At 49.3% G+C, this 144179-nt stretch overlaps 17 non-coding genes and 1 pseudogene across 17 annotated transcripts; 12 read left to right on the top strand and 6 right to left on the bottom strand.

Annotated features, from left to right (window-relative positions):
• Positions 1-72: 72 nt before the first annotated feature.
• On the top strand, positions 73-145 carry TRNAQ-UUG (transfer RNA glutamine (anticodon UUG)). The gene has a single exon. It is a non-coding gene; the product is annotated as a tRNA-Gln (tRNA).
• Positions 146-720: 575 nt separating this feature from the next.
• TRNAL-CAA (transfer RNA leucine (anticodon CAA)) lies at positions 721-831 on the bottom strand. The gene is made up of 2 exons: positions 794-831; positions 721-766 (listed from the first exon to the last, which is right to left on the bottom strand). It is a non-coding gene; the product is annotated as a tRNA-Leu (tRNA).
• Positions 832-1044: 213 nt separating this feature from the next.
• On the top strand, positions 1045-1117 carry TRNAQ-UUG (transfer RNA glutamine (anticodon UUG)). The gene has a single exon. It is a non-coding gene; the product is annotated as a tRNA-Gln (tRNA).
• Positions 1118-1505: 388 nt separating this feature from the next.
• Positions 1506-1578, top strand: TRNAQ-UUG (transfer RNA glutamine (anticodon UUG)). The gene has a single exon. It is a non-coding gene; the product is annotated as a tRNA-Gln (tRNA).
• A 440-nt stretch (positions 1579-2018) lies between these two features.
• TRNAQ-UUG (transfer RNA glutamine (anticodon UUG)) lies at positions 2019-2091 on the top strand. Its single transcript has one exon. It is a non-coding gene; the product is annotated as a tRNA-Gln (tRNA).
• Positions 2092-2479: 388 nt separating this feature from the next.
• On the top strand, positions 2480-2552 carry TRNAR-UCG (transfer RNA arginine (anticodon UCG)). Its single transcript has one exon. It is a non-coding gene; the product is annotated as a tRNA-Arg (tRNA).
• A 114-nt stretch (positions 2553-2666) lies between these two features.
• On the bottom strand, positions 2667-2777 carry TRNAL-CAA (transfer RNA leucine (anticodon CAA)). The gene is made up of 2 exons: positions 2740-2777; positions 2667-2712 (listed from the first exon to the last, which is right to left on the bottom strand). It is a non-coding gene; the product is annotated as a tRNA-Leu (tRNA).
• A 219-nt stretch (positions 2778-2996) lies between these two features.
• Positions 2997-3069, top strand: TRNAQ-UUG (transfer RNA glutamine (anticodon UUG)). The gene has a single exon. It is a non-coding gene; the product is annotated as a tRNA-Gln (tRNA).
• A 388-nt stretch (positions 3070-3457) lies between these two features.
• Positions 3458-3530, top strand: TRNAR-UCG (transfer RNA arginine (anticodon UCG)). Its single transcript has one exon. It is a non-coding gene; the product is annotated as a tRNA-Arg (tRNA).
• A 114-nt stretch (positions 3531-3644) lies between these two features.
• TRNAL-CAA (transfer RNA leucine (anticodon CAA)) lies at positions 3645-3755 on the bottom strand. Its single transcript has 2 exons — positions 3718-3755; positions 3645-3690 (listed from the first exon to the last, which is right to left on the bottom strand). It is a non-coding gene; the product is annotated as a tRNA-Leu (tRNA).
• A 219-nt stretch (positions 3756-3974) lies between these two features.
• Positions 3975-4047, top strand: TRNAQ-UUG (transfer RNA glutamine (anticodon UUG)). The gene has a single exon. It is a non-coding gene; the product is annotated as a tRNA-Gln (tRNA).
• Positions 4048-4435: 388 nt separating this feature from the next.
• On the top strand, positions 4436-4508 carry TRNAR-UCG (transfer RNA arginine (anticodon UCG)). The gene has a single exon. It is a non-coding gene; the product is annotated as a tRNA-Arg (tRNA).
• A 114-nt stretch (positions 4509-4622) lies between these two features.
• Positions 4623-4733, bottom strand: TRNAL-CAA (transfer RNA leucine (anticodon CAA)). The gene is made up of 2 exons: positions 4696-4733; positions 4623-4668 (listed from the first exon to the last, which is right to left on the bottom strand). It is a non-coding gene; the product is annotated as a tRNA-Leu (tRNA).
• A 682-nt stretch (positions 4734-5415) lies between these two features.
• Positions 5416-5488, top strand: TRNAR-UCG (transfer RNA arginine (anticodon UCG)). Its single transcript has one exon. It is a non-coding gene; the product is annotated as a tRNA-Arg (tRNA).
• Positions 5489-11416: 5928 nt separating this feature from the next.
• On the bottom strand, positions 11417-11527 carry TRNAL-CAA (transfer RNA leucine (anticodon CAA)). The gene is made up of 2 exons: positions 11490-11527; positions 11417-11462 (listed from the first exon to the last, which is right to left on the bottom strand). It is a non-coding gene; the product is annotated as a tRNA-Leu (tRNA).
• Positions 11528-13372: 1845 nt separating this feature from the next.
• Positions 13373-13483, bottom strand: TRNAL-CAA (transfer RNA leucine (anticodon CAA)). Its single transcript has 2 exons — positions 13446-13483; positions 13373-13418 (listed from the first exon to the last, which is right to left on the bottom strand). It is a non-coding gene; the product is annotated as a tRNA-Leu (tRNA).
• A 675-nt stretch (positions 13484-14158) lies between these two features.
• On the top strand, positions 14159-14231 carry TRNAQ-UUG (transfer RNA glutamine (anticodon UUG)). The gene has a single exon. It is a non-coding gene; the product is annotated as a tRNA-Gln (tRNA).
• Positions 14232-50586: 36355 nt separating this feature from the next.
• On the top strand, positions 50587-136788 carry LOC141155522 (vomeronasal type-2 receptor 26-like; annotated as a pseudogene).
• Positions 136789-144179: the final 7391 nt, after the last annotated feature.

The following is a 144179-nucleotide window of genomic DNA, read 5'->3' as shown; positions in this document are numbered from 1 at the left end:
AGTAATATTCTAGAGCGTTAGCATTTTATTTTGCATCACGGAAGCATAAGAACAATCATATTCTAGCATGTCGACTGCGTGGCCTAATGGATAAGGCGTCTGACTTTGGATCAGAAGATTGAGGGTTCGAGTCCCTTTGTCGTCGCTGTAGTCTCTTTCCATGTTCTTTTAAAAAAAATATACACATGCTGAGAGGTTGTTACGATAGTTTAGACTAACAAATCAGTTATAGAGAAGTAAAGCAACCAAAAGCCCTCTAAATAGAGCTGTCAGAAGTATGATTTGAACCCACACCTCCAATTGGAGAACAGAACATCAAACTATGAGGGAAAATTCATACTGGAGGACACGGGCCACCAAAGTATGCCGATCTTGGGGTCGAGTAATACAAAAATAAGACAGGACAATTTCTACATCAAAAAGTAGGATGTGTCAAGAGTGTGATTCTCGACAGACAGAGAAAGATTCGAGAAGGTGAGCATATTATTTTGGACGACAGAAGCACACTACTAAACAACAAGTGCTAATCTGTTGACCGCATGGCCTAATGGATAAGGCGTCTGACTTTGGATCAGAAGATTGAGGGTTTGAGTCCCTTCGTGGTTGTTGCAGTCTCCTTGCATGTATTTTTTGAAAAAATATACACATGCTAAGAGGTTGTTACCATAATTTACACATAGCTAACCTCAGAAGTAGACAAGAAAAGACACAAAAAGCAGCAGTCAGAAGTGGGATTTGATCCCACACCTCCATTTGGAGACCAGAACACCCATCTTTTGGGGAAGAGATGACTTTTGAGTCTGGCGCCTTAGACGACTCGGCCATCCTGACTAACTGCACTACAAAGTCGGTGCCAGAGCTATTCCCACTCGGTCAACAACGAGAAACTTGGTTCGTATTTACCTTGAAGATTTGAGAAAATAGAGAGAGAGAGAGAGAGAGATGCAAGAATGTGAGCCGAGCGCAAGACAAAGTAATATTCTAGAGCGTTAGCGTTTTATTTTGCATCACGGAAGCATAAGAACAATCATATTCTAGCATGTCGACTGCGTGGCCTAATGGATAAGGCGTCTGACTTTGGATCAGAAGATTGAGGGTTCGAGTCCCTTTGTCGTCGCTGTAGTCTCTTTCCATGTTCTTTTAAAAAAAATATACACATGCTGAGAGGTTGTTACGATAGTTTAGACTAACAGATCAGTTATAGAGAAGTAAAGCAACCAAAAGCCCTCTAAATAGAGCTGTCAGAAGTATGATTTGAACCCACACCTCCAATTGGAGAACAAAACATCAAACTATGAGGGAAAATTCATACTGGAGGACACGGGCCACCAAAGTATGCCGATCTTGGGGTCGAGTAATACAAAAATAAGACAGGACAATTTCTACATCAAAAAGTAGGATGTGTCAAGAGTGTGATTCTCGACAGACAGAGAAAGATTCGAGAAGGTGAGCATATTATTTTGGACCACAGAAGCACACTACTAAACAACAAGTGCTAATCTGTTGACCGCATGGCCTAATGGATAAGGCGTCTGACTTTGGATCAGAAGATTGAGGGTTTGAGTCCCTTCGTGGTCGTTGCAATCTCCTTGCATGTATTTTTTGAAAAAATATACACATGCTAAGAGGTTGTTACCATAATTTACACATAGCTAACCTCAGAAGTAGACAAGAAAAGACACAAAAAGCAGCAGTCAGAAGTGGGATTTGAACCCACACCTCCATTTGGAGACCAGAACAACCATCTTTTGGGGAAGAGATGACTTTTGAGTCTGGCGCCTTAGACGACTCGGGCATCCTGACTAACTGCACTACAAAGTCGGTGCCAGAGCTATTCCCACTCGGTCAACAACGAGAAACTTGGTTCGTATTTACCTTGAAGATTTGAGAAAATAGAGAGAGAGAGAGAGAGAGAGATGCAAGAATGTGAGCCGAGCGCAAGACAAAGTAATATTCTAGAGCGTTAGCGTTTTATTTTGCATCACGGAAGCATAAGAACAATCATATTCTAGCATGTCGACTGCGTGGCCTAATGGATAAGGCGTCTGACTTTGGATCAGAAGATTGAGGGTTCGAGTCCCTTTGTCGTCGCTGTAGTCTCTTTCCATGTTCTTTTAAAAAAAATATACACATGCTGAGAGGTTGTTACGATAGTTTAGACTAACAGATCAGTTATAGAGAAGTAAAGCAACCAAAAGCCCTCTAAATAGAGCTGTCAGAAGTATGATTTGAACCCCCACCTCCAATTGGAGAACAGAACATCAAACTATGAGGGAAAATTCATACTGGAGGACACGGGCCACCAAAGTATGCCGATCTTGGGGTCGAGTAATACAAAAATAAGACAGGACAATTTCTACATCAAAAAGTAGGATGTGTCAAGAGTGTGATTCTCGACAGACAGAGAAAGATTCGAGAAGGTGAGCATATTATTTTGGACCACAGAAGCACACTACTAAACAACAAGTGCTAATCTGTTGACCGCGTGGCCTAATGGATAAGGCGTCTGACTTCGGATCAGAAGATTGAGAGTTTGAGTCCCTTCGTGGTCGTTGCAGTCTCTTTGCATGTATTTTTTGAAAAAATATACACATGCTGAGAGGTTGTTACCATAATTTACACATAGCTAACCTCAGAAGTACACAAGAAAAGACACAAAAAGCAGCAGTCAGAAGTGGGATTTGAACCCACGCCTCCATTTGGAGACCAGAACACCCACCTTTTGGGGAAGAGATGACTTTTGAGTCTGGCACCTTAGACGACTCGGCCATCCTGACTAACTGCACTACAAAGTCGGTGCCAGAGCTATTCCCACTCGGTCAACAACGAGCAACTTGGTTCGTATTTACCTTGAAGATTTGAGAAAATAGAGAGAGAGAGAGAGAGAGAGAGAGATACAAGAATGTGAGCCGAGCGTAAGACAAAGTAATATTCTAGAGCGTTAGCGTTTTATTTTGCATCACGGAAGCATAAGAACAATCATATTCTAGCATGTCGACTGCGTGGCCTAATGGATAAGGCGTCTGACTTTGGATCAGAAGATTGAGGGTTCGAGTCCCTTTGTCGTCGCTGTAGTCTCTTTCCATGTTCTTTTAAAAAAAATATACACATGCTGAGAGGTTGTTACGATAGTTTAGACTAACAGATCAGTTATAGAGAAGTAAAGCAACCAAAAGCCCTCTAAATAGAGCTGTCAGAAGTATGATTTGAACCCACACCTCCAATTGGAGAACAGAACATCAAACTATGAGGGAAAATTCATACTGGAGGACACGGGCCACCAAAGTATGCCGATCTTGGGGTCGAGTAATACAAAAATAAGACAGGACAATTTCTACATCAAAAAGTAGGATGTGTCAAGAGTGTGATTCTCGACAGACAGAGAAAGATTCGAGAAGGTGAGCATATTATTTTGGACCACAGAAGCACACTACTAAACAACAAGTGCTAATCTGTTGACCGCGTGGCCTAATGGATAAGGCGTCTGACTTCGGATCAGAAGATTGAGGGTTTGAGTCCCTTCGTGGTCGTTGCAGTCTCTTTGCATGTATTTTTTGAAAAAATATACACATGCTGAGAGGTTGTTACCATAATTTACACATAGCTAACCTCAGAAGTAGACAAGAAAAGACACAAAAAGCAGCAGTCAGAAGTGGGATTTGAACCCACGCCTCCATTTGGAGACCAGAACACCCACCTTTTGGGGAAGAGATGACTTTTGAGTCTGGCGCCTTAGACGACTCGGCCATCCTGACTAACTGCACTACAAAGTCGGTGCCAGAGCTATTCCCACTCGGTCAACAACGAGAAACTTGGTTCGTATTTACCTTGAAGATTTGAGAAAATAGAGAGAGAGAGAGAGAGAGAGAGAGATACAAGAATGTGAGCCGAGCGTAAGACAAAGTAATATTCTAGAGCGTTAGCGTTTTATTTTGCATCACGGAAGCATAAGAACAATCATATTCTAGCATGTCGACTGCGTGGCCTAATGGATAAGGCGTCTGACTTTGGATCAGAAGATTGAGGGTTCGAGTCCCTTTGTCGTCGCTGTAGTCTCTTTCCATGTTCTTTTAAAAAAAATATACACATGCTGAGAGGTTGTTACGATAGTTTAGACTAACAGATCAGTTATAGAGAAGTAAAGCAACCAAAAGCCCTCTAAATAGAGCTGTCAGAAGTATGATTTGAACCCACACCTCCAATTGGAGAACAGAACATCAAACTATGAGGGAAAATTCATACTGGAGGACACGGGCCACCAAAGTATGCCGATATTGGGGTCGAGTAATACAAAAATAAGACAGGACAATTTCTACATCAAAAAGTAGGATGTGTCAAGAGTGTGATTCTCGACAGACAGAGAAAGATTCGAGAAGGTGAGCATATTATTTTGGACCACAGAAGCACACTACTAAACAACAAGTGCTAATCTGTTGACCGCATGGCCTAATGGATAAGGCTTCTGACTTCGGATCAGAAGATTGAGGGTTTGAGTCCCTTCGTGGTCGTTGCAGTCTCTTTGCATGTATTTTTTGAAAAAATATACACATGCTGAGAGGTTGTTACCATAATTTACACATAGCTAACCTCAGAAGTAGACAAGAAAAGACACAAAAAGCAGCAGTCAGAAGTGGGATTTGAACCCACGCCTCCATTTGGAGACCAGAACACCCATCTTTTGGGGAAGAGATGACTTTTGAATCTGGCGCCTTAGACGACTCGGCCATCCTGACTAACTGCACTACAAAGTCGGTGCCAGAGCTATTCCCACTCGGTCAACAACGAGAAACTTGGTTCGTATTTACCTTGAAGATTTGAGAAAATAGAGAGAGAGAGAGAGAGAGAGAGAGAGATGCAAGAATGTGAGCCGAGCGTAAGACAAAGTAATATTCTAGAGCGTTAGCGTTTTATTTTGCATCACGGAAGCATAAGAACAATCATATTCTAGCATGTCGACTGTGTGGCCTAATGGATAAGGCGTCTGACTTTAGATCAGAAGATTGAGGGTTCGAGTCCCTTTGTCGTCGCTGTAGTCTCTTTCCATGTTCTTTTAAAAAATATATACACATGCTGAGAGGTGGTTACGATAGTTTAGACTAACAGATCAGTTATAGAGAAGTAAAGCAACCAAAAGCCCTCTAAATAGAGCTGTCAGAAGTATGATTTGAACCCACACCTCCAATTGGAGAACAGAACATCAAACTATGAGGGAAAATTCATACTGGAGGACACGGGCCACCAAAGTATGCCGATCTTGGGGTCGAGTAATACAAAAATAAGACAGGACAATTTCTACATCAAAAAGTAGGATGTGTCAAGAGTGTGATTCTCGACAGACAGAGAAAGATTCGAGAAGGTGAGCATATTATTTTGGACCACAGAAGCACACTACTAAACAACAAGTGCTAATCTGTTGACCGCGTGGCCTAATGGATAAGGCGTCTGACTTCGGATCAGAAGATTGAGGGTTTGAGTCCCTTCGTGGTCGTTGCAGTCTCTTTACATGTATTTTTTGAAAAAATATACACATGCTGAGAGGTTGTTACCATAATTTACACATAGCTAACCTCAGAAGTAGACAAGAAAAGACACAAAAAGCAGCAGTCAGAAGTGGTATTTGAACCCACGCCTCCATTTGGACACCAGAACACCCACCTTTTGGGGAAGAGATGACTTTTGAGTCTGGCGCCTTAGACGACTCGGCCATCCTGACTAACTGCACTACAAAGTCGGTGCCAGAGCTATTCCCACTCGGTCAACAACGAGAAACTTGGTTCGTATTTACCTTGAAGATTTGAGAAAATAGAGAGAGAGAGAGAGAGAGAGATGCAAGAATGTGAGCCGAGCGTAAGACAAAGTAATATTCTAGAGCGTTAGCGTTTTATTTTGCATCACGGAAGCATATGTAGCACCCTGAGGATTCGGCTGCTACAGGGGTATTGCACCTCAACCCAGAGGTGTGATATTCCACTCCCGGGTAAGGATGGAGTGTGGAACTGAGCTCGGTAGGCTGCATGCACTACACACATCCCATTTCCGGGGAACAGACCAACGGTACTCCCACTTAGAAATGTGCAGGTACGACCGAGTCTGTTCCTGGCTGGAGTGGGAGGGGGGTGGTACATCCCAAGTAGTGTAGGGGCAGATAGGGGGAGCAGCCTGGGTAAAGATAGGAGCTCATTGGGTGCTGGTCACCTGAGCTCACACATAGAGGGAGTATTTAAGGTTTGCACCATCAAAGAGCAGGGTCAGTCAGTCAGTCTGCTGTAGAGGAGGAGTGAGTCAGCCTTTTGCAAAGAGTCTGTTGGAGAGCAGAAGAGCAGAGCAGAGAAGCCTGAGCCAGAGTGAGAGAGAAGAAAGAGAGACCCAGAGGGGGTAAAAAGAAAGGACTCTAAGAACCCAAATTCAATCCCCGGGTGAAGAGTCGGCAGTAGGGTACCGGAGCCCAAACTGGTGGGGGCAAAAACACACCCTAGCCAGAGACCGGAGGCCGTGGGCAGCGTCTGCCACGGCCACCCACCACATCCACCCCGAAGGCAGACCACGTGGAGGGTCAGGGAACCCAAGGCCAAGGGTCTCCCAACAGAAGGCCCGAGGGAGCTGGACCTAGGTGGATCACTAGTGGGGACGGCCAGAGGAAAGGACAGAAGGAGAGCTCAGGGCCACGCTCCGGACTTGTTTGGGGGTTGGCTGGATCCAGGACCTGGTGGACGCAGCACGGCTCGGGTGGTCACTTGAAGCTGGAGTGACCGGAACATCAGCAGTGAGTAAATACCCTAAACTGCACAACCCGACTCTGTCTTCATTACCATCTATGCTGCACCACCACAACCCCCATCCTCTGCACCTGACCCCCTGAGGCTATACCCCACCCGTTGGGGGTTATACCACCAAAAGCTGCACCAACACCATCAGCCTCAGCGGACCCTGCTGCAGCGGCGGCCATAGTGACCGCAATACAACGGGTGGCGTAGTCGACATTAAGAACTTAATAACATCTGTAGGACTGCCACATACAACTGAGTTTGACACCCTGGGCACGGACCGGGTCACAGCCACTCGGAGACTACAACCCCCATCTGATCCGGCTCCGGGTATTCCCCTAAAGAATATGGCCCAGGGGGCGCGTCAACTTTGGCGTAGTCGGCAGGATTACGTGCCCGCAACACCCGGGTACTGCATGCCTGAAGAAAAGAACGAGTTTACCTCAAAAAGAAGTCTCCTGCCGGTTCCGGAGGGTCCCCGCCATCGGACCCCATCACCAGTCGATTCCCGCCGGTTGTCTGCCATTAACAGCTTTTTCCCGCCATCTGCAGAGTTTCCCGCCACTGGGAAGCGGTTCCCGCCATTTCCAAAGGTTTCCCGCCTTGGAAGAGCGGACGCCATTATGGGCGTGCCAGAGGGTGGCAAGAGGCCACCTCCCATCGTGGGCCAGGACCGAAAATGGCGCCAAAAGTGGAAACCGCCCCCACCAACAGAGACTGTGATGCTAGAGGTGTCTGTCAGCGTGAAAGAACTGCCTCTGGAGCTGACAATCACCAAGTGGCCCCGGGACCGCCCTCGGGGGGGGAGGAGACGAAAGGAGAGAGCAAAGATGGGTGTCGTTTGGAGCAGTCTGGAGAGAGCGCACCCGGAGGCAAGAAGCCTGGAGAAGAATATCGGAGGAGCTTACCCGGAGATGGCGAGAAAGCAGAGCAGCACCGGCCCGTTGGCCAGGAGCCTGCTAGAAACAGAGGAGGGAGAGCAGAGCAGCACCGGCCCGCTGGCCAGGAGCCTGCTGGAGACAACGGAAGGAGAGCAGAGCAGCACCGACCCGTTGGTCAGGAGCCTGCTGGAAACAACGACCCCACTAGGCCTAGTGGAGGTCCTAGCACAGCTCCCCCGAGACCGGGAGTGTGCACAGACCGCTCTGGAGGGCCTCGCAAGGAGGATGGCCCGGGTGCAGCGAGAGACGTTGGCGGAGTGGAGCCGTGAGATGGCCCAGCAGACTGAGACCTGTCAGCGGAGCACGCCACCCGAGACGAGGAAACAGACCGCCTCTGAGGATGGCGCGGGAGGATTGAAGGCCGGAGACGGCGCCGAGAAGGGAGCCGAACGAGTGGAGGCAGGTAAAGGGGACGTCTATACCCCAAACCGGGAAACCGCGTACCTGCCCCAGCTCCCCGTCGCAGAGCCCGAAGTCTATCCTGCCGTGCCCGTCGCTGCAACGTCACCGCCGCAGACTAGGCCTCAAACGGGAGCCGCGACCCCTGTGACGTCACACGCCCCGACCCCGAGCGTGACCAAGCAGGAAGTACCACCAGCCTGGTCGCAAGGCCTAGTACCCCCGGGCGCCGCAATACCAACAGCGCCCCCTACCTCCGCGGAGCCCCCGGCCTGGTCGCAGGGCCAAGTAGCCCAGGGCGCCGCCGTCCTTACGGTGCCCTTCACCTTCCAGATACCCCAGGCCTGGCCGCAAGGCCCGGACAACCCGGGCGCTAACACCACCGCGCCCGTAAGACCAAGAGTGCCGCATCTGGGAGAGGACCTGTACGCCCAGCATACGTGCCCGGATGGGCAGCCATTTATATGGCCACCGGAGTTTCACCATCCCCGACTCCGGAGGGAGAGACCCCTGGATGAACCCCTGATCCCGGCTCCAAAGCCCGTCAAGAGGATCTCGCCCCCGCTAGCAGAAGCGCAGTTTGAGTGGGACCCCACCGGAGAAGATCTCATGGGGTTCACTCAAGAGACTCGGGCAGCTGCAGCGGAGCGTGCAGAGTGCTGCCGCCAACAACTCGAGGTCTTCGAGAGGGAGCGGAGAGAGAGGCGGGTCCGGGAACAGCAAGCTCAAATAAGGAGCGCGGAGCAGAAGAGCCGGGCCAGGAGAGACCCCCGTGCAGCGCATAGTCCCCGCACCACCGGGACTGTGATTAAGTTTAACATGCAGCATGGGTGGGGCTTCATCCGAGACCACCGCACCCCAGGCGACGTCTTCGTGACCAGGAGAGACGTTGAGTCCCACCTACCGGAGGGACACCGAGGTCGTGACCTTTACATCGGGGACGAGGTCACCTTCACCCGGCACAAGTGTGCCAAAGGACCTTACGCCCTCCATGTGCATCGCCTGACGGAGGAAGAGCTGCGGTGTGAGGAGGAAGAACAAGAGGACCCGGACGGGTCTGAAACAAGAGTTAGAGGTAACCTTAAAGAAAGAGCAGGAGGACGCCGTCGTTAAGTACAGCGGAGCCGTAGCTGTATATAGTTGCCCGTCGGGGCACAGTGAACTGTTACTGTTGCTAATATAGTCCCCGTTGGGACCAGAGAATTGAACTGTTTACCCGTTTAACCCCTAAATCCCACTGACCGAGGACGGAGAGCGGTCATTCCTCCCTAACGAGAAAGTTTTATATGAAAAGTTATATTGATATATATATATATATAATGTTTTATATGTTTATGCAAAAATTTGTATGTTGTGGTGTTATTTATGTCTTACAGCCCGAGGACGTGCTGTGATTTACCAGGGAGGAATGTAGCACCCTGAGGATTCGGCTGCTACAGGGGTATTGCACCTCAACCCAGAGGTGTGATATTCCACTCCCGGGTAAGGATGGAGTGTGGAACTGAGCTCGGTAGGCTGCATGCACTACACACATCCCATTTCCGGGGAACAGACCAACGGTACTCCCACTTAGAAATGTGCAGGTACGACCGAGTCTGTTCCTGGCTGGAGTGGGAGGGGGGTGGTACATCCCAAGTAGTGTAGGGGCAGATAGGGGGAGCAGCCTGGGTAAAGATAGGAGCTCATTGGGTGCTGGTCACCTGAGCTCACACATAGAGGGAGTATTTAAGGTGGGCACCATCAAAGAGCAGGGTCAGTCAGTCAGTCTGCTGTAGAGGAGGAGTGAGTCAGCCTTTTGCAAAGAGTCTGTTGGAGAGCAGAAGAGCAGAGCAGAGAAGCCTGAGCCAGAGTGAGAGAGAAGAAAGAGAGACCCAGAGGGGGTAAAAAGAAAGGACTCTAAGAACCCAAATTCAATCCCCGGGTGAAGAGTCGGCAGTAGGGTACCGGAGCCCAAACTGGTGGGGGCAAAAACACACCCTAGCCAGAGACCGGAGGCCGTGGGCAGCGTCTGCCACGGCCACCCACCACATCCACCCCGAAGGCAGACCACGTGGAGGGTCAGGGAACCCAAGGCCAAGGGTCTCCCAACAGAAGGCCCGAGGGAGCTGGACCTAGGTGGATCACTAGTGGGGACGGCCAGAGGAAAGGACAGAAGGAGAGCTCAGGGCCACGCTCCGGACTTGTTTGGGGGTTGGCTGGATCCAGGACCTGGTGGACGCAGCACGGCTCGGGTGGTCACTTGAAGCTGGAGTGACCGGAACATCAGCAGTGAGTAAATACCCTAAACTGCACAACCCGACTCTGTCTTCATTACCATCTATGCTGCACCACCACAACCCCCATCCTCTGCACCTGACCCCCTGAGGCTATACCCCACCCGTTGGGGGTTATACCACCAAAAGCTGCACCAACACCATCAGCCTCAGCGGACCCTGCTGCAGCGGCGGCCATAGTGACCGCAATACAACAGGTGGCGTAGTCGACATTAAGAACTTAATAACATCTGTAGGACTGCCACATACAACTGAGTTTGACACCCTGGGCACGGACCGGATCACAGCCACTCGGAGACTACAACCCCCATCTGATCCGGCTCCGGGTATTCCCCTAAAGAATATGGCCCAGGGGGCGCGTCACATAAGAACAATCATATTCTAGCATGTCGACTGCGTGGCCTAATGGATAAGGCGTCTGACTTTAGATCAGAAGATTGAGGGTTCGAGTCCCTTTGTCGTCGCTGTAGTCTCTTTCCATGTTCTTTTAAAAAATATATACACATGCTGAGAGGTGGTTACGATAGTTTAGACTAACAGATCAGTTATAGAGAAGTAAAGCAACCAAAAGCCCTCTAAATAGAGCTGTCAGAAGTATGATTTGAACCCACACCTCCAATTGGAGAACAGAACATCAAACTATGAGGGAAAATTCATACTGGTGGACATGGGCCACCAAAGTATGCCGATCTTGGGGTCGAGTAATACAAAAATAAGACAGGACAATTTCTACATCAAAAAGTAGGATGTGTCAAGAGTGTGATTCTCGACAGACAGAGAAAGATTCGAGAAGGTGAGCATATTATTTTGGACCACAGAAGCACACTACTAAACAACAAGTGCTAATCTGTTTACCGTGTGGCCTAATGGATAAAGCGTCTGACTTCGGATCAGAAGATTAAGGGTTTGAGTCCCTTCGTGGTCGTTGCAGTCTCTTTGCACGTATTTTTTGAAAAAATATACACATGCTGAGAGGTTGTTACCATAATTTACACATAACTAACCTCAGAAGTAGACAAGAAAAGACACAAAAAGCAGCAGTCAGAAGTGGGATTTGAACCCACGCCTCCATTTGGAGACCAGAACACCCACCTTTTGGGGAAGAGATGACTTTTGAGTCTGGCGCCTTAGACGACTCGGCCATCCTGACTAACTGCACTACAAAGTCGGTGCCAGAGCTATTCCCAATCGGTCAACAACGAGAAACTTGGTTCGTATTTACCTTGAAGATTTGAGAAAATAGAGAGAGAGAGAGAGAGAGAGAGAGATGCAAGAATGTGAGCCGAGCGTAAGACAAAGTAATATTCTAGAGCGTTAGCGTTTTATTTTGTATCACGGAAGCATAAGAACAATCATATTCTAACATGTTGACTGCGTGGCCTAATGGATAAGGCGTCTGACTTCAGATCAGAAGATTGAGGGTTCGAGTCCCTTCGTCGTCGCTATAGTCTCTTTCCATGTTCTTTTAAAAAAAATATACACATGCTGAGAGGTTGTTACGATAGTTTAGACTAACAGATCAGTTATAGAGAAGTAAAGCAACCAAAAGCCCTCTAAATAGAGCTGTCAGAAGTATGATTTGAACCCACACCTCCAATTGGAGAACAGAACATCAAACTATGAGGGAAAATTCATACTGGAGGACACGGGCCACCAAAGTATGCCGATCTTGGGGTCGAGTAATACAAAAATAAGACAGGACAATTTCTACATCAAAAAGTAGGATGTGTCAAGAGTGTGATTCTCGACAGACAGAGAAAGATTCGAGAAGGTGAGCATATTATTTTGGACCACAGAAGCACACTACTAAACAACAAGTGCTAATCTGTTGACCGCGTGGCCTAATGGATAAGGCGTCTGATTTCAGATCAGAAGATTGAGATTTCGAGTCCCTTCGTGGTCGTTGCAGTCTCTTTGCACGTATTTTTTGAAAAAATATACACATGCTGAGAGGTTGTTACCATAATTTACACATAACTAACCTCAGAAGTAGACAAGAAAAGACACAAAAAGCAGCAGTCACAAGTGGGATTTGAACCCATGCCTCCATTTGGAGACCAGAACACCCACCTTTTGGGGAAGAGATGACTTTTGAGTCTGGCGCCTTAGACGACTCAGCCATCCTGACTAACTGCGCTACAAAGTCGGTGCCATAGCTATTCCCACTCGGTCAACAACGAGAAACTTGGTTCGTATTTACCTTGAAGATTTGAGAAAAGAGAGAGAGAGAGAGAGAGAGAGAGAGATGCAAGAATGTGAGCCGAGCGTAAGACAAAGTAATATTCTAGAGCGTTAGCGTTTTATTTTGCATCACGGAAGCATAAGAACAATCATATTCTAGCATGTCGACTGCGTGGCCTAATGGATAAGGCGTCTGACTTCGGATCAGAAGATTGAGGGTTCGAGTTCCTTCGTCGTCGCTGTAGTCTCTTTCCATGTTCTTTTAAAAAAAATATACACATGCTGAGAGGTTGTTGCGATAGTTTAGACTAACAGATCAGTTATAGAGAAGTAAAGCAACCAAAAGCCCTCTAAATAGAGCTATCAGAAGTATGATTTGAACCCACACCTCCAATTGGAGAACAGAACATCAAACTATGAGGGAAAATTCATACTGGAGGACACGGGCCACCAAAGTATGCCGATCTTGGGGTCGAGTAATACAAAAATAAGACAGGACAATTTCTACATCAAAAAGTAGGATGTGTCAAGAGTGTGATTCTCGACAGACAGAGAAAGATTCGAGAAGGTGAGCATATTATTTTGGACCACAGAAGCACACTACTAAACAACAAGTGCTAATCTGTTGACCGCGTGGCCTAATGGATAAGGCGTCTGACTTCGGATCAGAAGATTGAGAGTTTGAGTCCCTTTGTGGTCGTTGCAGTCCCTTTGCATGTATTTTTTGAAAAAATATACACATGCTGAGAGGTTGTTACTATAATTTACACATAGCTAACCTCAGAAGTAGACAAGAAAAGACACAAAAAGCAGCAGTCAGAAGTGGGATTTGAACCCACGCCTCCATTTGGAGACCAGAACACCCACCTTTTGGGGAAGAGACGACTTTTGAGTCTGGCGCCTTAGACGACTCGGCCATCCTGACTAACTGCACTACAAAGTCGGTGCCAGAGCTATTCCCACTCGGTCAACAACGAGAAACTTGGTTCGTATTTACCTTGAAGATTTGAGAAAATAGAGAGAGAGAGAGAGAGAGAGATGCAAGAATGTGAGCCGAGCGTAAGACAAAGTAATATTCTAGAGCGTTAGCGTTTTATTTTCCATCACGGAAGCATAAGAACAATCATATTCTAGCTGTCGACTGCGTGGCCTAATGGATAAGGCATCTGACTTTGGATCAGAAGATTGAGGGTTCGAGTCCTTTTGTCGTCGCTGTAGTCTCTTTCCATGTTCTTTTAAAAAAAATATACACATGCTGAGAGGTTGTTACGATAGTTTAGACTAACAGATCAGTTATAGAGAAGTAAAGCAACCAAAAGCCCTCTAAATAGAGCTGTCAGAAGTATGATTTGAACCCACACCTCCAATTGGAGAACAGAACATCAAACTATGAGGGAAAATTCATACTGGAGGACACGGGCCACCAAAGTATGCCGATCTTGGGGTCGAGTAATACAAAAATAAGACAGGACAATTTCTACATCAAAAAGTAGGATGTGTCAAGAGTGTGATTCTCGACAGACAGAGAAAGATTCGAGAAGGTGAGCATATTATTTTGGACCACAGAAGCACACTACTAAACAACAAGTGCTAATCTGTTGACCGCGTGGCCTAATGGATAAGGCGTTTGACTTTGGATTAGAAGATTGAGGGTTTGAGTCCCTTCGTGGTCGTTGCAGTCTCTTTGCATGTATTTTTTGAAAAAATATACACATGCTGAGAGGTTGTTACTAGAGATGAGCGGTGTTCGAGTAGAACTGTTCGCCAATCTCAAATTCGAGCTGTTTTGGGCGGTGTTCGAGTTGTTCGACGAACCCGAACGATTTGCAAAAAATTCGGCTGTTCGAGGTTATGTTCGATAACTGTTCGTGCACCAAAAGCGTGTCCTGCATGTCTGGTGCTATTTAGAGCACCAATCATGCAGGGATTAGAGATGAGCGTTGTTCTACTCGAACTGTTCGCCAATCTCAAATTCGAGCTGTTTTGGGCGGTGTTCGAGCCGTTCGGCGAACACGAACAATTTGAGAAAAATTCGGCTGTTCGAGGTTATGTTCGATAACTGTTCGTGCACCAAAATCATAACTGGATTTTTTCTCAGTAATGATGAAAATTAATGTTAATACGCAGTTTGAGTGTACAGCGGGGTGGGGGGAGGGGCAGGGGATGGATCTCTGCAGGAACAATGAAGATCTCCATTTTTTTTTCTCTTTCCCGCATTTACAGTGGGGAGGTGCAATCTGTCAGCCTATCAGCAGCGCACACACGGAGCGAAGTGCTTTTTTTCACACAAGCAAGGGCATGTGTCATTGGCAGTGTATGTCACATGTCCTTGCCCTATAAGACCAAGCCATTTTCCCCGTCGCCACCATTTTCTCACTGCTGCAGCTGCGTGTTAGACGGCACCGCTGTTGCTGTGTGCGCTATACCTTGTTAATTTCAAGCCAATTTTCGCAAAAAATATACAGATAGCTTGGGAGTAGGGAATAGTTGTGATTGCAGTCCTTTTAAGGACTAGGTTACAGCATTTCCTACGACTTTTATCAGGCAGGTCTGTGCTCTTAAAAAGATAGGTTGTGGGAGTAAAGACTAATTGTAATTGGAGTCCTTTTCAGGACTAGGTTACATCAGTTCCTATCAGTTTTTGCAAGGCAGGTCTGTGCCGGTGCTGTGCAAGTTTTTTTCACAGCATTTGGCTGAATCTAGCAAAGCTAATCCTTTTTGGCCTATTGCAGAGTGTGTTAGTCAGTGGAGTAGCCTATCTGTGTTGCAAGATATACCACCTGTGTATAGAATACCAATTTTTTTACTGCACCTAGTGAAGTAAAATCTTTTGGGCATAGCATCATTCTATTAGTCCATCTATACTGACCTCCATCAGGTTGCAAACTGAATCTAATTTTTTTCTGCATCTAGCTCTGAAAAAATATTTGGCCTTCTAGCAGTGTGTGGGACTTGTTCTATTAGTCCACCTATACTGACCTCCATCAGGTTGCAAACTGAATATATTTTTTTCTGCATCTACCTCTGAAAAAATATTGGGCTTCTAGCTGTGTGTGGGTCTTGTTCTATTAATCCATCTATACAGACCTCCATCAGGTTGCAAACTGAATATAATTTTTTTCTGCATCTAGCTCTGAAAAAATATTTGGCCTTCTAGTAGTGTGTGGGACTTTCTCTGTTAGTCCATCTATACTGACCTCCATCAGGTTGCAAACTGAATATATTTTTTTCTGCATCTACCTCTGAAAAAATATTGGGCTTCTAGCTGTGTGTGGGTCTTGTTCTATTAATCCATCTATACTGACCTCCATCAGGTTGCAAACTGAATATAATTTTTTTCTGCATCTAGCTCTGAAAAAATATTTGGCCTTCTAGTAGTGTGTCGGACTTTCTCTATTAGTCCATCTATACTGACCTCCATCAGGTTGCAAATTAAAAATAATTTTTATCTGCATCTACAGTACCTCTGAAAAAATATTTGGGCTTCTAGCTGTGTGTGGGACTTGTTGTATTAGTCCATCTATACTGACCTCCATCAGGTTGCAAACTGAATATATTTTTTTCTGCATCTACCTCTGAAAAAATATTGGGCTTCTAGCTGTGTGTGGGACTTGTTGTATTAGTCCATCTATACTGACCTCCATCAGGTTGCAAACTGAATATATTTTTTTCTGCATCTACCTCTGAAAAAATATTGGGCTTCTAGCTGTGTGTGGGTCTTGTTCTATTAATCCATCTATACAGACCTCCATCAGGTTGCAAACTGAATATAATTTTTTTCTGCATCTAGCTCTGAAAAAATATTTGGCCTTCTAGTAGTGTGTGGGACTTTCTCTGTTAGTCCATCTATACTGACCTCCATCAGGTTGCAAACTGAATATATTTTTTTCTGCATCTACCTCTGAAAAAATATTGGGCTTCTAGCTGTGTGTGGGTCTTGTTCTATTAATCCATCTATACTGACCTCCATCAGGTTGCAAACTGAATATATTTTTTTTCTGCATCTAGCTCTGAAAAAATATTTGGCCTTCTAGTAGTGTGTCGGAATTTCTCTATTAGTCCATCTATACTGACCTCCATCAGGTTGCAAATTAAAAATAATTTTTATCTGCATCTACAGTACCTCTGAAAAAATATTTGGGCTTCTAGCTGTGTGTGGGACTTGTTGTATTAGTCCATCTATACTGACCTCCATCAGGTTGCAAACTGAATATATTTTTTTCTGCATCTACCTCTGAAAAAATATTGGGCTTCTAGCTGTGTGTGGGACTTGTTGTATTAGTCCATCTATACTGACCTCCATCAGGTTGCAAACTGAATATATTTTTTTCTGCATCTACCTCTGAAAAAATATTGGGCTTCTAGCTGTGTGTGGGTCTTGTTCTATTAATCCATCTATACAGACCTCCATCAGGTTGCAAACTGAATATAATTTTTTTCTGCATCTAGCTCTGAAAAAATATTTGGCCTTCTAGCAGTGTGTGGGACTTGTTCTATTAGTCCACCTATACTGACCTCCATCAGGTTGCAAATTCAAAATAATTTTTTGTATGCATCTAGCTCTGAAAAAATATTTGGCCTTCTAGCAGTGTGTGGGACTTTCTCTGTTAGTCCATCTATACTGACCTCCATCAGGTTGCAAACTGAATCTAATTTTTTTCTGCATCTAGCTCTGAAAAAATATTTGGCCTTCTAGCAGTGTGTCGGACTTTCTCTATTAGTCCATCTATACTGACCTCCATCAGGTTGCAAATTAAAAATAATTTTTATCTGCATCTACAGTACCTCTGAAAAAATATTTGGGCTTCTAGCTGTGTGTGGGACTTGTTGTATTAGTCCATCTATACTGACCTCCATCAGGTTGCAAACTGAATATATTTTTTTCTGCATCTACCTCTGAAAAAATATTGGGCTTCTAGCTGTGTGTGGGTCTTGTTCTATTAATCCATCTATACAGACCTCCATCAGGTTGCAAACTGAATATAATTTTTTTCTGCATCTACCTCTGAAAAAATATTGGGCTTCTAGCTGTGTGTGGGACTTGTTGTATTAGTCCATCTATACTGACCTCCATCAGGTTGCAAACTGAATATATTTTTTTCTGCATCAACCTCTGAAAAAATATTGGGCTTCTAGCTGTGTGTGGGACTTGTTCTATTAATCCATCTATACAGACCTCCATCAGGTTGCAAACTGAATATATTTTTTTCTGCATCTACCTCTGAAAAAATATTGGGCTTCTAGCTGTGTGTGGGACTTGTTGTATTAGTCCATCTATACTGACCTCCATCAGGTTGCAAACTGAATATATTTTTTTCTGCATCTACCTCTGAAAAAATATTGGGCTTCTAGCTGTGTGTGGGACTTGTTGTATTAGTCCATCTATACTGACCTCCATCAGGTTGCAAATTGAATATAATTTTTTTCTGCATCTAACCCAGCCAATAGTTTTGGCCTAATACCACAGTTTGGCCACTCAGCTCTGCTCGGTTACCATCCATTGTTTTTTTGTGCAAACAACTCCAGAGTTGTGAATTAGTTAACCACCAAAATGAGTGGAAAAAGGCCTACTGCTGGTGGAAAGGGGAATAGGCGTGTTGGGAAGGGGAAAAAAGGTTGTGTCTGTGGGGTAGGTGTTAAAGCAACAGTAACATCTGCAGAAGAAAGACCATCTTCCAGCCAAACTAAAATGTCTACTTCTTTTAGCGGACAATGTGATAAGATCCCTTTCTTACGGCCACGCCAATCGCTACAAATTCCAGATGAGGCACAAAAACAGCAGGTGCTTCAACGGATATCAAGTGCTCCTTTAAGTGGGCTCTCCTCCACATCAACTTCAACATCACAAATACTCCAGTCCTCAAAGGTGTCACCCAAATCGCACTTGCTTCCTCACAGCTCCCAAATCTCCAGCTGCCCGTCTGAGTATGAGGTAGAACAGATGGTTGAGTCTGCAGAGCTGTTTACTCATACTATAGCCTGGGAATCAGAGGTCGACTCCAGCGCTTCTGTGAATCCAGACGAGGAAATGATCTGCACTGATGCCCAGAATCTTTATGAGTCGGATCCAGGACCAGACGCAGAAGGTTCTGACCATAATGTAGACCCTCATTCCCAAACTGTAACTCCTGTTGGTGGAGACAATGAGGAAGACGATGATAAGACTCAAATACCTGATTGGAGCGACAACTTTAGTTTTTTGTCAGGGCAGGAACAGGTTGGCTCTGAGGACGACGGGTGTGATAACACACAGGGTGATGATGATGAGGTTGGAGATCCCACTTACTGTCAACCCACAGTCAGCCAAGAGATGAGGTCAGCAGAGGAGGTGGAGGAAGATGCTAGTGACGACGAGGTCAGGTTGCGCCTTCCTGGACAGAGACGTAGTACTGGAAGCACGTCAACAACTGCATCCTCAAACACAACTCTGCCTCTCACCACAAGTCGTGGTGGCTCTTCAGGTCGCATGGGTGCTAAGCCTTGCATAGCCTGGGCATTTATTCAGATCGATAAAGATGACCCAACTCGTGTTATCTGTAACATTTGTCAACAAAAGCTAAGTAGAGGCCAAAAAATACATAGTTTGAGTACTTCATGCATGAACCGGCACATGGACATGAAGCATAAGTTGCAGTGGGAAGCTCAGTGTGCTACAATGCAGCCTAGCCGGCCGGACCAACCACCGTCTGCCATATCTTGTGCATCCGCGGCCTCTTCATCCTCTGTGACTGGGGGGACAGCAGTCACACCTGTTTTGGGGCGCAGACCTGCCACCTCTTTACCCGCAACAGCCAGCGTGATTGGCAGGTCATCATTTTCTTTGGAGGTGGTAACACCAGCTGGTGTTGAGCGCTGTCCGACATCGATAGCACCACCTTTGGATCAAGGCAACCTAACATGTCCGCCTGCATCTTCCTCACAGACCGGCAGTTTGCCGGGGACACCCTTATCAACCCCGTCTAAGCACAATAGCCAGCCCTCGGTCCCTCAGATGTGGACAAGTAAAAGACCATTTCCTCCTAGCCATGAGAAAGCTAAGAGGTTGAATTTCACCATCTGCAAGCTCTTGGCTACAGAAATGCTGCCTTTCCGCCTGGTGGACACAGAGGATTTTCGAGACCTTATGTCCGTCGCAGTGCCCCAGTACCAGATGCCCAGTCGGCACTACTTCTCAAAGAAAGGTGTGCCTGCGCTCCACCAGCATGTCGCACACAACATCACCGCTTCTTTGAGAAACTCTGTGTGTGACAGGGTGCATTTCACCACAGACACTTGGACGAGTAGGCATGGACAGGGGCGTTACATGTCGCTGACTGGGCACTGGGTAACTATGGTGACAGCAGGACAAGGGGCTGCTGTCCAAGTCTTGCCGTCCCCACGAGTTGTGCGTCAATCCTCTTTATGTCAAAGTTCCTCCACTGCTTCTGCCTCCTCAACCTCCTCTCGGTCTTCTACCTGCACCCAAAGCCTGTCTGGTCATGCCACAAGCTTTCTAACTGCGCAGAAGGGATCCTGCACACCTCCTTACTATGCTGGCAGTAGGGCTCAACGTCATCAGGCGGTTTTTACTTTGAAATGTCTGGGAAATGTGAGTCACACAGCTGAGGAGTTGTGGTCAGCTCTGGAGAACCAATTTCATGAATGGCTGTCTCCACTGGACCTGAAACCAGGGAAGGCCGTGTGCGACAATGCTGCAAACCTGGGTGCGGCCCTTCGCCGGGGCAATGTCACACACGTGCCTTGTATGGCTCACGTGTTGAACCTGGTTGTCCAGCAATTTTTAGCCCACTATCCCAGACTAGATGGCCTTCTGCAGAGGGCACGGTCGCTGTGTGCTCACTTCCGCCGTTCGCATCCCGCAGCTCAGCGACTTACATCTCTACAGAAGTCGTTGGGCCTGCCACTTCACCGGCTAAAATGCGATGTGCCTACCCGGTGGAATTCAACTCTGCACATGTTGCAGCGACTGTGGCAGCACCGACAAGCCCTGGTGCAATACGTTCTGACGTATTGCCTGGGCCAACGAGATCCAGAGGTGGGGCAAATCACGCTGGAGGAGTGGTCTCAGATCAGGGACCTATGCACCCTTCTGCACAGTTTTGAAATGGCGACGAAGATGTTTAGTGCTGATGATGCCATTATCAGCATGACTATTCCAGTGATTTACATGCTGGAGCACATGTTAAACAGAATTCGGAGTCAGGTGGTGGCACAAGAGGAGGTGGAGGAAGTAGAGGAGGAGGAGTTGTATGCGGAAGGGCTAACATCTGCAAGGTCCAGACGGTCGGCAGCACCAAGGCGGCAGGCATGTGAGGGTGGGGGAGATGGTTTTACCAGGGCGCATGGTAGCAGCCAAACTAGTGAGGAAGGTGCAGGAGCCCAGGAAGAAGTAGAGGACGAACTGATGGAAGACTCATCAGATGAGGGAGACCTTGATCACATTTCTGTTGTGCGAGGTTGGGGAGAGAGGACAGAGGAAGGAAGCATGATTGTTACCTCACCACCAACACAACAGGGACTTGGTGCTCCTGGATGCGCAACACACATGAGTGCCTTCTTGCTGCACTACCTGCAACATGACCCTCGAATTGTGAGAATTAGAAATAATCCTGACTACTGGGTTGCCACACTGTTAGATCCCCGGTACAAAAGTAAATTTGCCGAAATTATTCCTGCCATAGAAAGGGATGCACGCATGCAGGAGTATCAGCAGAGACTGTTGCAGAATCTTACATGTGTTTTTCCACAAAACACCAGTGGTGCACGTAGTGAATCTCACAGTTCCAACTTGCCAACCGTGGGACCGTCAAGTGTTCAGCACTCAAACTGTAACAGAACCACAGTATCTGCTGGTAACATCAATTTTGCGGAATCATTTCACCACTTTTTTAAGCCCATCCTTTGCAAGGCCACAGGAGACAAGAAGTCTGACACATAGTCAACGCCTAGAGACGATGGTACAGGAGTATCTCCAAGTAAACATTGAAGCCACGACTGTGTCACTGGACCCTTGCTCTTTTTGGGCTTCCAATCTGGATAAATGGCCGGAGCTAGCCACTTACGCCTTGGAGATCTTGTCATGCCCCGCAGCCAGCGTTCTGTCTGAACGTGTGTTCAGCGCTGCTGGTGGTGTGCTGACAGATAAGCGCACGCGGCTCTCCACTGATAATGTAGACAGACTCACGTTCATAAAGATGAACAAATCATGGATCCGAAACGACTTTTCTACCCCTGTGTCATCCTGGGGAGAGTAAAAGCTTGATGATTGGTTAAAATCACCCTACCAACCGTTTTAAGCTTTCAAATTACTAATCATGTTTATCTGTATCTTGACTGGAAAATAATTTGGGCTTTGTAGCAGTGTGCAGCACTGATCCTATTAGGCCATCTATAATAAGCTCCACCAGATTTAAAATTAAAAATAATTTTTAGCTGCATCTAGCCCGGAAAATAATTTTGGGGCTCCGAGATGCGCAAGACACATAAGTGCCTTCTTGCTGCACTACCTGCAGCATGACCCTCATATTGTCAGAATTCGAAGTAATCATGACTACTGTGTTGCCACACTCTTAGATCCCCCAAACTTTTCGATCAACCTTTTCATTTTAATAAAGACCAAAAAAATGGTCATTTTTTAAATTATAAGCATTAGCAGGTTGTTAGAAACTGAAATCAAACAGTTTTCAACTCAAAACTTTATTCTAGGTGATGTTACATTTTCACATAGGACCCCTTGTTCGAAAGGAGCTTCTGAACTCTCTCGTCCATTGAATTTGTCAGGTTTTGGATGGTTTCTGCTTCAATTGTTTTGCATGAGGACAGAATACCCTCCCAGAGCTGTTGCTTAGATGTGAACTGCCTCCCGCCATCATAAACACTCCTTTTAATGATGCTCCAAAGGTTCTGAATGGGGTAGAGGTCAGGGGAGCATGGGGGTCACACCATAAGTTTGTCCCCTTTTATGCCCATATCAGCCAGAGATGCAGATGTTTTATGTGCAGCATGAGATGGTGCATTATCATGCAGAAAAATGATCTTGCTGTGAAATACACGGTTCTTCTTCTTGAACCATGGCAGGAAGTGCTGTTTGAGAAAATCCACATACATTATGGAGTTCATCTTTAGCGCCTTCAGGGATCCTAAAGGGGCCGACAATCTCTCTCCCCATGATTCCAGCCCAAAACATTACTCCACCTCCTCCTTGTTGGCGCTGTAGCCGTGTTTGCGTGGGGTGTCCATCAACCAGCCATCCTCCACTCCATCCATCTGGACCATCGAGCGCTGCACGGCACTCATCCGTGAACAAAACAGTTTTGAAATCAGTCTTCATGTAATGTTTGGCCCACTGGAGCCGTTTCTGCTTGTGTGAAGTGGATAGAGGAGGTCGACAGGATGGCGTATGCACAGCTGCAAACCTCTGAAGGACCCTGCATCTTGTTGTTCGGGGGACGTTGGAGGCACAAGCAGCTTCAAAAACTTGTCTGCTGCTATGACAAGGCTTTTTTGCCGCTGCTCTTTCAACCTGACGTAATTGCCTGTAGGAAAGAGTCCTCAATTTGCCCTTATCAGCACGCACACGTGTGTACTGTGAATCAGCTACATACTTCTTGATTGCCAAGACACTTCATCCTGATCATCGCACAATGTTGATTGTAGTCATGCCTTGACCTAAACACTCCACAATTTGTTGCTTCTCAGCAGCCGACACATCCTTTTTCTTTCCCATTTTGGCAGAAAATGTAGGCTGCTTAATAATGTGAGAGAGCCTTCTTAAGTAGTCTTGCCTTTCATTGGACACACCTGCCAAACTAATTAGCACAGGTGTCTGCAATTGCTTACAGTGATATAAAGAGCCCTGACACACATCACCATCAATGAGTTTAACTGACAAACAAACAAATTCTTCCCTTATCACTCCTAAACACTTTTTGCATAATAATTTGGAACGCAGTGTACATGTGCTTTTCCACAAAACACCAGTGGTTCACGTAGTGAATCTTACAGTTCTAACTTGCCAACCGTGGTCTGTATGGAATTGTTCAATAAAGGGCCCAAAATTAAGATAACATAGATGGGAGAGGTCTCTATGAATAGGAATTCCTAAGTATTTGATACCCTGTGAGGGCCAGGCAAAGGGAAAGTTGGACTGGATGGAATCCTATATGGATTTGGGGAGGGAGACATCGAGGGCCTCAGACTTCGCTGCATTGATTTTAAAATTTTACCATGTAACAAAGTGATCTATTTCAGCCATAACAGCAGGGATGGATATATGTGATTGAGTGATATATACTAGGACATCATCAGCAAATAGAGAGCACTTGTACTCGGTGACTCCCACCTCAATCCACCTAATATTGGGGTTATGGCGAATTGATGAGAGCAGGTGCTCCGTCACTAGGATGTATAAGAGAGGGGACAGAGGACATCCCTGCCTTGTCCCATTGGTGATTGTGAAAGGTGATGAAAATGTTCTGACGCACCCCCTGGGCCTTGGGACACCCGGAGCCGGACCCTTTTTGGTGGATGCTGGTGGTTGTAGTCTTCGTGGCGGCGACCCGGTTCCGTGGCTCAGGGCAGTCAAACCAGTGGCGGAACTATTTATGTGGTTTTGATGTTTAAATGTCCGACTACACCACCCGTGGATTGCGGTCAGAGTGAACCGCCGCTACAGGGCAGACCGCTGAGGCTGGTGTTGTGGGTGCAGCAGAGCGTAGCATAACTCCCCACGGGAGGAGTATAGCCTCAGGGCAGTGTATGCGGAGGATGGGGGTGATGGTGCAGGGCAGCAGCAGTAATGACACGGAGTCAGTGATGCAGTCCAGGGCCTTTACTCACAGTTCTTATTATCCAGACCACGTCTGCAGGTAACGGCTGCCCACGTCGTACTGTGCTCACCAGGTGAGGGGCTCAGACAACTCCCAGATAACTTTGGAGCACTTCACAGGTCCCCCTTTGTGTGTCCTTTGTCTGGCCTTTCTTACCAACACTTCTGTCCGGCTGCCTCGGGCCTCCTCTTGGTAAACTTGGCGCCAGTTTCCCTGACCCTATGTGGTGCCTTCCTAGCGGGTGTAGCGAGGGGCTGTGCCACATAAAATGTCAGAGCCTCCGGTTTCTAGCTGAGGGTCGTTTCCTGCCTCCACTAGTTCGGGGACCGGTCTCCCCCTTTGGCCTGACCCCTCCACGCAGGTGGATTCGGGCGTGCGGTGGCGACTCGCCCGTCCGCACCCCTGGGATCCCTTCATTCCTCTTTCCTGGAGCCTTCTCCGCTCCTCTTCCTTCCTTCTCCCTCTTCCAGGCCTGGGCCTCTGTTACTAGGCCCGCCTCCGGAGCAGAGCTCATGCAGAGCCCCTGCTCCCTGCCACTTCTGCTCAGACTTCTCTGCACTGAACTAAGATGGTGCCCACCTTTTATACTCCCTTCTCAATGCATCCAGGAACTGCTTCCTCCCTGCTCCTGCACTACAGGGTTCCCCTTCCTCAGTGTTCCCTCCCCCCACTCCAGCCAGGGACAGGGACTGTCGTGCCCATCTCAGGGGCATATTGGTCGCCCTGCCCCACGGCAATGTGGTGTAATGCATGCAGGTGTCGGGTCCTGATCCACACTCCATCCTTACCTGAGAGTGAGATATCACACCTCTGGGTGAGGTGCAATACGTCTGTAGCAACCGAGCCCTCAGGGTGCTACAGTTCCATTTATCTTCAGCCTAGGTGACGTACTGCGATACAGGGCCGTGATTTTGGCTATAAAAGGGTCCCCTAGACCCCTACCCCAAGCTTTTAAGAGAATCATATATGGCGTGCCAGGAGACTCTATGGAATGCTTTCTCAGCATCCAAAGAGAGTATCTAATTACAAATTTTTAACTGCATCTAGCCCAGGAAATACTTTGTGCCTAGTAGCAGTGTCTGCTAGTCAGCGGATTATCCCGGCTGTTAAGCAAACTACACCACCTGTAGTTTAGACACTTAATTTTTTCAAAGGAAATGCTTCGGGACCATGGGATACTTAGTGAAGAGCATCAGGAGGCACCCCAAGGCATAGGGGCTGGGACTGGCAGTAGGATGCCTTGCGGTGGACAGCCGAGCTCGATCCTTATAAAAGCTTTTTAACTGCAGCAGCTTTAGTGGACGCTACTGGAGCTGGAATTACCGCGGCTGCTGGCATGAGACTTGCCCTCCAATAGATCCTTGTAAATGGATTTAAAGTGTATTCATTCAAATTAGAGAGACAATTTAAATTAAAAAGCTTAGAGCTGCCTCCACCACAGGGGGGCTCGCTCGACCCACCAGCGGACAGGCACCAGTATTGGGAGAGGGGGGCTGGCCGTCAGGGTTCACCGCGGCTCTGGCACAAACCCGGCGACATGGAGGTGGCACGGGCAGGAGCGGACTGGCCGTGTCGGCTTCTCACTTTTTGGATTTTAGAAGGGCATGACATGCCTATATCTGTGTCTCCCCCTCCTTTTACTCCTCCACCTCTTTTATTTTCGCATGACTATATGTACTTGTCACTTTTCCATTTGTTAGTTATGTCTACTGAGCAGTTTGTCAGCTTTTGGACACCTTTGAAGGTGTTTTCTATGTGTTTCTATGTGTTTTTGTTTGCCTGCCATTGGTTTTAACGGTGTTCGAAGGTGTTCGACGAACAGTTCGACGAACAGTTCGGCGAACACACGGGTGTTCGACGAACCGAACCGAACTCGAACACTACGGGGGTGGCTCAACACTAGCAGGGATTGTCTGCCACTCACTGTAATGCCACAGCCATGGTGGTTGTGGCATTACAGTGATTGCCCAAATCGATGGGAACAGTGCCAACAGTGAAACATGAAAAGCCGGCAATTCAGCAGCGGCATACACCGGTACCCGACAAATTAGAACCGAAAGAATAGAGCTTCACACATAGATTAGATAGATAGAAACATGTCAGCCACATATATACGAAGTACAGTGAAAGTGCTGCTTACTGTACTTGTCATTTAGCGTAAAGGATTTATCAAAAAAAATAATAGTGTTTTCATGCACCGTCTCTTTAAAAAAGCCGGCCGGCAATTCAGCATCTGTACCCAACAATTTAGAATAGAAGGAATAGAGAATCACACATAGATTAGATAGATAGAAACATGTCAGTCACATATATATGAAGTACAGTGACAGTGTTGCTTACTGTACTTGTCATTTAGTGTAAAGGATTTATTAAAAAAAATAATAGTGTTTTCATGCACCGTCTCTTTAAGAAAGCCGGCCGGCAATTCAGCATCTGTACCCGACAATTTATAACAGACAGAATAGAGCTTCACACATAGATTAGATAGATAGAAACATGTCAGTCACATATATATGAAGTACAGTGATAGTGTTGGTTACTGTACTTGTCATTTAGTATTAAAATAAAGGATTTATTATTAAAAAAATTGGCGTGGGGTTCCCCTTAATTTTAGGCTCTAGCGGAGGTTAAGCAGACAGCTGGGGCAGATGTTTGAAGCCTGGGAAGGGGGTAATACCCACGGAGCTTCCCAGGCTACTAATATCAGCCCCCAGCTGAATACATAGCCTTTACTAGCTATTAAAATGGGGGACTCCCCAAAAAAATGACGTGGGGTCCCCCCTAATTTAATAGCTAGCAAAGGCTAGGCAGACAGCTGGGGGCTGATATTAATAGCCCAGGAAGGGTGCCATGAATATTGGCCCCCTCCCAGGCTAGAAACACCAGCCGTCAGCCACCCCAGAAATGGCGCATTCATAGGATGCGCCAATTCTGGCACTTAGCCTCGCTCTTCCACGCTGCCCTGGTGCGGTGGCAGGGGGTAATAGGGCTGGGGTTGATGTCAGCTTATAATGCCAGCTGACATCAAGCCCAGGTTAGTAATGGAGAGGCGTCTATAAGACACCCCCATTACTAACCCCATAGTCAAAGTTAGAAAAAACACAAACACCCAGAATAAAGTCCTTTAATTGAAATAAAGACACAATTCTTTATTGTTCTAAATTAAACCATATTACCGTCACGCCCATTCCAGCTGAAGCCAACGATCTCCTGTAATAAAAATAAAATAATAAAGCAACCTCATCCTTACCTTTCCATGGTTCCCACGACAGCTTCAGCTCTGCTACATCGAGATGACAGGCTGGACCGCAGCAGAACGCTGCCATCCAGCCTGTCATCCCGCAGACACTGAGAAGCGCAGGCATGCTTGTGCTCCACATTGTCTCTCTGTGACGGCATAAAGATGAGCCGAGGTCATGTCCAATGAACTCGGCTCACCTCATGCACGTCACTGACAGCGTGGGAGAATTCTCCTGCACTCAGCACTTCAGCGTGAGAATTTTCCCACGCTGTCAGTGACGTGCATGAGGTGAGCCGAGTTCATTGGACATGACCTCGGCTCATCTGGATGCCGTCACAGCGAGACACTGAGGAGAGCAAGCATGCCTGCGCTTCTCAGTGTCTGCGGGATGACAGGCTGGATGGCGGCGTTCTGCTGCGGTCCAGCCTGTCATCTCGATGTAGCAGAGCTGAAGCTGTCGTGGGAACCATGGAAAGGTAAGGATGAGGTTGGTTTATTATTTTTCTTTTATTGCAGGAGATCGTTGGCTTCAGCTGGAATGAGTGTGATGGTAAGTATGGTTTAATTTAGAACAATAAAGAATTGTGTCTTTATTTCAATTAAAGGACTTTATTCTGGGTGTTGTGTTTTTTTTAAATACTTTACTAGAAATTCATGGCGGTCATGTCTAATACTGGCGTGACCCCATGAATTTTGGGCTTGGGGCCAGCTGATAATACCAAGCTGGCCCTAACCCCTTTATTATCCAGTGAGCCACCGCACCAGGGCCCTGGATGAGTTGGGTACAGCGCCAGAAGATGGCGCTTCTATGAACGCGCCATTTTCCGGGGTGGCTGCGGACTGCAATTTGCAGCGGGGGGGGCCCAGAAAGCTTGGGCCTCCCTGCGCTGCAGATTCCAGCCCCCAGCTGCCTAGTTGTACCTGGCTGGACACAAAAATAGGGCGAAGCCCCACGTATTTTTTTTTTAATTATTTCATGAAATTCATGAAATAATTAAGAAAAAAAGGCCTTCCCTATATTGTTGTGTCCGGCCAGGTACAAATAGTCAGCTGGTGGTTGGGGGCAGCCCGTTCCTGCCTGCTGTACCTGGCTGGACACAAATATAGTGCAAAGCCCCACTTCAATTTTTTTAAATTATTTCAGGAAATTCATGAAATAATTAAAAAAAAATTGACGTGGGGCTTCGCACTATATTTGTGTCCAGTCAGGTGCAGCAGGCAGAAACGGGCTGCCCCCAACCACCAGCTGCCTATTTGTACCTGGCCGGACACAACAATATAGGGAAGGCCTTTTTTTCTTAATTATTTCATGAAATAATTTAAAGAAAATTGACGTGGGGCTTCGCCCTGTTTTTGTGTCCAGCCAGGTACAACTAGGCAGCTGGGGGCTGGAATCCGCAGCGCAGGGAGGCCCAAGCTTTCTGGGCCACCCCCGCTGCAAATTGCAGTCCGCAGCCACCCCGGAAAATGGCGCGTTCATAGAAGCGCCATCTTCTGGCGCTGTACCCAACTCATCCAGGGCCCTGATGCGGTGGCTCACTGGGTAATAAAGGGGTTAGGGCCAGCTTGGCATTATCAGCTGGCCCTAAGCCCAAAATTCATGGGGTCACGCCAATATTAGACATGACCACCATGAAATTCTAGTAAAGTATTTAAAAAAAACACAACACCCAGAAAAAAGTCCTTTAATTGAAATAAACACACAATTCTTTATTGTTCTAAATTAAACCATACTTACCATCACGCCCATTCCAGCTGAAGCCAACGATCTCCTGAAATAAAAGAAAAATAATAAAGCAACATCATCCTTACCTTTCCATGGTTCCCATGACAGCTTCAGCTCTGCTACATCGAGATGACAGGCTGGACCGCAGCAGAACGCTGCCATCCAGCCTGTCATCCCGCAGACACTGAGAAGCGCAGGCTTGCTTGCGCTCCACAGTGTCTCTCTGTGAGGGCATCCAGATGAGCTGAGTTAATGTCCAATGAACTCGGCTCACCTCATGCACGTCACTGACAGCGTGGGAAAATTCTCCTGCACTCAGCGCTTCAGCGTGGGAGAATTCTCACACTGAAGCGCTGAGTGCAGGAGAATTCTCCCACGCTGTCAGTGACGTGCAGGAGGTGAGCTGAGTTCATTGGACATGAGCTCACCTTATGCACGTCACTGACAGCGTGGGAAAATTCTCCTGCACTCAGCGCTTCAGCGTGGGAGAATTCTCACGCTGAAGCGCTGAGTGCAGGAGAATTCTCCCACGCTGTCAGTGACGTGCAGGAGGTGAGCTGAGTTCATTGGACATGAGCTCACCTTATGCACGTCACTGACAGCGTGGGAGAATTCTCCTGCACTCAGCGCTTCAGCGTGAGAATTTTCCCACGCTGTCAGTGACGTGCATGAGGTGCGCCGAGTTCATTGGACATGAACTCGTCTCATCTTTATGCCGTCACAGAGAGACAATGTGGAGCGCAAGCATGCCTGCGCTTCTCAGTGTCTGCGGGATGACAGGCTGGATGGCAGCGTTCTGCTGCGGTCCAGCCTGTCATCTCGCTGTAGCAGAGCTGAAGCTGTCGTGGGAACCATGGAAAGGTAAGGATGATGTTGCTTTATTATTTTTCTTTTATTGCAGGAGATCGTTGGCTTCAGCTGGAATGGGCGTGATGGTAAGTATAGTTTAATTTAGAACAATAAAGAATTGTGTCCTTATTTCAATTAAAGGACTTTATTCTGGGTGTTTGTGTTTTCTTTTAACTTTGACTATGGGGTTAGTAATGGGGGTGTCTTATAGACGCCTCTCCATTACTAACCTGGGCTTGATGTCAGCTGGCATTATAAGCTGACATCAACCCCAGCCCTATTACCCCCTGCCACCGCTACAGGGCAGCATGGAAGAGCGAGGCTAAGTGCCAGAATTGGCGCATCCTATGAATGCGCCATTTCTGGGGCGGCTGACGGCTGGTGTTTCTAGCCTGGGAGGGGGCCAATATTCATGGCTCCCTTCCTGGGCTATTAATATCAGCCCCCAGCTGTCTGCCTAGCCTTTGCTAGCTATTAAATTAGGGGGGACCCCACGTCATTTTTTTGGGGGGGTCCCCCATTTTAATAGCTAGTAAAGGCTATGTATTCAGCTGGGGGCTCATATTAGTAGCCTGGGAAGCTCCGTGGGTATTACCCCCTTCCCAGGCTTCAAACATCTGCCCCAGCTGTCTGCTTAACCTCCGCTAGAGACTAAAATTACGGGGAACCCCACGCCAATTTTTTTTAATAATAAATCCTTTATTTTAATACTAAATGACAAGTACAGTAACCAACACTATCACTGTACTTCTTATATATGTGATTGACATGTTTCTATCTATCTAATCTATGTGTGAAGCTCTATTCTGTCTGTTATAAATTGTCGGGTACAGATGCTGAATTGCCGGCCGGCTTTTTTAAAGAGACAGTGCATGAAAACACTATTATATTTTTTAATAAATCCTTTACACTACATGACAAGTACAGTAAGCAACACTGTCACTGTACTTCATATATATGTGACTGACATGTTTCTATCTATCTAATCTATGTGTGAGGCTCTATTCCTTCTTGTCTAAATTGTCGGGTACCGGTGTATGCCGCTCCTGAATTGCCGGCCGGCTTTTTTAAAGAAAGCGTCTTCTGAGTAGTTTGTCAGCTTTTGGACACCTTTGAAGGTGTTTTCTATGTGTTTCTATGTGTTTTTGTTTGCCTGCCATTGGTTTTAGCGGTGTTCGACGGTGTTCTAAGGTGTTCGACGAACAGTTCGACGAACAGTTCCTCGAACATCCCGGTGTTCGACGAACCGAACCGAACCCGAATACTACGGGGGTGGCTCAACACTAGTGTTGAGCGATACCTTCCGATATCAGGAAATATCGGATCGGATTGGATCGGGCCGATACCCAAAAAGTATCGGATATCGCCGATTCCGATACCGGAAACCAATGCAAATCAATGGGACACAAATATCGGAATGAAAATAAACCCTTTCTTTCCTTGTAGGTTAATTCTACATGAAGGAAAACAACTAATAATAATGTAGAATGTATTGGGGGAGGTGGTTGCCCAAATCGATGGGAACAGTGCTCACAGTGAAACATGAAAAGCCGGCAATTCAGCAGCGGCATACACCGGTACCCGACAATTTATAACAGAAAGAATAGAGCTTCACACATAGATTAGATAGATGGAAACATGTCAGTCACATATATATGAAGTACAGTGACAGTGTTGCTTACTGTACTTGTCATTTAGTGTAAAGGATTTATTAAAAAAAATATTAGTGTTTTCATGCACCGTCTCTTTAAAAAAGCCGGCCGGCAATTCAGCAGTGGTACCCTACAATTTAGAATAGAAAGAATAGAGAATCACACATAGATAAGATGGATAGAAACATGTCAGTCACATATATATGAAGTACAGTGACAGTGTTGCTTACTGTACTTGTCATTTAGTGTAAAGGATTTATTTAAAAAATTATTAGTGTTTTCATGCACCGTCTCTTTAAAAAAGCCGGCCGGCAATTTAGCATCTGTACCCGACAATTTAGAATAGAAAGAATAGAGAATCACACATAGATTAGATAGATAGAAACATGTCAGTCACACATATAAGAAGTACAGTGATAGTGTTGATTACTGTACTTGTCATTTAGTGTTAAAATAAAGGATTTATTAAAAAAAAAATTGGCGTGGGGTTCCCCCTAATTTTAGTCTCTAGCGGAGGTTAAGCAGACGGCTGGGGCAGATGTTTGAAGCCTGGGAAGGGGGTAATACCCACGTAGCTTCCCAGGCTACTAATATCAGCCCCCAGCTGAATACCTAGCCTTTACTAGCCATTAAAATGGGGGACCCCCCAAAAAAAATGACATGGGGTCCCCCCTATTTTAATAGCTAGCAAAGGCTAGGCAGACAGCTGGGGGCTGATATTAATAGCCCAGGAAGGGTGCCATGAATATTGGCCCCCTCCCAGGCTAGAAACACAAGCCGTCAGCCGCCCCAGAAATGGCGCATCCATAGGATCGGGATGGGAGGTGGCGAGGGGAGCGGAGGATCGGGGTGGGAGGCTGCGGGGAAGCAGTATGGGGCTGTGTGATTGTTTAAAAGCCGGCGGCTTTTTACCGCCCGCCGGCTTTTATACAATCAGGAGAATTCTCTCACGCTGGGATGGCATTCTGATGACAGGCTGGATCGCAGCAGAGCGCTGCCATCCAGCTTGTCATCCTTCAGAGACACTGCAGAGCGCAGGCATTATGGGAACTTCCGATTCCGGTATTCGATATTGTAAAAGTATCGGAATTAAGTATCGGAATTCCGATACCGCGGATATAGGCCGATACCCGATATTTCAGTATCGGAATGCTCAACACTACTTTGGAGCGCTTCAAAGGACCCCCTTTGTGTGTCCTTTGTCTGGCCTTTCTTACCAATGCTTCTGTCCGGCTGCCTCGGGCCTCCTCTTGGTAAACTTGGCGCCAGTTTCCCTGACCCTATGTGGTGCCTTCCTAGCGGGTGTAGCGAGGGGCTGCGCCACATAAAATGTCACAGCCTCCGGTTTATAGCTGAGGGTCGTTTCCCGGCTCCACTAGTTTCGGGGACCGGTCTCCCCCTTTGGCCTGACCCCTCCACGCCGGTGGATTCGGGAGAGCGGTGGCGACTTGCCCGTCCGCACCCCTGGGATCCATTCGTTCCTCATTCCTCGAGCCTTCTCCGCTACTCTTCCTTCCTTCTCCCTCTTCCAGGCCTGGGCCTCTGTTACTAGGCCTGCCTCCGGAGCAGAGCTCATGCAGAGCCCCTGCTCCCTGTCACTTCTGCTCAGACTTCTCTGCACTGAACTAAGATGGTGCCCACCTTTTATACTCCCTTCTCAATGCACCCAGGAACTGCTTCCTCCCTACTCCTGCACTACAGGGTTCCCCTTCCTCGGTGTTCCCTCCCCCCACTCCAGCCAGGGACAGGGACTGTCGTGCCCATCTCAGGGGCATATTGGTCGCCCTGCCCCTCAGCAATGTGGTGTAATGCATGCAGGTGTCGGGGTCCTGATCCACACTCCATCCTTACCTGAGAGTGAGATATCACACCTCTGGGTGAGGTGCAATACCTCTGTAGCAACCGAGCCCTCGGGGTGCTACAGTTCCATTTATCTTCAGCCTAGGTGATGTATTTCGATACAGGGCCGTGATTTTGGCTATAAAAGGGTCCCCTAGACCCCTACCCCAAGCTTTTTAAGAGAATAATATATGGCGTGCCCGGAGACTCTATGGAATGCTTTCTTACAAATTTTTAACTGCATCTAGCCCAGGAAATACTTTGTGCCTAGTAGCAGTGTTTGCTAGTCAGCGGATTATCCCAGCTGTTAAGCAAGCTACACCACCTGTAGTTTGGACACTTAATTTTTTCAAAGGAAATGCTTCGGGCCCCCGGGATACTCAGTGAAGAGCATCGGGAGGCACCCCAAGGCATAGGGGCTGGGACTGGCAGTAGGACGCCTTGCGGTGGACCGCCGAGCTCGATCCTTATAAAAGCTTTTTAACTGCAGCAGCTTTTGTGGACGCTACTGGAGCTGGAATTACGCTGCTGCTGGCATGAGACTTGCCCTCCAATAGATCCTTGTAAAAGGATTTAAAGTGTATTCATTCAAATTAGAGAGACAATTTAAATTAAAAAGCTTAGACCTGCCTCCACCACAGGGGGGCTCGCTCGACCCACCAGCGGACAGGCACCAGTATTGGGAGAGGGGGGCTGGCCGTCAGGGTCCACCGCAGCTCTGGCACAAACCCGGCGACACGGAGGTCGCACAGGCAGGAACGGACTGGCCGTATTGGCTTCGCACTTTTTTGGTTTTAGAAGGGCATGACATGCCTATACCTGTGTCTCCCCCTCCTTTTACTCCTCCACCTCTTTTCTTTTCGCATGACTATATGTACTTGTCACTTTTCCATGTGTTAGTTGTGTCTTCTGAGCAGTTTGTCAGCTTTTGGACACCTTTCAAGGTGTTTTCTATGTGTTTCTATGTGTTTTAGTTTGCCTGCCATTGGTTTTAACGGTGTTCGAAGGTGTTCGATGAACAGTTCGACGAACAGTTCGGCGAACATACGCATGTTCGACGAACCGAACTCGAACACTACGGGGGTGGCTCAACACTACCCCCTAGCGAGCTGGACAGCCTGCGCTCTGAAGTGCGCCAGCTAAGTAAAACCCTGGCCACTGTCCTGAGCACCCTGCAGCTACAGGAGGACCCCGAGCCGGAAGGAAGGATCCTACTCGCCGACAGCCCTGAGGATGTCCCCTGGATGAGAAGAAGAAGGAGGACAACGCCACCCCGGAGGAGGACAATGCCACCCCGTGGGAGGACCCACGACCAACATCGCCCTCCAGGAGAGATCATCTGCTATCGCTGCCAGAAGGCAGGCCACACAGCACGGAACTGTCCTTTAAACGAGCAAACCCTGGGGCCGAGGGCCGACACCCAGGAGTAAATCAAGCAGGCCCATCAAACTGGTACCATCGGTTCATGGGAGGAAGACCTTTCCTGTCCATTGTGCTGGATGGCATCGCGACACCTGCCCTGCTGGACACTGGATCTCAGGTAACCATCATGCCTGATGTCCTCTACAAAAGGTTCTGGTCCATAGACGAACTCCAGCCGCCAGCCCCGAACCTCTCCGTGTATGCCTCTAACGGCCTTCCTCTTAACCTAGTATGGGTTAAGAATGTGACAGTGAAGGTGGGGAGAGCAGAACTAAAGGACCAAGGATTAATTGTAGTGGAGTCTATTCCTGGTGATACAGACTTGTATATGATACTTGGTACAAATATTGTCGGTAACTGTTTGGGAGAAGTGTTGTTTTTGCTCCAACAGATTGCTGACACCGCCAAAACAGGGCAGAGGAGGGTGCTCCAGAAAGAGATCCGAGCCCTTAAGTACCAGCAACAGGTAAAACTATCAGGTGGTGAAATTGGTAATGTACGGGTGACAGAACCGATACCCATTGTGATTCCCCCAATGAGTGAAATGCTGATTTGGTGTAGAGCAGCAATAGGTCTTAAAGGACAGAACTATCAGGCGGTAGTAAAGCCCATTAGTTCGGAGCACAGACCTACACTCTTAACTGCCAGAGGGGTGGTTGATGTACGCAATGGGAGGGTACCCGTACGACTCCTAAATTATGGGGAGGATGAAGTTAAATTAACAAGATATGCCACTGTCGCCAGGTTGTATACTGTGGATAACAACGCCATATACACAGTGGAATCCTTGACCCCACCAGATACAGTGGAGGACAATGACTCCGAAGCTCAGTTGGAGGATTGGTGTCAACAGCTCCATGTTGGGACTGACGCCACCCCAGTCCATCAAAAACAAGGAGTATACAGAGTGGTCCAGGAATACGAGCAGGTATTCAGCAAACTGTGGCACCCCAGGGGTCTGGTTTCCACAGTAACAGCAATGTTATGTCTGAGAGCAGGTGGGAGGTCTCTTGGTCAGGGATCCTATGCATGCCACACCTCCTGCCCAGTCCTGGGAGGGGAAGAACTTCCCCTATATAAACCTGGGGCTGAGGCAGGGTTAGGAAGAAGAGTAGAGAGAAGAAGAGAAGCAGTAATAGGAAAGAAAGACCAGGAGCTCTGTGGGAATCGTGCTAAGAAGAGGTCAGGGGCTGGTAGCTGTAGAGCTCGCCCTGATCGAAGCTTTCTCACCGGACCCGGAGTCCGAGGCTGTGGGGACTAACTTTTACCCAGCAGCAGAATCCGTCAGGCAGGGGATTTCCGGTCCTCTGGCCAAGAAACCCGAAGGCACGGTCACACGCATGGGACCAGCACCGCCGTCATGGAGCGGAAGCAAATAGAAGGCCCCGAGTCATCGGCCATACGGGTGAGCACCACACGGTACACTCAGGGACGTGGGCTACTTTTACCCGCCTCTAGCAAGGTAGCCAGAAGAGTACAGTTAGTTGGGAAGGCCTACAGCTCCGCCTGGCCAGGGGAAATCCCATCTGCTCAAGGACTGACCAGGCCCCATTCGCTAGCCAGTACTCCGGGAGGGTCTGTCTTTGTCACCAGTAAAGACCCTGAACTACACCGTACCGTCTCCGAGTGGTTCCTGCTACCCCCATCATCCACATCGGCTGCCCTGAGGCCATACCCCTCCCGTTGGGGGTTATACCATCTCCGCTGCACAACTGTGTCACCGGCCTCAGCGGTCTGCCCTGCAGCGGCGGCTCCATAGCTGCATTCAACGGGTGGCGTAGTCGTCCAATATCTACTGCTACGTACACCGCCACTCAGTCTGACTCCCTGGGCACGGACCGGGTCACCGCCACAAGGACTACCACCCCTAATAGATCCGGCTCCGGGTAACCCCTGCGTGCGCAACGCTACACCAGAAAGCAGGCCCAGGGGCGCGTCAGCTTTTGGCGTAGTCGGCAGGATTTCGTGCCCGCAACCACCGGGTACTGCGTGCCTGAAAAAGAGACTTTTTAACTTACCTGTGGTGAAGATTCCCGCCATCCGGCGCCATCTTCAGCCTTCTTCCCGCTATCGGTGAAGATTCCCACCATCCGGCGCCATCTTCGGCCTTCTTCCCGCCATCCGTGGAGTTTTCCCGCCATTGGACGCCATCTTGAGGACGCCGCGCGGGAAGAAGAGGGGCGTGGACTCCGAAAGCGCGCGAGAACTGAAGCCCCGCCTCACGTCCGGACGCTGCGTAAGGTCCTGGAAGGAGCCCAGCCGACGCCGACGTCACAGGAGCGCGACGGAAGGTCCTCAACCCTGACGATCCACTGCGGAGCCGCGGCCTACGGAAGAGGATCATCGCAAGGTAGGCCACGGTCCACTAGGGGGGAGAAGGATGTCGGATACGGAGGAGAGCTTCACCGCTCCAACCCCCGCCAGCGCCACCGCTGTTGCGGTCATGCCTTTCACCATGCCCTATATCCCGGGGGCAGCCTGGCTACCCCAGTACTCAGGGGAGTCACATACCCTGCATGACTTTAGAGAAAAGCTGGATAGCCTCTTCCAGGTGTACCCCCTCACAGAAGAGCAAAAAGTGAGCATTCTGGTGGCCCAATTAACCGGGGCAGCCCAAAGGGAGGTAAAGTCCTGGCCACCTGGGGGGAGGACTGTCGCAGGGATACTAACCCGGCTGAGGGACACCTTTGATACCCGCACCTCAGCCGAGATCAAGCTTAGATTCTACGGGTGCAAGCAGCGAGCACAAGAGAGCATAAGGGACTATGCCCTGAACCTACAAGAGGCCCTGAGAGCCATTAAGCAGACCGACCCTGACGGCGTGGGAGACGAGGACAGGCTGTTGACTGAACAATTTATAGAGGGTTTATATTGCAATGCCCACCGAACTCAGTTGCGGGCAATGGCCTTACAGGACCCTCATCTGGGATTTGCACAGTTCAAGGACAGAGCCATCCGGGTGCTCCGAGAACCAGCACCAGGTGGCGTTGTGACCCACAGACGCCCCACTACCACTTACCACCAGGAGGCGGCGCCCTTGTCGGCAGGGCCTGTGGGAACTGATGCGCAGGCTTTGAGCAATGACCCGGCTCCAGACCTGCACCATCAGGTCCAAGAGCTAGCTAAAAGCGTTGCTGCGCTAACCCGAACTGTGCAGTCTTTACAGGTTTCCACTTCGGGGAAGATCCAGCTGGCATCTGGACCGGAGGACATCCCGTGGCATCGACCAAGGAGGACCCCACCGGCCAGAGGAAGACCCAGCGACCGATACAACGAGGACGGACAACCCATCTGCCGCCGCTGCAATCAACCCGGACATATGGCAAGGTACTGTCCTTTAAACTGGCCCAACCTAGGGTAGAGGGCCAACCCCTAGGAAAAAGATCATCAGGCCCATCGAACTGGCGTGACAAATACATGGGAGGACGTCCAGTCTTGCCTGTGGTACTGGATGGCATTCCTATGAGTGCCCTACTGGACACCGGGTCACAGGTCACCACCATCCCGTACGTGCTCTTCAAGCAGTACTGGAATGACTCGGATATAACCCGCTACCCTGACGACGACTTGAGTATCATCGCCAGCAATGGTCAGCCCGTGCCACAGATCGGATTTAAAGGGGTGACCATTAAAATCGGTAGAGTCGAACTGGCAGCACAGGGACTGATCATTGTAGACATTGACAAACACGAGAGTCACCCAAAGATAACTGTAGGAACTAATGTGATTGAAAATTGTCTTGCAGAAGTGATTTTCATTTTACAGCAGGTTGCCAAGAACGCCAGCTCCGGCGAGCAGCGAGTGCTCCAGAAAGAGATCCGGGCACTGATGCGACAGCAACAGGTGGAACTCTCCGGTGGTGAGATTGGTAGCGTGAGAATGTGTGACCCTTTCCCTATTGCCATGCCCCCAAAAAGTGAAATGATGATTTGGTGCCGGGCAGCTATTGGTCTGAGAGGTAGAGATTACCAGGCAATGGTAGAACCAGTTTACTCAGACAGTAGGCCCACCATTTTGACAGCACGGGGGGTGGTCAATGTACGCCATGGGAGGGTGCCCGTTCGCGTAGTGAATATCGGGAAGAGGGAAGTGTACCTGCCCAGGTATGCCACACTGGCCAAAATGTATACCATCAATCGAAATTCCATACAGTCCATAGAACCCTTGCCTCCATCTTCTCCGGAGGAAGGTAACGGCTCTGAGAAAACAATGGAGGACTGGTGTCAGCAACTACATTTGGGTACTGACTCCACTCCCTCACACCAGAAACAGGGAGTCTATCGGGTGGTTCAAGAGTATGAGAGAGTGTTTAGTAAACACCCGTTAGACTTCGGGCGAGTCAAGGGGGTAGAACACCACATCCCCACGGGAGATCATCCTCCCATAAAGGAGAGATACCGACCCGTACTCCCTGCACATTACCAACACGCCAAGGGGATGCTCAGAGACATGAAGGAGGCTGGGGTAATCAGGGATAGCTGTAGCCCCTGGGCAGCTCTACTAGTCTTGGTTAAAAAAAAAGACAACACCATGAGAATGTGTGTAGATTACCGGAAAATCAACCATATCACACACAAAGATGCGTACCCTTTACCAAGGATAGAGGAGTCTTTGGCTGCTTTAAGATCTGCTAATTTCTTCTCCACTTTGGATCTTACTAGCGGGTACTGGCAGGTTCCTGTAGCAGAGGCGGACCGGGAGAAGACCGCATTCACCACCCCGATGGGACTTAGCGAGTTTACCTGCATGCCGTTCGGACTCTGCAACGCACCAGGAACCTTCCAACGGTTGATGGAATGCTGTCTGGGACACCGAAACTTCGAGACGGTCCTGCTATACCTGGACGATGTCATCGTCTATTCCAAAACCTACGAGGATCACCTGAAACACCTGGCGGAAGTGTTCGAAGCTCTGGCAAACTACGGCCTAAAGGTGAAACCCTCCAAGTGTCACCTCCTGAAACCAAAGGTGCAGTACCTGGGACACGTGGTGAGCGCTGACGGAGTGGCTCCCGACCCTGATAAGATCACCGCAATTAAGGAATGGCCAAGTCCCTCCAGTGTAAAGGAAGTGCGGCAGTTCCTAGGGTTGGTAGGCTACTACCGAAGATTCATTTCCGGTTTCACCAAAAAGGCAGCTCCTATGCAGGACCTCCTGATAGGCCAGTCCCGGAAGGCCAAGAACCAGAAGCCGCCCTTCAGATGGGAGAAGTTAGAAGAAGAGTCCTTCCGCCAGCTGAAGATGGCCCTCACGGGGGATGAAATCCTGGCATACCCTGATTACAGCCAGCCCTTTATCCTCTACACCGACGCCAGTAACATTGGGCTAGGAGCCGTACTGTCCCAGACCCAGCAGGGGAAAGAACGGGTAATTGCTTACGCCAGCCGAAAACTGAGACCCACCGAAAGAAACCCTGAGAATTACAGCTCATTCAAGCTGGAGTTCCTGGCAATGGTGTGGGCAGTCACCGAACGCTTTAAGCACTACCTCGCCTCTTCCCGGTTCACCGTGTACACGGATAACAACCCGTTGACGCATCTGGACACGGCAAGGCTCGGTGCCCTGGAGCAGAGATGGATGGCCCGCCTGTCCAACTATGAGTTCATAATCAAATACCGGGCAGGACGCTCCAATACCAACGCGGACGCCCTGTCTAGGATGCCAAACCTACCAGACGAGGGTGAGGATTCAGAAGATTTGGAAGAGGTCGAACTCCCTGCGTTCCACCGTCATGGGACTGTCCAGTATTCCCACCGTGTAAGGGGTAAGCAAGCCGCTACGTTCAACCCCTTACCTCACTACAACTGGGCGGAAACGCAAGACAGTGACCCTGCCGTCCGGCTGGTGAAGGAGATGCTGACTCAGCCAGAAGCTCGCCTTGACCCGACGCTCCGGAGGAGACCAAGCAACTGTGGGCTGAGAAGAGTCGACTGTTCCTTTACAAGGGGAAGTTGTGCCGCAGAATGGTTAACTCCCGGACGCATGAACTGGTCTGGCAAGTAGTGGTGCCAAGAAGGGACGCAGCTATGGTGATGGAGGCATACCACGACGGGGCTGGGCACTTCGGATGGAAGAAGCTGGAGTTCCTGCTGCGCGGGCGGTTCCATTGGGTAGGCATGAGAGGAACCATCGAGAGGTGGTGCAGAGACTGTGGCCCATGCAACCTAAGAAGGAAGGACCGTGCCAGCCAGAAGACCCCCCTTCAGTCCATCGTCACCCGGCAGCCGTTGGAACTGGTGGCCTTGGATCATGTAAAACTGACCCCAAGCAGAAGTGGCTACGTCTACGCATTAACCATCGTGGATCACTACTCCCGGTTCTTGGTTGTCGTCCCCGTCAAGGAATTAATGGCTCAAACAGCAGCTAGAGCCTTCCAGCAGCACTTCTGCCGTCCACACGGCTACCCAGAGCAGGTGCTGACGGACCAGGGACCTGCCTTTGAAGCGGAGGTCTTCCAAGAATTCTGTACTCTGTATGGCTGCCGGAAGATCAGGACGACACCCTATCATCCGCAAACTAATGGACTTTGTGAGAAAATGAACCAGGTGGTGATAGATCTTCTAAAAACATTGCCCCTGGAAGAACGCAGTCTGTGGCCTGAGAAGCTGCCCGACCTGGTGGACCTATACAACTACATCCCTGTAGGTTCCACCAACTGTACCCCGGCTTACCTAATGAGGGCAAGGCCTGGTAAGCTACCTGTTGACCTGGAGATGGGAGTCCTGACACCCGAGGACACTTCACCGGAAGCAGACTGGGACACAGAGAGGCAGCAGCAGTACCGGAAAGTACAGGAGAGCGTGGAGCGAAGTCTCTGTATGGCTAGGGAAAGACAAGAGAAAACTTACAACCAGTATGCTCCCGCTGTTCCCCTGGTACCCGGAGAGCAGGTCTTGAAGAGGAAGAGACGGCTCCACAAGTTGGACGACCAGTGGGAGAAGGACCCGTACACCGTACTGCCCTCAAGCCACGACAACCCAAAGGTTTGTACCATCAGTAAAGACGGAGGGGAAACCACAGCCATTGTATCCCGGGATCACCTGAAGAAGTGTCCCGAACAGCTACGGAACCCAGAAGGGGAACAAGAAGACCCTCGACCCGTAGAGGAAAGGGAAGATATGGTTAGTACTGTGCTCGGAGACTTCCCTCGGTCCTGGACTCAAGTCAATGGTGCAGTTGTGGTACCCGTCCTCACGTTCCTCCAACCAGCATCCCAAGTGCCTACGGAGCAACAGGTAGAGCTGGGAGAGCAGCCGGTCCAGGAGGCAAGAGACTCCACACAAGCAGAACAGGAGGATCAACCCTCTGCTTATAGTGAGCCTGCCGTACCCCTAGTGAGCCAAAGAGCCCGTAGACAGCTGCCCAGTTTACCCTTGACAGCTCCTACACCCTGTAGTTCAGGGCCAGACAGTCAGCTCCGTAGGTCCTCTAGGGCCACTAGAGGCCAGTTACCCGCACGTTGGAGGATTTGAAGTGTTTAAATTGTTTTATTTGTGGTCACCTGTCTGTTACTTGTAAATAATTATGTGTTTCTAGTTATTTTTAGGAGTCCTTGGTGGATTTACCGGGAATCCTTGTACAATTGGTTGGAGCGTAACCTAGGAATGGACTAAAGACTGTTAAGGACTCGGGGCAGGACAGACCCCTACCTGGTTACGTCTCCCTGTTTGGTGAAATGGACACCTTGCTTTTCTTCAAAACTGCACCCGGTTGCGGACACGCCGTAACCATCTTTATGTGTTTTTCTTATTGTATTATTATTGTTTATACCTTGTTATGTTTTTCTAAAAATATGTTTAGTCCCGGAGTACTAAATTTCACTAGGGGGGAATGTGGCACCCCAGGGGTCTGGTTTCCACAGTAACAGCAATGTTATGTCTGAGAGCAGGTGGGAGGTCTCTTGGTCAGGGATCCTATGCATGCCACACCTCCTGCCCAGTCCTGGGAGGGGATGAACTTCCCCTATATAAACCTGGGGCTGAGGCAGGGTTAGGAAGAAGAGTAGAGAGAAGAAGAGAAGCAGTAATAGGAAAGAAAGACCAGGAGCTCTGTGGGAATCGTGCTAAGAAGAGGTCAGGGGCTGGTAGCTGTAGAGCTCGCCCTGATCGAAGCTTTCTCACCGGACCCGGAGTCCGAGGCTGTGGGGACTAACTTTTACCCAGCAGCAGAATCCGTCAGGCAGGGGATTTCCGGTCCTCTGGCCAAGAAACCCGAAGGCACGGTCACACGCGTGGGACCAGCACCGCCGTCGTGGAGCGGAAGCAAATAGAAGGCCCCGAGTCATCGGCCATACGGGTGAGCACCACACGGTACACTCAGGGACGTGGGCTACTTTTACCCGCCTCTAGCAAGGTAGCCAGAAGAATACAGTTAGTTGGGAAGGCCTACAGCTCCGCCTGGCCAGGGGAAATCCCATCTGCTCAAGGACTGACCAGGCCCCATTCGCTAGCCAGTACTCCGGGAGGGTCTGTCTTTGTCACCAGTAAAGACCCTGAACTACACCGTACCGTCTCCGAGTGGTTCCTGCTACCCCCATCATCCACGTCGGCTGCCCTGAGGCCATACCCCTCCCGTTGGGGGTTATACCATCTCCGCTGCACAACTGTGTCACCGGCCTCAGCGGTCTGCCCTGCAGCGGCGGCTCCATAGCTGCATTCAACGGGTGGCGTAGTCGTCCAATATCTACTGCTACGTACACCGCCACTCAGTCTGACTCCCTGGGCACGGACCGGGTCACCGCCACAAGGACTACCACCCCTAATAGATCCGGCTCCGGGTAACCCCTGCGTGCGCAACGCTACACCAGAAAGCAGGCCCAGGGGCGCGTCAAAACACCCACTTGATTTCGGGAGGATTAAAGGGGTACAACACTATAAACCCACAGGTGACCATCCACCCATCAAAAAACGTTACAGGCCAATCCCACCAGCACACTACCAGAAAGCGAAGGAAATGTTGCATGACATGAAGAAGGCAGGGGTAATAAGAGATAGCTGTAGCCCCTGGGCAGCTCCCCTGGTCCTGGTCAGTAAAAAGGATGGAAGCATGAGGATGTGTGTAGATTACAGACAGGTAAATCGCATAACACATAAAGATGCATACCCTTTGCCCCGTATAGAGGAATCCCTGGCTGCATTAAAGTCTGCAAATTACTTCTCTACCCTTGACCTCACTAGTGGGTACAGGCAAGTAGCAGTTGCTGAGGAGGACCGGGAGAAGATGTCCTTCACTACCCCGATGGGACTCTGCGAGTTCAACAGTATGCCGTTTGGACTCTGCAACGCCCCTGGAACGTTCCATAGATTGAAGGAGTGCTGTTTGGGACACCGTAACTTCGAGACCATGCTGCTATACCTGGATGACGTGATAGTGTACTCCAAGACGTATGAGGACCATTTGAAACACCTGGCGGAGGTATTTGAATCGTTGTCCCGGTATGGGATTAAGTTGAAGCCTTTCAAGTGCCACCTGCTCAAACGGAAGGTCCAGTACCTGGGGCACATCGTCAATCCAGAAGAAGTAGCACCAGACCCGGAGAAGGTCACTGCCATCCAGAAATGGCCGGAGCCAAAGAATCTTAAGGAGGTACGTCAGTTCCTGGGACTGGTCGGGTATTACCAGAGATTTGTGAAGGACTACACCAAGAAGGCAGCGCCTTTGCAAGATCTCCTGGTAGGACAGTCCCACAGAGGCAAGAACCCCCCCTTCCAGTGGGGTAAAGAGCAGGCTGAGTCCTTTGCAGTGATGAAAGAGATCCTGACCGGCGAAGAAATCCTGGCCTACCCTGACTACAGCCAACCTTTCCTGCTGTACACTGATGCCAGCAACGAGGGACTAGGAGCTGTGTTGAGTCAGAAGCAGTATGGCAAAGAGAAGGTGATCGCCTATGCTAGCAGGAAGCTTCGTCCGACCGAGAGGAACCCAGAAAACTATAGCTCCTTCAAGTTGGAGCTCCTGGCCTTGGTCTGGGCCATCACTGAACGATTCAAGCACTACCTGGCCTCCAGTAAGTTCACGGCTTACACTGACAACAACCCCTTGACACATCTAGAGACAGCCAAGTTGGGAGCCATGGAACAGCGTTGGATGGCCCGGCTGTCAAACTACCAGTTCACCATTAAGTACCAGGCAGGCCACAAGAACGCTAACGCCAATGCCTTATCCAGAATGCCGCACCAGTCGGAAACTGAAGAAGAAGTGGATGACCTGGAGGAGATTGAGCTACCTGCCTTCCACAGAAATGGGATGGTCCACGAGCAGCGCACCTCCAGGAGGTATCGTGGTAAGACACTAAACCCTTTACCTCACCACAGTTGGAAGGAGACCCAGGACAACGACCCGGTTGTCAGCCATATCAAAGAACTGATAACCCAGGAAGGTTCTTCCCTGGAGAAGGATGCTTCTCCACAAGCCAAGCAACTATGGAATGAGAGAAGCCGGCTGTTCATCTATAGAGAGTAGCTGTGCCAAAGGTACGTTAACCCTAGGACCCATGAGATGGTATGGTAGATCGTAGTGCCCAGGACAGACATCCAGATGGTATTGGAGGCCTACCACGATCAAGCAGGGCACTTTGGCTGGAAGAAGCTGGAAACCCTCCTGAAGAATCGGTTTTATTGGGTTGGAATGCGGAGTTCCATAGAGAGGTGGTGCCGCGATTGTGGACCCTGTAGCCTCAGAAGAAAAGACTACAGCAGCCAGAAGGCACCCCTGCAGTCCATCAAGACAACCCAACCCCTGGAGATTGTCGCCCTGGACCACGTCAAACTGTCACCCAGCAGGTCGGGCTACTCGTGTGCCCTGACCATGGTGGATCACTACTCCCGGTTCCTGGTGGTAGCTCCCATCAAGGATCTGATGGCAGAAACTGCAGCAAGGACATTTCAAGCCTACTTCTGCAGGCCCCATGGATACCCGGATAAGGTGCTGACGGATCAGGGCCCTGCCTTTGAAGCCGAGCTGTTCAAAGAGTTTTTCCATCTGTATGGGTGTAAGAAGATCCGGACTACACCGTACCACCCCCAAACTAATGGGTTATGTGAATAGATGAATAACATAGTCATCGATCTGTTGAAGACCTTACCTCTTGAAGAAAGAAACCAGTGGCCAGACAAACTACCTGACCTGGTAGATTTGTACAATTACATACCTGTGAGTTCCCCCAATTGTACTCCAGGGTACCTCATGAGAGCAAGACCTGGAAAGTTGCCCATGGACCTGGAGCTTGGAGTGGTAGAGCCAGAAGCAGATATGTCCACTGAAGACTGGGATGTGACTCGACAGGAACAGTACAGGAGAGTACAGGCCTGTGTCGAAGACAGTCTAAGTAGGGTGAGAGATAAGCAGGAAGCACAGTACAACAAGAGAGCACCAGCCGAACCCTTGACACCTGGAGAAGTTGTGCTGAAATGAAAGAGAAGAAGCCACAAACTTGACGACCAGTGGGAAAGGGAACCTTACACTGTGTTGAGTTCCAGATTCGACAATAGGAAAACCTGTCTAATAAGCAAAGACGGAGGAAGAACAACTGCAACGGTATCAAGAGACCATCTGAAGTTGTGCCCAAGTCCGCTGAAGCCACAGGAGGAAGTGCCTCTCACCTTACCGGAGGAGCCTAAAGAAGAAGTACTCCATACTGACTTAGGAGATTTCCCGGCAGATTGGCCTCAACTAGATGGAGTGGTAATAATACCTGTGCTACACTTCTACCAACAGCCAGAAGACCCTCCACTGCAAGTAAGACCTGTAAGTGCCCCGGAAGAGCCTGCTCAGGAAGAATCCCCTGAAGAAGGATCACCGGTAGAAGCAGAGCCAGTAGGCCCAGTGACCAGTGTACTTGCCAGTCCCGTAGAGGTTAAGGCAGTCTTGCAGTCCACCAACACATAGAGCTGAGAATAGCGCAAGCATCCACACTACACGCATTCCAGTACTACGTAGGTCATGGCGTAGCACAAAAGGCCAGACCCCTGTCAGGTATAAGGACTAAATTAAAAATACCTGCAGTATAAATAGTTACCTAGTAGGGTATTGCATAATGTTTATTGTATAAACTGAAATTAACTATATGTGTTTATTTAATTACCCATCAGGGTATATATAAAGGACTCGGTGGCTGAGGACTGTGAGCAGCCCAAAAACTGTCATGTACATAGTTGCACTCCCTGCAGTGCCCCTTAAGTGGCCACGGAACAAAAACCCGTTTGGCGTGGCCGAAGACGTGGTCTAGCACCTGGATCACCTATGCCCTGTAGCCACGCCCAGGGCCTACGTTGAGGGTTTTCAAGCGGGTCCCTCATGTCCCTTCATCGGTGAAATGGACACCAGGTCACAGGACTTACTGTGACTTAATTAATGTTATTATAATTATTGTATTATGATGTTACCTGTAACGTTCAAGAATAGTGCCTCCCATAAAGGGAAGAAATGTTATTGTTAACCTGTTTTGAGAAAAATGCTTCAGTCCAGGAGTACTGAGTTTTACTAGGAGGGAATGTGGCGCCCTGCTGCGCATTGGTGCCACAGAACCCAGAAGGGTGCATGGATGGACTTCTCCACAAGATGCCCTCACACATTCACACACCTCCACCCTACCACCTCAGACCAGCAGAGGGAGCCCATTAGGGACATATATATAGGGAGGGTGGAGCCAGGCAGCTCAGTTAGTTTGAGTTTCAGTCAGTGTTCAGAGACAGAGAGGAACACAGCTCAGAGTTGAGCAGAGAGCGCGCTGACGCTCAGAGAGCAGCACGCTGGCTGCTGTGCTTAGGCGAGCCAAGGCCTACAGCACGTGTGAAGGCCTAGTGAGGGCCTTGAGTGGGCCGAAGGCGAGAGGAGAAGGAAGAAGTAGCGAGGGGGCAGAGGAGTGTACCAGGCTCACCCCGATATATATACCGGACACCGGGTCCGCGCCTACAGGGACCCTTTACACCCAGTAGGAACCACCGGAACCCCTGGAGGACTACAGGTCCCAGGTTCACCAAATGCTGATTGCAGTACCAGGGCTAGGAGTCACGGAGGCCCCAGCGACCAGGGAGAGTGATCTCCAAAGAGAAGGCCCTATCACCAGGTCAGCAGGTGCAGAGAGAGACAGTAACCAAGCTAGGCCTAGCTCCAGGCAGGTCAGAAGCTTAGAGAATAAAGCAACGGATCAGGAGGTCTTATACCCGCTCACTGGGGAGAGTCCAAAAGTGCGCCCTTCGCCTGGAGTACCCTGGACCGTGCCTGCAACACCACCAGTAAAGGTACTGAAGCTTACCCCCGTGTGAGTGTCCGTCTTTCCTCCGGGACCGTCCTGCCGTCTCTCCCCTGCACCACCATCCATTACACCCCACGCTGCCCTGGAGCTAGCTCTACCTGTGGAGAGCCACACCATCCCTGCTCCCGTAACGCCAGCTCCAGAGGACTGCTCCGCAGCGGCGGCTCCCTCTAGCCGCAATCCACAGGTGGCGTCACAAACTTTCCAAATCCCCTATAAATTCCCCCTTTTTACTGACCGCCCTGGGTCACGGACCGGGCCAGCCACCGTGATATCCCCCAGCAACCAGAGGTCCGGCTGCCGAGTAGTACCCCACGGCCCAGGGGGCGCGTCATATATACACATCATTATTTTATCACTTAGAAGGTTATTAATCTTAAAAGAAATGTAATAATTTTGCTTGTAAACAGATCTGACTGCTGAGATCCATTGACAAGTTAGCCTATCGAGGACTACCAACTGTCCCAAGGTAGCAAATGTTGAGTAAAATGATAATTGTGTGAAGGGTGCAGAGTGGTAGTAATAGCGAGGAGCTGCTGTTGCTGTGTATCCTCACCCTGACTACTCACAAATAAAAAATAATGTCCAGTTTGCCTAGTGGTCTGCATGTAGTGCAAAACACTCACAGTTTTCTGAGAAGTCTCCATCCTCTTCAGGAGTCCAGAAGTTGAAGGCAAACAATCACTTTCACATTCTTCTTTTTTTTTATAAAAAACAACTTTACTTAGCTCCTTCTGTTCTGTTTTGGTCACAGATACAGTCTTTTGAGACATCTCTGTTACAGTTTCAGTCCTCTCTTCTGTCCCTTTTTGTTCTATCCTCTCATCCATCCTCAGAGTTAGTGCCCCCGGTACCGCAACTTCTGTGAACACGGTCCTATTCTCCACAGGTACTGTATATCCCCGTCCGTTCTCCCCTCCTTGTGAGTAGTGAAGGCTGGCTCCATCATCCTTCTGTAGGCCATAGGCCTCGGACGTTTAGGGAAGTTCCCTCAGAGTTGTCCGCTTTCTCATTCTGCATGCTGCTAACTCTCTTTCCTTCCTCCTTCTGTATCTTCTGATCTTCAGCCCCCAGGGCCCTGAACTCTTCCTCAGCCTTCCTCAAACGTTTGTTCAGCACAGTCTTAAACGTTACCATCAACAACTACAGCTCTCTGACAAACCGTTGCTCTTCACTGGCCAAAACTCCTCCCCTTTTTTTAAACTGGACCAATCACCAACCGTCTCCATTGGATGCTGGGCAAACTTCTCCCTTCACCACTTAACTGCAGTCATTACCCGCTAATAAAGTGAACTGAACTTCTTATACCCTAAACTATACCCTGAATCCCATACACTATTAGGCCCAGCACTGCCTATCAGCCCCAATGTTTCTATCAATCTCTAACTAAACACTAAGCAATGTCCTACGCTTTCCCTATATACTATATATGACTAACATTATACATTTCATTACATTAGTGCCTATGAAATCATACAGATTCATATCTTACTATTATATTATTGTCACAAAAATATAAGAAACCCATGCACTTGGTAGAAAAACTGTTGAGAGAGGGAGAGGCATATGAGAGCCCCTGTCACACCCTTACAATTGGACAGGTTGCATTTTAACATGCCTGACCTTTTCAATTGGAAAATGTCTGGTGTCGCTAGTCCTACTTTCTCTAGTGAGGTAGCGTTTAGGGAGTACTATTTATCTTTATGGAGGTTGCCAGCTGAAGTAGGGAGACTTAAGACCCCCATACACATTACTTCATAGAAAAAAAGCAGCCACACTAACCAATATCAGCTGACATTACTAATGAACTGCCAGATGCAGCTGGAGCCTATGGCGAAAGCAGCACAGGTTCCATATACTAATGAACAACAAATAACACACCCATAGGCAGATTTTAAGAACTATGAAGACAATCTAGACTACCGCTCAGGGCTTGAGGCTCTGAGGGGGCCCATAACCAGATAGCCCTATGGCGGCGCACATTTCCAGGCACAGAGCTTTCCTCAAACTCCGCTGCCAGCAAAACAGAATGTCCTATGCATTCGATGGATGTGGATGATGCATCCTACGTCATCTAAATACGCCTCTGAAATCTCACGCCTGCACCGGAGCATCGTCTGCTCGAGCCGTCACACTCTGCTCTGCCCAACAGTGGGCATGAACAATTATGTGTTATGCAGATGCGAGATGTCGTCAGGCTATGTGGATGACGCAGGATGCGTCATCCACATCAGTCAAAGGCAGAGGGCGGCAATTGTCAGCGGAGAGAAGGGACAGACGTCGCAGGAATGACGCTCATTCAAAAGGTATTTTTGATGTTATACAGGGGAGTCAGTAGATAATATACAAGTTTGTGGAATGCAGCACAGGCAATGATGAAAGTGATGTTATTTGTTCATACTCGAAAAAACTGGCAACAGGTTTACTTTAATATTGAGCAGAATCAATTTCAGCCTATTGGTTTGGCCTCCACAACAGTCACGGTCTTCTATGTGGCCCCTCGGGAAAATACATTTCCCACCCCTGCTTTATTTTGTATAGCGTTATGTTAGGTATAGAACTGTACATAAGGGAAAAAAATTGCGTGGCGCGCCGCCATCTCTGCAATTTTGCATCTGCAGATGGCCACCAGAGCACCTGTGTGTTAATCACGTTATCTAGCAAGGGAATCATGTGACATGTCATGTGATACATCGGGTGCTGAAGGGGGGTCACACCTTCTAAACCCGGGGCCCTAGCTACTTTTAATCCACTCTTGAACATACCTATCATCCATGTATCATAAATGTGCACTGGGAAGGATTGTATAGGGTGCCAATCACTCAGATACATGTAGTGTACCATGCCAGCTACCCAGCACTCTATAAGTGCACCCCACAAGGGCAAACATCCCAATTCCCCCACCAACACTGCAGCACCTGGCTGCATCCTACAAAGACAAAAAAATGCATGAGATCTCAGTTGACATTTTGGCCAAAATATTCAAGCTCCAAACTTCTGTCAATAGTCCTCTTTGTCTTCTGTGTCTAATGTGTAAAAGATCCCCCAACAGATGATTTTCATGGGAATTAAAGGTCCGGTGTATCTGATTTTGGACTGACAATCCTTTTGTTCTCAAAAAGATAATCTGTCGCTAGAGATGTCTGGCAGAAGCTCTCTCATAGAGAACACAGGAGCAAGCTCTCCTGTGTTAGGGAAAAGTGGAGCAAGATAGCCATCAACCTCATAATTGGCCAAACCATTGTTCAGCCAACAGCTACCTAACATCTATAGGGGCTTTAGAAGTCAGTCAATCTTCCCTGGAAAGATGTTATGCAAATTAGCTTTGTCCCATAAGGAAAAGAAGTCTCAGTAAGGCTGTGTGCCCACGATGCGTTTTTTAAGCTTTTTTGCAGCGGCAATTCCGCTGCAGAAACGCTTAAAAAACGCTTGGTAGAAGGCCTGCCATGTTCCCCAATGATAATCTGCATGTGCTGTGCACATGCTGCGGAAATTTCCACTGCGGATTATCATTGCGGAAAAAAACGCAGAACTACCAATTATTTTGCGGAAGTGCTGCATTTTTGCCACCATTGACTTGCATTGGAACGCATGGATTCCGCATCACTGCATCTTTACATGCGGATTCCATACGTTTCAATGTGCGGATGGTACCCGGGTCTGGAGGACAGGAGACTCTCCTCCAGACCCGGGTACCATAGTACCTGTAAAAAAAAGAATAAAATAAAAAATAAATACTATACCTACCTTCTGATGGCCCCCGGTGCGCTTGTCTTCGCTTGCCGGCAGCTCGCGGTGGACTGAAGGACCTGCGCTGACGTCATTTAGTCATGTGGCGGCAGGTCCTTCGGTGTACCGTGAGCGGCCGGCAAGCCAGGATGCATCGAATCAAGACTCCGGGGGCCATCTGAAGGTAAGAATAGATTTTTTTTATATTTTAACATTCTACGGTCACACTATATAAATCCATGCCATTTGCATGGATTTATATAATGTGACCAAGTTGACAAGCACTTTCCAAGTGATGCTAAAATCGCTTGGAAAGCGCTTGTCAACCCGCATGTAGAAATGCATGTGAAGAACGCTTCACATCCGCATGTCCCTGGCAGGAAAAACGCATGTACAATCCGCATGTACAATCCGCATGTACAATCCGCATGCATTTTTTTCTGCCAGGGAGATGCAGAAACGCTCAGGAAAAAATCCGGAGCATTTCTGCATCGTGGGCACATAGCCTAAGGACAACTATTGGAAGTAGCTACCCTGTAAATCTATCTGCGACTCTTTATCAGTAGAATGAGTGCTGCCTTGCCTTGAGATCAGCAGATTAGCATTTCTTAATGGGACAAGTTAAAAGTAGTTGCAATAATGCAGCCCTTTTTATGTTGCCATACATAGTCTATTTTTTAAGTCATGAAGATGGAAAACATGTATACCAATGTATATATCCCACCAAGGACAACCTCTGCAAGGAGTTTGTATGTTCTCCATGTGTTTGTGTGGGTTTCCTCCGGGTTCTCCGGTTTCCTCCCACACTCTAATCTAAAGACATACTGATAGGGAATGTAGATTGTGAGCCCCAATGGGGACAGTGCCGATAATGTCTGTAAAGCGCTGTGGAATTAATGGCGCTATATAAGTGAGTAAAATAAATAAATATATATTCTGTGCTTCAGACACCACAATCTGTGTGCAGTGATTCCTGCCACCCAGGAAACAGAACATCTGTAAGGGAAGGACAGCCTGTTTGCTGTTATGATTGTCTTCCTTGTCCAGATGGACATATTTCCAACCAAACAGGTTAGTTTTTACACTTTTTGTCCTCCAACCAACAATGAAAAAAGTTATTTCCCAAGTTGAAATCTCAAAGTTGAAATTTAATATATGCTTAAACAAACACAACAATAATCTACTACATAGAAGCATAAAGCACCAGATGATAATGGTAAAGCATTGCCTGCTTTCCCGGGTAGTCCGTTATAAATTAGCTTCAAAAGGTTGAGGTTCTACCACTGTTGCTGAAACATTGCCCAAGTGGATTGACAGGGAACAAGTGGACAAGTCACATCAACCTCAGTATGGCTTCTTTCCCTCTGATGCCGAAAGCTAACAGTTTGGTAGCTGTTCATATGACAAATTGTGTAAATAATTAAATACATTGAGGTTGATTCATCTAGCTTTAGATCAGGATGCTGTGAACTGCCTGGTCATTAAAATAATGTAGGAAGGGTTTGTTGGGGGCATAACATCAGCCCAAATGCAGGTTTGAATCATGAAATAGTGTAAGTATATAAGAAAACTTTTAAAATTTTCATGCCACAGGAGTAACAGGATAGGTGATAAGTTGCTGATTTCTTTGAGTTTGACCATTGTGACCCCCACGGATTGTGAGAAGAGGGCTCCAGTGCTCCATTCATTGTCTATGGGACTGCTGGAGATAAATCAAGTACAGCTCTTGTCCCATAGACAATGGATAGAAATATGGTGTGTGTGCATGGCCACCATTCCATTCTAACTTAGCATTTTAAAGCCCAAATCTCGGGAAAATTGGAGGTCTTGTATATTACTATCCAAAAGTTAAACTACATATATCCTTGATAATACAATATCTCGAATACGGGATTTTGATTTGGGTTCCACATCGTTAAAAGGATCTAGAAAAGCTAGAGAGGTTTCAAATGTAGGTGACTGGGTTATTAAATGGATGGGAGATCAGTGGAGACTAACCAGCAGCAGGAGGATGCAGCAGTGTGGGAAATGCTACAAGAGGCAGCTCAACGAGACAGCTCAAGACTGGCGAGAGCAGAGTGGTGACGGCTGTGAGTAGGGTGGCGCTTACCACCTGTGGGAGTCAGTGGTGTGACAAATGCATGTAGGTAGCCATTTAATCTTTATTATTAGACAGACTGAACATTAAAGGAGTTGGCCACTACTTTTTCATTAAGATAGACCATCAATATCTGATCAGACCAGCCACCCCAAAAGATCAGCTGTTACTTGCACCTGCAGTGGCGGCTGGACGTTTTTGGGTGTTGCCATAATACAGCACCTCTGTAAATTCTATAGTGACCATGGCCAGGTACTGAAAATCCACCCATTATTCAAATGAATGGTAGGTGGATCTGTAGAACTCGGCCACAGTCACTATGGTTTTGACGGAGCTGCTGTGTTTCAGCACCGAGAACTTCCGACCTCCAACGCTGCTAACGACTGATCAGCGTGGGGTTCAAGTATTGATGACCATCAATAAAAAAGTAGTGACAAATCTTTTTAAGCTTATATCTTTCATAGGTCATAATTATATTAACAATATGATTTCAGACATCGGTGTGTGCACCAGATGCCCTGAGGACAAATGGCCCAATGAGCAGAAGACAGTTTGTGTCAAGAAAGATTTAACATTTTTATCTTACGAAGATCCAATTGGAGTTCGTCTTGACTTTCATAGCCATCTTATTCTCTGTGGCCTCTGTGGCCGTTTTTGGGACATTTATTAAGAATCAGCATACACCAATTGTCAAAGCCAATAATCGGGACCTCAGCTACCTCATTTTATTATCGCTCATGCTTTCCTGCCTTTGCTGTCTTATTTTTGTTCAACGTCCAGAAAGAGTCACGTGTTTTTTACGGCAAGTCATTTTTGGAATCACCTTCGCAATCTCGGTATCATCACTTCTAGCTAAAACATTGATTGTGGTGATAGCTTTCAATGCCACCAAACCAGGAAAAAACTTAAGGAAGTGGGTGGGGGCCAAAGTTCCGAAATCCATCGTCTTCACCTGCTCAATCATACAGGTCCTTATATGTATTATATGGTTTTTCGTAACACCCCCTTCCATCTATTATAACAAACAGTCAGAAGTGGCGAGAATCATAGTGGAGTGTGATAAGGAATCAGCAATTGCTTTCTATATCATATTGGGTTATTTGTGTATTTTGGCATCAGTTTGTTTTATTGTCGCCTTTTTCGCAAGGAAATTACCTGACACCTTTAACGATGCGAAATTAATTACTTTCAGTATGTTGGTTTTCTTTAGTGTTTGGTTTTTCTTTATTCCAACTTATCTCAGTGCTAAGGGAACGTCTACGGTGGCTGTTGAAGTATTTGCCATCTTGGCCTCCAGTTCTGGGATGTTATGTTCTGTATTTGCTTCAAAGTGTTATATCATTTTGGTAAAGCCTCATAAAAACATGAAAAATTTGGTGTTGAAAATAACCAAGTAGTTGGATTTGTTTAAAAAAAATGAATAGAATTTTGCCAATAAAATATCAAAATAGTAAATTGAAGCTACAGTTTTTCCTGGAAAATATCCCTTCATGTTTGGGAAAATTATGCATTCAAGTAAAAATGAAGATAATAGAAGAACAATTATTAAAGCCAAGTAGCATAAAGTGATGCTTCTGGGCCATAGCCTCCTACCACTGTAATTAAAAAGTACCTACTATCCCTGCAGCCGAAAACGTTATCCCTTTTGGATCTATTTCTAGTTTTAGCTATATATTTTGCAAGGAAACACCAAAGGCTGAGCTTACAGTACTTCGTAATGTTTGGTTCTATTCATCGATCTTAAAACGATCAATCAAGTATTGTCCCTATCAGTATCACATTTTCTGGATGTTTGTTGTGTAACTCATATATCAACCATGCAAAAGTTTTCAAAGCAATAGCATACAAACAAGAAAACATGGGACGTTGATCCATATTTTGGTTGTAGAAGCCTCCAATGAATTTTCAGAAACTATATTTATTCTTGTAGCAACATTGTAATTAATGTATATAAAAAATAAAATAAACTCACTGTATACTTTGTGATCAACTTTTTAGCCAGAGTGGTACTGGAATTAAGTAATAAACTTCAGGATGTGTTTAGGAAGAACCTCTTCCTTCTTAATTAGCTGAGCTATTATCCATGTGTGAAGTAATATGTGAATAATAACAGTAATTATGTTAAGGTAAAACAACACACACTATGGTGCTTTTTGTTTTACAGGATGTACACTGATTTAAACTATCACCAAATTTTACAATATAAACTGCATACAATACAGACAAGGATTCTTAGACCTTCGGCACTTACTTTCATGTACAAATGGCTATATAATCCTTTTTGAAAGTTTTCCAGCCTGTTATTAAAATACTGCTAGCTGAAGTGATAAAATGCTGTGTCAGGATTATACAGTGATTATGACATGAATTTATGCAGTAAGTACACCAGGTAAGTATCATCAGGTCTAAGATATCAATTTAAAGGAAAAGTCTCTTAAAAATGTTTATTTCCAAATCCTTCTAATTACCTATGTAATGGTGGGAATGTGTATTAAAATACTTACGGATTGCCATGTTCTCCATTTACAGGGCAGCTCAAGTCCTGCTTGACCATTCCGCAGCCTTGCTGATTCACAGAGCGTTTTCTGAGTCGGATGATGTTGTCGTTCCAGTGTAATGGCAGGTGCACATGATTGATTTTCTCGTACGAGTGCTATCAGTGATTTTCAAGGATTGCAGTCATACCTCTGATATTCTATAAGGCTGTGCACATATCCGATTTTTGTCCTCGGACCGAGTGGTCCACGGAAAAAAATCGGAGACATGTCCGATTTTGATCCAAGTGTTGGATCAAAATCGGCAAAGCAAATCTATGGGTCCAACTTTCACAGACTGACAGAATGGAGAAGGTGGAGGCCCTTTTTTTTTATCTCTCCACGTTCGAGAAAAACTGATGCCAATCTGATCAAACTCTGATTGGCATCTGATCAGAATATGTAGACCATTTTCCTTTGATGTGAAGAAAACGGTCCTATGACCCTAGCCTTAGTCTCGTAGACTCAAAATAAGGTTCCATACACTTATTTTTAGAAAGTAATTTCTGTGTGCACCGGTAAGTCGTTTTTCAGGTCACATGGACCAGAAGAGATCCGTAGCAGTGCTAAACCTGGAGAAGACTGTGATAGGTAAGTTTTTAATGCATTTAAACAACATTACATAGATAATGAGGATGGAGTGTGGAAACAAAAAAAAAAGGATAAGACTTCTTCTTAAACTAATTCCAGACTGCCCATGGACTTTAAAGGAAACCTGTCACATCTCCAAACACTATTACTAACCTGTAGAAATAGCATTAATCTGCATGTTAATAGCATTTTAAAGCTGCCCACACTGAAAGTCTTGCAACCAGGAGAAGATTAGCTTTATTCCTCCCGGAAACCTCGGGCTTTCAGTCATGGAGACATAGTGGCGCGGCTTCAGTCACCACTCAGTATATAGTGAGCAGAGGCTGTAAATATGCACCCCTACAAATATTAGAAACATTTTTGAAGTAAATCTTAGTAAAAAAAAAACAGAAAAGTTTAAAAATAAAGATTTATATATGTAAAAAAAATATATATATATATATATATATATATATATATATATATATATATATATATATATACACACACGTGGTCAAAATTGTTGGTACCCTCGTTTAATGAAAGAAAAACCCACAATGGTCATAGAAATAACTTGAATCTGACAAAAAATCTATGAAAATGAACAAATGAAAGTCAGACATTGCTTTTCCACCCTGTTTCCACAGAATTTTTTAAAAAAATTAAACTCATGAAATAGGCCTGGACAGAAATGATGGTACCCCTGAAAATAATGTGACAAAAGGGACATGTTTAATCAAGTTGTGTCCACTAATTAGCATCACAGGTGTCTACAATCTTGTAATCAGTCAGTGGGCCTGTATATAGGGCTACAGATACTCACTGTGCTGTTTGGTGACATGGTGTGTACCACACTCAACATGGACCAGAGGAAGCAAAGGAAAGAGTTGTCTCAGAAGATTAGAAAGAAAATTTATAGACAAGCATGTTAAAGATAAAGGTTATAAAATCATCTCCAAGCAGCTTGATGTTCCTCTGACTACAGTTGCACATATTATTTAGAAATTTAAGATCCATGGGACTGTAGCCAACCTCACTGGACGTTGCCGTAGGAGGAAAATTGATGACAAATCAAAGAAACGGATAATATGAATGGTAACATAAGAGCCCAGGATAACTTCTAAAGAGATTAAAGGTGAACTTCAAGCTCAAGGAACATCAGTGTCAGATCGCACCATCCGTCGTTGTTTGATCCAAAGTGGACTTCATGGGAGACAACCAAGGAGAACACCATTGTTGAAAAAAATCATAAAAAAGCCAGACTGGAATTTGCCAAACTACATGTTGACAAGCCACAAAGCTTCTGGGAGAATGTCCTATGGACAGATGAGACAAAAATGGAAGTTTTTAGCAAGGCACATCAGCTCTGTGTTCACAGATGGAAAAATGAAGCATATCAAGAAAAGAACACTGTCCCTACTGTGAAACATAGAGGAGGCTCTGTTATGTTCTGGGGCTGCTTTGCTGCATCTGGCACAAGGTGTCTTGAATCTGAGCAGGATACAATGAAATTTCAAGACTATTGACGCGCCCCCTGGGCCATATTCTTTAGGGGGAATATCCGGAGCCGGATCAGATGGGAGTTGTAGTCTTCCGAGTGGCTGTGACCCGGTCCGTGCCCAGGGTGTCAAACTCAGTTGTATGTGGCAGTCCTACAGATGTTATAAGTTCTTTATTGTCGACTACGCCACCCGTTGTGTTGCGGTCACTATGGCCGCCGCTGCAGCAGGGTCCGCTGAGGCTGATGGTGTAGGTGCAGCTTGTGATGGTATAACCCCCAACGGGTGGGGTATAGCCTCAGGGGGTCAGGTGCAGAGGATGGGGGCTGTGGTGGTGCAGCATAGATGTTAAAGGAAGACAGAGTCGGGTTGTGCAGTTTAGGGTATTTACTCACTGCTGATGTTCCGGTCACTCCAGCTTCAAGTGACCTCCCGAGCCGTGCTGCGTCCACCAGGTCCTGGATCCAGCCAACCCCCAAGCGAGTCCGGAGCGTGACCCTGAGCTCTCCTTCTGTCCTTTCTCTGGCCGTCCCCACTATTGATCCACCCAGGTCCAGCTCCCTCGGGCCTTCTGTTGGGAGACCCTTGGCCTTGGGTTCCCTGACCCTCCACGTGGTATGCCTTCGTGGTGGATGTGGTGGGTGGCCGTGGCAGACGCTGCCCACGGCCTCCGGTCTCTGGCTGGGGTGTGTTTTTGCCCCCACCAGCTTGGGTTCCGGTACCCTGATGCCGACTCTTCACCCGTAGCTTGAATTTGGGTTCTCAGAGTCCTCTCTTTGTCCCCTCTCTGGGTCTTTCCTTCTTTCTCCTCTCTCTCTCTCTGGGACTGCTCTGCTCCTCTTACTCCTCTGACTTCTCTCTGCAACTGGCTGACAGACTGACTGACTCCTCTCTGCAAAAGACTGACCCTGTTCTTTGATGGTGCCCACCTTATATACACCCTCTATGTGTGAGCTCAGGTGACCAGCACCCAATGAGCTCCTATCTTTACCCAGGCTGCTCCCCCTATCTGCCCCTACACTACTTGGGATGTACCACCCCCCTCCCACTCCAGCCAGGAACAGACTCGGTCGTACCTGCACATTTCTAAGTGGGAGTACCGTCGGCCTGTTCCTCGGAAATGGGATGTATGTAGTGCATGCAGCCTACCGAGCTCAGATCCACACTCCATCCTTACCCGGGAGTGGAATATCACACCTCTGGGTTGAGGTGCAATACCCCTGTAGCAGCCGAATCCTCAGGGTGCTACACTATCAAGGGATTCTAGAGAGAAATGTGCTGACCAGTGTCAGAATGGTTGGTCTCAGTCGCAGGTCATGGGTCTTGCAACAGAATAATGACCCAAAACACACAGCTAAAAACACCCAAGAATGGCTGAGAGGAAAACATTGGACTATTCTGAGTGGCCTTCTATGAGCCCTGACCTAAATCCTATTGAGCATGACTCGCCCCCTGGGCCGCGGGGCACTCGGGACCGGACTTCAGGGCAATGTTGGGAGTAGTAGTGGCGACCCGGTCCCGTGGCTCAGGGTGGTCAGACCAGTGGTAGGCTATTATGTGCTTTGCAATGTCCGACTACGCCACCCGTGGATTGCGGTCAATAAGAACCGCCGCTGCTAAGCAGACCTCTGAGGCTGATGTTGTGAGGGCAGCAGAGTGTAGTATAACTCCCCACGGGAGGAGTTTAGCCTCAGGGCAGTGTAGAGTGATGATGGTCGTTGTGGTGCGGGGCGTCCCAGTACTAGTAGTGCTGACGCGGTGAGAAAGCACAGAGACAAGGTGTTGCAGTTCAGGTTCTTTACTCACAGTTCTCATCCAGGTCACTTGTGCACAGGTAGGACCACCTGAGCCGTGCTGCGTCCACCAGGCAGGGGGCTCTATCAACCCCCTGTAACATACCTGGCGGCGTCCTTGCATAGTGGTCCATCTCCCACTGTGCAAGAGCGCGCACTTGATCTCCTGTCCAGAATGTCTCTCTGGCTTCCCTCCATGCTGTCTGTTTGTGTCTGTTTCTGCTGCTTAAGGGCGGCGCCCGATCACTTCCTGCTTTTTGTATCTGCTGTGGGTCACACCCCTTGTGCGTCCTCAGCCTATTGCTGTCTGTCACCTGGTATATAGCTCAGCTGCTCCCATCTATTCCTGCCTGAGCATAGTGTTTCATTCAGTGTGTGCTTGCACTCTGAAGGTGCCAGGTCCCGTTCTGTGTTCTCTTGTCTGCCTATCCTGGAGGCTGTATTTCCAGGCCTGTCTGAACACGCTCCTAGCCTGTTCCTCCTGCCTTCTAGGGGCCGATTACCTAGACCCGTTCCTGTATCTTGTCTGACCTGTCTGAACACGCTCCTAGCCTGTTCCTCCTGCCTTCTAGGGGCCGATTACCTAGACCTGCTCCTGTATCTTGTCTGTCCTGTCTGAACACGCACCTTGCCTGTTCGTCCTGCCTCTCTGGGGGCCGTATTCCCAGACCCGCTCCTGTATTCCGCTGCAGTGTCGGTCTCCTCCGTACACTCAGTTCCAGTCTGAACTCTCTCCTATCCTTTACCTGTTTTGCCTCTATGTCCGTTCCCTTCCTTTTTCTGCAGAGTCTGAACTCGTACCTAACTCCTGCTTGTTGTCTCTGTACTCCCGTTTGTGAGTTTGTGGTCCACTCGCTACTTCTCTGCTAGTACCCTGTGGGTGTCTGGCTCTGCCTTTCCCTTCCTGTCTGTTCCGTGTGAACAGAGCCCTGTCCCCCCTACTCAGCCTAGCCTGCTCTGACTCCTTTGCTCACCGCTCCGGTGGTTCTAGCCTGCTCTGACTCCTTTGCTCACCGCTCCGGCGGTTCTAGTCTGCTCTGACTCCTTTGCTTACCGCTCCGGCGGTTCTAGCCTACCCTGCTTCTGCCCGCTGCTCCGGCAGTCCTGTCCTGCCCTGCTTCTGCCCGCTGCTCCGGCAGTCCTGTCCTGCCCTGCTTCTGCCCGCTGCTCCGGCAGTCCTGTCCTGCCCTGCTTCTGCCCGCTGCTCCGGCAGTCCTGTCCTGCCCTGCTTCTGCCCTCTGCTCCGGCAGTCCTGTCCTGCCCTGCTTCTGCCCGCTGCTCCGGCAGTCCTGTCCTGCCCTGCTTCTGCCCGCTGCTCCGGCAGTCCTGTCCTGCCCTGCTTCTGCCCGCTGCTCCGGCAGTCCTGTCGTGCCCTGCTTCTGCCCGCTGCTCCGGCAGTCCTGTCCTGCCCTGCTTCTGCCCTCTGCTCCGGCAGTCCTGTCCTGCCCTGCTTCTGCCCGCTGCTCCGGCAGTCCTGTCCTGCCCTGCTTCTGCCCGCTGCTCCGGCAGTCCTGTCCTGCCCTGCTTCTGCCCGCTGCTCCGGCAGTCCTGTCCTGCCCTGCTTGTGCTCGCTGCTCCTGCAGCCCCGTCCTGCTCTGTTCTTGCCCACCGCTTCGGGCGTTCCCTCTCTGCTGTGGTTGTCTACCGCATCTGCGGTTCTGTGACCCAGTCTGTACTGGGTCTTAACCTTTCTGTGCTCCAGCCCGTCCTTTCGGCCAGTACCTCCCTGCCTGCATACTCGCCTGTATCCACCCATCTGCATACCTGCCGTGTTTGCTTATATCCACCAGTCTGTGCCAGCCTAACCTGCCTGTTCCTGAGTCCCAGTGTGTACTGGGTCCTATCCTGCCTGTGTTCCTACCTGCTAGTGCCTCCCTGTCTGCACTTTAGCTGCGCTTGCCTTTACCCGCCTGCCTGCATACCAGTCGTGCCTGCCTATACCCTCCAGTCTGTGCGCCAGCCTAACCAGCCTGATCCAGTAATCCCTGTGTGGGTCAACCCCCGTGTCCGGAGTTTGACCTGGAGTAGCACCTGGTCCCTCTGCCCGGTTTCTCCCTGGTGCACTGGCGTCGTATGCCGTCGTGCCATCTTGGTCGGATCGGCCAGATACTTAGTCACGCCCCTCCAGGCACTCTCCGGTTCATGGTCCAGTGGAATCACTACAATCACACGCACACGCCGCTCAGCCCGGGCGTGTGCATAACACCCCCAGGTAATTCCGGAGTGTGGCACAGGACTCCCTTCTATCCTTTCGTCAACCGTGCCCCACCAGTGACACTACTTCTGTCCAGCTGCCTCGGGTCTTCTCCTGGGAGGGCTGGGTGCCCACTTCCCTTACCCTATGTGGTGAGTCTTCCTAGTAGGTGTAGTGAGGGGTCGCACCAGTAAATGATCACGACCATCGGTTCTTGGTTAAGGATTAGTCACCTCCACCAACTTGGGGTCCGGTACCCTGTTCTGCCAACCCGTCACCCGCAATCTCCTGGGTCCTTAGGGTTCCTTCTGCCTTCGTGTCTCTGGGCCTCTCTTGGTGTTCTGTTCCTTCTTACTTTCCTTTCTGTTCTCCTCTCTTCTCTCAGCCCCGGCCTCTACTCTAGGCCTGGCCCTGGAGCAGAGCTCCTGCTGAGCCTCTACCCCCTCGTCACCTCTCCTCACAGACTGCACTTCTTCTCTGAACGACTGAACACTGATCTAAGATGGTGCCCACCTTTTATACCTCCGTCTCTGTGTATGAGCCAAGGTGACCTGCAACCAATGGGCTCCTACCTATGCCCAGAAAATGTCCCCTCCTGCTCCTACATCACTGTGTTTTCCTCCCCCCTCCCCACTCCAGCCAGGGACATGGTCTGTCGTGCCTGCATTACTATATAAATGGGAGCACCGTTGAGCTGTCCCCCGGAAATGGGGTGTGTGTGATGCATGCAGCTAACTGGGCCCTGGTCCATGCTCCATCCTTACCTGGGAGTGGGATATCACACCTCTGGCAGAGGTGCAATACCCCTGTAGCGGCCGAACCCTCGGGGCGCTACAAGCATCTTTGGAAACAGCTGGAACATGCCATCTGGAAAAGGCAACCTTCAAACACGAGACAACTGGAGCAGTTTGCTCATGAGGAGTGGGCCAAAATAACTGTTGAGAGGTGCAGTAGTCTCATTGACAGTTACAGGAATCGTTTGATTGCAGTGATTGCCTCAAAAGGTTGCTCAACAAAATATTAAGTTAGGAGTACCATCATTTCTGTCCAGGTCTATTTCATGAGTCTAATTTTTTTTAAAATTCTGTGGAAGCAGGGTTGAAAAGCAATGTCTGACTTTCATTTGTTCATTTTCATAGATTTTTAATTCATTATTACTTTTGTCAGATTCAAGTTATTTCTGTGTCCATTGTGGTTTTTTCTTTCATTAAACGAGGGGTACCAACAATTTGACCACGTGTGTGTATATATATGTGTATATATATATATATATATATATATATATGTATATATATATATCGTAAGGTGACTAATAGTCGCGTAGTCGATGGGAGGTATGTATCACAGAGATGGCTGGTCTCTGTGATGTAGCCCAAAGTGTTTCTATAGTGCACATAAGCACTAAGAGGATCGTTTGGTGCACCTGGGAGCTGAGTTACGGGTAGCTCACCACCTGTGTACTCGACCCCATCCCATCCCACCTCCTCCCCAACCTCACCTCCACACGCATGCCATCCCTAACCCATATTTTCAACCTGTCACTAACTTCTGGTACTTTCCCCTCTTCCTTCAAACATACCACAATCACGCCTATCCTCAAAAAGTCATCCCTCGACCCAACCACCTTGTCCAGCTACCGCCCCATATCGCTGCTCCCATTTGCCTCCAAACTCCTTGAGCAGCATGTTCATGCTGAACTTTCCTCTCACTTCTCATCGAACACTCTCTTCAACAACCTACAATCTGGCTTCCGCCCCTACCATTCCACCTAATCTGTCCTTACCAAAATTACTAATGACTTACTTACAGCCAAAGCTAACAGACAATTGTCTGTTCTCCTTCTTCTTGACCTGTCCTCTGCCTTCGACACAGTTGGCCACTGCCTCCTACTACAGATCCTCTCTTCCATTGGCGTCAAAGACCTTGCCCTATCTTAGATCTCCTTATACCTTTCTAACCGCACATTTAGTGTCTCCCACTCCCACACTACCTCCTGATCCCGCCCCCTCTCAGTTGGAGTCCCTCAAGGCTCTGTCCTTGGACCCCTACTCTTCTCAATATATACCCTTTGTTAGAACCTTGTTCTTTGGTTTTTTCTATTGCTGGTCACATGACCTTGTTGGCCTGTTTAATCCTGCTCCGCCCTTCTGGCTTTGCTGGACTTCATTGTTTATCTACTTTCTAGCTAGCCTGTGCTCTGTATCTAACTCTGTTAGTTTGCTTGGTCTACGGACCTCTATGTTCTATATATTTTGTTTGTTCGTCTGTCTGCTACTATTTCTGTTAGGAGGTGTCCCATTTTCCTCCCAGTCCTTAGTACTTGTAGGGATTCCTTCCCCACATCTATAGGTCTCCGTACAGACTAGCTTAGGACTTTAGCAGGTCTGATCGCAGGATCAGGTCCCCTGTTACATCGTAGGGATTAAGCTGAGTTCTATCGTAGGGACAGATCTCCTCTCTTTCCTTAGCTCTGGTAGCAGAACATAACAGTAAGTCCAGCCCAGCAAATGCTCTAAGGAAAGATTTTTTCTGTTCCATCATGGTGTCGGTTCTGGATTTGGCTAAACACCTGCAGGGACTCTCTTTGGAAGTGACTGAGCTCCGTCAACACGTGAGTAACTGTCCTGGAGCACATTTCTTGGAGCCTAAGGTACGTTTGCCGGATTTATTTTTTGGTGAACACCGAGAATTTTTTTCATTTAAAAATGCTTGCTTATTGTATTTTCGTTTGAGACCCAAGTCCTCTGGGGATGATTCCCAGTGCATAGGGTTTATAATGTCACTTTTGCGCAAAGAGCCTCAGGAGTGGGCCTTTTCTTTGCAACCTAGTGATACATGCTTCAGTTCAGTGGATAGTTTTTTTTCTGCTTTGGGACTATTATATGATGATCCTGACCGTGTCTCATCAGCTGAGACTGAGTTAAGATGTTTGAGACAGGGATCAGGTAATGTGGAAAAATATTGCACTCATTTCCGTCGATGGTCTACTCAAACAGGGTGGAACGATTCTGCTCTGAAAAGTCTATTTCTTGCTGGGCTCAGTGAAATGGTTAAAGACCTGCTAATTGCTTATCCTACACCTGAAGATTTGCAACAGGCTATGCAATTAGCTATACGGGTGGATAGGAGACTGCGTGCAAGGGTTAATGAGAGCAAATCCTCTGCTATGTCAGTTTCTGGTTATGAGAATGTGTGTACTAACAGTGGTGAATCGATGGAGATTGGAGCGATGGCACCTCGCTCTCAAGAAAAAGATCACAGATTTTCTGAAGGCTTGTGTTTCTATTGCAGAAAATCTGGTCATTTAATTAAAGACTGTGAGCTTCGTATCAAGAAAAAAAAAAAAATGGTCAGTCATGCCCGTATTGCCTGTTTAAATTCCAAGGGTGTATTTTTAGCTGCTTCCACGATTGCTCAGGAAAAATTAATGGAATTTCGGGTGTTTGTTGATTGTGGGTCTACTCTGAATGTTATTGATGGGGGATTCTTGGAAAGACTCAATTTAAAACCCGAACCTTTATCATCCCCCATTGCTGTGGTTTCGGTGGATGGTTCCCCTTTGAAGAATATTACTCTCAAGGTCTGTGAATTTCCTCTCACTATTAATGGTGTTCACCATGAGAAATTGGATTTGGTAGTGTTGAATAACTTGCCTTCTCCAGTAATATTGGGGTTGCCCTGGTTAAAATTTCACAATCCTGTACTGGATTGGTCTACCAGTGAAATTAAATCCTGGAGCCATAAATGTTATGACAAGTGTTGTAACGGGCGTATTGCAGCTTTGGATAGGGGTGAATTGCCTGTTCCTATTCAGGATTTTTGGAGAGTTTTTTCTGAGAAGGAATCGCAGGTTTTGCCTCCCCATAGAGACTATGATTGTTCTATTGAATTTGTCCCTGGAGCGACTCTTCCTAAAAGTCGTTTATTTAACCTTACTATTCCTGAGAGAAAGGCTTTGGAGGAATACATACAGACAAGTTTGGCCGCCGGTCACATTAGGCCCTCTAAGTCTCCTGTGGCGGTTGGATTTTTTTTTGTAAAAAAAAAGGACGGCGGTTTACGTCCTTGTCTGGATTTTCGTGAGATTAACAAAATTACTGTACGCAATCCTTACCCACTGCCATTGATTCCTGATCTGTTTAACCAGTTAATGGGGGCCAAGTGGTTCTCTAAAATCGACCTTAAGGGGGCATACAATCTGTTGCGCATGAAGGAGGGTGACGAATGGAAGACTGCTTTTAACACTCCTGTGGGTCATTTTGAGAATCTGGTTATGCCTTTTGGTCTTACTAATGCTCCTGCATTTTTTCAGAATCTTATTAATGACATCCTTAGACCTTTGATTGGCAAAAATGTGGTTGTGTATTTGGATGACATTTTGATTTATTCGCCGGATCTGGAGTCTCATTGGCGGAGCGTACGTGAGGTATTACAGTTATTAATGGACAATTCGCTTTTTGCTAAGCTGGAGAAATGTGAGTTCGCTGTACAGAGAATTAGTTTTTTGGGCTACATTATCTCCAGCGAAGGTTTTGAGATGGACCCGGTTAAAGTTCAAGCTGTACAGGAATGGCCTAGGCCTATTGGTTTGAAATCGATACAGAGGTTTTTGGGTTTCGCCAATTATTACAGAAAATTCATAAAAAATTTTTCTAGTATTGTCAAACCTCTGACCGATCTCACCAGGAAGGGTGCTGATGCGGTTCAGTGGTCTTCTGAGGCCATTGAAGCTTTTGTGTATCTCAAGGAGAGGTTCACCTCTGCTCCCATCCTTATGCAGCCTGATGTGACTAAGCCGTTTTTGGTTGAGGTTGATGCTTCCTCTGTGGGAGTTGGCGCAGTATTGTCTCAGGATAACGGGGATGGATTACATCCCTGTGCTTTTTTTTCAAAAAAATTTTCGGAGACTGAACTGAATTACGATATTGGTAATCGGGAATTATTGGCTATTAAACTCGCATTTGAACACTGGCGCCACTTCTTGGAAGGTGCGGAATTTCCCATTCAGGTTCTTACGGATCATAAAAATCTGATATATCTTGATGCTGCCAAGCGCCTGAATGCCCGTCAGGCTAGGTGGGCACTGTTTTTCTCGCGGTTTAATTTCTCCGTTACTTACATCCCTGGTACTAAGAATGTTAAGGCGGATGCCTTGTCTCGCAGTTTTTCTCCCATAGTCGGTGCTGAGAAAGAGGAGAACATTTTACAAGAAGGTGTTGTGATAGCTGCTTTGGACTCCATTTTGGAAGATGAGATTCTTAAAGCACAGGAGAATGCCCCATCTAACACTCCTCATGGGAGGTTGTTTGTGCCTGGGACCTTTAGGAGAGATTTGTTTGCTGAGTGTCACGAATCTCGGTTGGCAGGTCATCCCGGAATCTCTGAGACCAAGAGACTGGTGGGTCGCAGTTTTTGGTGGCCTGGATGGCAGAAGGAAGTCATTAAGTGGGTGCGCCAGTGTACTATATGTGCTAGATCTAAGTCCTCACATACTCCTGCTGCGGGGTTGCTTTGTCCTTTGGAGGTTCCCAGTGCTCCTTGGACACATTTGGCTATGGACTTTATAACTGACCTTCCCCCCTCTGAGGGTTTTACTGTCATCTGGGTGGTCGTGGACCGTTTTAGCAAGATGTGTCACTTGGTTCCCTTCGTCAAACTGCCCTGCGCTAAAACTCTCGCTAAGGCCTTTGTCAAGGAAATTGTCAGACTTCATGGCGTTCCTACTGACATTGTTTCTGATAGAGGTCCTCAGTTCGTGGCTCGTTTTTGGCGTGCCTTTTGTGACAGGTTGGGAGTTCATTTGTCGTTCTCGTCAGGATATCATCCTGAATCTAATGGCCAGACAGAAAGGAAAAACCAGGATGTTGAGCAGTTCTTGCGTTGTTTTGTGGCAGACAATCAAGAGGGGTGGTCTGAGTTTCTGCCACTTGCTGAATTTGCTCTGAACAATCATACATCTTCTTCTGCTGGTTGTTCGCCTCTTTTTTGTTGTTCTGGGAGACATCCATCGTTTGGGTCGTTCTCCAAGTTGGGATCTGCCGTGCCTGAGGAGGAGAATTTTTCCGGTGATTTGGAGAGAGTTTGGACGGATGTGCGTGGTAATCTTCAGGAGGCCAACAGAAAATCTAAAGACTATTTTGATAGGAAACGACAGGAGGTGTTGTTCGCTGGTGGTGACATGGTTTGGTTGTCCTCTAGGAATCTGCGGTTGAGGATTCCTTCTAAGAAATTGAGTCCCAAGTTTGTAGGGCCCTTTAAGGTGCTTCAGGTTGTCAACCAATCTGCTGTTAGGTTGGAGGTCCCTACCTCCTGGAGAATTAATCAGGTATTTCATGTCTCTCTGTTGAAAAAAGCTGTTGTATCGGATTGTGACCCCTCTGCCTCTGTTCCTCCGGTGGTGGAGGACGGGGAATATGAAATTTCTCGCATCCTTAACTCTAGACAGTATAGAGGTAGTTTGCAGTATCTTGTGGCCTGGAAAGGTTTCGGACCCGAGGATAACTCTTGGGTGAGGTTGGATGATGTTTCCGCGTCCAGACTTATCAGAGCGTTTCACAGGAGATTTCCTGATAAGCCTGGTCCTAGGGGATCCGGAGGATCCTCTTAGAAGGGGGGGTACTGTTAGAACCTTGTTCTTTGGTTTTTTCTATTGCTGGTCACATGACCTTGTTGGCCTGTTTAATCCTGCTCCGCCCTTCTGGCTTTGCTGGACTTCATTGTTTATCTACTTTCTAGCTAGCCTGTGCTCTGTATCTAACTCTGTTAGTTTGCTTGGTCTACGGACCTCTATGTTCTATATATTTTGTTTGTTCGTCTGTCTGCTACTATTTCTGTTAGGAGGTGTCCCATTTTCCTCCCAGTCCTTAGTACTTGTAGGGATTCCTTCCCCACATCTATAGGTCTCCGTACAGACTAGCTTAGGACTTTAGCAGGTCTGATCGCAGGATCAGGTCCCCTGTTACATCGTAGGGATTAAGCTGAGTTCTATCGTAGGGACAGATCTCCTCTCTTTCCTTAGCTCTGGTAGCAGAACATAACACCCTTGGCCTGAGACAGCTAATAAAATCCCATGGCTTCCAATACCATCTGTACGCTGATGACACCCAGATCTACCTCTCTGGCCCAGATGTCACCTCTCTGCTGTCCAGAATCCCAGCGTGTCTATCAGCCATATCCTGCTTCTTCTCCACTCGCTTCCTCAAGCTCAATGTGGACAAAACTGAACGCATCATCTTTCCCCCATCTCGCATATCTTCCCCACCTGATATTTCTATCACAATAAATGACAACACACTTTGCCCTGTCCTGGCAATCCGCTGCCTCGGAGTAACCCTTGACTCTGCCCTGTCCTTGAAACCCCACATCCAAGCTCTCACCACCTCCTGTTGCCTCCAGCTCAAAAATATTTCCAGAATCCGTCCTTTCCGCAACCCTCAATCTACTAAACTGCTTGTACATGCTCTCATCATCTCCCGCCTCGACTACTGCAACACCCTTCTCTGTGGCCTACTTGCTAACACTCTTGCACCCCTCCAGTCTATCCTTAACTCTGCTGCGTGACTAGTTCATTTCTCGCCTCACTACTCCTCTGCTACCCCCCTTTGCAAATCCCTTCACTGGCTCCCAATTGCCCAGCGTATCCAGTTAAAACTATTAACACTGACTTAAAAAGCCATCCATAACCTTCCTCCTCTGTACATCTCTGAACGAACCTCTCTATATATTCCCTTACGTAATTTCCAGTCCTCCCAAGACCTCCTTCTCTCCTCCACACTTATTCGTTCCTCACCTTATCTCCTCCAAGATTTCACCCGAATATCCCTCATCCTATGGAATTTGGTGCCTCAACACGTCTGATTAGCCTCCACATTTGGATCTTTCAGATGGAACCTGAAAACCCATCTCTTCAAACAAGCTTACAGCCTGCCATGACCTCGCTGCCACCTCAACAACACTGGAGCTACTGCAACCCCCCAACCTACTGTCTCCTTCCCCATTCCTGTAAAATGTAAGCCCACAAGGGCAGGGTCCTCTCCCTTCTGTACCAGTCTATCATTGTTAGTTTTTTTACTGTAAGTGATATCTATATTTTGTATGTAACCCCTTCTTATGTACAGCACCATGGAATCAATGGCGCTATATAAATAATAATAATTATAATGGGTGGGTCCAGCTACCCACATACCTCTTCTTTGGGTGTGGTTAACAGCCTATAAAATGGAGGCTGTTTTTGGCTCATGGTCTATGTTTGGAGGGAGAAGGCCTCCAGTGCGTTTTGTCTCCAAACTGGGCCGTATACTGGATGCCTACCAGCCTGTGTGACCACAGGTCTGGTTTACCAAAGACTTTGCTTAAAGGACTCTTTACTTTGTTTTTGCCTGCACTAAAGGCTGTTTGTTTGCATTTTACTTTCTGACTGGTTTATGAAGCCAATAAACCACTATGAACATTTAAAGGAACATGCCTCCTGTTTGCCTCCCACTGCACCTGAGTGAGTACAATCCCTATAATATACAGTACAGACCAAAAATTTGGACACACCATCTCATGTAAAGATTTTTCTGCATTTTCATGACTATGAAAATTGTACATTCACACTGAAGGCATCAAAACTATGAATTAACACATGTGGAATTATATACTTAACAAAAAAGTGTGAAACAACTGAAAATATGTCTTATATTCTAGGTTCTTCAAAGTAGCCACCTTTTGCTTTGATGACTGCTTTGCACACTCTTGGCATTCTCATCCCCAATCATGGTATGCATGGCACCCCTCATCCCCAATCCTGACATGCATGGCGCCCCTCATCCTGGTATGCATGGCTCCCTCATCCCCAATCCTGGTATGCATGGTAACCCATTCTTCATCCCTATCCTGGTATGTATGGTACCCCTCATACTGGTTTGCATGGCACCCCTCATCCCCAATCCTGGTATTCATGGCTCCCTCATCCCAAATTTGATATACGTGGCAACCCTCATCCGAATCCTGGTATGTATGGCACCCCTCATCCCACAATCCTGGTATGTATGGTACCCAATCCCTCATGCTGGTAGGCATGGCTTCCTCATCCCCAATCCTGGTATGCATGGTACCCCTCATCCCCAATCCTGGTATGCATGGCACCCCTCATCCCCAATCCTGGTATGCATGGCACCCATCATCCCCAATCCTGGTATGCATGGCACTCCTCATCCCTATCCTGGTATGTATTGTACCCCTCATCCTGGTATGCATGACACCCCATCCCTCATCCTGGTATGCATGGTGCCCCACATCCCTATTCTGGTATGCATGGCCTCCTCATCCCTCAATCCTGGTATGCATGGAACCCCGCATTCCTATCCTGGTATGCATGGTACCCCTCATCCCTATTCTGGTATGCATGGTAGCCCTCATCCTGGTATGCATGGCATCACTCAACCCAATTCTGGCATGCATGGCCTTCTCATCCCCCAATCCTGATATGCATGGCACCTAACCCCTCATCCTGGTATGCATGGCTCCCTCAACCCCAATCCTGGTATGCATGGAACCCATCATCCCCAATCCTGGTATGCATGGCACGCCTTATCCCCAATGCTGGCATGCATGGCCCCCTCATCCCAAATTTGATATACATGGCACCATTCATCCCAATCCTGGTATGTATGGAACGCCTCATCCCCCAATCCTGGTACGTATGGTACCCAATCCCTCATCCTGGTATGCATGGCTTCCTCATCTCCAATCCTGGTACGCATGGTACCCCTCATCCCCAATCCTGGTATGCATGGCACTCCTCATCCCTATCCTGGTATGTATGATACCCCTCATCCTGGTATGCATGGCACCCCATCCCGCATCCTGGTATGCATGGTACCCCGCATCCCTATTCTGGTATGTATGGTACCCCTCATTCTGGTATACATGGCACCACTCATCCCAATTCTGGTATGTATGGTCTCCTCATCCCCAATCATGGAATGCATGGCACCCCTCATCCAAAATTCTGGTATGCATGGCACCCCTTATCCCCAATCCTGACATGCATGGCGCCCCTCATCTTGGCATGCATGGTACCCAATCCCTCATCCCTATCCTGGCATACATGGTACCCCTCATCCTGGTATGCATGGTACCCCTCATCCCAAATCCTGGTATGCATGGCACTCCTCATCCCTATCCTGGTATGTATGGTACCCTCATCCTGGTATGCATGGCACCCCATCCGTCATCCTGGTATGCATGGCACTCCTCATCCCTATCCTGGTATGTATGGTACCCCTCATCCTGGTATTCATGGCACCCCTTATACCAATTCTGGTATGTATGGCCTCCTCATCCCCAACCATGAAAAGCATGGCACTCCTCATCCCCAATCCTGGTATGCATGGCACCCCTCATCCCCAATCCTGACATGCATGTCACCCCTCATCTTGGTATGCATGGTACCCCATCCCTCATCCCTATCCTGGTATGTATGGTACCCTTCATCCTGATATGCATGGTACCCCTCATCCATATCCTGGCATGCATGGCACCCCATCCCTCATCCTGATATACATGGTACCCCTCATCCCTATCCTGGTATACATGGCCCCTCATTCGAATCCTGATATGCATGGCACCCCCAGATCCCTATCCTGGTATGCATGGTACCCCTCATCCCTATCCGGGTATGCATGATACCCCTCATCCCTATCCTGCTATGCATGGTACCCCTCATCACCAATTCAGGTATGCAGGCATGCATGGCACCCCTCATCCCCAATCCTGGTATGCATGACACCCCTCATCCCCAATCCTGGTATGCATGGCCCCCTCATACCAAAGTTGATACACTTGGCACCCCTCATCCCAATCCTGGTATGTATGGCACCTCTCATCCCCCATCCTGGTATGTATGGAACCCAATCCCTCATCATGGTATGCATGGCTTCCTCATCCCCAATCCTGGAATGCATGGTAGCCCTCATCCCCAATCCTGGAATGCATGGCACTAGTCATCCCTATCCTGGTAAGTATGGTACCCCTCATCCTGATATGCATGGCACCCCATCACTCATCCTGGTATGCATAGTACCCTGCATACCTATCCTGGTATGTATGGTACACCTCATCCTGGTATGCATGGTACGCCGCATCCCTATTCTGGTATATATGGCCTCCTCATCCCCAATCCTGGAATGCATGGCACCCCTCATCCCCAATCGTGGTATGCATGGCACCCCTCATCCCCAATCCTGACATGCATTGTACCCATCATCCCTATCCTGGTATACATGGCCCTTCATCCAAATCCTGGTATGCATGGCTCCCTCATCCCAAATTTGAAATACATGGCACCCCTCATCCAAATCCTGGTATGTATGGCACCCCTCATCCCCCAATCCTGGTATGTATGGTACCCAATCCCTCATCCTGGTAGACATGGCTTCCTCATCCCCAATCCTGGTATGCATGGTACCCCTCATCCCCAATCCTGGTACGCATGGCACCCCTCATCCCCAATCCTGGTATGCATAGCACCCATCATCCCCAATCCTGGTATGCATGGCACTCCTCATCCCTATCCTGGTATGTATGGTACCCCTCAAACTGGTGTGCATGGCACCTCATTCCTCATCCTGGTATGCATGGTACCACACATCCCTATCCTGGTATGTATGGTACCCCTCATCCTGGAATGCATGACACCCCGTCCCTCATCCTGGCATGCATGGTACCCCACATCCCTATTCTGGTATGTATAGCCTCCTCATCCCTCAATTCTGGTATGCATCGAACCCTGCATTCCTATCCTGGTATGCATGGTACCCCTCATCCTTATTCTGGTATGCATGGTAGCCCTCATCCTGGTATACATGGCATCCCTCATCCCAATTCTGGCATGTATGGATTCCTCATCTCCCAATCCTGATATGCATGGCACCCAACCCCTCATCCTGGTATGCATGGCTCCCTCAACCCCAATCCTGGTATGCATGGCACCCATCATCCCCAATCCTGGTATGCATGACACCACTCATCTCCAATCCTGGTATGCATGGTACCCCTCATCCCCAATCCTGGTATGCATGGCACTCCTCATCCCTATCCTGGTATGTATGGTACCCCTCATCCTGGTATGCATGGCACGCCATCCCTCATCCTGGCATGCATGGTACGCTGCATCCCTATCTTGGTATGTATGGTACCCCTCATCCTGGTATGCATCGCACCCCATCCCTCATTCTGGTATGCATGGTACCCAGCATCCCTATTCTGGTATGTAAGCTACCCCTCATTCCGGTTTACATGGCACCACTCATCCCAATTCTGGTATGTATGGCCTCCTCATCCCCAATCATGGAATGCATGGCACCCCTCATCCAAAATCCTGGTATGCATGGCACCCCTCATCTTGGCATGCATGGTACCCAATCCCTATCCTGGTATGCATGGTACCCCTCATCCTGGTATGCATGGTACCCCTCATTCCAAACCTGGTATGCATGGCACCCCATCCCTCATCCTGGTATACAAGGTACACCTCATCCCTGCCCTGATAAACATGGTCCCTCATCCGAACCTTGGTAGGCATGGCCCCCCCAGATCCCTATCCTGGTATGCAAGGTACCACTCATCCCTATCCTGGTATGTATGGTACCCCTCATCTCCAATACTGGTAAGCATGGCATTCCTCATCTCTAATCCTGGTTTTCATAACACCCCTCAGCCCCAATCCTGGTATGCATGGCACCCTCATCCCAAATTTGATATACATGGAACCCTCATTCCAATCCTGGTATGTATGACACCCCTCATCCCCCAATCCTGGTATGTATGGTACCCAATCCATCATCCTGGTATGCATGGCTTTCCTCATCCCCAATCCTGGAATGCATGGTACCCCTCATCCCCAATCCTGGTATGCATGGCACACTTCATCCCTATCCTGGTATGTATGGTACCCCTCTTACTGGTATGCATGGCACCCCATCCCACATCCTGGTATGCATCCCTATCCTGGTATGTATGGTACCCCTCATCCTGGTATGTAGGGCACCGCATCCCTCATCCTGGAATGCACGGTACGCCGCATCCCTATTCTGGTATGTATGGTACCCCTCACCCTGGTATACATGGCACCCCTCAACCCTAATCCTGGTATACATGGCACCCCTCATCTCCAATCCTGGTATGCATGGCACCCCTCATCCTCAATGCTGGTATGTCTGGCACCCCTCATCCCCCTATCCTGGTATGTATGGTACCCCTCATCCTGGTATGCATGGCACCCCATCCCTCATCCTGGTATGCAAAGTACCCTGCATCCCTATACTGGTATGTATGGTAACCCTCAACCTGGTATGCATGGCACCACATCCCTCATCCTGGTATGCATGGTACGCCGCATCCCTATGCTGCTATGTATCGTACCCCTCATCCTGGTATACATGGCATCCCTCAACCCCAATCCTGGTATGCATTGCATCCCTCATCCCCAATCCTGGTCTGCATTGCACCCCTCATCCCCAATCCTGGTATGCATGGCTCCCTCATCCCAAATTTGATATACGTGGCACCCCTCATCCCAATCCTGGTATGTATGGCACCCCTCATCCCCCAATCCTGGTATGTACGGTACCCAATCCCTCACCCTGGTATGCATGGCTTCCTCATCCCCAATCCTGGAATGCATGGTACCCCTCATCCGTATCATACCCCTCATCCTGGTATACATGGCACCACTCAACCCCAATCCTGGTATGCATTGCATCCCTCATCCCCAATCCTGGTTTGCATGGCACCCCTCATCCCCAATCCTGGTATGCATGGCTCCCTCATCCCAAATTTGATATACGTGGCACCCATCATCCCAATCCTGGTATGTATGGCACCCCTCATCCCCCAATCCTGGTATGTATGGTACCAATCCCTCATCCTGGTATGCATGGCTTCCTCATCCCCAATCCTGGAATGCATGGCACCCCTCATCCCGATCCTGGTATGTATGGCACCCCACATCCCCCAATCCTGGTATGTATGGTACCCAATCCCTCATCCTGGTATGCATGGCTTCCTCATCCCTATCCTGGTATGTATGGTACCCCTCATCCTGGTACGCATGGCACCCCATTCCTCATCCTGGTATGCATGGTACCCCTCATCCCTATTCTGGTAAGTATGGTACCCCTCATCCTGGTATGCATGGCACCCTTCATCCCCAATGCAGGTATGCATGGCCCCCTCATCCCAAATTTGATATACGTGGCACCACTCATCCCAATCCTGGTATGTATGGAACCCCTCATCCCCCAATCCAGGCATGTATGGTACCCAATCCCTCATCCTGGTATGCATGGCTTCCTCATCTCCAATCCTGATATGCATGGTATCCCTCATCCCCAATCCTGGTATGCATGGCACTCCTCATCCCTATCCTGGTATGTATGGTACCCCTCATCCTGATATGCATGGCAGCACATCCCTCATCCTGGTATGCATGGTACCCTGCACCCCTATCCTGGTATGTATGGTACCCCTCATCCTGGTATGCATGGCACCCCATCCCTCATCCTGGTATGCATGGTACCCTGCACCCCTATCCTGGTATGTATGGTACCCCTCATCCTGGTATGCATGGCACCCCATCCCTCATCCTGGTATGCATGGTACCCTGCACCCCTATCCTGGTATGTATGGTACCCCTCATCCTGGTATGCATGGCACCCCATCCCTCATCCTGGTATGCGTGGTACCACTCATCCCCAATACTTGTATGCATGGCACCCCTCATCCGAATCCTGCCATGCATGGCCCCTCCAGACCCCGATCCTGGTATGCATGGAACCCTTCATGCCTATCCTGGTATTCATGGTACCCCTCATCCCTATCATGGTATGCATGGTACCACTCATCTCCAATACTTGTATGCATGGCACTCCTCATCCCCAATCCTGGTATGCATGGCAGCCATCATCCCCAATCCTGGTATGCATGGCACCCCTCATCCCCAATCCTGATATGCATGGCACTCATCATCCACAATCCTAGTTTGCATAGCACCCCTCATCCCCAATCCTGGTATGCATGGCACCCCATTTCTCATCCTGGAATGCATGGCCCCCTCATCCCAAATTTGATATACATGACACTCCTCATCCCAATCCTGGTATGTATGGCACCCCTCATCCCCAATCCTGATATGTATGGTACCCAATCCCTCATCCTGGTATGATGGCTTCCTCATCCCCAATCCTGGAATGCATGGTACGCCTCATCCCCAATCCTGGTATGCATGGCACTCCTCATCCCTATCCTGGTATGCATGGTACCCCACATCCCTATCCTGGTATGCATGGCACCCTATTTCTCATCCTGGTATGCATGGCCCCCTCATCCCAAATTTGATATACTTGGCCCCCCTCATCCCAATGCTGGAATGTATGGCATCCCTCATTCCCCAAACCTGGTATGTATGGCACCCAATACCATATCATAGTATGCATGGACTCCTCATCCCCTATCCTGGTATGCATGGTACCCCTAATCCCAAATCCTGGTATGCATGGCACTTCTCATCCCTTTCCTGGTATGTATGGTACCCCTCATCCTGGTATGCATGGCACCCCATCCCTCATCCTGGTATGCATGGTACCCCACATCCCTATCCTGGTATGTATGGTACCCCTTATCCTTGTATGCATGACAGCCCATCCCTCATCCTGGTATGTATGGTACCCCGCATCCCTATTCTGGTATGTATGGTACCCCTCATCCTGGTATACATGGCACCCCTCAACCCCAATCCTGGTATACATGGCACCCCTCATCCCCAATCCTGGTATGCATGGCACCCCTCATCCTCAATGCTGGCATGCATGGCCCCCTCATCCCAAATTTGATATACATGGCACCCCACATCCCTATCCTGGTATGCATGGCACCCTATTTCTCATCCTGGTATGCATGGCCCCCTCATCCCAAATTTGATATACTTGGCCCCCCTCATCCCAATCCTGGTATGTATGGCATCCCTTATTCCCCAAACCTGGTATGTATGGTACCCAATACCATATCATATTATGCATGGATTCCTTATCCCCTATCCTGGTATGCATGGTACCCCTAATCCCCAATCCTGGTATGCATGGCAGTCCTCATCCCTTTCCTGGTATGTATGGTACTCCTCATCCTGGTATGCATGACACACAATCCCTCATCCTGGTATTCATGGTACCCCACATCCCTATCCTGGTATGTATGGTACCCCTCATCCTGGTATGCATGACAACCCATCCATAATCCTGGTATGTATGGTACCCCGCATCCCTATTCTGGTATGTATGGTACCCCTCATCCTGGTATACATGGCACCCCTCAACCCCAATCCTGGTATACATGGCACCCCTCATACCCAATCCTGGTATGTATGGCACCCCTCATCCCCCAATCCTGGTATGTATGGTACCCAATCCCTCATCCTGGTATGCATGGCTTCCTCATCCCCAATCCTGGAATGCATGGTACCCCTCATTCCCAATCCTGGTATGCATGGCACTCCTCATCCCTATCCTGGCATGTATGGTACCCCTCATCCTGGTATGCATGGCACCCCATCCCTCATCCTGGTATGCAGAGTACCCCGCATCCCTATTCTGGTAAGTATGGTACCCCTCATCCTGGTATGCATGGCACCCCTCATCCCAATTCTGGTATGTATGGCCTCCTCATCCCCAATCATGGAATGCATGGCACCCCTCATCCCCAATCCTGACATGCATTGCGCCCCTCATCTTGGTATGCATGGTACCCCATCCCTCATCCTGATATACATGGTACCCCTCATTTCTATCCTGGTATACATGGCCCTTCATCCAAAACCTGGTATGCATGGCCCCCCCCAGATCCCTTTCCTGGTATGCATGGTACCCCTCATCCCTATCCTGGTATGCATGGCACGCCTCATCCCCAATCCTGGTATGCATGGCACTACTCATCTCCAATCCTGGTATGCATGGCACTCCTCATCCCCAATCTTGGTTTGCATGGCACCCCATCTCTCATCCTGGTATGCATGGCTCCCTCATCCCAAATTTGAAATACATCTCACCCCTCATCCCAATCCTGGTATGTATGGCACCCCTCATCCCCCAATCCTGATATGTATGGTACCCAATCCCTCACCCTGGTATGCATGGCTTCCGCATCCCCAATCCTGGTATGCATGGCTTCCGCTCATCCCCAATCCTGGTATGCATGGCACCCCATCCCTCATCCTGGTATGCATGGTACCCCTTGTCCCTATCCTGGTATGCATGTTACCTGTCACGGTCTCCACACTTTCCTTGTCTGCTATGTTACTATTGTGTGGAGGGTGTCAGTCTGTTTTGGTTTTGCTGGGTTGTTTCTGCAATCATCTGTGTTCACTTCCCTTGATTAGTCTTTTACTTAAGCATGCTAGCTCCTTCACCCAGTGTCAATTGTACACTTGCTGTTGCCTGTGTAGGACTGATCTCTCTGTGCTCTGTGCCTGACCCAGCCTGACTATTTTCCCTTACCTGGATTTTGACCATTTGCCTGTTATCTGACTACTTTTTTGTCTGCTCCCTTTGTACTGCGCCATTTTCCTGTACTTGACTTTGGATTGTTTGACCTCCCTCTATTTATCCAGTAAGTAGCACTTATATAATATTTCGTTCAGTAATATTAGTCTCTTCTCTCCTCTTCTGAGACTGTATTTCTGTAGTGACTCGCGTCACAGTACTTCTCATCCCTATCGTCGTATGCATGACACCCCTCATCCCTAATCCTGATATGTATGGCACCCCTCATCCCCAATCCTGGTATGCATGGCACCCCTCATCCCCAATCCTGGTATGTATGGCACCCCTCATCCCCAATCCTGGTATGTATGGCACTCCTCATCCCCAATCCTGGTTTGCATGACTCCCCTCATCCCCAACCTGGTATGCATGGCACCAAATCTCTCATCCTGGTATGCATGGCCCCCCCATCCCAAATTTGATATACATGGCACCCCTCATCCCAATCCTGGTATGTATAGCACCCCTCATCCCCCAATCCTGGTATGTATGGTACCCAATCCCTCATCCTGGTATGCATGGTACCCCTCATCCCAATTCCTGGAATGCATGGTACCCCTCATCCCCAAGCCTGGTATGCATGGCACTCTTCATCCCTATCCTGGTATGTATGGTACCCCTCATCCTGGTATGCATGGAACCCCATCCCTCATCCTGGTATGTATAGTACCCTGCATCCCTATCCTGGTATGTATGGTACCCCTCATCCTGGTATACATGGCACCCCTCATCCCCAATCCTGGTATGCATGGCACTCCTCATCCCTTTCCTGGTATGTATGCTACCCCTCATCCTGGTATGCATGGCTCCCCATCCCTCATCCTGGTATGCATTGTACCCCGCATCCCTATTCTGGTATGTAGGGTACCCCTCATCCTGGTATACATGGCACCCCTCATACCCAATCCTGGTATGCATGGCACTCCTCATTCCTAATCCTGGTATGCATGCTACATCTCATCCCTAGTCCTTGTATGCATGGGCCCCCTCATCCCAAATTTGATATACATGACACCCCTCATCCCAATCCTGGTATGTATGGCACCCCTCATCCCCCAATCCTGGTATGTATGGTATCCAATCCCTCATCCTGGTATGCATGGCTTCCTCATCCCCAATCCTGGTATGCATGGCACTCCTCATCCCTATCCTGTTATGTATGGTACCCATAATCCTGGTATGCATGGCACCCCATGCCTCATCCTGGTATGCATTGTACCCTGCATCTCTATTCTGGTATGTAGGGTACCCCTCATCCAGGTATACATGGCACCCCTCATTCCCAATCCTGGTATGCATGACAACCCTCATCCACAATCCTGGTTTGCATGGCACCCATCATCCCCAATCCTAGTATGCATGGCACTCCTCATCCCTATCCTGGCATGTATGGTACCCCTCATCCTGGCATGCATGGCACCCCATCCCTCATCCTGGTATGCATGGCTTCCTCAACCCTATCCTGGTATGTATGGTATCCCTCATCCTGGTATGCATGGCACCCCATCCCTCATCCTGGTATGCATGGAACCCTGCTTCCCTCTCCTGGTATGTATGGCACCCCTCATCCTGGTATGCATGGCACCCCATCCCTCAACCTGGTATGGATGGTACCCCGCATTCCTATCCTTGTATGCATGGTACCCCTCATCCCTCTTCTGGTATGCATGGTACCCCTCATCCCTATTCTGGTATGCATGGTACCCCTCATCCTGGTAATCATGGCACCCCATCCATCATCCTGGAATGCATGGTATCCCGCATTCCTATCCTGGTATGCATGGTACTACTCATCCCCAATGCTGGTATGCATGGCACCCCTCACCCCCAATCCTGGTATGCATGGCACTCCTCATCCCTAATCCTGGTATGCGTGACACTCCTCATCCTTATCCTGGTATGTATGCTACCCTTCATCCTGGTATGCATGGCACCCCATCCCTCATCCTGGTATGCATGGTACCCTGCATCCCTATCCTGGTATTTATGGTACCCCTTATCCTGGTATGCATGGCACCCCATCCCTCATCTTGGTATGCATGGTACCCCACATCCCTATTCTGGTATGTTCGGTACCCCTCATCCTGGTATACATGGCACTCCTCATCCCAATTCTGGTATGTATGGCCTCCTCATCCCTCAATCCTGGTATGCATGGTTCCCCGCATTCCTATCCTAGTATACATGGTATCCCTCATCTCTATTCTGGTATGCATGGTAGCCCTCATCCTGGTATGCATGGTACCCCTCATCCCTATCCTGGTATACATGGCCCCTCATCTGAATCCTGGTATGCATGCCCCCCCCACATCCCTATCCTGGTATGCATGGTACCCCTCATCCCTATCCTGGTATGCATGGTACCTGTCACGGTCTCCACACTTTCCTTGTCTGCTATGTTACTATTGTGTGGAGGCTGTCAGTCTGTTTTGGTTTTGCTGGGTTGTTTCTGCAATCATCTGTGTTCACTTCCCTTGATTAGTCTTCTACTTAAGCATGCTAGCTCCTTCACCCAGTGTCAATTGTACACTTGCTGTTGCCTGTGTAGGACTGATCTCTCTGTGCTCTGTGCCTGACCCAGCCTGACTATTTTCCCTTACCTGGATTTTGACCATTTGCCTGTTATCTGACTACTCTTTTGTCTGCTCCCTTTGTACTGCGCCATTTTCCTGGACTTGACTTTGGATTGTTTGACCTCCCTCTATTTATCCAGTAAGTAGCAGTTATATAATATTTCTTTCAGTAATATTAGTCTCTTCTCTCCTCTTCTGAGACTGTTATTTCTGTAGTGACTCGCGTCACAGTACCTCTCATCCCTATCGTCGCATGCATGACACCCCTCATCCCTAATCCTAGTATGTATAGCAACCCTCATCCCTATCCTGGCATGCATGGCATCCCTCATCCCCAATCCTGGTATGTATGGCACTACTCATCCCCAATCCTGGTTTGCATGGCACCTCTCATTCCCAACCTGGTATGCATGGCACCGCATCTCTCATCCTGGTATGCATGGCCCCCTCATCCCAAATTTGATATACATGGCACCCCTCATCCCAATCCTGGTATGTATGGTACCCCTCATCCCCCAATCCTGGTATGTATGGTACCCAATCCCTCATCCTGGTATGCATGGCTTCCTCATCCCCAATCCTGTAATGCATGGTACCCCTCATCCCCAATCCTGGTATGCATAGCACTCCTCATCCCTATCCTGGTATGTATGGTACCCCTCATCCTGGTATGCATGGAACCCCATCCCTCATCCTGGTATGTATAGTACCCCGCATCCCTATCCTGGTATGTATGGTACCCCTCATCCTGGTATACATGGCACCCCTCATCCCCATTCCTGGTATGCATGGCACTCCTCATCCCTTTCCTGGTATGTATGCTACCCCTCATCCTGGTATGCATGGCTCCCCATCCCTCATCCTGGTATGCATTGTACCCCGCATCCCTATTCTGGTATGTAGGGTACCCCTCATCCTGGTATACATGGCACCCCTCATTCCCAATCCTGGTATGCAAGGCACTCCTCATCCCCAATCCTGGTATGCATGGCACATCTCATCCCTAGTCCTGGTATGCATGGCCCCCTCATCCCAAATTTGATATACATGGCACCCCTCATCCCAATCCTGGTATGTATGGCACCCCTCATCCCCCAATCCTGGAATGTATGGTACCCAATCCCTCATCCTGGTATGCATGGCTTCCTCATCCCCAATCCTGGTATGCATGGCACTCCTCATCCCTATCCTGTTATGTATGGTACCCCTCATCCTGGTATGCATGGCACCCCATGCCTCATCCTGGTATGCATTGTACCCCGCATCCCTATTTTGGTATGTAGGGTACCCCTCATCCAGGTATACATGGCACTCCTCATCCCCAATCCTGGTATGCATGGCACTCCTCATCCCCAATCCTGGTATGCATGGCACATCTCATCCCTAGTCCTGGTATGCATGGCCCCCTCATCCCAATTTTGATATACATGGCACCCCTTATCCCAATCCTGGTATGTATGGCACCCCACATCCCCCAATCCTGGTATGTATGGTACCCACAATTCCTCATCCTGGTATGCTTGGCTTCCTCATCCCCAATCCTGGTATGCATGGTACCCCTCATCCCCAATCCTGGTATGCATGGCACTCCTCATCCCTATCCTGTTATGTATGGTACCCCTCATCCTGGTATGCATGGTACCCCGCATCCCTATTCTGGTATGTATGGTACCCCTCATCCTGGTATACATGGCACCCCTCATCCCAATTCTGGTATGAATGGCCTCCTCATCCCCAATCCTGGAATGCGTGGCACCCCTCATCCCCAATCCTGGTATGCATGTCACCCCCATCCCAAATCATGACATGCATGGCACCCCTCAGCTTGGTATGCATGGTACCCCATCCCTCATCCCTATCCCGGTATGTATGGTACCCCTCATCCTGGTATGCATGGTACCCCTCATCCCTATCCTGGTATACATGGCACCCCATCCCTAATCCTGATATGCGTGGTACCCCTCATTCCTATCCTGGTATGCGTGGTACCCCTCATTCCTATCCTGGTATGCGTGGTACCCCTCATCCCCAATCCTGGTATGCGTGGAACCCCTCATCCCCAATCCTGGTATGCTTGGCGCCCCTCATCCCCAATCATGGTATGCATGGCACCCCTCATTCCCAATCCTGATATGCCTGGCCCCCCTCATCCCAAATTTGATATACATGGCACCCCTCATCCCAATCCTGGTATGTATGGCACCCCTCATCCCCCAATCCTTGTATGTATGGTACTCAATCCCTCATCCTGGTATGCATGTCTTCCTCATCCCCAATCCTGGTATGCATGGTACCCCTCATCCCCAATCCTGGTATGCATGGCACTCCTCATCCCTATCCTGGTATGTATGGTACTCCTCATCCTGGTATGCATGGTACTCTGCACCCCTAACCTGGTATGTATGCTACCCCTCATCCTGTTATACATGGCACCCCTCATCCCCAATCCTCGTTTGCATGGCACCCCCCATCCCCAATCCTCGTTTGCATGGCACCCCTCATCCCCAATCCTGGCATGCATGGCACTCCTCATCCCTATCCTGGTATGTATGTTACCCCTCATCCTGGTATGCATGGCACCCCATCCCTCATCCTGGTATGCATGGAACCCTGCATCCCTCTCCTGGTATGTATGGTACCCCTCATCTTGGTATGCATGGCACCCTATCCCTCATCCTGGTATGCATGGTACCCCACATTCCTATCCTGGTATGCATGGTATTCCTCATCCGTATTCTGGTATGCATGTTACCCCTCATCCCTATTCTGGTATGCATGGTACCCCTCATCCTGGTATGCATGGCACCCCATCCATCATCCTGGTATGCATGGTACCCCGCATTCCTATCCTGGTATGCATGGTGCTCCTCATCCCCAATGCTGGTATGCATTGCACCCCTCACCCCAATCCTGATTTGCATGGCACCCCTCATCCCCAATCCAGGTATGCATGGCACTCCTCATCCTTATCCTGGTATGTATGCTACCCCTCATCCTGGTATGCATGGCACCCCATCCATCAACCTGGTATACATGGTACCCTGCATCCCTATCCTGGCATGTATGGTACCCCTCATCCAGGTATGCATGGTACCCCGCATCCCTATTCTGGTATGTATGGTACCCCTCATGCTGGTATACATGGCACCCCTCATCCCAATTCTGATATGGATTGCCTCCTCATCCCTCAATCCTGGTATGCATGGAAGCCCACATTCCTATCCTGGTATGCATGGTACCCCTTATCCCTATTCTGGTATGCATGGTAGCCCTCATCCTGGTATGCATGGCATCCCTCATCCCAATTCTGGTATGTATGGCATCCTCATCCCCCAATCCTGGTATGCATGGCACCCAACCCCTCATCCTGGTATGCATGGCTCCCTCATCCCCAATCCTGGTATGTATGGCCCCCTCATCCCTTTCCTGGTATGCATGGCACTCCTCGTCCCCCAATCCTGGTATGCATGGCATTACATATTCATATTCTGGTAAGCATGATACCCCTCATCCTGGTATGCATAGCACCCCATCCATCATCCTGGTATGCATGGTACCCCGCATTCCTATCCTGGTATGCATGGTACTCCTCATCCCCAATGCTTGTATGGATGGCACCCCTCACCCCCAATCCTGGTATGCATGGCACCCCTCATCCCCAATCCTGGTATGCATGGCACCCCTCACCTCTTAATCCTGGTATGCATGGCCCCCTCATCCCCCAATCCTGGTATGCATGGTACCCCTCATCCCCCAATCCTGGTATGCATGGTACCCCTCATCCCCCAATCCTGGTATGTATGGTCCCCTCACCCCTCAATCCTGGTATGTATGGTGCCCCTCATCCCCCAATCCTGGTATGTGTGGCCCCCTCATCCCCCAATCCTGGTATGTGTGGCCCCCTCATCCCCCAATCCTGGTATGTGTGGCCCCCTCGTCCCGCAATCCTGGTATGTGTGGCCCCCTCGTCCCGCAATCCTGGTATGTGTGGCCCCCTCGTCCCGCAATCCTGGTATGTGTGGCCCCCTCGTCCCCCAATCCTGGTATGTGTGGCCCCCCTCGTCCCCCAATCCTGGTATGTGTGGCCCCCCTCGTCCCCCAATCCTGGTATGTGTGGCCCCCCTCGTCCCCCAATCCTGGTATGTGTGGCCCCCCTCATCCCCCAATCCTGGTATGTGTGGCCCCCCTCATCCCCCAATCCTGGTATGTGTGGCCCCCCTCATCCCCCAATTCTGGTATGTGTGGCCCCCCTCATCCCCCAATCCTGGTATGTGTGGCCCCCCTCATCCCCCAATCCTGGTATGTGTGGCCCCCCCTCATCCCCCAATCCTGGTATGTGTGGCCCCCCCTCATCCCCCAATCCTGGTATGTGTGGCCCCCCTCATCCCCCAATCCTGGTATGTGTGGCCCCCTCTCATCCCCTAATCCTGGTATGTGTGGCCCCCCTCATCCCCCAATCCTGGTATGTGTGGCCCCCCCTCATCCCCCAATCCTGGTATGTGTGGCCCCCCCTCATCCCCCAATCCTGGTATGTGTGGCCCCCCCTCATCCCCCAATCCTGGTATGTGTGGCCCCCCCTCATCCCCCAATCCTGGTATGTGTGGCCCCCCCTCATCCCCCAATCCTGGTATGTGTGGCCCCCCCTCATCCCCCAATCCTGGTATGTGTGGCCCCCCTCATCCCCCAATCCTGGTATGTGTGGCCCCCCCTCATCCCCCAATCCTGGTATGTGTGGCCCCCCCTCATCCCCCAATCCTGGTATGTGTGCCCCCCCCTCATCCCCCAATCCTGGTATGTGTGGCCCCCCCTCATCCCCCAATCCTGGTATGTGTTTGCCCCCCTCATCCCCCAATCCTGGTATGTGTTTGCCCCCCTCATCCCCCAATCCTGGTATGTGTGGCCCCCCCTCATCCCCCAATCCTGGTATGTGTGGCCCCCCCTCATCCCCCAATCCTGGTATGTGTGGCCCCCCCCTCAATCCCCCAATCCTGGTATGTGTGCCCCCCCTCAATCCCCCAATCCTGGTATGTGTGCCCCCCCTCAATCCCCCAATCCTGGTATGTGTGCCCCCCCCTCAATCCCCTAATCCTGGTATGTGTGCCCCCCCCTCAATCCCCCAATCCTGGTATGTGTGGCCCCCCCCTCAATCCCCCAATCCTGGTATGTGTGGCCCCCCCTCAATCCCCCAATCCTGGTATGTGTGCCCCCCCCTCAATCCCCCAATCCTGGTATGTGTGGCCCCCCCCTCAATCCCCCAATCCTGGTATGTGTGGCCCCCCCCTCAATCCCCCAATCCTGGTATGTGTGCCCCCCCCTCAATCCCCCAATCCTGGTATGTGTGCCGCCCCCCTCAATCCCCCAATCCTGGTATGTGTGCCCCCCCCCTCAATCCCCCAATCCTGGTATGTGTGCCCCCCCTCAATCCCCCAATCCTGGTATGTGTGGCGCCCCCCCTCAATCCCCCAATCCTGGTATGTGTGGCGCCCCACCTCAATCCCCCAATCCTGGTATGTGTGGCCCCCTCATCCTTTTAATGCTGCACACATACAAAAAAAAATAACAACACTTATACTCACCTTTCTTTCCTGTGCTACAGCGCTGCGGTGTCCTGTTCTGCCGGAGGCCGGGGAAGGAATGTGGCACCGGAGTACACGCGTGCCCGTAGCACGTTGTCCGGCGCCATTTTGTTGACGACACACTGCAAATGCAAATGTGAATTCAGTAAAATGGCGCCGGATAGCGCTATGCGCATGCACCGACTCCGACGCCTTCACTCCTGCACCGGTCTCCGGCGAGAACAGCGGTGCTGCGGCAACGCTCCTCCCGGTCAGGTATGTAAGTATGGCGCCGGAGATCGCGGTATGCATTAAGTGTCTACGCATACCGCGATCTCCAGCGCCATACATTCCTCTTAGCTGTAACGGCTCCATGCATGCTTCTGTCTGGAGCCAGACTATGTGTCGCGCTTGCACAGTCTATAGAGGCCCTCCAAAGAAATGCCACCCCACACCATTACTGACCCACTGCCAAACCGGTCATGCTGAAGGATGTTGCAGGCAGCAATCGCTCTCCACGGTGTCTCCAGACTCTGTCACGTCTGTCACATGTGCTCAGTGTGAACCTGCTTTCATCTGTGAAGAGCACAGGGCGCCAGTGGTGATTTTGCCAATCCTGGTGTTCTGTGGCAACTGATAAGCGTCCTGCACGGTGTTGGGCTGTGAGCACAACCGCCATCTGTGGACGTTGGGCCATCATACCACCCTCATGGAGTCGGTTTCTAACCGTTTGTGCAGACACATGCACATTTGTGGCCTGCTAGAGGTCATTTTGCAGGACTCTGGCAGCGCTCTTCCTATCCTCCTTGCACAAAGGAGGAGGTAACGGTCCTGCTGCTGGGTTGGTGCCCTCCTATGGCCCCCTACACGTCTCTTGGTATCTGCTCCATGCTCTGGACACTGTGCTGACAGACACAGCTACCCTTCTTGCCACAGCTCGCACTGATGTGTCATCCTGGATGAACTGCACTATCTGAGCAACTTCTGTGGATTGTACTGTAGACACCGCCTCATGCTACTGTACCTCTAGGGGTGAGAGCAATGGCAAAATGAGAAAGTGACCAAAACAACAGCCAAAAAGGATGAGATAAGAGAAATGGTCTGTGGTCACCACCTGCCGAACCACTCCTTTAGAGGGGGTATCTTGCTAATTGCCTATCATTTCTACCAGTTGTCTGTCATTTGCACAACAGCAGGAGAAATTGATTCACAATCAGTGTTGCTTCATAACTGGATAGGTGGATTTCACAGAACTGTTATTGACTTGGAGTTACATTGTGTTGTTTAAGTGTTCCCTTTATTTTTTTGAGCAGTGTATATATTTATATATATACTAGATGGTGGCCCGATTCTAACGCATCGGGTATTCTAGAATATGTATGCGGCCGACCGGGCGCAATCAGCAAAACGGTGTTTAAATTTGGCGGCAATATCGGTGATTGGTCACGGGTGGCGGCCGCGACCAATCAGCGAACTGTGTTAGTGAGGACCGGAGAGCTTGTTTAAATTTGGCGATAAAATCGACCAATCAGCAGAGCGTTGTTTAAATTTGGCGGCAATCTCGCTGATTGGTCTCGGCCGGCCGGCGGCCGGGACCAATGAGCAGAGCAGTGTTTAAATTTGGCGCCAAAATCGCAGATTGGTAGCGGTCGCTGGCGGCCGCGACCAATAAGCACAGCAGTGTTTACATTTGGCGCCAATCTCGCTGATTGGTCGCGGTCGGCCGGCGGCCGCGACCAATGAGCAGAGCGGCGTTTAAATTTGCAGTCTATATCGCTGATTGGTCGCGGTGGCCGGCGGCCGCAACCAATCAGCAGAGCTCCGTTTAAATGTGCCGCCCATCTCGCTGATTGGTCGTGGCCGGCCACCGTTACCAATGAGCAGAGCGGCGTTTAAATTTGCCGCCCATCTCGCTGATTGGTCGTGGTCGGCCACCGCGACCAATCAGCACAGCGGCGTTTAAATTTGCCGGCGATATCGCTGATTGGTCGCAGTGGCCGGCCACGATTAATCAGCAGAGCGGCGTTTAAATTTGCCGCCCATCTCGCTGATTAATCGCGGCCGGCCACCGCGACCAATGAGCGAGATGGGCGGCAAATTTAAACACCGCTCTGCTGATTAATAGTGGCCGGCCACCGCGACCAATCAGCGAGATTGGCGGCAAATTTAAACGCCGCTCTGCTGATTAATCGCGGCCGGCCACCGTGACCAATCAGCAGAGCGGCGTTTAAATTTGCCGCCAATCTCGCTGATTGGTCGCGGTGGCCGGCCACGATTAATCAGCAGAGCGGCGTTTAAATTTGCCGCCCATCTCGCTCATTGGTCGCGGCCGGCCACTGCGACCAATCAGCAGAGCGGCGTTTAAATTTGCCGGCCATCTCGCAGATTGGACACGTCTGGCATCCGTGACCAATCAGCAGAGCGTTGTTTAAATTTGGCGCCAAGCTCGCTGATTGGTCGCGGCTGGCGTCCGCGACTAATTAGCACAGCAGTGTTTAAATGTGGCATTAAAATTGGTGATTGGTCGCGGCCGCTATTTAAATGTGGCGCCCAAATCAGTGATTGGTCGCGGGCAGCGGCCGCGACCAATCAGCAGAGCGGTGTTTAACTTTAGCGCCAAGATCACTGATTGGTCACGTGCGGAGAGCGCGACCAATCAGCGAATCGTATTGGTGAGGACCGGGGAGCGCCGCTGCCTGTACCGCTACTTCCGCTGCGAGAAGCCGGGACATGAGCGACTGCTCGCAGCAGAAGTATCCGGACCCGCAGCGCCGCTCCCCGGTCCTCCCTTCACACCCTAGCCGCTGCTGTCCCCACAGTATCTGCATGGTGTTACAAAGGTCCGGACATTTGTGTTAAAAATCGCTGATTGGTCGCTGGCGCTGCCCGCGACCAATCACCAATTTGGGCGCCAAATTTAAATATCGGCCGCGACCAATCACCGATCTTGGCTCCACATTTAAACACCGCTGTGCTGATTGGTCGCCGACGCTGGGCGCGACCAATCACCGATTTTGGCGCCACATTTAAATAGCGTCCGCGACCAATCAGTACAGCGGTGTTTAATTTGGAGCCAAGATCGGTGATTGGTCGCGGCCGATATTTAAATTTGGCGCCCAAATCGGTGATTGGTCGCGGGCAGCGCCAGCGACCGATCAGCGATTTTTAACACAAATGTCCGGACCTTTGTAACACCATGCAGATACTGTGGGGACATCAGCGGCTAGGGTGTGAAGGGAGGACCGGGGAGCGGCGCTGCGGGTCCGGATACTTCTGCTGCGAGCAGTCGCTCATGTCCCGGGTTCTCGCAGCAGAACTATCCACACAGGCAGCGGCGCTGACATCCATGCGGCTTGGGTGTGAAGGGAGGACCGGGGAGCGGCGCTGACATCCAATTGGTCGCGGCCGCTATTTAAATGTGCCGCACAAATCGGTGATTGGTCGCCGTCTTGGCGCGCGACCAATCACTGATCTTGCCGCCAAAGTTAAACACTACTGTGCTGATTGTTCGCGGACGCTGCCCGCGACCAATCACCGATTTGGGCGCCAAATTTAAATATCGGCCACGACCAATCTTGGCTCCACATTTAAACACCGCTGTGCTGATTGGTCGCGGCCGATATTTAAATGTGGCGCCAAAATCGGTGATTGGTCGCTGGTCGCGGACGCTGCCCATCAGCATAGCGGTATTTAACTTTTGCGCTAAGATCAGTGATTGGTCGGGTCCGAAGACCGCGACCAATCATCGAATCATCTTGGTGAGCACCGGGGCGCGGCGCTGCCTGTGCGGGTACTTCCGCTGCGAGAACCCGGGACATGAGCGGGCGCTCGCAGCAGAAGTATCCCGACCCGCAGCGGCGCTCCCCGGTCCTCTCTCCCGCACGGAGGTCAGCGACGCCAGAGGTCCTTCTGCTGCTACCGGCCGGGAGATGAGCGCCTCGCGCAGCTCATCTCCCGGCTGCATCTCCGTCCCGCAGATGGGTCCGGCGGTCGAGGTCCTTCTGCTGGTACCGGCCGGGAGATGAGCGCCTCGCGCAGCTCATCTCCCGGCTGAATCGCTGCTAAGCTCCGTCCCGCAGATGAGCCGCTAACGGCCGCCATCGTTTTTCAGAAATCCCGCGACGCTGATTGGCCGCTGCCGGACTAATGAGCGACGCGGGATTTCCTGGACAGACAGACGGACAGACAGACGGACAGACGGACGGGATAAGACGATTATATAGATAGATACACATAGTATCACTGCATCAGTAAAAGTCTGATATATCAAAATCTAAAACTAAATAACCCAATCCATAATGAGAGGCAAATGTTAAAATGTAGAATTGCATCGCTTTTAGTTGCCGCAAGAAAATGCAATAAGCAATCAAAATATCGTATCTATTCCAATATGGTATCCACTAAAACGTCAGCTTGCAAAGAAAATAAAACAAACCCTCACTCAGATTTATCAATGGAAAAATAAAGAAGTTACAGATCTAAAAAAAAGGCGACAGAAAACAAGGAAAAAAAAACATTTTTACCACGCAATGATTGTTGTGGAAATAAACCCCGAAAAACAATGTCAGAATTGCAACTTAGCAATTTCAGAGTTTATAATTTTTTCTTCCATTTTCCAATACATTGTATGGCAAAAGAAATTGTATGGCAAAACTGAATTGTATGGCAAAAAGCACATCTCGTCCCCCAAGTCAACTAGCCCTCAGACAGCTATAGTGACAGAAAAATATAAAGGTTATGGCTTTTGGTAGAAGGGGATGAAAAATTCTCCTTTTGAAAATGTGGCGCCCCTGAGGGTTCGACTGCCACAGGAATGCTGCACTTCTTTAATGGAGTGTGGTGTTCCTCGTCTGAGGTAAGCCAGTGTGATGGTAGTGACCTAGCCTTTTGCATCCAACACCACATTTCCACCAGATGGAGCTATTTTGCACTAGGTGCAGCTCCCCTGGTTACAGGGAGACTGGGGAACACAAAGTGGTAGGAACCAGTTAGTGGGTGTGGGTGGAGGAACAGTTAGTTAGTACACTTCAAATTTCATATTTAATAGAATGCCATCTTTGATCTTGGTCCTTCTGTTCTGTCCTGTTCTTTGGCGGTTCTTGGGCTGTCAAGCGGTCTAAACTACTGTGTGTAATGTGACTTCCCTCCGGGAGCGCAGATCCTGTGTGGGCCTGCACCGGCAAGGGACACAGCCCTCGTACCCCGACCTTTGGGACGAGAGGAAGGTTGCAGACAAGGAATGTCTCAACCCGGCCAAGGACCAGGATCAAGAAGGCCTGGGAGCTTTAGAGTGTGGCTCCCCAGCAAATGGGTCCCGGGGAGGATGCAGACGGAGCAGAGCTCACCACCTGTCCTCGCCTACCTGATCTATTCAGAGGGATTCCGGCTGCAAGAGGGGTACCGGCCCCCGACACCCGACCTTGTACTCTATGTCCAGGACGCGAAAGCCCGGTTAGGCCCTGAGGATCCCGCCGGGCTTCGGATGGAGAGGAATTGCCACCCGAGCCCTACACCTGCGAGGAGCTCAGAGGGAGACCCGGCCTATTTACACACGCACAGACGGGAAAGGGTAAAGTCTGTAGGGCAGGAACACTCTGGTGTAGGGATGCTACCTCACACTGGACTTCCTTGGAGGTAGTCGGACCCCAGTCCCTGGTGGCCGCAGGACTCCACGAGGAGCAGGGAGAAGCCTTGCGCTGCTTGAGAGAACTGTGAGTAAAGCCTTGGAAGTTCATCCCTATGGCCTCCGGACTGTTCATTACGCGCCATACCACGCGACGCGGTGCCCGTACTCCGGCACTACTAACCCCTTCTCTATCCTGCTTTGCCTGCCCTGAGGCCACGCTCTGCCTGTGGGGAGCAGCGAGAACTTTAGCAGCCATGACACCGGGCCTCAGCGGACTGCTATCGGCGCTGGTGGCCCTTCACCAGACACCACAGGTGGCATAGTCGACAATTACCACTCAACCCGGAAAGCCCTAACATCATTTTTAATGTGACGGCCCTGGGCACGGAATGGGTCCTGGCCTCGGCTGCATCCCCCTCAACATCTGACCCGGCTCCGAGTATCCCCCATCTTCCCAGGGCAGGGCTGCGAGCGTCACAAATATCTGTGGCAAGACTTGAAAATTGCTGTTCACAGGCGCCTCTATCCAATCTCATTGAGCTAGAGCGAGTGTGCAAAGAAGAACGGCCAAAAATTTCAGCCTCTAGATGTGAAAAGTTGATAGAAACATACCCCAAAAGACTTGCAACAGTAATTACAGTGAAAGTTGGTCCTGCAAAGTATTGACTAAGGGGATCTGAATACAAATGCACGTCACAATTTTCAGATTTACATTTTGTAATAATTATAAAACCGGGTATCATTTCCCTTACATGTCACAAATATTTGTTCCTCTGTGTTGGTAGAAGGTAAAATCCCAATAAAATACATTCACATTTATGGGTGTAACATAAAAAATTGTGGAAAAGTTAATGGGTTATGAATAGTGTTGAGCGATACCTTCCGATATCAGGAAATATCGTATCGGATTGGATCGGGCCGATACCCAAAAAGTATCGGATATCGCCGATTCCGATACCGGAAACCAATGCAAGTCAATGGGACACAAATATCGGAATGAAAATAAACCCTTTCTTTCCTTGTAGGTTAATTCTACATGAAGTAAAACAACTAAGAATAATGTAGAATGACATGAAAAGCCGGCAATTCATCAGCGGCATTCACCGGTACCCGACAATTTATAACAGAAAGAATAGAGCTTCACACATAGATTAGGTAGATAGAACCATGTCAGTCACATATATATGAAGTACAGTGACAGTGTTGCTTACAGAACTTGTCATTTAGTGTAAAGGATTTATTTAAAAAAATATTAGTGTTTTCGTGCACCGTCTCTTTAAAAAAGCCGGCCGGCAATTCAGCAGCGGTACCCGACAATTTATAACAGACAGAATAGAGCTTCACACATAGATTAGATAGATAGAAACATGTCAGTCACATATATAAGAAGTACAGTGACAGTGTTGATTACTGTACTTGTCATTTAGTGTAAAGGATTTATTTAAAAAAATAATAGTGTTTTCGTGCACCGTCTCTTTAAGAAAGCCGGCCGGCAATTCAGCAGCGGTACCCGACAATTTATAACAGACAGAATAGAGCTTCACACATAGATTAGATAGATAGAAACATGTCAGTCACATATATATGAAGTACAGTGACAGTGTTGATTACTGTACTTGTCATTTAGTGTTAAAATAAAGGATTTATTTTAAAAAAAATTGGCGTGGGGTTCCCCTTAATTTTAGGCTCTAGCGGAGGTTAAGCAGACGGCTGGGGCAGATGTTTGAAGCCTGGGAAGGGGGTAATACCCACGGAGCTTCCCAGGCTACTAATATCAGCCCCCAGCTGAATACCTAGTCTTTACTAGCTATTAAAATGGGGGAACCCCCCAAAAAAATAACGTGGGGTCCCCCCTAATTTAATAGCTAGCAAAGGCTAGGCAGACAGCTGGGGGCTGATTTTAATAGCCCAGGAAGGGTGCCATGAATATTGGCCCCCTCCCAGGCTAGAAACACCAGCCGTCAGCCGCCCCAGAAATGGCGCATCCATAGGATGCGCCAATTCTGGCACTTAGCCTCGCTCTTCCCACTGCCCTGTAGCGGTGGCAGTGGGGTAATAGGGCTGGGGTTGATGTCAGCTTATAATGCCAGCTGACATCAAGCCCAGGTTAGTAATGGAGAGGCGTCTATAAGACACCCCCATTACTAACCCCATAGTCAAAGTTAAAGAAAAACACAAACACCCAGAATAAAGTCCTTTAATTGAAATAAACACACAATTCTTTATTGTTCTAAATTAAACTCTACTTACCGTCACGCCCATTCCAGCTGAAGCCAACGATCTCCTGCAATAAAAGAAAAATAATAAACCAACATCATCCTTACCTTTCCATGGTTCCCACGACAGCTTCAGCTCTGCTACATCGAGATGACAGGCTGGACCGCAGCAGAACGCTGCCATCCAGCTTGCCATGCCGCAGACACTGAGAAGCGCAGGCATGCTTGCGCTCCTCAGTGTCTCTCTGTGACGGCATCCAGATGAGCCGACAATGAACTCAGCTCACCTCATGCACATCACTGACAGCGTGGGAAAATTCTCCTGCACTCAGCGCTTCAGCGTGAGAATTTTCCCACGCTGTCAGTGACGTACATGAGGTGAGCTGAGTTCATTGGACATGACCTCGGCTCATCTTTATGCCGTCACAGAGAGACACTGAGGAGCGCAAGCATGCCTGCGCTTCTCAGTGTCTGCAGGATGACAGGCTGGATGGCAGCGTTCTGCTGCGGTCCAGCCTGTCATCTCGATGTAGCAGAGCTGAAGCTGTCGTGGGAACCATGGAAAGGTAAGGATGATGTTGGTTTATTATTTTTCTTTTATTGCAGGAGATCGTTGGCTTCAGCTGGAATGGGCGTGATGGTAAGTATAGTTTAATTTAGAACAATAAAGAATTGTGTCTTTATTTCAATTAAAGGACTTTATTCTGGGTGTTGTGTTTTTTTTAAATACTTTACTAGAAATTCATGGTGGTCATGTCTAATATTGGCGTGACCCCATGAATTTCGGGCTTAGGGCCAGCTGATAATGCCAAGCTGGCCTTAACCCCTTTATTACCCAGTGAGCCACCGCACCAGGGCCCTGGATGAGTTGGGTACAGCGCCAGAAGATGGCGCTTCTATGAACGCGCCATTTTCTGGGGCGGCTGCGGACTGCAATTTGCAGCGGGGGTGGCCCAGAAAGCTTGGGTCTCCCTGCGCTGCGGATTCCAGCCCCCAGCTGCCTAGTTGTACCTGGCTGGGCACAAAAATAGGGCGAAGCCCCACGCATTTTTTTTTTTAATTATTTCATGAAATTCATGGAATAATTAAGAAAAAAAGGGCTTCCCTATATTGTTGTGTCCGGCCAGGTACAAATAGGCAGCTGGTGGTTGGGGGCAGCCCGTTCCTGCCTGCTGTACCTGGCTGGACACAAATATAGGGCGAAGCCCCACATCAATTTTTTTTAAAATAAATCCTTTATTTTAACACTAAATGACATTTGAGGAGTTAATAAAGATGCAGTCCCTAAATTATTATTTATTTTTTAATTAATTTTTCCCAAAACTTTTGACGTGGGCTTCGCCATATTTTTGTATGCCAGCCAGGTACAGCATCCAGCTTCTATGAACGCGTCATTTTCCGGGGTGGCTGCGGACTGCAATTTTCAGCGGGGGGGGGGGGCAGAAAGCTTGGGCCTCCCTGTGCTGCAGATTCCAGCCCCCAGCTGCCTAGTTGTACCTGGCTGGACACAAAAATAGGGAGAAGCTTCACGTATTTTTTTTTTTTAATTATTTCATGAAATTCATGAAATAATTAAGAAAAAAAGGGCTTCCCTATATTGTTGTGTCCGGCTAGGTACAAATAGGCAGCTGGTGGTTGGGGGCAGCCCGTTCCTGCCTGCTGTACCTGACTGGACACAAATATAGGGCGAAGCCCCACATAAATTTTTTTTAATTATTTCATGAATTTCCTGAAATAATTAAAAAAAAATTGACGTGGGGCTTTGCACTATATTTGTGTCCAGCCAGGTACAGCAGGCAGGAACGGGCTGCCCCCAACCACCAGCTGCCTATTTGTACCTGGTTGGACACAACAATATAGGGAAGCCCTTTTTTTCTTAATTATTCCATGAATTTCATGAAATAATTTTAAAAAAAAAAAACGTGGAGCTTCTCCCTATTTTTATGTCCAGCCAGGTACAACTAGGCAGCTGGGGGATGGAATCTGCAGCGCAGGGAGGCCCAAGCTTTCTGCCCCCCCCGGTGCAAATTGCAGTCCGCAGCCGCCCCGGAAAATGGCGCGCTCATAGTAGCTGGATGCTGTACCTGGCTGGCATACAAAAATATGGCGAAGCCCACGTCAAAAGCTTTGGGAAAAATTAATTAAAAAATAAATAATAATTTAGGGACTGCATCTTTATTAACTCCTCAAATGTCATTTAGTGTTAAAATAAAGGATTTATTTAAAAAAAAAATGTCGTGGGATCCCCCATAATTTTCGTCTCTAGCGGAGGTTAAGCAGACGGCTGGGGCAGATGTTTGAAGCCTGGGAAGGGGGTAATACCCACGGAACTTCCCAGACTACTAATATCAGCCCCCAGCTGAATACCTAGCCTTTACTAGCTATTAAAATGGGGGACCCCCCCCAAAAAAATGACGTGGGGTCCCCCCTATTTTAATAGCTAGCAAAGGCTAGGCAGACAGCTGGGGGCTGATATTAATAGCCCAGGAAGGGTGCCATGAATAATGGCCCCCTCCCAGGCTAGAAACACCAGCCGTCAGCCGCCCCAGAAATGGCGCATCCATAGGATGCGCCAATTCTGGCACTTAGCCTCGCTCTTCCACGCTGCCCTGGTGCGGTGGCAGGGGGTAATAGTGGTGGGGTTCATGTCAGCGCCAGCTGCCATGAAGCCCAGGTTAGTAATGATAGGCGTCTATAAGACACCCCCATTACTAACCTACAAAGTGTTAAAAAGAAAAAACACACTACACCCAGAAAAAAATAATTTATTTGAAATAAAACACACCATTTTATTTAATTCTTAGTTTACTAAAAATAATAGTTACCTGTCCACGTTCCTGCGCTGATCTCCCATGCACAGCTGTCACATCTGGAGATGGTGACAGCTGTGCATGGCTGCTGTAAGCTCACGCTGCCGGGAACACGTCCGCTCCCGGCAGCGGGAGCCACTGACTGAGGTCACCGGAGTGCATTCAGTCAGCGCAGCTCCGGAGACCTCCTTTACGGCAGTGCTGTACCGTGGGAATTTCTCACGATACAGCAGGGCCGTAAAGGAGCTAACCGGAGCAGCGCTGCCTGAACTCCGGTGAACCCTTACGTCATTCTAGCGGCGGCAGCGGTTCAGAGCGGTCACATTCTATGTGGCTGTTCTGAACTGGAGATCTTCGTGGGACACTCGTGGACTACTACGGAGGGGTAAGGATAAGGTTGTGGTTTATTATTTTATATTTTATTACAGGAGATCGATGGCTTCGGGGAATTAGGTGTCTAGGTGAGTATAGGTGTAGTTTTTTAGGTGGCGATCGGCGGGGACAGGTAATGTATAAACTAATTTATTGTAGGTAACCACTGGCCACCAATGACATGTATTTAACATTTATTGGGGCACAGTAGGGCAATTTAAATAGCAAGATCAGGCTGATGGGAACTACTGCTCCCATCGAGCTGATCCTGCTGCCACGAGTGGACGGGGGACAGACATAGGCCGATGGGAGTAGTAGTGTCACATCGGCCTATGTCTGCCTGCACACACAGACACCGCACAGACACCGCACACACACGCAGACATCGCACAGACACCGCACACACACGCAGACATCGCACAGACACCGCACACACACGCAGACATCGCACACACACCCCGCACACACCCGCACACATCGCACAGACACCGCACACACACTAATCATGACGGGCTGATGGTCTGGGAGGTGTGGCTGACCTGTGCGGCCGTGGGAAAGTTCATGTGAGTTCATGCAGTCAAGCATGAACTCACATGAACCCTCTGAGGGCAGCGCGGCTACTTCAAATGAACAGCTGATCGGCATCAGCTGATACCTCAGCTGTTCATTTGAAATAACCGGCGGGAAAGCGCAGCACAGAACGGGAAAGCCGGCGGTGAAGTCTTTTCACTGCCGGCTTCCCCGCCCGGGTCCTTCGCTCCCCGCTCCTTGGTGCTGCGCTCCCCGCCCGGTCCTAACTTACGATCGGGATGGGAGGTGGCGAGGGGAGCGGAGGATCGGGGTGGGAGGCTGCAGGGAAGCAGTATGGGGCTGTGTGATTGTTTAAAAGCCGGCGGCTTTTTACCGCGCGCCGGCTTTTAAACAATCAGGAGAATTCTCCCCCGCTGGGATGGCATTCTGATGACAGGCTGGATCTCAGCTGAGCGCTGCCATCCAGCTTGTCATCCTTCAGAGACACTGCAGAGTGCAGGCATTATGGGAACTTCCGATTCCGGTATTCGATATTGTAAAAGTATCGGAATTAAGTATCGGAATTCCGATACCGCGAATATCGGCCGATACCCGATATTTCAGTATCGGAATGCTCAACACTAGTTATGAATACTCTGTATCCTCTGTATCAAGGCTCTGTAAGCGCATTACAGTATTCACATTGTTTCTCCAGTCGAACAATCAGAAGCAACTGAGATTGACCATATTGAGAATTGTAATGGAAAGCAGCATTACGCATATCAGCCTGGGTAGTAGCTCGTCGATTAGTACATCACACCTGGTCAGCCTGGAGATAGGCTTGAGTCTGCTGGGGAGTCAATGCTATTCATCTGTATCTCTGAGATTGCAGTCGTGTCTCAGTCTTGTGGGGAGTTTGGGCAGCTCGCTGTTAGATGTGACACATTTGGTCAGCCTTAAGATGGGCTTGGTTTAGCTGAGAAGTTTCGGCAGCTTGGATATCATGAATGGTAGATCCTAGATGTAATGACTGAGGCCTAATACTCGCACGGGAATGAACAAACTAGGGGAGATGTTAAACCTACACACCACAGGTTCCTATACAGGCTACGCAAATTCCTAACTTGATCTTCATTTGTTGGCACTCTAAAATTACGCAATGGTACTCCCATTCAACATCAGCTGACCCTGAGTGTCCTTAACTGCACCCTCAACTATACACAGAGTCATATGCACAACAACCACAACAGAACGTATTGCACACAGACGGAAGGTGAGACACGGGGCTAAGGACACGTTCACACAGTCCTACATGAAAGACAGAAGAAAAATAAAGGAATCCAAAAAGACATTCAGTATACGTGAAAAAAAACCAAGCCCTAATTGTAACTAAATGGGAAGAGTGCTGGGAAGGGGAACACGCAACCAAACCGCAGGAGAAGCAATAGAGAAAACCCCAGGCAGATAATCAATGACTGGGGAGCTGGGGCTCCAAATATCCATCTAAGATGTGATAGGACACTAAGATGTGATAGTACAAACCAAAATGAGGAAGTGAAAACACCTGCATAGAAGCAACAAAGCAAAGCAAAGACAAGAGCATTATCAGCAGTTGAACAGACAACACAGGCTGTGGTCCAACAGAGAAGGAAACCGACCACACAGGCAGAGGTCACCGGATCGAGCTCAAAAGTCTAGCCATGACACTAGAGAGCTGAGACCTGGCCTAAAACGTTCTGAATCCCATGATTTACCTAAGTGCCAAGGTTGATACAGATTGGTCCAGTTGTTTGGCAAGGTATAAAGAAAAAACAGAAATTCAATTTCACCTCTCCAGCTCCTTGTTCTGAGAACTATTTTACCCAGATTGTTCTCACTTTTCTATGGATTGTTTCTACAACTCCTACTGCTACTTGCAAGAAGTTCTATTATTGCCTGCCATTTCTTGCTTGCGTGCCTGCAGCCACTGGATTCCATCAGTGCTATTCCAGTACCGTAACAGGATACTCAAGCCTCAGAACAAGGAGCTGGAGACTGAACTAGATTAAACAGATAGACACAATACTCAAGCAATGAGTGAGGGATCAATGTGGCTTTAAGTAGGCCCATACAGGAAACAAGATGGATTCCACAGGTTCAGAATCAGCCATCTTAGTAAACGGCAATTACGAGACACAACAGCAGCCTCCAGTCTTAAGAGGTGAAATTGCAGCATAAGATCAAGGTGAACAATAGCAGCCACTAGAGGACAAACTGTAGAATGACAAAAGGAATCCTGACACCTATTATATTAGCTCCTACAGGTGATTATGTAGCTATCTTTGGAGGATAGGGAAGCAGGGTAATTAAACAATCAATGTTTGCTGATATGTTGATTAACCATTGTATAAGCCCATGTGAACCACAGGTGTGGGTATAAAAAGGGATCTCTATCCTTCTGCAAAGAGACTCTACAGAACAGCAGCCAGAACACCATGGCTCCATCAAGAGGGACACAGATTTGTCATTCTACTGGATGCCAACCTAATGGGAAGGAGTGCGAGCATTCAGTGGGATGAGCCCTGGTTCATGCGGTCTTTCTAAAAGCAGCTGTGCCAACGGACAAGAGCACCCACTGACCCACAAGTCTCCGCATATATATATTCTGTTCTACCGAATCTGAAGTTTATTCAGACATGGTAATTAGGGTACGTGGTGCAACCTCGGCTTGGCCAAGAAGCTCAGTGCCCATTGGATACCTTTGTCACTGGTAATTAACAGCACTGATTGATTTCCTGTTGCCAGCACTGTCCACAGAGAAAGCTGAGGCAAGACAGTGCGATCAATCACCAGTGAGGGAGGCAGAGCATACAAAACCATTGGACGGAACAAGGGACTGAACCTCTTGGCCATGCCAACAGTGCACTCTAATTAGCATAACTGATTAAAATTCAGCTACCGCAGAACAGGGGAAGCGATTAGAACAGTTTTTCTGGGTTTTAGTCGGCCGTATTTCACAGTCCGTATACAGGCCGCAATGAATGGACTTGATTCAGGTCTCTCAAATTTACAGAAGACCTTTTTAGAAGGAAATACCAAAATCTAATCAGAAATATATAGAGAAGCCTACGAATAACTGAAATATTATACTTATACAAAATATTCCAAAATAGGCAAAATTAAGTTGAAAAATTGTAGGCAAATATCAGGCTGTAGGTTCAGGCTGAGAGACCTGTATGCAGCCCTTGCATTGCGGTCTTTATACGAATTATGAAATATGGTCATCTGAACCCAGCCTAGGCTATCAACTAAGTCATACAAGAATTTGTGCTTAGTTGATACTGTGTCACATCCCTGGCGGTGTGCTGGCATGGCTTACCATCTCCCACCATGCAAGACCGCCAACTTACCTACCAGTCCAGGTAGGTTTGCTCCTCTACTTGCTGTGTGCATGTCTCTTGTCCGCTGGCATAGGGCGGTGCTGGAACTTCCTGATTCTTAAAGTTACAGTGTGAGCAGTCCTAATGCTTCCCCAGCCTATTGCTGTGAGTCACTGGATACTTAAACCTCCTCCACCCAGTGAGAGGTGCCTGAGCAACACTTTCTTACAGGGTGTTCTGTGCAACTGTGAGTTGCCAGGTCCTGTCCTGAATCTTGCCTGTTTCTGCCACCCTGGGGGCTGAGTACCCAGGCCTGTTACCTGTATCTGTGACTTCTAGTCTATTTCTGCCACCCTGGGGGCTGAATGCCCAGGCTCGTTCCTGTATCTCGTTCCTGTGTCAGTTCCTGTTTGAACTGTGTCCTAGCCCGTTACCTGTTTGTCTCTATGTCCCATCATTCCCTTTTCCTGCAGTGTCTGAACCAGTACCTAACTCCTACTCGTTGTCTCTGTAATTCTGTTTGTGAGTTTTGCGTCCTCTCGCTACTTCATAGCAAGTATTGTTTGTATCTGGTTCTGCTTGTCCCGTTTCCCTGCCTCCGAATCTACCTCCTGTGTTCTAGATATCTTCCTGTTTCCCTGTTCCTGTCTGTTCCATGTGAACAGAGCCCTGTCCTGTCTGTCCGCACCTGCGGCTCTGCTCTGCCCTGCTCCGCTTCCCCTCTGCACCTGCTGCTCTGCTCTGCTCTGCCCTGCCCTGCTTCCCCTCCACACCTGCGGCTCTGCTCTGCTTCCCCTCCGCACCTGCTGCTCTGCTCTGCCCTGCTCCACTTCCCCTCCGCACCTGCGGCTCTGCTCTGCCCTGCTCCGCTTCCCCTCCGCACCTGCACCTCTGCCCTGCTCCGCTTCCCCTCTGCACCTGCGGCTCTGTTCCTGTATCCAAGTCTGTACTGGTCCCTATCCAGCCTGTTTACCTACCTGCCAGTACCCGCCTGTCTGCATACCAGCCGTGCCTGCCATTACCCGCCTGTCTGCATACCAGCCGTGCCTGCCAGTAGTCGCCTGTCTGCATACCAGCTAAACCTGCCCATTCCTGCATTCCCCGGTGTGGGTCAACAGCTGTGTGACTGGGGTCTGACCTGGAGTAGCACCTGGGCCACCTCCCATGTCCCTCCTTGGACCATGGTGTCGAATAAGCCGCCCTGCGTCCGTGAGCAGATCTGGTGAGGTCCCTAGTCATGCCCCTCCAGGCACTCCTTGGTTCATGGCCCAGTGGGACCACTAACCACGCTAATGCGACACCCCAGGGGTCTGGTTGCCGCAGTAATAGAGATATTATGTCTGAGAGCAAGTGGGAGGTTTCTCTGGTCAGGATCCCTAAACATGCAACACGGTCCGCCCAGACCTGGGAGGGGAGGAATCTGCCCTTTTAAACTGGGTCTGGGGCGGGATTAGCGAGTGAAGCTGCAGACAGAGTCAGAGTGGAGCTGCAGACAGTTCCAGACACAGGGAAAGCAAGAACAGGAGCTCTGTAGGAGCAGTAGCAGAAGTCCAGGGGCTGGAGCTGAGCAGAGTTCGCCCTGGACGAAGATACTAAAGCCGGACACAGGAGTCCGAGGCTGTGGGGACTGATATACACCCAGCAGCAGAAACCAGCCGGCAGGGGATTCCAGGTCCTCTGGCCATAGAAGTCCGGAGGCTCAGTCACAGAGAAGGGACCAGCGCCGCCATCCAGGAGCGGAGGCTAACAGAAGGCCCCAAGTCACCAGCCATACGGGTGAGCACCACACGGTATACTCAGGGACGTGGGCTACTTGTAACCGCTGACAGCAAGGTAGCCAGGAAGAGTGCAGATAATCGGGGAGGCCTACAACTCCACCTGGCCAGGGGAACTCCTGCTTGCTCGCAGACTGACCAGGCCCCTTATACTAGCCAGTACTCCCGGGAGGGTCTGCCTTGTACCATCAGTAAAGACCCTGAACTGCACCTCACGTCTCTGTGATTCCTTGCCACCCCAGCACCATTAGCACTGGGACCCTCACACCATCACTCCCATCATCTCTCACATTAGCTGCCCTGAGGCAATACTCCTCCCGTGGGGAGTTAGCCCATACTCGGCTGCGCAACCAACATCAGCCTCAGCGGTCGGCAGCGCAGCGGCGGTCCCCACTGACCGCAATCCACGGGTGGCGTAGTCGGACACTTATTACCATACAAATAGACTGCCACTGGTTTGACCACCCTGGGCACGGACCAGGTCACCGCCACGGAGAACTACAACCCCCAGCGATCCGGCTCCGGGTATTCCCCCTGCACAGCAGCAGCAGCACAGGCCCAGGGGGCGCGTCAACTTTGGCGTAGTCGGCAGGATCTCGTGCCCGCAACCACCGGGTACTGCGTGCCTGAAAAAGACTTTTGAACTTACCTGTGGTGAAGTTTCCCGCCGTCCGGAGTCGTTTCCCGCCATCCGGAGCCGATTCCCGCCATCAGACGCCATCTTGGACCGTTTCCCGCCGTCTTCTGCCTTCTTCCCGCCATCCGTAGCTGCTTCCCGCCTTCGGACGCCATCTTCGGGATGCCGCACGGGAAGAAGAGGGGCGTGGACGCCGAAAGCACGCGAGATCCGAAGCTCCGCCCCACGCTGACGCTGCGCAAGGTCCTGGAAGGAAGGAAGAGCGACGCTGACATCATCGGAGCGCGACGCCAGGTCCTCAACCCCGACAATCGACTGCGGAGCCGCGGCCTACGGAAGAAGAGCATCGCAAGGTAGGCCACGGTCCACTAGGGGGGAGGAGGATGTCGGATACCGAGGAGAGCTCCACTGTCACAGCCACCGCCAGCGCAACCGCTGCTGCGGTCATGCCCTTCACCATGCCCTATATCCCGGGGGCAGCCTGGCTACCCCAGTACTCAGGGGAGTCACATACCCTAAATGACTTTCGAGAAAGACTGGATAGCCTCTTCCAGGTGTACCCTCTCACAGAAGAGCAAAAAGTGAGCATCTTAGTGGCCCAATTAATCGGGGCAGCCCAAAGGGAGGTAAAGTCCTGGCCACTTGGGAGGAAGAGGACTGTCAGAGAGATACTAGCCCGGCTGAAAGACACATTTGACACCCGCACCTCAGCCGAAATAAAGCTCAGATTTTACGGGTGCAAACAGCGAGCACATGAGAGTATAAGAGACTATGCTTTAAACTTACAAGAGGCCCTGAGAGCCATTAAGCAGGCAGACCCTGACAGCGTGGGAAATGAAGATAAGCTGTTGACTGAACAATTTATTGAGGGTCTACTATGCAATGCCCACCGAACCCAGTTGCGGGCAATGGCCTTACAGGACCCTGACCTGGACTTTGCACAGTTCAAGGACAGAGCCATCCGGGTGCTCCGAGAACCGGCACCAGGTGGCGCTGTGACCCACAGGCGCCCTGATATCACTTATCACCAGGAGACGGCGCCCTTGTCTGCAGGGCCTGTGGGGGTTGATGTGCAGGCTTTGAACAATGACCCGGCAACAGACCTGCACCATCAGGTCCAAGAGCTGACTAAGAGTGTTGCCGCGCTAACCAGAACTGTGCAGTCTTTACAGGTCTCTTCTCCAGGAAAGATCCAGCTGGCATCCGGACCGGAGGACGTCCCGTGGCGCCGACTGAGGAGGACCCCACCGGCCAGAGGAAGACCCAGCGACAGATACAACGAAGACGGACGACCCATCTGCCGCCGCTGCAATCAACCCGGACATGTGGCAAGGTACTGTCATTTAAACGGGCACAACCTGGGGTAGAGGGCCAACCCCCAGGCATAAGACCATCAGGCCCATCAAACTGGCGTGATAAATACGTAGGGGGACGTCCAATCTTGCCTGTGGTACTGGATGGCATTCCTATGAGTGCCCTACTAGACACCGGGTCACAGGTCACCACCATCCCGTACGTGCTCTTCAAGCAGTACTGGAATGACTCGGACATAACCCGCTACCCAGATGACGACCTGAGTATCATCGCCAGCAATGGTCAGCCCGTGCCGCAGGTGGGATTCAAAGAGGTGACCATTAAGATCGGTAAAGTCGAACTGGCGGCACAAGGACTGATAATAGTGGACATAGACCGTCATGAGAGTCACCCTAGAATAACCTTAGGAACTAATGTGATTGAAAATTGTCTTGCAGAGGTGATTCTCATTTTACAGCAGGTTGCCAAGAACGCCAGTTCCGGCCAGCAGCGTGTGCTCCAAAAAGAGATCCGGGCACTGATGAAGCGGCAACAGGTGGAACTATCTGGTGGTGAGATAGGTAGCGTGAGAATGTGTGACCCGTTCCCTATTGCCATTCCCCCGAAAAGTGAGATGATGATTTGGTGCCGGGCAGCTATTGGTCTAAGAGGTAGAGACTACCAAGCAATGGTAGAACCCGTCTACTCAGACAGTAGGCCCACCATTTTGACAGCACGGGGGGTGGTCGATGTACGCCATGGGAGGGTGCCCGTTCGCATCATAAATATCGGGGAGAGAGAAGTATACCTGCCCCGGTATGCCACGCTAGCCAAATTGTTCACCATAAACCAGAATTCTGTACAGGCCGTGGAACCCTTGCCTCCATCTCAACCAGAGGAAGGTAACGGCTCTAAGAAACCAATGGAGGACTGGTGTCAGCAACTACATTTGGGTACTGACTCCACTCCCTCACACCAGAAACAGGGAGTCTATCGGGTGGTTCGAGAGTACGAGAGAGTGTTTAGTAAACACCCGCTAGACTTCGGGCGAGTAAAGGGGGTAGAACACCACATCCCCACGGGAGACCATCCTCCCATAAAGGAGAGATACCGACCCGTACCCCCTGCACACTACCTACACGCCAAGGGGATGCTTAGAGACATGAAGGAGGCTGGGGTAATCAGGGACAGCTGTAGCCCCTGGGCAGCTCCACTAGTCTTAGTGAAAAAGAAAGACAACACCATGAGAATGTGTGTAGACTACAGGAAGGTCAACCGTATCACACACAAAGATGCGTACCCGTTACCAAGGATAGAAGAGTCCTTAGCTGCATTAAAATCTGCTAACTTCTTCTCTACTTTGGATCTCACTAGCGGGTACTGGCAGGTTCCTGTAGCAGAGGCGGACCGGGAGAAGACCGCATTCACCACCCCGATGGGTCTCAGCGAATTTAACTGTATGCCGTTCGGGCTCTGCAACGCACCAGGAACCTTCCAACGGTTGATGGAATGCTGTCTGGGACACCGGAACTTCGAGACGGTCCTGTTATACCTGGACGATGTCATCGTCTATTCCAAGACCTACGAGGACCACCTGAAACACCTGGCAGAAGTGTTCGAAGCTCTGGCGAATTACGGCCTAAAGGTGAAACCCTCCAAGTGTCACCTCCTGAAACCAAAGGTGCAGTACCTGGGACACGTGGTGAGTGCTGACGGAGTGGCTCCCGACCCTGATAAGATCACTGTGATTAAGGACTGGCCAAGACCCTCCAGCATAAAGGAAGTGCGGCAGTTCCTCGGGTTGGTAGGCTACTACCGAAGATTCATTCCCGGTTTCACCAAAATGGCAGCCCCTATGCAGGACCTCCTGATAGGTCAATCTCGGAAAGCCAAAAACCAGAAGCCGCCCTTCAGGTGGGAAAAGCTGGAAGAGGAGTCCTTCTGCCAGCTGAAGATGGCCCTCACGGGGGATGAAATCCTGGCATATCCAGACTACAGCCAGCCCTTTATCCTCCACACGGACGCAAGCAACATCGGGCTAGGAGCCGTACTGTCCCAGATCCAGCAAGGGAAAGAACGGGTAATCGCTTACGCCAGTCGAAAGCTACGGCCCACGGAGAGGAACCCTGAGAATTATAGCTCATTCAAGTTGGAGTTCCTGGCAGTAGTGTGGGCAGTGACCGAACGTTTCAAGCATTACCTTGCCTCCTCCAAATTCACCGTGTACACGGATAACAACCCGTTGACACATCTGGACACTGCAAGGCTCGGTGCCCTGGAACAGAGATGGATGGCCCGCCTGTCCAACTTTGAATTCACCATCAAATACCGGGCAGGACGCTCAAATGCCAACGCGGATGCCCTGTCTAGAATGCCGAACTTACCGGACGTAGGGGAAGATCCAGAAGATCTGGAAGAAGTTGAGCTCCCTGCGTTCCACCGTCATGGATTTACCCTGTATTCCCACCGTGTGAAGGACAGGCGCTCCGTGACGTTCAATCCCTTGCCCCACTACAACTGGGCGGAGACGCAAGACAGTGATCCCGCAGTCCATTTCGTGAAGGAAATGCTGACCCAGGCCGATGCCCGTCTTGACTCAGATGCTCCGGAGGAGACCAAGCAACTGTGGAAGGAGAAAAGTAAGCTGTTCCTCTACAGGGAGAAGCTGTGCCAGAGAATGGTTAACTCTCGAACACATGAGTTGACCTGGCAGGTAGTGGTCCCAAGACGAGACGCGGCTATGGTTCTGGAGGCATACCACAACGGAGCAGGGCATTTCGGATGGAAGAAGCTGGAGTTCTTGTTGCGTGAACGGTTCTACTGGGTAGGCATGAGAGGAGCCATCGAGAGGTGGTGCAGAGACTGTGGCCCGTGCCACCTGAGAAGAAAGGACCGTGCCAGCCAGAAGACTCCCTTGCAGCCCATCATCACCAGACAGCCACTGGAACTGGTAGCCCTGGACCATGTGAAACTGGCTCCAAGCAGATCTGGGTATGTCTACGCCCTCACAATCGTAGATCATTACTCCCGGTTCCTAGTGGTGGTCCCGGTCAAGGACTTAACAGCTCAAACAGCAGCTAGAGCCTTCCAGCAGCACTTCTGCCGTCCACACAGGTACCCGGACCAAGTGTTGACAAACCAAGGACCAGCCTTCGAAGCGGAGGTCTTCCAGGAGTTCTGCAACCTGTATGGCTGCAAGAAGATAAGAACAACGCCCTATCACCCTCAAACCAATGGACTCTGCGAGAAGATGAACCAGGTGGTGATTGATCTGCTAAAAACATTGCCCCTGGAAGAACGCAGTCTGTGGCCTGAGAAACTGCCCGATCTGGTGGACCTGTATAACCACATCCCTGTAGGTTCCACCAACTGTACCCCGGCTTACCTAATGAGAGCAAGACCTGGTAAGCTGCCTATTGACCTGGATATGGGAGTCCTGACGCCTGAGGACACCTCGCCAGAGGCAGACTGGGATACAGAACGGCAGCAGCAGCATCGGAAAGTACAGGAGAGCGTCGAGCGAAGTCTGTCTCAAGCTAGAGAAAGGCAAGAGAAGGCTTATAACCAGTATGCTCCCGCTGTTCCCCTGGTACCTGGAGAGCAGGTCTTGAAGAGAAAGAGGCAGCTCCACAAGTTGGACGACCAGTGGGAGAAGGACCCGTACATCGTACTGCCATCAAGCCATGAGAACCCAAAAATCTACGTAATCAGTAAGGATGGAGGAGAAACCACAGCCATTGTCTCCAGAGACCACCTGAAGAAGTGTCCCGAGCAGCTGCAAAGCCCTGAAGAAGATCAAGAAAACCCTCAACCCGCAGAGGAAAGGGAAGAAATGATCAGTACCGTACTCGGAGACTTCCCCCGGTCTTGGACACAAGTAAACGGCGCTGTCGTGGTACCCGTCCTCACCTTTCTCCAGCCAGCCCCGCAAGTGCCTACAGAGGAACCAGTAGAGCTGGAAGAGCAGCCGGCCCAAGAGGCAGAAGAGTCCACACCAGCAGTACAGGAGGATCAACCCTCTGCTAGTAGTGAGCCTGCCGTGCCCCTAGTGAGCCAAAGAGTGCGCAGAAAGCTGCCCAGCTTGCCCATAACACCTCCTACACCCTGTAGTGCAGGACCAGTTAGTGAGCTCCGTAGGTCCACTAGAGTCACTAGAGGTCAGATGCCCGCTCGCTGGAGAATCTAAAACAATGCACTGTAAAGTTGACTGTTTATTGAAAAATGTTTATGGTTTATGTTTGTTGCCTGTTACTAATTATGTTTCTCAGTTACCCTGCAGATTTATTTGGACTAACAGGTTATGGACATTGGATAACCGGAACAGTTTTGTAGATAGTTGCACCTTGGTGCCTCTTGTGAAGACGGCCGCGGAAGAGAAAACCTGTCTGGCGTGGCCTACTTGCGGCCCAAAGTAGTTAGCTCCAGCCTTGCAGCCACGCCCAAGGACAACACAAGGGGTTTGCTTTGGACAGGTCCCCTACTTCGCTTAAAGTTTCACCTTGGGTGATATGGACACCCGGTCACGGAAACGCTGTGACCTCTACAGACTAAAGCTTCTTGTAAATATGTTGTCTTGTTATTGTTATACCTTGTATTTATGTTTCTTTAAAAATGTGTTTAGTCCCGGAGTACTAAAATTTACTAGGGGGGAATGCGACACCCCAGGGGTCTGGTTGCCGCAGTAATAGAGATATTATGTCTGAGAGCAAGTGGGAGGTTTCTCTGGTCAGGATCCCTAAACATGCAACACGGTCCGCCCAGACCTGGGAGGGGAGGAATCTGCCCTTTTAAACTGGGTCTGGGGCGGGATTAGGGAGTGAAGCTGCAGACAGAGTCAGAGTGGAGCTGCAGACAGTTCCAGACACAGGGAAAGCAAGAACAGGAGCTCTGTAGGAGCAGTAGCAGAAGTCCAGGGGCTGGAGCTGAGCAGAGTTCGCCCTGGATGAAGATACTAAAGCCGGACACAGGAGTCCGATGCTGTGGGGACTGATATACACCCAGCAGCAGAAACCAGCCGGCAGGGGATTCCAGGTCCTCTGGCCATAGAAGTCCGGAGGCTCAGTCACAGAGAAGGGACCAGCGCCGCCATCCAGGAGCGGAGGCTAACAGAAGGCCCCAAGTCACCAGCCATACGGGTGAGCACCACACGGTATACTCAGGGACGTGGGCTACTTGTAACCGCTGACAGCAAGGTAGCCAGGAAGAGTGCAGATAATCGGGGAGGCCTACAACTCCACCTGGCCAGGGGAACTCCTGCTTGCTCGCAGACTGACCAGGCCCCTTATACTAGCCAGTACTCCCGGGAGGGTCTGCCTTGTACCATCAGTAAAGACCCTGAACTGCACCTCACGTCTCTGTGATTCCTTGCCACACCAGCACCATTAGCACTGGGACCCTCACACCATCACTCCCATCATCTCTCACATTAGCTGCCCTGAGGCAATACTCCTCCCGTGGGGAGTTATCCCATACTCGGCTGCGCAACCAACATCAGCCTCAGCGGTCGGCAGCGCAGCGGCGGTCCCCACTGACCGCAATCCACGGGTGGCGTAGTCGGACACTTATTACCATACAAATAGACTGCCACTGGTTTGACCACCCTGGGCACGGACCGGGTCACCGCCACGGAGAACTACAACCCCCAGCGATCCAGCTCCGGGTATTCCCCCTGCACAGCAGCAGCAGCACAGGCCCAGGGGGCGCGTCACTAACACCAAACAGTCCGGGTGTGAGGGTAACAGTTTGCTCAGGCCATGGTCCCTGTTGAGTCCCACGGCCCTTCGCTCTCGGAGACATTTGAATCCTTGTCTGGTTAATACATGCACCAAGAATTTTTTTTTTCCCAAGCTGAGGTCCAGGCAATTTCGCACCAGTCCAAATGGAGCTATCAGCACTTGTTCCTGCGGATCCACCACGGTACTACGGGGATTCAAAACAAAGCCGTGCATTTGTGGAGCAAAGCATGTTACATTTCAAATTCTATGCCAACTATTTTCCCACAGATCGGGTTAAAGTGGTATTTCTGATGTCTTACCTAGCAGATGATGCCTTAAACTCGGTCACCCCCCTCTATGGGAAGCAAGGGATCCTATTGTCTCTGACCTGTAGGCCTTCCTGGTGGCCTTTCTAATGGTCTTTGATGACCCTAACCCTGAATCTTCTGCTAAAGCTTCCCTTCCCAATATCCTGGAGCAGTCCAGAGGGGTGATGCGTGTAGGTAGCCCACCAGTTCCCCAGCCTGAAGAGGCTGCTGCCCACGTAGAATCCACAGAGGATGACAATGCTCCAAAGAATAATTCCCTTTCCAACCTCAATAGGTTGTCCAGACGAGCAAGGCGTAGTGGTAAACCATCACGTCAGGTCCTATCCTCCCGAAGACCTCCTGTTCCCGAGCCTGTAGAGGCAGCTACCCACGCAGAATCCATGAAGGTTGAAGGTTGACCATGTTCATCAGGCAAAGCAGGGGCTGGAACTCAGTCATAAAATCGGATTGCGGACCCGTTGTTTGGAACATCCTGACGGTCTTTGTCCGGCGAAGGTTGGAGAGTCCCAAGACATTAGGCCTGGAGGAGAGGCTGCCCTTGGCGTTAGTGTTTCCTCTCCACAGATGAATGTGACTGTCTCCATGGCAAGTGGATGTGGCGCCCCTGCGGGTCCAGTTGCCACAAAGGTACTGCATCTCACCCAGAGGTGTGGTACCCCACTTTCAGGTAAGGAGGGAGTACTACCCGGGACCCAAACACCCACATAGAATACACTCCACTTCAGTAGGGAAGGGCGAGATTGCTCCTAAGGGGGAGCACAGTCCCTGGCCCCTAGCTGGAGGGTGGAACTAGGTAAAGGAGGTGGGTGGAGGAAGAGGTTCAGGGGAGCACGAGGGTAGGAGTAGAAAAAGGAGGGTAGAAGGTTCTAGAGTCAGTCAGGAGAAGGAGTTGAGTTGAGAGGAGTCTAGTGAGAGCTCAGGAGGAGCTCTTCTGAGGAGAGCAAGGAAGGAGAGTGAGGAGTCGGGCCCAGTCAGAGAGGTCCAGGAGGAGGAAAGTGAAGAAAGAAGATGGGAGCAGTGAGGAGGGCTCCGGAGAGACTGAAGGGATCCCAGGGGCACGGTGAGTGCAGAGGCCACCCGTGCGCCCGAATTCACGCTGACGTGGATGGATCAGGCCGTAATAGGGGATCGGCCCCAGCCTAGTGGAGTACTTTAAGTCCCAGCTAGGCAACCGGAGGTTGCAGCATTACAGGTGCTGCAGCCACACTCCACACCTAATTGCTAAAAAGGTGGCCATAGAGGACCCAGGGGACTGACAAGGCCTGCGGCTACTGGCTTGGGACACTGGGTGTGAGGCGCAGGGCAGGAGGGAGAGAGCCAAAGCAGTGAGACGACCTGGAAAGGTACATAGAACGGGGTCCCATCTAAGTTCTCCTGAGATACCTGAGAGTTTGCTGGACCCCTACCCCGGAGGACACAGGATGACATGGGCGGTTACACACTGGTAACTGTAACCTGGAATCTTGAACAACTGTGAGTAAAACCTGAAGACTGCACCCCATAGTGTCCTTGAATAATTGCTGCGCCATCACCAGCCCTGCCCTGCACCGCACCAACAAACACCTACCTCGTAAAATCACCATATACTGCCCTGGAGCTAAGCTCTGCCCGTGGAGAGCTGAAACAATGAACCAACTCTACTGCGTCACCATCAGCTCCAGTGGATCTGCACCGCAGCAGCGGCCCCATATAGCCACATACCACGGGTGGCCTCACGACCATTATCACAAAAACTTTATTCCCCTTTAACTTTCCCTTTATTTGACCGCCCGGGGCCACAAACTGGGTTGTGACGCCCTGCGGCTGCAGGCTGTCACAGAACTCCTGGGTGTTGCACAGACGGATTCTCCCCAGTGGCCTCAATACATGCAGACACCTCCACCCAAGTCCACTAGATGGAGCCCTGTCAGGTATGCAGTATATATACTGGGGGGTGGAGTTCAGGAAGTCAGTTGGTGGGAAGCAGTGAGTGTGACACGATGCTGCAGCACCAGACAAACTGAAGTCTGTGTGGCTGAAAGCCAGGCTGGGCGCAAGCTGCGGGCTAGTCTGGCTAGTGGAGAGCCTAGAGTGGGCTAGAAGACAAGGAGAGGAGAAGAGCCATGAGGGACAGAGGAACCACAGAGGGTTCGTCCCAGACGCAAGCCGGGCCCGGGAGCCGACGGCCGTGACATCCCAAGAAGGTAAAGGTCCGGGTACCGAGTCCCCCATATCCCCGCCCTGGGCGAGTCATACTCTACTTGGCGTCACAAACAGGATTTCATGCCTGTTGTAACTAACAGGATTTCGTGCCCGTTGCCACCGGGTACTGTGTGCCGTAATTGAACTGTATTTTTACTGTGGTGAACATCGCCGCCATTACCGCGTGGGAAGAAGAGGGGCGTAACCGTGGGAATCGGAGAGGCGTGGCTGCTAGAAGCGCACGAAGCTCAAGCCCTGCCTCACGCACTGACGCAGCGTCAGGTCCTGGAAGCAGACCGCCGTGCCAGGAAGCGCACGCCCTGACGTCAGACGCAAGGGGACGCCAGGTCCTGCACCGGGAACTGCTAGTCGAGTAGTTCTCCTCTTCCCGTCCGGGGAACAGCAGCCGGCTCTACAAGCAGGAAGGTAGGCCACAGTTAACTAGGGGGGCACAGCGATGGTGGATGATCAGCAGAACGCCGCGGCCCTCGACAACGCCCCTGCAGGAGTATCTGCACCCGGCGCTGCTCAGGCAGGAGCAGTCGCCGCACCAGCAGGAGCTGTGGCACGGATGGTGCCCATGGCTCTACAGCATGCCCTAAATGTTCAGAGGGTGAGAGAACTGTTGGAACAGGACTCCCTGACTGAACTGAAGGATGACCAGGACGGGTCACCCACCTCCCATAATGAGGCGCAGCCCAGGAGGGGGCGCCCTTGAGCTACTAGTTCCCCGGTAGCTCTCATGTTAAGTATACATTAACCTGAACTTGGAGTCCGTGAACTATGAGCAGTCCCACCATTGTACATAGTTTGCACCTCCTGAGGTGCCCCCTGGTGGTTTTCACAAGACCACCCCCACTAAAACCTGCTTGGCGTGGCCGAATCAGTGGTCCTACACCAGTCGTTGGGGGTTTGGAGCAGGTCCCCCTCAAGCCAGCTTACCCGGATGAGAGGGACACACCCGAGGAGGGATCTCATCAAAACTGGCCGTTGCAGAAAGTAAAGTTGTGTTGCTGCTACTGTGCGTGTGCTCAATTGTTATAAAAGTATTTTATATATATTAAAAAGAAAGAAAATATTTTCACTACAGTAAAGCATAAATAATGTTTATTAAACCTGTTATTGCAACATTCAAGCCAAGTGCCTCCCATGAAGGGAAGAAAAATAGTTATCTTCATAAAATTGTTATTGATATCAACCTGTTTTAAAAATTTGTTTCAGTCCGGGAGTACTGACTTTTACTAGGGGGGGAATGTGACGCCCTGCGGCTGCAGGCTGTCACAGAACTCCTGGATGTTGCACAGACAGATTCTCCCCAGTGACCTCAATACATGCAGACACCTCCACCCAAGTCCACTAGATGGAGCCCTGTCAGGTATATATATATTGGGGGGTGGAGTTCAGGAAGTCAGTCGGTGGGAAGCAGTGAGTGTGACATGATGCTGCAGCACCAGACAAGCTGAAGTGTGTGTGGCTGAAAGCCAGGCTAGGCCCAAGCTGCGGGCTAGTCTGGCTAGTGGAGAGTCTAGAGTGGGCTAGAAGACAAGGAGAGTAGAAGAGCCATGAGGGACAGAGGAACCACAGAGGGTTCGACCCCTAATGCAAGCCGGGCACCGGGCCCGAACCTATTGGGACCTCCATGCCCAGTAGGGAATCCGGCATACTGAGGAGGATTTCATATCCCTCGGTCCACCCGTAAATACCGCACATTTAGAGGACTAGCTACCACGAAGGCCCCAGCATCCAGGGATAGTGGTGATCAGGGGAAAGCCCTCGCCGCCAAGCCGACGGGTGAGAGAATCATCAAGGAAGCTAGACCCTGTTCGAGGCAGGTCAGAAGCTCCAGGGAGAAAGACAGGAAGATACAGGCAAGGAGGCCTTACACCCGCTCATTGGGGAGCAAGTGTAGAAGTGCACACGACTACAAGTATCCCGGACCGTACCTGACTATCATCATCAGTAAAGGTACTGAAGCGAACCCCTGTGTGCGTGTCTGTTCTTCCTCTGACCAGGCTGTGTCCCCTCTCTCCTGCATCGGTGACGCCTCTTCTCGGAAGCCCTTTATTTTACCCTGGGAGATGGGGGACTCGGAGTCGGGTCCTACGATGTAGAGATGGGGTGCAGCCGTGGCCCAGACCCGACCCGTGCTCAGGGCCGTCACATTAAAAAGGATGGTGTGGGCTTATCCGGGTTGAGTGGCTGATTTACGACTACACTACCTGTGGCACCTGGTGAAGGTCACTAGCACCGCTGCAGTCCGCTGAGGCATGATGTTATGGCGGCCAAAGTTATTACTACTCCCCACAGGCGGAGCAAGGCCTCAGGGCAGAGGGACAGGATGGAGGGGGTAGTAGTAGATGAGATCGGATGACGCGTCGTGCGGTGTGGCGCAGAATAAACAGTCCGGAGGCAATAGGGGTGAACTTCCAAGGCTTTACTCACTTTAGAGATGGCAGAAGGAAGGCGACTCCCTGCTCCCCGCGGAGTCCTGCGGTCACCAGGGACGGGGGTCCGACAACCTCCGAGTAAGTCCAGCATTCAATCGGGACCCTACACCAGAGTGTTCCTGAACTACAGACCGAATCCTTTCCTGTCCGTGTGTGTGCGAATAGGCCGGGTCTCCCTCTGAGCTCCTCTCAGAACAAGGGCACGGGTGGCAGCTCCGCTCCGTCCGATACCCGGTGGGGTCCTCAGGGCCTACCGGCTTTCCCGACCAGGACTTGGAGTAGCAAGGTCGGGTGTCGGGGGCCGGTACCCCTCTTGCAGCCGAACTCCCTCTGAATATATCAGCTGGTGAGGACAGGTGGCGTACGCCGCTCCGTCTGCATCCTCCCCGGGATCCATTTACTATGGAGCCACACTCTTAAGCTCCGGGCCTTCTTGGTCCTGGTCCTTGACCAGGTCGAGACATTCGTTGTCTACAACCTACCCCTCGTCCCAAGGCCAGGGCACGAGGGCTGTGTCTCCATCTAATGTGGGCAAACACAGGATCCGCGTTAGGGTGGGAGATCACAATCCACTCAGCAATTGACAGCATAGAGGCAGTCAAAGAGCGATTGAAGGCAGTCAAAGAACCTAGACTCAAGATGGCTTTTTATTAAATATGAAATTTAAAGTGTAACTAACTTGTAAGTCCTCCACCCTCACCCACTAACTGGTTCCCCTAACTCTTGGTTCCCCAGTCTCCCTGTAACCAGGGGAGCAGCACCTAGTGCATACTAGCCCCCTCTGGTGGAGAAATGTGGTGTTGGATGCAAAGGTTGGGTCACGACTATCACATTGTTCTTACCTCAGAGGAGGAACACTACACTCCATTAAAGAAGTGCAGCATCCCTGTGGCGGTCCAACCCTCAGGGGCGCCACACATCCCTTCATACCATCCCTGCCCCGGGGGCCCGCGCCACCTGTGGGGAGCAGAAACACCTCAGCTGCCATCCCAACACCCCTGGAGGTCTGAAGCAGCGCTGGTAATCATTACCAGGTACCACAGGTGGCGTCACAAACTGTTTATTTATTTTATCCAAGTTCCAATCCCCTTTTTCAAGAGTGACCCCAGGGTACGGGCCCGGGAGCTGACCACCGCAACATCCCCAAACCTGGCAAAGGCCCGGGTACTGAGTCGTCCCCATCCCCTGGGCACGTCAGGGTCACTGCCACCGTGACTACCCCGATACAGGACCGGCCTGGCTACCGAGTACCCCACGGCCCCAGGGAGTTGAGTCATGAAGGCTTCGGTTTAACCAGAATTTTTGGACAGCTGTGAAGAGTCGGTGTCTGATCCCCGTCCAACAACTCCAGAATCCGGTTTGGGCATTGTCAGGGGAAGGACGAGCCCTACTCCAGATTGGAGCATTACACATGAAGAAGATCACATTCCAGGTGCTGTCTGGTTTACCCACAGGTCGTCCAGAGCCGAGAGCTCTAGCGCCCGCACAGGTCTGGAGATTCTGCATGGTGTTTCCTGGGGGACTGCTGAGGTACAAGGGGTGTCCAGTCCCCATACCTTCAGGACAGTCAGCAATGTCTTCTTCATCTTCACTAGATCTGCTAGTCGCTGACTCGCTGTGCGCTGAAGTCTCCAAAGGAAGGGAAGCGTAGGCGATGTCCCCACACAGTGTCGACAATTGTACCAATAGTCTGACATAAGGTACCGCCCCGCCTCATAGATGGGTCATCTCAGAGACCAGACTGAAGATGGTCCCGAAGCAAGGATCTTCCATCTCTATTAAGTCTGGCAATAAGTCCATCAAGGCGGTGGCTACCCGCAAGTCTCTGCACCCCTCCAACCAGGCGGAGGACCTCCAGTTGTCTCTTGAATCCTCCGGGGTGCTACCCGATATTAACAAATGGAGAGAGACTTTCCTATGTCCTGTTCGTGGTACTTTGTCCACTTCATCTGATGCTGCGGATGGCTCGATGGGAGGAAGTATCCTAGTCACCAAGGTGGTGAAACCTGTCTCGTTCCCTCTAGTGGACAGAAGAGGTTGTCTTCTTGAAGAGAAGTCTTGGGAGTCCATTGAGAAGGATAGGCCTCCAACTTCTCTGCAGAAAATACTTGCAGGCTTGAAGAAGAGGGGGCGTAAAGGGGGGGGGTACTGTAACATCCCTGGCAGCGTGCTGGTGATGCGCCCCCAGGGCAGTGGGGTACTCATTGTCCGGGCCTATGGATGCTGGGGGGGAATATGTCACAGTGGCTGGCCCGGTCCGTGGCCCAGGGCGGTCAACAAAAAGGGGATAGTTTATATGGGATTTGTAGTTTGATCGTGACGCTACCTATGGTTTCTGGTAATTTGTACCAGCGCTGCTGCAGACCTCTGAGGCAGTTGTTAGGCAGCTAGAATGGAACAACTCCCCCCAGGTGGAGCGGGCCTCAGGGCAGTGTAGAGTTTGACGGTGGGTGGTGATGCTGGGGCTTGTAGTGCAGTCGGGATGGCGCAGCAGGAGTAACTGACAGAGACAGGGGATTCGCTTCAATACCTTTACTGGTGCGGATGTCAGGTACGGTCCAGGGTACTTGGTAGGAAGGGTGCACTTCTGGACTTCTCCCCAGTAAGCGGGTATAAGGCCTCCTGGTCCGTGTCTCCCTCTCTCTAAGCTCCTGGCCAGCCTGCAACTGGGCCTAGGTTCTGTGTCGTGCTGTTCCTTCACCTGTCGCTTGGTAGTAGGACCTTTTTCTGGCAACCACTATCCCTGGGTGCCGGGGTCTTCTTGGTTCCTGGTCCTGTAATGGGTTTAGCTTCATGTCGGCCAGGGACTTGTAGTCCTCCTGGTATGCCGGTGAACCCTACTAGGTATAAAGGGACCCTGTAGGCGCGGACCCGGTGTCCGGTTTGCATACTCGGGGGTGAGCCTATGATGCTCCTCTGCCCCCTCAACTCCTCTCTCCTCTCCTCTTTTCCTTCGGCCACACTCGGGGCTCTTAATACAGCAGCAGACGTGCTGCGTCTTCACTGCTCTCAGTGTCAGCACGCTCTCCTCAGACTAACTCTCTGACTGCCTGGCTCCACCCTCCATATATATATATATCCCCAACGGGCTCCCTCTGGTGGTATGAGGTGGAAGGGTGGAGGTGTTTGTACGTAATGAGGGCCTCTTGTGGAGAAGTCCATCCATGCACCCTTTTGGGTCCTGTGGTACCTGTGAACAACAGGGTGCCACATTCCCCCCTAATACAATTCAGTACTCCTGGACTGAAGCATTTTATAACAGGTTACAACAATAACAATAATTATAATAACAATAATAGAGTTACAGTATGTCCCATAACCAGGTGTCCATTTCACCTATGAAAGTGTAACAACAGGAGAAACATGAGGGACCCGCCTGAAAACCCTCAACGTAGGCCCTGGGCGTGGCTACAAGGCATAGACGATCCAGATCCTGGACCTCGTCTTCGGCCACGCCAAACGGGTTTTTGTTCTGAGGTCTAATAAGGGGGCACTTTTGAGGAGTGCAACTATTTACAAGGACAGTTTTTGGCTGTTCACAGTCCTCAGCCTACAAGTCTCTGTACCCTTACTGGTAACTAAATGCACATATTATTTCAGTTCATACAAATAACAATAGGCAATACCCAACTGGGTAACTATTTATAATGTAGGCACTTCGTGCTATTCCCTAAACCTGGCAGGGATTTGTCCTTGTGTGCTGCGTGTGGACCTTCGTAGCACTTGGGTGTTACTAGTGTCTATGCATGCACTTTCTGTTAATCTAGCAAGTGTACGTGCTGGTAGATTATAAAACTGCCTTAATCTCTCTATGGGACTGGCAAGTGCACTGTCCACTGGGCCTTCAGGCTCTGCTTCAACGGGTGATCCTCCTCTGACTGGGGACTCTTCCTGTTCCTGAGCAGGTTGTTCCAGAGCGCTCACAGGTTCTTCTTGTGGCTGATAGAAGTGTATTACGGGTATAATAACTGCTCCATCAAGTTGAGGCCAGTCCGCAGGGAAATCTCCTAGAACAGTGTGAAGCACTTCTTCCTTCGGTTCTTCCGGTGCTACAGGAGGTACTTCTTCCTCCGTTGTCTTCAGTAGACCTGGGCACACTTTCAAATGGTCTCTTGAGACTGTTGCGGTCATTTTACCTCCATCTTTACTGATCTGGCAGGTTTTACTGTTGTCAAATCTGGAGTTTAGCACAGTGTAGGACTCTCTTTCCCACTGGTCATCGAGCTTGTGACCTCTTCTTTTCCGCTTTAGCACTATCTCTCCAGGTGCCAAGGGTTCTGCTGGTGCATGTTTATTGTACTGTTCTTCTTATTTTTCCCTTACTCTGTTTAGACTGTCTTCGACCCAGGCCTGTACTCTCCTGTACTGCTCTTGACGATTTGTATCCCAGTCTTCAGTGGACATATCTGCTTCAGGTTCTACCACTCCGAATTCCAGGTCCATGGGCAACTTTCTGGGTCTTGCTCTCATGAGGTACGCTGGGGTACAATTAGTAGAACTCACAGGTATGTGATTGTACAGATCTACCAGGTCAGGTAGTTTGTCTGGCCACTGGTTCCTTTCTTCCAAGGATAAAGTTTTCAGCAGGTCTATGACGATTGTTCATTTTCTCACACAAACCATTGGTCTGAGGGTGATACGGCGTAGTCCGGATCTTCTTGCACCCATACAAATGACAGAATTCTTTAAACAGCTCGGCTTCAAAGGCAGGGCCTTGATCCGTCAGCACCTTGTCCGGGTATCCATTGAGCCTGCAGAAGTATGCTTGGAACGTTCTTGCTGCAGTTTCTGCTGTCAGATCCATGACAGGGGCTACCACCAGGAACCGGGAATAATGATCCACCATGGTCAGTGCATAGGAATAGCCTGACCTGCTGGGTGACAGGTTGACGTGATCCAGAGTGACAATCTCCAGGGGCTGGGTTGTTTTGATGGACTGCAAGGGTGCTTTCTGGCTGCCGTAGTCTTTCCTTCTGAGGCTACAGGGCCCACAACTCCGGCACCACCTCTCTATGGAGCTCCACATTCCAACCCAATAGAACCGGTCCTTCAGCAGGGTTTCCAGCTTCTTCCAGCCAAAGTGACCTGCTTGGTCGTGGTAGGCCTCCAACACCATCTGGATATCCATCCTGGGGACAACAATCTGCCACACCATTTCATGTGTCTTGGGGTTGACATACTTTCTGCACAGCTTCTCTCTGTAGATGAACAGCGGGCTTCTCTCATTCCACAGGTGTTTAGCTTGTGGGGGAGCATCCTTCTCCAGGTGGGAACCTTCTTGGGTTATCAGTCTTTTGATGAGGCTGACAACCGGGTCACTGTCCTGGGTCTCCTTCCAGCTGTGATGAGGTAGAGGGTTCAGCGTCCTTCTATGACGTCTTCTGGTGGCATGTTGCTCGTGGACCACTCCACTTCGGTGGAAAGCAGGTAATTCAACTTTCTCTAAATCATCCACTTCATCCTCGGTGTATGACTGGTGGGGCATCCTTGACAGGGCATCGGCATTGGTGTTCTTGTGACCTGCCCGATACTTAATGGTGAACTGATAATTCGACAGTCTGGCCACCCAATGCTGTTCCGTGGCTCCCAACCTGGCTGTCTTCAGGTGTGTCAAGGGATTATTGTCAGTAAAGGCTGTGAATTTCGTTGAGGCTAGGTAATGCTTGAACCTTTAAGTGATAGCCCAGACCAAGGCCAGGAACTCCAGCTTGAAGGAACTGTAATTCTCCGGGTTCCTCTCAGTAGGGCAAAGCTTCCTACTGGCATACGCAATTACCTTTTCTCTGCCATTTTGCTTCTGGGACAACACAGCTCCCAGTCCCTCGTTGCTGGCGTCAGTGTACAGCAGAAAAGGCTGGCTGCAGTCAGGGTAAGCCAGGATTTCTTCACCGGTTAGGACTTCCTTCATTGATGCAAAGTCTGCTCTTTGCCCCACTGGAATGGGGGACTCTTTCCTCTTTTGGACTGTCCTACCAGGAGGTCTTGTAGAGGTGCTACCTTTTTGGTATAGTCCTTTATGAACCTCCAGTAGTACCCGACCAGTCCCAGGAAATGCCGTACCACTTTGATGCTTCTCGGTTCAGGCCACTTCTGGATGGCAGTGACCTTCTCCGGGTCTGGCGCTACTCCCTCTGAGCTGACTACGTGTCCCAGGTACTGAAACTTCTGCTTGAGCAAGTGGCATTTAGAAGGTTTTAGTTTCATCCCATACCGGGACAATGCTTCAAATACCTCCGCCAGGTGCTTCAGATGGTCTTCATACGTCCTCGAGTACACGAAAATGTCATCCAGGTACAGCAGCACTGTCTCAAAGACCCGGTGTCCCAACCAACACTCCATCAGTCTCTGGAACGTTCCGGGTGCGTTGCAGAGCCCAAATGGCATACTGTTGAACTCGCATAGTCCCATCGGGGTGGTGAAGGCTGTCTTCTCTCTGTCTTCCTCAGCAACAGAGACTTGCTAGTACCCGCTAGTGAGATCCAATGTAGAGAAGAATTTGGCAGATTTTAGTGCAGCCAGGGATTCATCTATACGGGGCAAAGGGTATGCATCTTTATGTGTTATTTGATTAATTAGTCTATAATCTACACACATCCTCATGCTATCGTCCTTTTTTCTGACCAGGACCAGGGGAGCTGCCCAGGGGCTACAGCTATCCTTTATTACCCCTGCCTTTTTCATGTCATGCAACATTTCTTTGGCTTTTTGGTAATGTGCTGGTGGTACGGGTCTGTAATGCTATTTAATGGGTGGATGGTTACCGGTGGGTGTGTGATGTTGTACCCCTTTAACCCTTCCAAAATCAAGTGGGTGTTTACTAAACACTTGTTCATATTCCTGAACCACTCTGTAGACACCGTGTTTTTGATGGACAGGAGTGGCGTCAGTTCCAACATGGAGCTGTTCACACCAATCCTCCAGCTGAGCTTTGGGGTCATTGTCCTCCACTGTATCTGGTGGGGTCAAGGATTCCACTGTGTGTATGGCATCATTATCCACAGTATACAATCTGGCAACAGTGGCGTATCTTGGCAATTTAACTTCCTCCTCCCCACAATTTAGGAGACGTATGGGTAACCTCCCATTGCGTACATCAACTACCCCTCTAGCAGTTAAGAGAGTAGGTCTGTGCTCTGAGCTAATGGGCTCCACTACCGCCTGGTAGTTCTGTCCTTTGAGACCTATTGCTGCCCTACACCAAATCACCATCTCACTCATTGGGGGAATCACAATGGGTATCACCCGTACATTACCAATCTCACCACCTGTTAGCTTTACCTGTTGCTGGTACCGGAGGGCTCGAATCTCTCTCTGAAGCACCTTCCTCTGCCCTGGTTTGGCAGTGTCAGCAATCTGTTGGAGTAAAAACAACACTTCTCCCAAACAGTTACCAACAATATTTGTGCCAAGTATCATATACGGATTGGTATCACCAGGGTTAGATTCTATAACAATTAGTCCTTGGTCCTTTAGTTCCACCCTTCCCACCTTCACTGTCACGTCCTTAACCCCTACTAGGTTAAGAGGAAGGCCGTTAGAGGCATACACAGAGAGGTTCGGGGCTGGCGGGTGGAGTTCATCTATGGACCAGTACCTTTTGTAAAGGACATCAGGTATGATGGTTACCTGTGAGCCGGTGTCCAGTAACGCAGGTGTTGCTATGCCGTCCAGCACGATGGACAGGAAAGGCCTTCCTCCTACGAACCAGTCATACCAGCTTGATGGGCCTGGTTGAGTTACTCCTGGGTGTCGGCCCTCGGCCCCAGGGTTTGCCCATTTAAAGGACAGTTCCGCGCGGTGTGGCCTGCCTTGTGGCAACGGTAGCAGATGAAATCTCCTGGAGGGCGACGTTGGTCGTTGGTCCTCCCACCGGGTGGCGTTGTCCTCCTACTTCTCCTCATCCACTTGGATGATCTAAGGCCCACCACCGTACGGTTCTGCTCTCCTCTTGGGACCTCAACCCCCGGATGAACTGTGCTGTCAGCACTTTATTCTCATCTTGTATGCTGGCTGGACTAACCTGTTTCAGGGCCCGCAGGGCTTCCTGTAAGTGCCAGGCATAGTCCCGGATACTGTCCTCAGGTTTCTGGGTACAGTGGTAGAACCTCATCCGGAGATCTGTCTCAGTGCGGTTTTCAAAGACAGTTTGCAGTCTCTTAAAGATAATGGATACTGATTCCTGGTCTGCGGCTGGCCAGGTTTCAACTTCCCGCTCTGCGGCACCAGTCAATTGTCCCAGCACAACAGCAGCTTTCTGCTTACCAGTCATTGAATACATGTCCAATACACCGCATATCTTTCTCTTGAAGCCAGACAGGGTGTCTGGTTTGCCATCATACTGGGGAAGCCATTTTGCTCCGGGGATGTACGGCAGGGCCATGGGCAAGACTGGAATTGCGACCCCTGCTAGTCAGGCGGCTGCTCCGGCCTGAGCAGCGCCGGGCGCAAGTTGAGCATCAGGAGCGTTAACCGGTGCTCCGGTGTTTTGCTGGTCGTCGGCCATTGTGGCGCCCCCCTAGTGAACCGTAGCCTACCTCCTTTACTTTTGACCGGGTAGGCTGCAGCTTCGCAGACGACGGTCTCCTTCCAGGACCTGACGCTTCCTGGAGCTGCGTCAGAGCGCGAGGCGGGGCTTGAGTTTCGCGCGTTTCCAACAGTCACGCCTCTCTGGTTCCCGCGGTTACGCCCCTCTTCTTCCCGCGCGGCGACCTGGTAATGGCGGCGATGTTCACCACAGTTTAAACACAGTTCAAATACGGCACACAGTACCCGGTGGCAACGGGCACGAAATCCTGTTCGTGACGCCAGAGATGACGCACCCCCAGGGCAGGGGGGGGGTACTCGGTGTCCGGGCCTATGGATGCTGGGGGGGAATAAGTCACAGTGGCTGGCCAGGTCCATGGCCCAGGGCGGTCAACAAAAAGGGGATAGTTTATATGGGATTTGTAGTTTGATCGTGACGCCACCTATGGTTTCTGGTAATTTGTACCAGCGCTGCTGCAGACCTCTGAGGCAGTTGTTAGGCAGCTAGGATGGAACAGCTCTCCACAGGTGGAGCGGGCCTCAGGGCAGTGTAGAGTTTGACGGTGGGTGGTGATGCTGGGGCTTGTAGTGCAGTCGGGATGGCGCAGCAGGAGTAACTGACAGAGACAGGGGATTCGCTTCAATACCTTTACTGGTGCGGATGTCCAGGGTACTCGGTAGGAAGGGTGCACTTCTGCACTTCTGGACTTCTCCCCAGTGAGCGGGTATAGGGCCTCCTGGTCCATGTCTCCCTCTCTCTAAGCTCCTGGCCAGCCTGCAACTGGGCCTAGCTTCTGTGTCGTGCTGTTCCTTCACCTGTCACTTGGTAGTAGGACCTTTTTCTGGCAACCACTATCCATGGGTGCCGGGGCCTTCATGGTTCCTGGTCCTGTAATGGGTTTAGCTTCAGGTCGGCCAGGGACTTGTAGTCCTCCTGGTATGCCGGTGATCCCTACTGGGTATAAAGGGACCCTGTAGGCGCGGACCCGGTGTCCGGTTTGTATACTCAGGGGTGAGCCTATTATGCTCCTCTGCCCCCTCAACTCCTCTCTCCTCTCCTCTTTTCCTTCGGCCACACTCGGGGCCCTCAATACAGCAGCAGAGGTGCTGCATCTTCGCTGCTCTCAGCGTCAGCACGCTCTCCTCAGACTAACTCTCTGATTGCCTGGCTCCACCCTCCATATATATATATATCCCTAATGGGCTCCCTCTGGTGGTATGAGGTGGAAGGGTGGAGGTGTTTATATGTAATGAGGGCCTCTTGTGGAGAAGTCCATCCATGCACCCTTTTGGGTCCTGTGGTACCTGTGAACAGCAGGGTGCCACATTGGCATGGCTTACCATCTCCCACCATGCAAGACTGCCAACTTGCCTACCAGTCCAGGTTGCGCACTATGCTCCTCTACTTGTGACGCGCCCAGGGGATGGGGGCGACTCGGTACCCGGGCCTTTGCCTGGTTTTCGGGATGTCGCGGTGGTCGACTCTCAGGCCCGTACCCTGGGGTCACTCTTGAAAAAGGGGATTGAAACTTGGATAAAAATAAAAATAAAATAAATAGTTTGTGACGCCACCTGTGGTACCTGGTAAGGATTACCAGCGCTGCTGCAGACCTCCGGGGGGTGATGGGATGGCAGCTGGGATGTTTCTGCTCCCCACAGGAGGAGCGAGCCCCCAGGGGCAGTGTGGAGTTTTGATGGTGGGTGGTGATGCTGGGACTTGTAGTGCAGAGGGAGAGATGGCGCAGCTGAAATAATTGACGGAGGCAGTACAGTGCAGTCATCCGAGTTTTTACTCACAGTTCTTATGTAAGTTCCACAGGTACACTGTACGGGTGTCAGCCTCCCACGTCGCGCTGCGTTCACCAGACCGGGGGTTCAGCTCTTCCTCAGATGTGTCAGGAGTGCTTGACGGAACCCCGCTTTCCTTATGTTCCTTGCTAGACCGACTTCTCACGCTGGGTCTTCTCCCTCCTGCCCTGCGCTTCCCCATTCCCAGTCCCGATCGGGTGCTCTTAAGTCCCTCTGGGCAACCTGGAGTTCCTGGACCTATTTGACCCTCACGGTGACTAGGATGAGGCTGTGGCAACTGCACCATAAAAGTCAGAAGCCTCCGGTTTTTCCAGCCGAGACCTGGAGTAACATGGCTGGTCCAGGGGCCTGTCCCCTTCTTGCGGACTGATCCCTCTGACACCTGGCAGATTCGGGGCGTACGGGTGCCGTCCTGCACTCGCCGTACCCCCTGGGATCCCTTCTATAGAATGGAGCCTTCCTCCTCTGCTCCCCTCCTGGGCCTCTATCACTAGGACCCACTTGTGGAGCAGAGCTCCTGACGAGACTCTGCTCCCTGACTGACTGTCCTCTCTCACTCGTCTGCCAACCTAAGATGGCTTCCCTTTTTATATACCTTCTACTATGGTGCTCCCCTACTCTACTTCCTCCACCCACACCCACTACTGGTTCCCCCTACCTTTGGTTCCCCCCACTCCAGCCAGGGACAGGGCTCAGCAGGAAAACAAAATGCATCTTGCCCTTCCAGCCGGCCTGGAGCAGTGTAGTGTTGAATGTGGGTGTTGGGGTCCCGGGCAGCACTCCCGCCTTACCTGAGAGGAGACACCACACCTCTGGGTGAGGTGCAGTACCTCTGTGGCGACTGAACCCTCAGGGGTGCCAAACTTGCTGTGCGCATGTCTCTTGATTGCTGGCTTAGGCGGCAGCGCTAGAACTTCCAGATTCTTAAAGTTACAGTGTGCGCAGTCCTAATGCGCCCCCAGCCTATTGCTGTGAGTCACTGGATACTTAAACCTCCTCCACCTAGTGGGAGGTGCCTGAGCAACACTTTCTTACAGGGAGTTCTATGCAACTGTGAGTTGCCAGGTCCTGTCCTGAATCTTGCCTGTTTCTGCCACCCTGGGGGCTGAGAACCCAGGCCCGTTACCTGTATCTGTGACTTCTAGTCTATTTCTGCCACCCTGGGGGCTGAGTACCCAGACCTGTTACCTGTATCTGTGACTTCTAGTCTATTTCTGCCACCCTGGGGGCTAAATGCCCAGGCTCGTTCCTGTATCTCGTTCCTGTCTGAAATGTGTCCTAGCCTTTTCCTGCAGTGTCTGAACCAGTACCTAACTCCTACTCATTGTCTCTGTACTTCTCTTTGTGAGTTTTGTGTCCACTCGCTACTTCATAACAAGTACCTTGTGTGTATTTGGTTCTGCTTGTCCCGTTTCCCTGCCTCCATATCTACCTCCTGTGTTCTAGCTATCTTCCCCTCCACACCTGCGGCACTGCTCTGCCCTGCTCCGCTTCCCCTCCGCACCTGTGGCTCTGCTCTGCTCTGCCCTGCTCCACTTCCCCTCCGCACCTGCGGCTCTGCTCTGCCCTGCTTCTCTTCCCCTCCGCACCATCGGCTCTGCTCTGCCCTGCTACGCTTCCCCTCCACACCTGCGGCTTTGCCCTGCTCCGCTTCCTCTCCGCACCTATGGCTCTGTTCCTGTATTCCAGTCTGTACTGGTCCCTATCCAGCTTGTTTACCTACCTGCCAGTACCCGCCTGTCTGTATACCAGCCATGCCTGCCAGTACCCACCTGTCTGCATACCAGCCATGTCTGCCAGTACTCGCCTGTCTGCATACCAGCCGTGCCTGCCAGTACCAGCCTGTCTGCATACCAGCCAAACCTGCCCGTTCTTGCATTCCCCGGTGTGGGTCAACAGCTGTGTGACCGGGGTCTGACCTGGAGTAGCATCTGGGCCACCTCCCACGTCCCTCCTTCTGCCACAGAGTCGATTAAGCCGTCGTGCGTCCGTGGTCGGATCTGGCGAGGTCCCTAGTCACGCCACTCCAGGAACTCCTCGGTTCGTGGCCCAGTGGAACCACTAACCACGCTAACGCCAAACAGTCCGGGCGTGAGCGTAACATACTGTCAGTTTGGGTTAACACACTCCCTTTAAAGCTAGGGTCACACGACCATTTTATCTCCATCCGAGAAGGACGGTCCGATTATGCTAATCAAACTCTGATCGGAGTTTGATCAGAGTGGGATCTATTATTTTCGGAGGTGGAGAGAAAAAAAAAAAGTTTCTCCACCTTCTCCATGCAGTCGGCCATGAAAATCGGACCACACTCGGAAATCATCCGAATGCGGTGAAATTTTTTTTCACTGACCCATGGACTTGAGTGCCTACCGGATTGCGGAGGCAAATCGTGCATGCTGCGATTTTTTTTTTCCGCCGACCACTCGGTCCGAGGAAAAAAATCGGACATGTGCACAGCCCCATAAAATAACATGGGTACAAGTGCGATCCGTCAGAGAAGTGGATAGCATTTGTCCGACTTAAATGGTCGTGTGCACGAGTTCTAGCAAGAAATATATACAGTATTTACAATTTTGTAGGAAAAGAACCACATTTTACATAGTGTCCAGACTTTCTTACAACCATTTTGCCTTTTTTCTATAAAAAGTATCATTCATAGTACTGATTATGGGATTATAGTAATTTTATTTAACAGGTTTGTTTTCATTTGTCTAAAGTTAGCAATCTATGTGACATTTTATTCCCTATGAAGCTGTCCTTTTGTGCTGACTAATAATTACTACATTGAAATTATAATTATTTCTATCGAAAGGTGACAATTTGAGCTTGACGATAACCAAGCACTTTTCCCGTAGAGACATACCATGTATACTAATGACATGGCATAAAAAGACACTTGTGTTACAAGCATCTCATTTATTTTGGAAAAGAAACATTTTCGGCCGTCATCTCGACCATTACCTCTGCACTGACCTCTTACCTTCTGATATATGCTAAATTCAGTAAAAAAAAATTCAGATTTTTAAATGAAGTCAATTTTTGATATGAAAACTGTTCTTAGAAGTACATTGACTCTGCTGTTATTCTGTGAAGGCGCCTGTCAGACCCCAGTGTTTGGCTGCAGACCTGGGACACCTTATCCACAAAGAGCATTCTACATGAGCGGAGATGTTATTATAGGTGGGCTGTTTGATATACATATTTATTATAAAACTGAAGCTTTTAACTTTTTAAGCCCTCCGCATCTTCAGCCTCGGAAGATAAGGTGAGAATTGGTCTGTTCTGTTTTCACAACTTTGCAAAACTAAACTCATAAATAAATAAATAAATAAATAAAACTGAATTATAGCAAAAACTAATTTTTGGGAGAATATTTTCAAACATGACTCTAATGCAGACTGAAGACAAGTCCGCCATCTAGTGGGTTTTAAACACTTCCCCTAGATGTCTGTGCACTATATGTGTCAACATGGATCAGGAAATATTGCTACATATATTTTAGGATATATCCTTTGCTACTTATTGTATAAGGATGTGATAAATACAAAGACATTCAATGCAAGTATTAAATGCTAAATATTCACTTCTCTCACCGTGACACATCTAAGTAATCACTGAAACTGACAAGTGGTATTGTAATTCGCATAATTGATCACTTGATCATTTGGAGCATTAGGCTATGTTCACATGGAGCGTTTTTTTGCTGAGTTTTTCTATGCAAATTAATTAGCAGCTTTTTGCAGTAACAGCAAAAGCTGTGATATTTCAAAAATCTCATGCACACGCTTGTTTGTTTGTTTTTCCTGGCTGAATTTGAGAACCGCAGCGTTTTTCAAATCTGCGGAAAGTCAATTCCTTCCCTGCTTTTGCAAAGTTTTTACATCCATAGAAAGCAATGAGAAAATGAAAAAATGCTACACTAAACAGCATCAAATGTTTCAGCAGCTTTTTTGCTACATTTTAGGCCCCTTTCACACATCCGTATAAAACACGTACATAAAAGAACGGTACCGGTGTCATCAGTGTTTTTCATCAGTGTGACATCCGTGAAAACCATGAGTGTTTTTCCGGTAAGGTTCAAAAAAAAGAACTTAATTCCAAAGCTTCTACTATACTTTGCATTGGTAAAGTTATACGGCACACATACAGGACACGGATTGCACACGGATGGCACACGGATTCTGTACGTGTTTTTCATAGACCCATAGACTTGTATTGGCCCTTGTCATCCGTGCTGCCAGAAAAAAAGGACATATCTCCATATGGTTTGCACAGACACATGATCTGTGTAAAAACGCGGACACATGCATAGCACCGTAGATTGTAATGGGTACCTGTGGTATCCATGAAAAAAAACGGATACAACACGCACTGCAAACACGGACATGTGAAGGATGCCATAGGAGCATTTTTTGTGAATGAAATTAAGTTTATTAAACATGTACTGTAGACAAAGCACACATGTCATCCGCATCCAAAAATTGATGCAAAAAACTAGACAAAAACATCATGAAAACTCCGTAAAAAACTTCTGTAAAAAGGGTGTTTTGAACGCAGTGTTTTTACTACCAAAAGAGCAGGTTTTGCTGCATGTGAACATAGCCTTACCATTTAGCAGTCTAGGAGTTTCAAGGGAGAAAATCATAAAACTCAAGACAAAAGCAACAATATGAAAGGCTCCACATAACATTTTTTAGCATTAAACTGCATGTTAGGATAGTATTCTTCTAATGTTTCTTTGCCTTATTCTTTATTGTACCGGTGTCTTTTTTGTGAATGTGGCGCCCCTGCGGGTTCAGTCGCCACAGAGGTACTGCATCTCACCCAGAGGTGTGGTATCCCACTCTCAGGTAAGGATAGAGTGCTACCCGGGATCTTAACACCTGCATCCAACACTACACTACTCCAGACTAGCAGGAGGAGCAAGATGCATCGCTCTCCTGCTGAGCCCTGTGCCTGGCTGGAGTGGGGGGGGGCAAAGTAGAGGGAACCATGTAGTGGATGTGGGAGGAGGAAGGAGTTTAGGGGAGCACTTCGGCAAGTGTATAAAAAGGGATGGAACCATCTAGAAGGGTTCCAGTCAGAGGAGGACAGTGAGTGGGCGCAGGAGCTCTGCAGGAGCTCTGCTCAGGCGGAGCCGGCCTAGTGAGAGGCCCAGGAGGTGAGACTGACTGAGGAGAGGATGTTGAGGGAGGGCAGCAATGACCCTTCACGGTTGACCAAGTGAGTGTCAAATTATTATGTTACAAGGTTGATTGCAATCAGGAAACCAGACGGAGGCAAAGCTCTGTATGAGAGGATTTGAGAATCTCTAACCCCGTTTATTTCTACTTAGCATTATATATTGTTCTGAGTATATCAATAGTCAATCACCTGCAGCCATACTACAGGCTTGAACCAATGTTAGTACAATTATTACGGAAATACACATATGGTCATATTATCGTTAGTTCGGTGCATGATGGAAAGTTACAAGGTTACACATCCCGGCTCAGACTAGCTAGATAACAGGAGCAGGGTGTCTCATAGAATGTTCTTGAGAGAAAAAGTTCTTGTGAGAAAATTGCATGTGAAGCAGGATAAAAGAATGAAAGAATGTATATAGTAATAATAACATGATTTTAGGAGCAAGCTGCAAAAATGGAGTAGCTATAGCATGAATATCAATATGTCCTTTACAAGGAAAGGAACAGAAAGAAAGGCTCCAGGAGGGATCCCAGGGGTACGGGCAGTGCTGGAGGCCACCCGTACGCCCGAATCTACCAGGCGGTGGAGGGATCGAGCCGCAGAGGGGACCGGCCCCTAACTAGTGAGAATTACAAAGTTCAACTAGAAACCGAAGGCTTCTGTACTTTCAGGGTGCAGTTGCCACATCCGCACTCAAGTCGCCTAAAAGGTAACCACATAGGATCCAGGGAACTCCAGGTTGCCCAGAAAGATCTGCGGTTACCGGCTTGGGACACTGTTTGCGAGGCGCAGGGCAAGAAGGGTGCGAGCCAGCGCAGGAAGACGGCTGAGAAGGTCATATAGAATGGGGTCCTGTCAGGCACTCTTGAAATACCTGAGGGATTACTGAGCCCCTGCTCGTGAACGCAGCACGACGTGGGAAGTTATGATCTGCAGTTGTAACCAGGAGCAAAGTGAGAAATGTGAGTTAATCCGGAAGACTGCACCCCACTGTCTCTGTGAATTATTACTGCTGCGCCACCATCCCCTGCACTACACTGCACCACAATCGCTACCTCAATATCTATAATATCTACATTGCCCTGGAGCTAAGCTCTGCCTGTGGAGAGCTAAACTAACTCTGCTGCATTCACACCAGCTCCAGAGGATCTGCACCGCAGCGGCAGCTCCACATAGCCGCATACCACAGGTGGCGTCACGAACATTAAAGGAACTTTAAATCCCCTTTATTAAATCATTCCTCTTTTCATTGATCGCCCTGGGTCACGGAGCGGGTCACTGCCACTGTGACATCCCCAGCCTCAACGATCGGCCTGGCTACCGAGTACCCCACGGCCCAGGGGGCGAGTCATGAATTTTCAAAAAGCCTGCTGCATTCTCTCAAAAATGCCACTGATACCTAAAATGATATGGTGGTGGGGGGAGGGGGGGCAGTTAAGGGGTGGTACATGGGGACTTGTACACCACAATGTTTAATTATGTAGACTACAATATTTTGCTTTGGGCTTTAATGTAACATCTGGCTTCTGCATTTCTCAAAAAAAAATGGAATTCTACCATAAATGCAACAAAAAGCTGTGTGTGAATTCAAATAAAAGTACAAATTATTTTAGTAGGTATATGAAAAAGTTATAGTAAGAGGGCGGATGGAGTCATTTCCATAATGCTAAATATCCCTTAACGTTATACAAAAGTGGAAGGAATATGTCCGAATTGTAATCCTACCTTTGCAAGGAGGGGATTAGTTGTGATGACCACCAAGAGACTTTGGACACGATGACCCCGGAGGTCCCTTTCAACTCTAACATTCTATGATTCTATGATAGATCATAAAGAGTTATAAGCTTCTACTGCTGATATGGAGAAAAAAACGTTGTCCAATGCTGTCACTATTTATATTTTGCAAATTAAAGTTTAAAGGATATAGTTTGCCAATAGTTTGCGAGAGACTCTTGACCCAGGTAGGAACCTTCATTTGACCTAGTTAGTCAAAAACCTTTTACTCATGTGTTAGCCAAATACTGGGTGCTAAGGATTGTTTGTGGTCACCGTCATGAAACCTTAACACTCTAATTCAGCTTAGAGAAGAGAGTGTCAAACCTTACTAAACACTTAGACTTCTCTAGCCTTACTGGAGAGGAGCAAGCTGTCAGTGCACGTTCACACATCCCATCTTGGCTCTCAGGTAGTGATGATTAAAGGGAACCTGACAGCAGGATTTACGTACAGCCTCCTTCACACACCCATGTGTCTTTCTTTATCCGTACTGGAAAAACACTGATGGTAAAAACGGAGACACTGATGGAAAACACTGATGACACCAGTACCGTTTTTTGCACATGCTGAGATGTCAGTCACACGACTGTTGGCCTGATTCCAGTGCACTGTAGCAATGATTGACAGCGGTGCCGGACTAGTTCTTTACCCACAGGCAAGGGGAGCTGGGAGAATTTAAAATCATTTTTATACAGACACACCTTTAGGTATAAAACGATGGTCATTAAAAATGATATATGGAGGCGGATAAAGCACTTTTGATACTACCTATAAGTAAATCCTGCAGTTACAATGTGTCTATGTACAGGTACATCAAATGCTAAATATATTGACCCTTGTGGTACTTTACATTTTCAGTATGCTCTTGGAAGACTTTTATAATTTCCTAAATTTAGTGTTCTCAGTGGACGAAATCAATCGCAACCCGAACATTTTACCTAACGTGACTCTGGGCTACAACGTGTACGATTCTTATGTCGACCTCTTCAGAACTGTACAAGGAGCAGTTCGCATCTACTCAGGAACTACCAAACAATATCCAAATTACAACTGTGACAAATACGGCGTTATTGCTGCCGTCATTGAGGGAATGGCATCTAGTTTCTCCATACAATATGCTAATATATTTGGAAATTATAAGTACCCACAGGTAAGTAAATATATAAAGGGTCCTTGCAGTAGCAATTAGACTGGCAGAAGGACCTAAATTGTGTGGATTGATTATTTCATATTTACCACTCACCAACCTAACCTCGGTGTAATGACTTCTGTGCAAAGTTCTCAGAGCCTAATAGATTTGACTAAGACCGGTTTCACATGTCCGACATTCACGGGTCAAATACATCATATGAGTATTAACCTACGGTCACATCAGCATGTATATTCTGTATTTTCAATTATGCAAATCACACTCTAATCATAGTGTGATCCTATTCCCTCGGATCTTTTCCATTCTGTAAGTCTGTGGAAATCGGACTGCGCTCAGATGTCATCCGAGTGCAGTCCGATGGTTTTCACTCACTCATTGACTTGCAAGGGTGAGTGCAATCTGAATATCAGATCAAACTCAGGCATGCAGCGATTTTTTTACCTGGATCGGCTCTGTCCGAGTAAAAAAACAGACATGTGCATGGCACCATAGACTAACCGATCCAAGTACTAACACTCATTCGAATTTTACAGTTATCTGCATCTACCCTTAGGCTGTTGAGTTTGGTTCTGGAGGCCAGTAGTTGATTTGGACATAATGGTCTGTACTTGGACTGTGAATGTCGGACATGTGAAACCGGCCTCATCCTAGTTCTTTAATAACGATCAAAGCAAAGTGAAAGTGAGGAGAGGCAATCTAACCAGTACTTTTGTTATATTTGTCACATTTTTTTCCTTCTAGAATGATTTTTACACATTCCTGATTGGGTTGATATTTTTCCATATAAGCCAAGTGCACCTTTGGCAAATTTAAAGGGATAAAATCACTATGAATACATTTGCTTAGGTTAAAAAAAAAATTAAAAATGAACTTTAAAGCTAATTCATATCAGATAGTGGCTGTGTTATTGCAGCTATGTATGTTTTACTCTGAAACATTTCTGCATTTCAGAGGTCTAAGGGGTAGCGTTTCTCATTGTGAGAGTGACATGTCAAGCCTGGCATGTTAAAGGGTGGAGACTGATAAGCCATGCATGCTTCTTTGGGAAATGAAATATGCAAATTGTCTCTTCAGAGAGGAAGAGGACTTGTACTCTAGCACCACCTATTGGAAGCAGCGATCCTAAAGGATTGACCCTTCAATATCGACCCGTCAATGAGCTTTGCAATATGACTTAAGATAAAAGCCAAACTAGAATCTCAGTTTGCAGACACGGTGTTTTTGGATGTTGACCCTCATCAGTGCAAAGTGTAAGATCTGATTTGGCTAGGTGAGACCAGGCTTGACATGTCACTCTCCACAAGGAGAAATGTTACCCACTAGACCACAGTCCAGAGCCTCTCACCTAGCCAAATCAGATCTCATACTTTGCACTGACGAGGGGCAACGCCCTGAAATACTGTGTCTGCAAATTGAGGTTCTGGTTTGATTTTTATCCTAAGTCACACTGCAAGGCTCATTGGAGGGTTAATACTGACTTTTAGGATCGCTGCTTCCATCAGGTGGCGCTAGAGTTCAAGTCCTCTTCGTCTCCGAAAAGGCAATTTGCATACTGCATTTCAGAAAAAACATATTTTATACAGCCGTCCGTGGATGACCAGTCAGAGGGAGGTCAAAGGCGACTTCTTCCCACCCATCTCCCCACCATGACTAACAAGTTTCTCTCTATGTGTATGTATGGGGAGAAACCTGTCAATCTAGGGGAGCAGGGAAGGAGAAGCCACCATTGTACTGTCTTGGACTAGTCATCTGCAATGCACAGTTCTTGCTTGGCTTCAATAATGTCTGCAATAATGCAGCTGGTATCTTATTCATGCTGGCCGTAGTTTGGTGATGGGTTCCCTTTAAAACTACAAATATTAATTTTAATGAAAAAAAATTATGGAGCTACCTTTTCCTACAAATCAGCAGACACAGACAAAAGAGGTCCCCTGTAGAGATGAGCGTTGTTCTACTCGAACTGTTCGCCAATCTCAAATTCGAGCTGTTTTGGGCGGTGTTCGAGCCGTTCGGCGAACACGAACAATTTGAGAAAAATTCGGCTGTTCGAGGTTATGTTCGATAACTGTTCGTGCACCAAAATCATAACTGGATTTTTTCTCAGTAATGATGAAAATTAATGTTAATACGCAGTTTGAGTGTACAGCGGGGTGGGGGGAGGGGCAGGGGATGGATCTCTGCAGGAACAATGAAGATCTCCATTTTTTTTTCTCTTTCCCGCATTTGCAGTGGGGAGGTGCAATCTGTCAGCCTATCAGCAGCGCACACACGGAGCGAAGTGCTTTTTTTCACACAAGCAAGGGCATGTGTGATTGGCAGTGTATGTCACATGTCCTTGCCCTATAAGACCAAGCCATTTTCCCCGTCGCCACCATTTTCTCACTGCTGCAGCTGCGTGTTAGACGGCACCGCTGTTGCTGTGTGCGCTATACCTTGTTAATTTCAAGCCAATTTTCGCACAAATCTACAGATAGCTTGGGAGTAGGGAATAGTTGTGATTGCAGTCCTTTTAAGGACTAGGTTACAGCATTTCCTACGACTTTTATCAGGCAGGTCTGTGCTCTTAAATAGATAGATTGTGGGAGTAAAGACTAATTGTAATTGGAGTCCTTTTCAGGACTAGGTTACATCAGTTCCTATCAGTTTTTGCCAGGCAGGTCTGTGCCAGTGCTGTGCAAGTTTTTTTCACAGCATTTGGCTGAATCTAGCAAAGCTAATACTTTTTGGCCTATTGCAGAGTGTGTTAGTCAGTGGAGTAGCCTATCTGTGTTGCAAGATATAATACCTGTGTATTGAATACCAATTTTTTTACTGCACCTAGTCAAGTAAAATCTTTTGGGCATAGCATCATTCTATTAGTCCATCTATACTGACCTCCATCAGGTTGCAAACTGAATATAATTTTTTTCTGCATCTAGCTCTGAAAAAATATTTGGGCTTCTAGCAGTGTGTGGGACTTGGTCTATTAGTCCATCTATACTGACCTCCATCAGGTTGCAAATTAAAAATAATTTTTTTCTTCATTTAGCTCTGAAAAAATATTTGGGCTTCTAGCAGTGTGTGGGACTTGTTCTATTAGTCCTTCTATACTGACCTCCAGCAGGTTGCAAATTGAATATAATTTTTTTCTGCATCTAGCTCTGAAAAAATAGTTGGGCTTCTAGCGGTGTGTGGGACTTGGTCTATTAGTCCATCTATACTGACCTCCATCAGGTTGCAAATTAAAAATATTTTTTTTCTGCATCTAGCTCTGAAAAAATATTTGGGCTTCTAGCAGTGTGTGGGACTTGGTCTATTAGTCCATCTATACTGACCTCCATCAGGTTGCAAATTAAAAATAATTTTTTTCTGCATCTAGCTCTGAAAAAATATTTGGGCTTCTAGCAGTGTGTGGGACTTGGTCTATTAGTCCATCTATACTGACCTCCATCAGGTTGCAAATTAAAAATAATTTTTTTCTTCATTTAGCTCTGAAGAAATATTTGAGCTTCTAGCAGTGTGTGGGACTTGTTCTATTAGTCCTTCTATACTGACCTCCAGCAGGTTGCAAATTGAATATAATTTTTTTCTGCATCTAGCTCTGAAAAAATAGTTGGGCTTCTAGCAGTGTGTGGGACTTGGTCTATTAGTCCATCTATACTGACCTCCATCAGGTTGCAAATTAAAAATAATTTTTTTCTGCATCTAGCTCTGAAAAAATATTTGGGCTTCTAGCAGTGTGTGGGACTTGGTCTATTAGTCCATCTATACTGACCTCCATCAGGTTGCAAATTAAAAATATTTTTTTTCTGCATCTAGCTCTGAAAAAATATTTGGGCTTCTAGCGGTGTGTGGGACTTGGTCTATTAGTCCATCTATACTGACCTCCATCAGGTTGCAAATTAAAAATAATTTTTTTCTGCATCTAGCTCTGAAAAAATATTTGGGCTTCTAGCAGTGTGTGGGACTTGGTCTATTAGTCCATCTATACTGACCTCCATCAGGTTGCAAATTAAAAATAATTTTTTTCTGCATCTAGCTCTGAAAAAATATTTGGGCTTCTAGCAGTGTGTGGGACTTGGTCTATTAGTCCATCTATACTGACCTCCATCAGGTTGCAAATTAAAAATAATTTTTATCTGCATCTACAGTACCTCTGAAAAAATATTTGGGCTTCTAGCAGTGTGTGGGACTATTTGTATTAGTCCATCTATACTGACCTCCATCAGGTTGCAAATTCAAAATAATTTTTTTTTGCATCTAACCCAGCCAATAGTTTTGGCCTAATACCACAGTTTGGCCACTCAGCTCTGCTCGGTTACCATCCATTGTTTTTTTGTGCAAACAACTCCAGAGTTGTGAATTAGTTAACCACCAAAATGAGTGGAAAAAGGCCTGCTGCTGGTGGAAAGGGGAATAGGCGTGTTGGGAAGGGGAAAAAAGGTTGTGTCCGTGGGGTAGGTGTTAAAGCAACAGTAACATCTGCAGAAGAAAGACCATCTTCCAGCCAAACTAAAATGTCTACTTCTTTTAGCGGACAATGTGATAAGATCCCTTTCTTACGGCCACGCCAATCGCTACAAATTCCAGATGAGGCACAAAAACAGCAGGTGCTTCAACGGATATCAAGTGCTCCTTTAAGTGGGCTCTCCTCCACATCAACTTCAACATCACAAATACTCCAGTCCTCAAAGGTGTCACCCAAATCGCACTTGCTTCCTCACAGCTCCCAAATCTCCAGCTGCCCGTCTGAGTATGAGGTAGAACAGATGGTTGAGTCTGAGGAGCTGTTTACTCATACTATAGCCTGGGAATCAGAGGTCGACTCCAGCGCTTCTGTGAATCCAGACGAGGAAATGATCTGCACTGATGCCCAGAATCTTTATGAGTCGGATCCAGGACCAGACGCAGAAGGTTCTGACCATAATGTAGACCCTCATTCCCAAACTGTAACTCCTGTTGGTGGAGACAATGAGGAAGACGATGATAAGACTCAAATACCTGATTGGAGCGACAACTTTAGTTTTTTGTCAGGGCAGGAACAGGTTGGCTCTGAGGACGACGGGTGTGATAACGCACAGGGTGATGATGATGAGGTCGGAGATCCCACTTACTGTCAACCCACAGTCAGCCAAGAGATGAGGTCAGCAGAGGAGGTGGAGGAAGATGCTAGTGACGACGAGGTCAGGTTGCGCCTTCCTGGACAGAGACGTAGTACTGGAAGCACGTCAACAACTGCATCCTCAAACACAACTCTGCCTCTCACCACAAGTCGTGGTGGCTCTTCAGGTCGCATGGGTGCTAAGCCTTGCATAGCCTGGGCATTTTTTCAGATCGATAAAGATGACCCAACTCGTGTTATCTGTAACATTTGTCAGCAAAAGCTAAGTAGAGGCCAAAAAATACATAGTTTGAGTACTTCATGCATGAACCGGCACATGGACATGAAGCATAAGTTGCAGTGGGAAGCTCAGTGTGCTACAATGCGGCCTAGCCGGCCGGGCCAATCACCGTCTGCCATATCTTGTGCATCCGCGGCCTCTTCATCCTCTGTGACTGGGGGGACAGCAGTCACACCTGTTTTGGGGCGCAGACCTGCCACCTCTTTACCCGCAACAGCCAGCGTGATTGGCAGGTCATCATTTTCTTTGGAGGTGGTAACACCAGCTGGTGTTGAGCGCTGTCCGACATCGATAGCACCACCTTTGGATCAAGGCAACCTAACATGTCCGCCTGCATCTTCCTCACAGACCGGCAGTTTGCCGGGGACACCCTTATCAACCCCGTCTAAGCACAATAGCCAGCCCTCGGTCCCTCAGATGTGGACAAGTAAAAGACCATTTCCTCCTAGCCATGAGAAAGCTAAGAGGTTGAATTTCACCATCTGCAAGCTCTTGGCTACAGAAATGCTGCCTTTCCGCCTGGTGGACACAGAGGATTTTCGAGACCTTATGTCCGTCGCAGTGCCCCAGTACCAGATGCCCAGTCGGCACTACTTCTCAAAGAAAGGTGTGCCTGCGCTCCACCAGCATGTCGCACACAACATCACCGCTTCTTTGAGAAACTCTGTGTGTGACAGGGTGCATTTCACCACAGACACTTGGACGAGTAGGCATGGACAGGGGCGTTACATGTCGCTGACTGGGCACTGGGTAACTATGGTGACAGCAGGACAAGGGGCTGCTGTCCAAGTCTTGCCGTCCCCACGAGTTGTGCGTCAATCCTCTTTATGTCAAAGTTCCTCCACTGCTTCTGCCTCCTCAACCTCCTCTCGGTCTTCCACCTGCACCCAAAGCCTGTCTGGTCATGCCACAAGCTTTCTAACTGCGCAGAAGGGATCCTGCACACCTCCTTACTATGCTGGCAGTAGGGCTCAACGTCATCAGGCGGTTTTTACATTGAAATGTCTGGGAAATGTGAGTCACACAGCTGAGGAGTTGTGGTCAGCTCTGGAGAACCAATTTCATGAATGGCTGTCTCCACTGGACCTGAAACCAGGGAAGGCCGTGTGCAACAATGCTGCAAATCTGGGTGCGGCCCTTCGCCGGGGCAATGTCACACACGTGCCTTGTATGGCTCACGTGTTGAACCTGGTTGTCCAGCAATTTTTAGCCCACTATCCCAGACTAGATGGCCTTCTGCAGAGGGCACGGTCGCTGTGTGCTCACTTCCGCCGTTCGCATCCCGCAGCTCAGCGACTTACATCTCTACAGAAGTCGTTGGGCCTGCCACTTCACCGGCTAAAATGCGATGTGCCTACCCGGTGGAATTCAACTCTGCACATGTTGCAGCGACTGTGGCAGCACCGACAAGCCCTGGTGCAATACGTTCTGACGTATAGCCTGGGCCAACGAGATTCAGAGGTGGGGCAAATCACGCTGGAGGAGTGGTCTCAGATCAGGGACCTATGCACCCTTCTGCACAGTTTTGAAATGGCGACGAAGATGTTTAGTGCTGACGATGCCATTATCAGCATGACTATTCCAGTGATTTACATGCTGGAGCACATGTTAAACAGAATTCGGAGTCAGGTGGTGGCACAAGAGGAGGTGGAGGAAGTAGAGGAGGAGGAGTTGTATGCGGAAGGGCTAACATCTGCAAGGTCCAGACGGTCGGCAGCACCAAGGCGGCAGGCATGTGAGGGTGGGGGAGATGGTTTTACCAGGGCGCATGGTAGCAGCCAAACTAGTGAGGAAGGTGCAGGAGCCCAGGAAGAAGTGGAGGACGAACTGATGGAAGACTCATCAGATGAGGGAGACCTTGATCACATTTCTGTTGTGCGAGGTTGGGGGGAGAGGACAGAGGAAGGAAGCATGATTGTTACCTCGCCACCAACACAACAGGGACTTGGTGCTCCTGGATGCGCAACACACATGAGTGCCTTCTTGCTGCACTACCTGCAACATGACCCTCGAATTGTGAGAATTAGAAATAATCCTGACTACTGGGTTGCCACACTGTTAGATCCCCGGTACAAAAGTAAATTTGCAGAAATTATTCCTGCCATAGAAAGGGATGCACGCATGCAGGAGTATCAGCAGAGACTGTTGCAGAATCTTACATGTGCTTTTCCACAAAATACCAGTGGTGCATGTAGTGAATCTCACAGTTCCAACTTGCCAACCGTGGGACCGTCAAGTGTTCAGCACTCAAACCGTAACAGAACCACAGTATCTGCTGGTAACATCAATTTTGCGGAATCATTTCACCACTTTTTTAGCCCATCCTTTGCAAGGCCACAGGAGACAAGAAGTCTGACACATAGTCAACGCCTAGAGACGATGGTACAGGAGTATCTCCAAGTAAACATTGAAGCCACGACTGTGTCACTGGACCCTTGCTCTTTTTGGGCTTCCAATCTGGATAAATGGCCGGAGCTAGCCACTTACGCCTTGGAGATCTTGTCATGCCCCGCAGCCAGCGTTCTGTCTGAACGTGTGTTCAGCGCTGCTGGTGGTGTGCTGACAGATAAGCGCACGCGGCTCTCCACTGATA

The sequence above is a fragment of the Phyllobates terribilis genome, unplaced genomic scaffold (genome assembly GCF_046119375.1).
Source record: "Phyllobates terribilis strain yellow unplaced genomic scaffold, ASM4611937v1 Scaffold_7__3_contigs__length_470593459, whole genome shotgun sequence".
NCBI lineage: Eukaryota > Metazoa > Chordata > Amphibia > Anura > Dendrobatidae > Phyllobates > Phyllobates terribilis.
Note: the sequence above shows the minus strand (reverse complement) of the source record. Positions and strands in the feature narration are given on the sequence as shown.